The sequence below is a fragment of the Seriola lalandi genome, unplaced genomic scaffold (genome assembly GCF_002814215.2).
Source record: "Seriola lalandi dorsalis isolate HSWRI2012SDOR001 ecotype SW California unplaced genomic scaffold, Sedor1 jcf7180002054476, whole genome shotgun sequence".
Lineage (NCBI taxonomy): Eukaryota > Metazoa > Chordata > Actinopteri > Carangiformes > Carangidae > Seriola > Seriola lalandi.
Window position 1 is genome coordinate 3,203,693 of NW_019525029.1, and position 144,179 is coordinate 3,347,871.

General features: G+C 39.0%; 8 protein-coding genes and 1 long non-coding RNA gene across 9 annotated transcripts; 6 read left to right on the top strand and 3 right to left on the bottom strand.

Moving 5' to 3' along the window:
• The first annotated feature begins 1,129 nt into the window (after positions 1-1,129).
• Positions 1,130-18,618, top strand: LOC111659327 (synaptic vesicle glycoprotein 2A-like). Its single transcript, XM_023412259.2, has 13 exons — positions 1,130-1,394; positions 5,151-5,910; positions 6,014-6,194; positions 7,165-7,316; positions 8,022-8,155; positions 8,364-8,453; positions 8,850-8,957; positions 10,100-10,188; positions 10,286-10,450; positions 10,593-10,726; positions 12,784-12,990; positions 13,079-13,238; positions 13,850-18,618. The coding sequence occupies exons 2-13, from the start codon at positions 5,301-5,303 to the stop codon at positions 14,031-14,033; spliced, it is 2,214 nt and encodes a 737-aa protein (XP_023268027.1). The 5' UTR covers positions 1,130-1,394; positions 5,151-5,300; the 3' UTR covers positions 14,034-18,618.
• A 936-nt stretch (positions 18,619-19,554) lies between these two features.
• LOC111659220 (cathepsin S-like) lies at positions 19,555-21,620 on the bottom strand. The gene is made up of 7 exons (XM_023412078.2): positions 21,462-21,620; positions 21,033-21,155; positions 20,797-20,946; positions 20,439-20,663; positions 20,156-20,321; positions 19,927-20,029; positions 19,555-19,824 (listed from the first exon to the last, which is right to left on the bottom strand). Exons 1-7 carry the CDS (start codon positions 21,579-21,581, stop codon positions 19,725-19,727), a joined length of 987 nt encoding a protein of 328 aa, XP_023267846.1. The 5' UTR covers positions 21,582-21,620; the 3' UTR covers positions 19,555-19,724.
• Positions 21,621-22,137: 517 nt separating this feature from the next.
• On the bottom strand, positions 22,138-28,453 carry ctss1 (cathepsin S, ortholog 1). The gene is made up of 8 exons (XM_023412077.2): positions 28,365-28,453; positions 27,215-27,335; positions 27,008-27,130; positions 24,702-24,854; positions 24,380-24,604; positions 23,442-23,607; positions 22,767-22,872; positions 22,138-22,622 (listed from the first exon to the last, which is right to left on the bottom strand). The coding sequence occupies exons 2-8, from the start codon at positions 27,332-27,334 to the stop codon at positions 22,523-22,525; spliced, it is 993 nt and encodes a 330-aa protein (XP_023267845.1). The 5' UTR covers position 27,335; positions 28,365-28,453; the 3' UTR covers positions 22,138-22,522.
• A 4,104-nt stretch (positions 28,454-32,557) lies between these two features.
• On the top strand, positions 32,558-37,948 carry LOC111659262 (leucine-rich repeat and immunoglobulin-like domain-containing nogo receptor-interacting protein 1). The gene is made up of 3 exons (XM_023412136.2): positions 32,558-32,890; positions 35,364-35,441; positions 35,625-37,948. Exon 3 carries the CDS (start codon positions 35,637-35,639, stop codon positions 37,464-37,466), a length of 1,830 nt encoding a protein of 609 aa, XP_023267904.1. The 5' UTR covers positions 32,558-32,890; positions 35,364-35,441; positions 35,625-35,636; the 3' UTR covers positions 37,467-37,948.
• Positions 37,949-38,833: 885 nt separating this feature from the next.
• vps72a (vacuolar protein sorting 72 homolog a) lies at positions 38,834-44,048 on the top strand. Its single transcript, XM_023412100.2, has 6 exons — positions 38,834-39,221; positions 41,168-41,320; positions 41,866-41,986; positions 42,212-42,388; positions 42,749-42,893; positions 43,274-44,048. The coding sequence occupies exons 1-6, from the start codon at positions 39,105-39,107 to the stop codon at positions 43,662-43,664; spliced, it is 1,104 nt and encodes a 367-aa protein (XP_023267868.1). The 5' UTR covers positions 38,834-39,104; the 3' UTR covers positions 43,665-44,048.
• Positions 44,049-53,945: 9,897 nt separating this feature from the next.
• On the top strand, positions 53,946-89,120 carry syngap1a (synaptic Ras GTPase activating protein 1a). Its single transcript, XM_023412317.2, has 19 exons — positions 53,946-54,107; positions 61,406-61,494; positions 61,797-61,918; positions 65,862-66,015; positions 66,532-66,630; positions 66,812-67,051; positions 67,142-67,477; positions 67,672-67,816; positions 68,960-69,104; positions 69,613-69,849; positions 70,419-70,620; positions 71,514-71,704; positions 73,435-73,639; positions 74,722-75,300; positions 78,537-79,061; positions 79,268-79,429; positions 80,629-80,840; positions 82,867-82,939; positions 84,800-89,120. Exons 1-19 carry the CDS (start codon positions 53,957-53,959, stop codon positions 84,836-84,838), a joined length of 3,906 nt encoding a protein of 1,301 aa, XP_023268085.2. The 5' UTR covers positions 53,946-53,956; the 3' UTR covers positions 84,839-89,120.
• Positions 89,121-91,605: 2,485 nt separating this feature from the next.
• LOC111659272 (relaxin-3 receptor 1-like) lies at positions 91,606-94,472 on the bottom strand. The gene is made up of 2 exons (XM_023412150.2): positions 94,349-94,472; positions 91,606-93,511 (listed from the first exon to the last, which is right to left on the bottom strand). The coding sequence occupies exon 2, from the start codon at positions 93,365-93,367 to the stop codon at positions 92,156-92,158; it is 1,212 nt and encodes a 403-aa protein (XP_023267918.1). The 5' UTR covers positions 93,368-93,511; positions 94,349-94,472; the 3' UTR covers positions 91,606-92,155.
• A 4,313-nt stretch (positions 94,473-98,785) lies between these two features.
• LOC111659253 (zinc finger protein 516-like) lies at positions 98,786-117,495 on the top strand. The gene is made up of 5 exons (XM_023412122.2): positions 98,786-99,010; positions 108,635-110,161; positions 111,148-112,485; positions 112,749-112,813; positions 114,312-117,495. The coding sequence occupies exons 2-5, from the start codon at positions 108,829-108,831 to the stop codon at positions 114,360-114,362; spliced, it is 2,787 nt and encodes a 928-aa protein (XP_023267890.1). The 5' UTR covers positions 98,786-99,010; positions 108,635-108,828; the 3' UTR covers positions 114,363-117,495.
• A 19,543-nt stretch (positions 117,496-137,038) lies between these two features.
• LOC147818787 (uncharacterized) lies at positions 137,039-138,337 on the top strand. The gene is made up of 4 exons (XR_015437623.1): positions 137,039-137,113; positions 137,213-137,349; positions 137,428-137,484; positions 137,843-138,337. It is a non-coding gene; the product is annotated as an uncharacterized LOC147818787 (long non-coding RNA).
• The last annotated feature ends 5,842 nt before the right edge of the window (positions 138,338-144,179 follow it).

Here is a 144,179-nt window from a genome sequence, read left to right on the forward strand (position 1 = left end):
CACTGTACTTCAGCCCTGCTGCCGCAGGCTCTCTATATAATTTCATTTGGTTGGTCAGCAATAAACTAACACTATGCATGTGGTTTATTCAGATTTATAGTCAGTACAGTACAGTACACAAGGTAGTTATGGACTTGACTAAATCAGATACACGTTAATAACAATAAACCAACATTATGAACTATGTAACTAAAATGACCTAAAATCAGTATTTAAAATATTAAGTATAGTTTAAACGTTCTGAGCTCAGCTGCATAAGTAACATTCACAATGTGTTTTTACACTGTGCACACCACTAACTACTACTTCACCACTGACTCGGGAATCAGGACAAGGACTAGAGGCCTGGACAGTTTGTTTCTCTCCATTATTTATGACACATCGCTCCCATGAGATGAAACAACATGGTTCAAAACATTTTTCTAAGCATCTTGATTTCCTCCCTGACACGATCCAACAAAACCTGCAGTTTATGATCCTTGAACCTGTAGATTATAACCACACAGTTTTAAGAAGAGTGCGTCACAGGCTATTTGATATTTTTTCATAAGCATTGGTTGATTTTTGTTTTTTTCAACATCATCCTTGTAGTTTCCTCCACATTTCTTTCAGCTTTTTAAGATCCTTACCCCTGCACATTGCACTTGCACCATCACATACCCTGACGTATGTGACAAATGAAAACGGATAGATTTGTAAGCACATTTGCATTGTAAATGGAGAAATTTCATTTGAACACTACATGCAAATGATGATGTCAAGAAAGTCTCACGTTTCTTTGTGGCAAGTCTTGATGCAGTGAAAGGGATCAAGAGTACGGCAAGTGGTTGGCATGGCAACCGGAGTCAGGTGTGCTTGCACGTGCGTGTTGTATGTGCACACTCTGTTATTCATATGTACAGACAATCAGTCATCTATTAGCAAAAATCAGGTGGATGAAAGTAAAGCTGCGCATGCGTGCGAGGATATGCGTAGGCTCTATTTGATAAGAAATCGGTGTTTCTTAACATTGGACGCACAAAAGTGTCATCAGCCTGTTTGTCTTTACATGTGGAGAAAAAAAGCCTTAATTGCACGAGTTTAATGGCGCAACAGCTCAGTGAAGCTGGAGGAAATGAGCGCAGATCGTGTGCAGATATGCGCCAAACCCCTCCAGATAAGAAGGCGTTTAATGTGCTCGTGCGCTCGTGAGGGTTTCGCATGGGGGAGGGGACCCCTGCGCATCACTGAGAGTGTGTGTGGATGGCGTGGGCTTCTCTCCTCCAAACCGCACACCATCATCACTCGGTCCACAGCGACAGCCTCGTACGCATCACCATCCTCCTCCTCATCCTCATCCTCATCCTCACCATCTCCCAGGCTGAGGGGGGATCACACACATCGCAGGAATTAAGGTGAGATAAAATTCAATGATTAGCTGTTAGTGGTTGATGGCATCTTGTAGCGGTGGTTATATATGTATATATATTTGTATGAAGACATCATGAGGAAGACACGATGGGCGTGTTCTCCAGCCGTTTGCTTCACACAGCAATTAAAATCGATTTTGTGAATCGAGACTCGGGCCTGTAATCTGATCCAAGTCGTGACAAGACGCTGGCTGTGATTTCTAAGAATGAGCGGAGATGTTGGGATGCGGACGAGCAGATAATCGGCTGGTATTGGTGTCAGATTTCTATTTAAATCCGGCCGTGTTTGTAAGGCTGTATAAATTGGCCTGTGAGCGACAAGGCCTGTTTTTTTTTAACATCAGCGAAGACAACTATGACTGGACCGGACATTTCTAACCAGACTCTTGGATTCACATTTTCGCTGTGCTTGGTCCTAATTACTGCTTTATAAAAATAACAATTCAGTACAGATATTTAAACCGTGTTAAGTAGGCCTGGTAAAGCATGATATAGGCCTGTATTGAGATTTTTATTTTTTTTGGGGGGGGGGGGTGTCTTCGACTGTCGTTGATGATGGATGATCTTCAGGTGTCCAGAATATTCATCGCAACACTTGACTGATAGAAATCTCCCACTGCTTTTAATAGGACTGCGTGCATGTGATGTGATAGCTTATCTGCTCTGCTTGGCCTTGCAAGGAGGTGGTAAACTGATGCTGATTGATTTTTTTTTGAACGAGGGAGGAAAATAAATAAATAAATAAATGAATAAGGAAAAGGCTTTCTGACTGTGACCAGGGAGCAGTAATTTCCATCCTCCTCAGATCCTCAGGCCTTCCTCTTCTCTCCACTGATAGGGCTGTTGTGTTGCAGGCTGCATGGGGCTGTAGGAGTGTACTGTCAACTTGACAAGGAGAAAGGGAAGAGATGGAAAAGTGGGATTTAAGCCTTTTGTTTGTGTCTGACCGGTCTTTAGCTTCACTTCACAGGATGTGTGTGAGGGAGACAACCAATGCATGTTTAAGGTTGTGATTCGGGTGGGAGCAGTAGGTGCAATGAGCTGTAGCTTCAGCCTACACATCCCCAGCGATTGTTGCATTGTTTACTACTGCACAGTTCTGCAGGGGGAAGTAGCCATTTTTTAGTTGTCTGTTTTAACATAATTTTCTTTTGTTTCAAATTATTTCTAAATCTAAATTCTCATCTAAGGGGATGTATGGCGTCTCTGTAATGTGTATTGATGACCTAAAACACTTTATTGATTTACTGTGATTGATATTTGAAATTATTCCTGCACAGACTGATGATTTCACTTCAGCATTCAGTTTTTTTTTTAAATGAATATGGAATTGGAGCTTCGCTTTCTAGATTGTGCAAACACTATCTCTCTCTCTCACACACACACACACACGCACACACGCACACACACACACACACACACACACACACACACACACACACACTGCATGTGCAGGCGATTTCAGTTATTCTAGCTTTTTTTTTCCCCACTGAACATATTTTGACACGTCACGGCAGGAGCATCACAAGTGTAAATAACAAAATGAATGATAGCTGATTTTCATTTAGCCATTTCCATTTTGTTTCAGGTTCCTGCTGTTGTTTATATTGGCTCACACTGTTATGGCTTACTGAGACATGAGCCATTGTTAATGTTATTTGTAACACCTGTGCCCCATCAGGCAAAATGAGTGACAACACCTGTGTAGGTAGAACATGTGGGTGCGAGGACTTTAAAATAAAACAGCTCTATTGTTTTCTTGTTTGCTCATGACCCCATATGCTCATATTATTTCATACCAGCTTGTGTTTTGTAAGGGATCGTGATTACAGCCCTGGTCTGAGACATTATTAGGTTAGAGTCCTACAGTTTAGCCTGGCTGGCCAGGCCTGGTGGGGTTCCTTTGATCTGTGCCAGTAAATCTGCTTGTGGTTCTGCGGCCTTATGACCAGAGATGATGTCTGAGTGAAATTTAACAGAGACAAATGAGCTAAGTGTTTGCATCGAGCAGGATACAGATGGTGGCATAATTCTCCTGTATATCCTCGTGTATCTACAGTTGAAACGATTTTGATTTACGGAAATGTATACAGTTAAACATTCAAGTGATTTTTATTAAGCATAGGTTCCCAATGTTCTCTGAATCCTGTCTGGTTCCTATGTGAGGATTTGCAGTTTTTCTCTGATTTGACAATTTGTAGATCAAATAAAAAATCAATTAGTTGAGAAAATAATTGATCATGAATACCAAGTATTTGTCTCAATTTTGGGAAGAGTTTTGTTGTTCTGTAATTGTCCATGGTAGGTTTTTTAAACTGAGTCTAATACCGTACAGCCTAAATATATTTATATTTCACTGGTTTTAGTCCAAGAATATTAAATAAAGGAACATACAATGAAGGGTTTTAGTATTTCTCCATTAGAATTATATATGTTTTATATGTGGAGAACGCTTTGAAGCAGCATTGAGACCATCATGTAGGGCAATGCAATTTACAGAAAATGAACATTGACAGTTAAATGCAGGAAGAAAATAATAAAACCCCGGCTCTGGCATTGTATATAGATATACCACATACCTGGGAAACATTTAAAGCTGTGTCAGGCCTGTTATTAACTGTCAGACAGTGGTCAAAGTGAGCGTCGCAGAGATGTCTCACATTCTCTGTTGTTCTGCTGCACTACAAATTCAAAGTGACATGTTGTTTTATTTCATGGTTGACCCCCAGGTACACGGCGTCTTAACACAGAGACATATGGATGTGGGTATCCACCAATGATCTTTGAACGAGTCAGCTCCTTAGAAAGGTTTTTTAGGGATAAGTATTTTTCAAAAAGAGATGTGATACTGCAGCAAACAGGTAAAATGGGCATCAGTTTTGTAGCTTCTTAATTTCAAGCCTCATTTGTTTTAGCGCAGTGTCTCTAAATCAGCACTTGATCTGTTTTTCGATGAAGGAATGTTAACAGCTTTATTTGATTAATCCAAGAAGTGAACTTTGTGTTTTCTTCAATGTTGTTAATGTATTATTTTCAAACCTGACATTTAATGGCGCTAGAAGGTTGAAGACTTTACATTTTAGTGGAGGAATTTGTGAGCAGTTGTTAAAAAACAAAATAAAGAGATGTTAACATGGACGATTGGATGACCACATAAACAGCAAATACCCTCCACTGATGTTCTTTTATTCCAAACTACAGTCTGATCCTCTGCATCATTATCTCAGTCGCATTAGATTTGAGTCATGCTGATGTACTGGAGCTCTTCGACACGAACTGAGGCATTTAAGGCATTTCTGCACCAAGAAACACCCATTAAAAATCAGTCTCACTGTTCAAGGCTTGATGTCTCGCCCTGCAATTACTGCTCGGGTCCATCTGTGACTCAGTAGAGACCGCATGCTGGGCAGATATGGAAATGCAACAGGTGTAGTCAGGAAACACATCGTTAAAGTCTGGTTAAAAAGAATGATCAGTTCAAAGAGAAAGATGTGTTTGGACAGTAATAGGTCCCACCCCTCCACATGTACAAGACACCCAGCTGTGCTGTAATATTTTGGGTTTGTTTGTGGAGTCACTGTGGCTGCCCTCAGTGGATATTGTGCTGTTATTTTGTGCGATAATTTGTTGTTACTTTTGAAGCTCCCACAAAATGTCTCCCTTTTATGACAGTTGACCCTTTTCATGAGAACCTCCACATGCCTGAAATACGACTAATTTAGCTTTCCACTCTCTCTCCAGGCATAAGAAGAGCCTGTTGTCAGTCAAGTGAACTGGGAGTCAACTCTTGGAATCTGTGAGGTGTATCCTGAACAAACTGCGTCAGCACGTTCAGGTGGCCTCCTTACACAACGTTCGACCGCATTTGCGTCTTCTGAACCTCCTTTTAAAATGGAGGACGGCTACCAAAACCGGACCGCCTTCATAAAAGGTGCCAAAGACATTGCCAAAGAAGTCAAGCGGCAGGCCAGCAAGAAGGTCGGCCGTTCAGTGGATCGGGTGAGCGATGAGTACAGCAAGCGCTCCTACAGTCGTTTTGAAGAGGATGATGATGATGATTACCCGATGCAGGGAAGCCAGGATGGCGGTTACTACCGTGGAGACAGCCAGGCTGCCAACGACGATGAGGGTGGCCACAGTGACTCCACGGAGGGTCACGATGAGGATGATGAGATCTATGAGGGCGAATATCAAGGAATCCCCAGGGCTGATTCAGGAAAAGGTAGCCTGGCCGGAGGGCCGGGCTCTGTGGGGGCGGGCGCTCAGCAGTTTAAAGATATTGGGGTGTCCGAGGCCGAGAGGAGGAAGGACCAGGAGGAGCTGGCTCAACAGTACGAGACCATTTTACAAGAATGTGGTCACGGGAAGTTCCAGTGGACCCTGTACTTTGTTCTGGGTCTGGCTCTCATGGCAGATGGTGTTGAGATCTTTGTGGTTGGCTTTGTCCTCCCCAGCGCTGAGAAGGATATGTGCCTGTCTGAACCTAACAAAAGCATGCTGGGTAAGACTCTTTTACAACATTCACCAAATAATAATAATCACAAAAACGGATGTTTTGCGTTCACATTTTAGTAATAGTCGCATTTTCTTTGCTCTCTCCTCAGGTCTGATTGTATATTTTGGGATGATGGTTGGGGCCTTCCTCTGGGGGGCTCTGGCTGACCGGATAGGCCGCCGCCAGTCTCTTCTGATCTCTCTCTCCATCAACAGTGTTTTCTCCTTCTTCTCCTCCTTTGTTCAGGGCTACAGCACCTTTCTGTTTTGCCGGCTCCTCTCAGGTGTTGGGTAGGTTTTTTTCAATCTGGGCCACTTACTCTGACATTGGATATGTTTAAGTTTACAGGGAGTAATGTTTTATAGAATAATAGAATAATAGAATGATCTAGCAAGTCTAAGGGAAACACAAAAGGTCAAACTCAAACAAATCAGATTACTGATTTAGAAAACCATATGAATGTAATTACATAAATATTACACTGCAGGAATGAAGATTTGTATAGAAATGACCAATTTTCCTAAGTAAAGGAAACACACATAACATAAAAATTAGTAACCAGGAATCACAGAAATGTTTTATTTTAATATGTATCACAAAATCAATATACTTACCTTCCAAAATATGTCATCTTTTGCTGTTATACACCAGACTGCACCATTTTCAGTTTAATAACAGAAGGATGGGGATTATTAATTATAGATGTATTTCGCTGTTATCCACTCAATTTTAACACTCCAGGTTTTATGGCATCAGAGTCTTTACATTATTAAAACAGCAGCTTCTCTGGTTTAGTGAAGTGGCAAATTGAGATGCTGAAATCATTTCCATTTGTGCTAAAATCAATCACTTTACCGCTGAGGCTGTATGAGTTAGCTTTGCACCATGCTGATGAAGTAATACAAGTGTAGAGGGATCGAAAATAACAATAAAGCTTTGTTGACCAAACAAAACAAGCCACTGCAGTAAATAAAAGGCTGGATATTCAAGCTATGGTGCCTCCTCTAAACAGTTCAGGTGCTGTAGTTTTAGCTCAGATTGGTATAAAATTTTGTCTGTCATATCTTTCATACTGTTATTCAAAGTAAACAAAAGCCTGGCCAGGTGTATCAGTACTTTAAAAAGGTATACATGGTGTCTCAGGGCATTAAATGTAAAATATATAAACGTACTTCTTTTTTGTGAAGTACAAACATGCTGAACTCTGTGTGCATCTCTGGATCTCCAGCTCTGGGCTCAGTGGGTTTCTGATCTTTGCAGGATCGGTGGCTCAATTCCCATCGTGTTTTCCTACTATTCTGAATTCCTGGCCCAAGAAAAGCGCGGTGAGCACCTCAGTTGGCTCTGCATGTTCTGGATGATTGGAGGAATATACGCATCTGCTATGGCCTGGGCCATTATCCCACATTACGGTGAGTACAGTAGCATATCCCTGAAATGATAAGGTTATGGTTCGCGACTTCTTCACTGTCCAAGATGGCTGATCATCCCTTTTTTTTTTTATTTACACTCGCATCATTATTTTAATATTTTGGGGACTGCACTAACTGGCTAAAAAAGGCCACTTTCATACTGTGTCTGTCCATGAACTATAAGGCTATAGCCAGTTAGCTTAGCTTAGCTCGAAGACTCGAAACAGGGGAGAACTGCTAGCCTGGCTCTGTCCACAGGTAATATAATCCACCCACTAGACAAAGTTTAAAATAACATGTTATATCTGTTTTTTTATGTATTGGAGTGGTGTCAATCTTACAATAAGATTAATAAGCGTATTTCAGTGTCAGATTATTCATTGAGATTTTGATATATTTTTGAGCTTTGGTTTTGGCAACAGGTGAATTTGTTGGTGATACATTGAAGGTTCAATCTCATTTGCTGCTATCATCTGCCCAGAGACACAGCACTGATGCTGACCTCTGACCTCTGACTTCCAACTTCCCTGGAGGGAAGAAATAAGAACATGGCTCATACTATGTCTCATCAAATTAAATGTATACCAGAATGATTGTCTGACCTTATCTATTATTGACCCAAGTTGACTCACATTTATAGAGTGAAAGTACAAGGTGAGAGCTCATTTCTTCATGTTGGTGTGTTTTTTGTTTTGGTCTCCCCAGGATGGAGTTTCCAGATGGGCTCGGCGTATCAGTTCCATAGCTGGCGTGTGTTTGTGCTAGTGTGCGCATTTCCCTCTGTTGCAGCCATCGCTGCCCTCAGCGCCATGCCAGAGAGCCCACGCTTCTACTTGGAGGTTAGCAGATGTGTTTGCTAAGAGTTAGTTCCTTCTTGGCAATATAAGCAGATTTTACCCATATATATATATATAAAAGAGTGTATACGAACATGGCTCCATCTTGGGTAAAACTGTTTTTTTACTTATAAATGTTAAATGGGACAAATACGTACGAATGCACTGAAAGGCTATGCGCAGTATGACCTTTACTTTTTTCTTCAAACAGAACGGCAAACATGACGAAGGCTGGATGATTCTGAAGCAAGTTCACGACACAAACATGCGAGCCAAAGGATACCCAGAGAGAGTGTTTTCTGTGAGTGGACACTCATATTGTTTTGTTCAGGTCTGCAGACACTCAGATCTCCGCAGTGTGTTTTCCTTAAAATCATTGAGCTATAGAGGACCTTCACAACAGGAAATCTAAATATAGTTCCAGCTTTATAAGCTCACATGGAATATAATAATCGGGTTCATAGAGACAGTTTCCCATTTACCTTGACACCCAAATATCCGCCTCTATAAAAAAAAAATTTTAATCCACATTTCAGTATGTTTGCATAAAATGATTGTTGTGTTATCTGTCTGGAGTTTCTTTCTCGTTGAGTAAAAGCAGCAGGAAAAGAATCTCCAGAAATCTCACAGTAGTTAGAAAATCACAACATCTGGCTGAAGTCATGCCTCTGAAGGACTTTTGTCTCTCTGATCCAAGGTCACCACAATCAAGACAGTGAAACAGATGGATGAGTTGGTGGACACTGGCACCGACACTCCAGTCTGGCAACGCTACAAACTGAAGATTATGAGTCTCTCCCAACAGGTGAGTGAAGCTGAGAGAGGGGGGGGGGGATTCTTATAGTTGAAAATATAATTTACATATATCGTTAATTTATTCTAAGAAAGCTGATAAGGGAAATGCCTCTGGGGCCTCATGTCTGTGTTAAAAGGAGATTAGTGGTTGTGCAGGCTCTTCTGAACCAAAACTGTAACCAAGTGCCTGCAGCAAAGTTTTAGAAGCATGAAATAACCCTGAGATCATTGCTTCTTTAAACCTGCGGTGTTACAATAATTATACAAGAGTATGAGGCTGAAGCCTTTTACAGCCCTTTTATAGCCTCGAGCTGTAAAAGGCCTCAGTGGAGCTGGTACCGGTGGAAAGAGACATTGTGGATGGAGGTGTATATGGTCAAGCGTAGCTAAAAGGTTTAAATCATCATCTTTTTCCTCATCAATTATTTTGTGTTCTTGACCTATGACTGATTTTGTGGGTGAATTAATCAAAATAAAATCAACAAATTATTCCAGGTATTTTCAGCCTCACGCAGATTTTCTCACATGCTTTTTGTCTTTTTACATAATGTGACTAAATTAGTGACACTGATTTTACATTTGTATTTGACTTGTATGTGTTTAAACTAGTCTGTTTAATGTGTTGCACATTGTTGCAGCACCACTGCTCCGGGTAGAAACTTTGCCAGCTTCGTGCCTGATTTTAATTTGCAGCCTACGTTCAGCCACACACAAACACACACACACACAAACACACACACACACACACACACACACACACACACACACACACACACACACCTACACCCTCCATCTTTTTTCTGAATCTGCTGCCACCTGCTTAGTGCCTACTGAGAAACATCTTGACAAAAAGAGCCGAAGCACTAAAAATGTAGTTTTATATGGAAAGAACAAAGGGTCCATGCAGAGACTCTTTTGGAAAACCAGCACGGCTACTGTCACGTTGTATTCAGGTTTTACCTTCCATTCAAGTTCTTTCTAGCTTCACAAGTTGCATGTTCCTGTTCGGAAATATCAAAGAAAGATCACATCGTCAAATAAAAGCGAGAGCATATGCAGTGTGTGTCAAAGCTGTCATCGCTGAGAGTTTAAATCTGGTCTCCCAAGTTTTCTTTCTCAAAAGCTGTGTGTACTCCTGTTCATGTGTTGCAGATGCGTAAAAACATTCTTGCCTGCTTCAGCCCCGAATATAAACGGACGACTTTCATGCTCATGGCTGTTTGGTTTACCATGTCTTTCAGGTAAACCAAAGACTCATAAAGCTTTTTTCTATGTTGTGAATCGCGTTTTCACTTTTGATCCTCATCTGATCCGTTCTTGGCTCTCACAACTTTGCAGTTACTACGGCCTGACGGTTTGGTTCCCAGACATGATCAAGTACATCCAGAAGCAGGAGTATGAATCGAAGACAAGGACCTTCACTAAGGAACGAGTGGAGCATGTCACTTTTAACTTCACTCTGGAAAACCAAGTGCATCGCCAAGGACACTACTTTAACGACAAGTAAGCGTTTTGTGAGTTGCAGTTTTTAGTCCAGGATGTAGTTGATTATTCACTGGTATCGTCCGATTTAATACCCCAGTACAGAACGTTTCACAGATATTCAATATAAAACTAAAACTGAAAAATGTCTCCCGTTCACCAGGTTCCTCAACCTGAAGATGAAATCCATGGTGTTTGAAGACTCTGTGTTTGAGGAGTGCTTCTTTGAGGACATCACCTCCACACACACCGTCTTCAGAAACTGCACCTTCATTGCAAGTTTGTTCTATAACACAGGTAAATATCAATGGAAATTCATCATTGTGTCCATTAATGATTTGCATCAGTCGACAGTCAGTATCAGGGAGTTTTAATCTGCGCTCCAACTAATGATTGATTATTGATGTTTTGTCCCAACAACATAATACAAAGTAATTCAATTTAAACCTGCATTGATTCATATTTTGACTCCTCTGGGCAACACATCAAGCGAACAACACAACGCTGACATATTAGCCTCTTATAAAGTTGATATGGCTAATGTGTTAGCAAACTGTTTACCTATTTATACACATTAGCATTCATTTGGAGTCAAGTTTCTGGCCACCCAACATATGTTGTGTCTAATATTCGCTCTGATGTTTTGCTATTTTGCTGAGAACAGCTGCCAGTTGTGGCCAGAAAATGCTCTGAACAGTAATGTTATGAGCTGTGAAACCCAAACAATGAGTTAAGAGACAACAGTCTCTAAAACACTCTGTAGAGCTGAGGCGTGATAGTCAGGTGATAAATCTCTGAGCATCTCAGTGAATAATTTGATCCACTGTTAGGACAAAAATATTGATTGATGCAGCTTGAAATGATATAACAGAGAGAAACTGCAAATCTGCTCTGAGCACACTGACTAATCATTTCAGCTGTAGTTTTAAATACACTGCAGGGAAACGGTTGGTAATTATCACTCTGCTTTTATCAAACTGCTGCTCAGAAAAAAAAACACCAATCGGTTCAGATTAAATAGGAATTTTAAATAGTTTATTAAAGCTTAAAGTAAAAGAGAAAAAAAAAGGAAAAAAACAGCAGTTCAGCAGGACTGTTACCATAGAGACGTTCTGATGCTAGTATCCCCGGGTTACGCTGCAGCAGAACTTGTTGCTGTAGCAACATAAACAAATTCAGCCCAGACTTTTTGTGTGATGGGATTCGATGTGAAACAGAGCTCATTTACATGTGATCTGTCCATGGTGTGTTATTGACAACATGTCAGATTCAGATATAATATATCTGAGAAACTAAACAAAAAAACATTTTGAATCTCAGCATCTTCACTCCAGCAGTTACTGCGGCAGTGTCTTCTCGTCCCTGAAGCCAATGATACATTCTTTTACATTTATGTCATTTGTGCATCTAAAGTTTTATGATCATTCAGCACTTTCATCCAGCACTGGCTGCCTTTAATAAAAACTGTTATTGGTTATTGGAAGCAGTTTCAGCAGTGTCATCAGAAAATCCAATCATGCAGTTTTCAGCTGCTACAGGCAGCACGGTATAAACAGAGTATAAAGTAACAGGCCCTGTAAGATGGGTGTGACCTCTCCTGACCTTTTCTGTTATTTTCCTTATATATATTTTAAGAAGTCTGGGGGAACAAAAATGATTGTATTGGATTCTGTTTTTATGTTTCATCTCCGCCTTAAAGGAAATTTGATTAAAAACAGACTGACAGAGGATTGGTTGTGTGGTGACTGTGCAGATGTCCTGACCGCTGTTGCCTGCAGAGGATTTAATTCATTCTTTCCCTGTTTTAAAAAAACTAATCATCTATGCAAGAACGTAGGTTTGCTTCATCTGAAATGAAGTCGGATGTTTTTTCAATCAAAAAAAATAAGATAAAAATGATTATTGTGCTTCCAGTATTAATTATAGTTTAACAAAAACTTGCTAATAGCAAGTAAATCTTTGTATTTTTAATGCTCCAACCCAAGTTAAATTCCACTGAACCTATTTAAAATAATTTCCTTTATCTGGAAAACATACAGAGGATGTAAAAGCATATTTTCAGCCCTGAGTGTTGTCTTGCAGGTATTCCTTCCAGGCTGACCCAACCTCTATAAATAAACCTGTGTGCTGCCAAAAAAAGCCTGCAGTAATAACTCAAAGCGATGTAAATGATTGTATTTGACACTTTTCCAACAACTCCTTTCTTCTCTCTCCCTCTCACCCCCAGAGGAAATTACACCCTCACATTTATTTATCAGTTTCTCAAAGATTCAAACGCTTTTCTGATTCTTTTAATTCACTATTACCAAGAATTAACTCTTTTGTTCTCGATCTTTTTCTCTCTCATTCATCAGATTTATTCAAATACAGGTTTTTCAACTGCAAACTGGTCAACAGCACATTTATACACAACAAGAAGGGCTGCATGCTCGACTTCAGCGACGACTTCAACAATGCGTACATGATATACTTTGTCAACTTCCTTGGCACTTTGGCGGTGTTGCCTGGCAACATCGTGTCAGCTCTATTAATGGACAAAATAGGCCGTTTAAGGATGCTGGGTAGGTAAATCTAATCACGGCAGATAATTCACTTGCGACCATAGAGGCTGTTTAACTTAATGTAATTCTCGTTCATCTCTCCGAACAGCGGGATCCAGCGTCATATCTTGTGTCAGCTGTTTCTTCCTGATGTTCGGCAACAGTGAGTCAGGGATGATCGCCCTCTTGTGTCTGTTTGGTGGCATCAGCATCGCCTCGTGGAATGCCCTGGATGTGATCACGGTGGAGCTCTACCCCTCTGATAAAAGGTAACACGAGAGCAGCTTTTGCCGCTTCTGTCAACACAGCGAGGATGTTAAACAGCAGCTCTCATCAATGTCATCAATAAACACAATAGGTGATGGTGGTAGATTGTGAAACTTGCGGGGAGTCAGTTGTGAAAATGCAATGTAAGGTTTTATTAGTTATTCCTATGTTTTCCAATCAATATATACATATATTTTTATATTTCATTTTTATTGTGTTTCTTTTCTATTTCTATTTCTGTTTTATTTTTATTTTTATTTTTTATCATATTTCATTTCTTTTTTGTGGGGAGCGGAGGATCTTCCTCCAGATGTCCAGGTGCATTTGTTTCTGTATAAACATATTACATTTTACAGATCCTTTTATTGGCTACACACTTGTTATACTGTAGCTCTGAACTTTGAGCTTTAAGTTTTGTTATTTATTCATTTTTTACCTGCTAATTTGACTCATATTTACTACAGATAACAACAGAATGTGTAGTAAAACAAATGTAGTAAAAAAAATGTTCAAACACAGTAATCTGGCACATTGAAGACAGATTAGTTCAAAGTAGTTAATCTGTGTTGTTAAAATGTTTTAATTGTGTTTATCCCTCTCTTCTTGTCTGAAGGACCACAGCATTCGGCTTCCTGAACGCTCTCTGTAAGCTGGCGGCCGTCCTGGGCATCAGCATCTTCCAGTCATTTGTCGGCATCACCAAGGCCCTTCCCATCTTATTTGCTGCTGGCGCGCTCGCTGCAGGTAGTTTCCTTGCAACGAAGTTGCCTGAGACACGAGGCCAAGTGTTGCAGTAAAGCAGATGACCAGCAGTGGGCAACAGAGTACAGCTGGAGTGTGTGTTTGACAACTAGAGCCCAAACATCCTTGAGAGCTGCAGCGCCGTCCATCACACACCAACAGAGCAGACTGCCTTCCCCATTGTAAGCCCAGAATCCTTTGAAATATGGATTGCATCTTTCAAAGTCTAAACAGAGCCACAGAGATTAACAGAAGAGCACACAGATGTAGGAGTAAACACCTGTGTCAGGATAACACAACTACTTCCATAAACACTTTATTTCAGCTGCGTTGTCGGGTATCATAAAAAAAAAAAAAAAAGATCTTTTACAGAAGTGTAATACTTAAAGGGTGATGTGGTACAAAATGGAAATGTGCCGTTAAGATAATCTGCAGTGAAAAGACAGAGAGGTCAAATGAAACAGAAAAAAAAAGCCATTTCTGGGGGAACGTGTGAAAACATTTAGTCCATGTATGTGGACAATTTTGACATATGACTGTGTTATGCTGGCTTTCAGTGCTGCTTTTTAATTTACTGTGACATTACTGGTACAATTCACTCAACATCTCCATTCAGACTGATGCTCATAGACGTGTTTGATTAATATTTTTTCTTTGAAAAGATGTCAAATTAATATCAGGGTGATCCTTTCTCCTCTAAAAGCACCCATGACCCCTTCACCACTGCCGACGACTGAAGCTAGCCCTGCTGAGCACTGTTACTTCCTACCAAATAATATGAAAACATTCCAGTGAGGCCGGATTCATTCAGAAACAGAGAGTTTTGTTCTTTATGTCCCTGCATAAATCCAGTCTATTCCTCCTCTTACAGCCTCAAAATATAGGTGAAGATGCATTTCACAGGATTCTCAGTTGTAAATGGGAATAGTCTGATCCACTTCCTCGGTGTTCAGTGTTAAAATAACATTTCTCCCTCCCTGTTGTTGAACCATACAGCTGTGGCAGTGTGACGATGTTCATGTCTGCAACACAGGAACGTCTGTGGGACGGATTTTGGTCAAGAGCTAAATGTGAGAGCAGATACAAAAGTGTAATATTTGCTAAATTAGTGGCGTGAGTGTGTTTATATGTGAGTGTGAGTGATTGCATGTGCACACGTGTGAGAAAGCGATTTATTCTGCATCATTCCATCAAATCAGTGCAGCCATGCAGACAATATGATTTCAGTCTTTTCTTTTTTTGGTATTGTATTGATCCAACAGCCGAATGTACGGAACAGCAGGCTCACATTTTTAGGCTAATTTATAAACAATGATATCAAATATAACTCATGCAGTAGCTCAGGTGTGGTGAAATGAGTCTACATTTACAGCTAATATTATATTTTAGCACCACTGCGCCAAATTACTGTAGATGCAGGATAATTTTCCATCGCACAGGCATAGCTGCATTAATTAGCCTTAATATGAAAACAAGTCACCAAACATCATCTGATTGAGTGTGAAAGTTCATTTTTTTACCTCCTTTCACTAGCTTTTTCCAAAGCTTTCAACTGTACCTCACAGTCTTCTGTCGATGAAAGCTCCTTAAAAAGCTGGTAAGTGGACTTTGAGTTAATTTTTTTTTTTTTCTTCCCCAAAGTCATTTGTTTGCTTTGTGTTTTTCTGTTCAGGCTCAAATTATACAAACTACGCTGTATACTTTCTTAAACTTGTGTTATGCCCCTGAAAAGTCATGATATCATGACTTCATTGGCTTCATAAGCACAAATCAAACTGGACCAAAAGAAGAAGGAGCAGCTGTTGAAAACAAGTCCAATTGATCAGGCAGTGAGGAACAAAGAGAAAACAGAGATCACTTGTCTAATTTCAGTTTAAGGGCTCCTGTTCAGTCATTCCTTCACTGCCTCCATTTGTACCACAAAAAGTGAAAAGTTATTCACTCTGCTCCAGCACAATACTGTTTAACGGTCCTTAATGGTACCATAAGTACTGCACAAACTGTCTGCTGTGAATTTGATATAAATTGGACACAGTCACTCTGAAATGGACGCTAACTGAGTACCATTATTTATACATATCACTACTTCGGTATCATTTCTCCAAAGGTGTACATTAATATGTGTGCTGACAATCAGTGAGTGAGTTCATGGGGGCGGCTGCTGCCCTGTAAGAGTGTGATGTTTTGACCTAAAGACGTCCTCTGGATTGTGCGTGTGTGTTCAGGATGTTAGAGGCTTTGGTGTTGTCTATTGATGAGTCCCCCACAACACAAACACACACCCATTAGATGGATAACAGATATTATCTCAGCTACAGGAGTGTGTCTGACTGCTTAAACTCTGTATGTGTGTCTGTGTGTGTGCATGTGAGAGTGTGAGTGAGCGAGAGACTTTAAAGGAATAGTTTGACATTTTGGGGAATTCCCTCATTCACTTCTGTTAGTTTAGCCTTGCATAAAGACTGGAAGCTAGTCTGGCTCTGTCCAAAGGTGAAAAGGAATAGTCGGGCCCACAACCCGCCATAAAACCACAACTTGTTATTTTTACTCTTCGGTGTTTGTACAGATAAGGAGACAAGATGTAAAATGTTAATTAGTGAGCTTTAGAGGCAGATTGTGTTACTTTTGGAGAGAGCCAGGTGAACAGTCCCCCCCCCCAGTCTTTATGCTCATCTGAGCTAACTGACTGCCACAGACCAGAGATTGGTATCATCTAACTCTCAGCAAGAAAGAAGATATTATTTCCCAAAATTTTGAACTATCCCTTTAATGTTGTCAAATCTAGATTGCAGTCAAATCTCTCCCTTGCTGTCTGTGTACAAAGTCATGTGCGTATTCCATGAAAAACTTTGTCCCGTCTTGTTCATGTTTGAGAGGCTGCTTGGATGCGTTGTTGACGTGTGTGTGTGTGTGTGTGTGTGTGTGTGTGTGTGTGTGTGTGTGTGTGTGTGTGTGTGTGTGTGTATAAGCTGACTCTAAATCGTCTGTGACATATTTTTCTACTTTTTCTGTTGCGGTGATGAATCCTTGCGATGAACACAGCTCAGTTGGGGACCACGGAAATATATTTACACTACGAGAAGAAGAAACCTAATGCAATATATGCAGTGTAGAGATGTGTTGTTCTTCATGATAGACTCGGGTGCTCTTTCGCTGAAACAATTCAGCCTTTAAGGCAAATCCCATCAAAGACAGCCAGTCTCAGAGATAACGTGCGATCTGTTCCTCTGTTTAGAAACATGGTAAAAGGATCATATCTTAAATTAAGACGACTTTACCCCCTAATCCTTCTGTATTCAACCGATCGTGACGCATGTTTGTATCGTATTGTCTGACTTCTTGGACGTCCTGTATGCCAGCTATTTTTGTCTAAAGCAAGAACTTGTGTTTTCATTGTTGTATGATGACATAGATTTGTTGCTTGCAGTGATTGTTCTTAATCAAAGTGGGGTTAAAATTGGTGAAACTTGAGTATGTGTTCTGAAAGTAAGTTAGTGGTGACTGTGCTCCCTGTTTACCTTAGACCCAGGTTACTCATACATATATATATATTATATATATATGCGCCTAGAATTTCTGAGGAGGATGCTTGTAATTGTGCAATTCATCTTGTCGCAGAGATACAAGATAGCATGGCTGGAAAAGGGCAATACACTTAAGTGTAGGGGGCCGAAAATGTGCATAAAATTATGAACGAAAACCCGTTTGTCCATGTGAGTCCGTTTAAAAGGGGGAAGTGTAAGCAATAAAGTGGAGGCTTTCCCCATTACTGAGGAAACAGGAAGGTTAAACTCAAAAGGACCATGGTTTATAAACTCATCAAGAGTGCCACATGTCAAATTGAAGCTCCTGTCCAAAATGTTTACTCTTTAATGTTACTATGTGTAGAATTTTGATTCTATATATATATACATATATAAATGTATAAACTATCAAAAGTGTCACTGGTTTGAGTTTTATCTATAATGGTGGCAGTGATAGATGTGGTCAAAATAAAGCGAACACCAGCCTGAAGACTTCCCCTACTGATGACGGTCTGATAAAGGGATGGAGGACTTTTTATGGCATGGTTTTATGGTCTCCTCATCTCTAAAGAGCACACGGATCAGTCCTGAATGAATCCTGACAAAAGGACCGACCCATGCCAGAAAACAACTCCTTCATCTGCAAAGAACTGCAAGAAACCTTCACTGTAGTTTGGACTGAAGGAGTTTCTGTTTTTGTTTTCTTTAGTTTGACTCTGACCTGTTTATTAAATGATAAAAGTTCTACTCTAAGTGTGAGTTCAATTCAAAAATCAATGTGTACTGTGTGTAGAAACTAGATGTTTGTATGTGCAAGTATGGAATTTGTGGAACAAAAGATCAAGGAAAACAATTCCAAAAAAAAAAAAAGTTCAATATGACACAAAAATCTATCGTGTGTTGTCTTTGTGTTTTGTAAATGAAGACTGAAAATCTTGGTAAATTCAGTATTTATTACTTCTGGATATTGAGAATATTTTAGTGATGCTGAAAAGGTGCTGTATTTATTTTATGTGAGAGTTGTTCATTATGCTGGGATTTGCACTTTTGTGCCATTTATCCAATTCTATGAAGAAAAATGATAATGGAAATAAAACTTGAAGAAAGGAAAGAAAAATGTCATTGTTTGCATTATAGAGATCGGTTTCGTTTGAATTCACAGCTTCATACTTTAAATGTTAATGGCTGTACTTGGCAACAGGTAAATGTACACACACATACTGACTGAAAAGGCCACGCAGCTTCACAATTGAATGCAGTCGATGTTTCAGCGGTCTTGTGATAATTAATGGAAATGTCCATGGGTTCAGAAAAATATAATCCGTTTTCATTTTCCCCTTAGGATCTCGGGGTCATGGGACTGGCCTGTCAGAAGCATAGAGAGCCTCCTGTTCTTTAGTTTTTATTGCCATGTCAACAGTGGCTCTCTGTTATTCTATTTCTAGAGCTGACTAATTCTGTTCTCAACCTTTTTTTTTTCCTCCTCATGTACCGTCACAGTCCTAATCAGATGAGCTGAAGAACGCTGTTATCACACCACCACGATGAACCTGGAATCATTGATGTTTAAGGTTTGGTCTCTTTTCCTTTTACAGTGCGACTGCCAGAGCACTTGTTTCAACTCCATTACTTTCAGCTATTTTAGCCCACTTGCCAGCTAGTTTTCCCCATGTACACTGAAATGCAATACGTGGTGTTCGGGTGCATCTTTGATGATAACGATACAATATATCAGATCTGACAACTTAAAGCTTATAAGTGTCTTATATTGCTCCTAAACACCAATATGTGAAGATATTTAACCATATCAAAATTCTATTTAAATAGCTGGGCTCCACAATCTTGCCACATGTCTGGACTCACTATAGTGCACCCTCTCAACATACCCTGCTGTTCTGTATCAGTATTGCAGGGTGTCTGTGTGGGCTACAGGCACAGCAGCCACAAGGGGGACTTTTTGGGCTGAACTGTGTCTCACACACTGCATCATACTAATAAAGTATGAAAATGACTTGAATGTCACTTTGTATATGTACAGAAGAAGTCACAAAAGTGCAGTAGGGAGGCACTGCAGATGCTGGCACACTTTTATACAGAAATTGTTTATTTCAGTACATTTGTGAGATCTTGATACATTTCCAACTCTTAAAGTTACTTAAAGAAATCCACAAGTTTATATAAAAAGGATCTACAGAACAACAAAAACTTTAGGCCATCAGCTGATCACATGATGGGGTAACAAGCATAGAGTGCGATTCCACACTGGTTGCGTCTGTTTCGAGCCATCTTGATGTAGCCTTCATCTCCGTAGTTTACACCCCAACTACAATCAAAGCACATTCAATAATTAAAAACTCCCCCCTCAATAACCAGGTCAAGGAAAGTGAATATAAAATTCACACTGAACAACACTTTTCAGACCAACCTGTTTTTGACCAGCCAGTAGTCATGTCCTCTCTCATTGCCGTATCCCACGGCCAGCACTCCGTGGTTCACGTCACGACTGCATCTGTGGTCGATGTACACACCTGTTGGGCCACAGACAGAAAGCAAAACTCAGCTCAAGTTGAAACCAGACTTAGATCACGGGACAAAAACTCACTTCCTCACACCTAACCAAGATTAAAAACTTATTTTAAGAAATAACCACTCACCATGACGGTAGAAGACAAAGTTTGGCCTGGAAGCATCGACTGCAACAGAGATGGGGCCGATGGTAGCCAAGGCCACTTTTAATTCAAATTCATTTCCCTCTGGTAACAAGCCAAAGCTGGAGCAGTTAGCAGCCCGATACTGTGGGTTATACTTGCAGTGACCAGGCTGCAAAGAAAGTCATGTGCAGGGGAATTACTGCATGTTTTGACAAAGGCTCATCTAAAAAGCTTTAACTGCAGTATCGGAAATTTTAAACATGCACTGGTTGACCATTTGACTCACTTTGCCAGTATAAGGGTAGGCTGCATTAGAATCAATGCCTTTGTTTTTAATAATATACTCGAAAGCATTTGTCATGAAGCCGCCGTTGCACCCGTGGTTGCCGTATTTTGTGGAGCAGTCCACCAGATTTTGAGGACTGAGGGACATCAGGACACCAGTAGATTTCTTGAGTTGCCCCTCAAGAGCTCCAACTGCACTGAAGGCCCAGCAAGAGCCACAAGAACCCTAGAAATTACCAGAAGTTTGTCATGAATGAATTGTAGGCCAAACCTTCTAACCCGTCACTACACAAGACCAGTCCAGATGTTCTGTGTTAACTTGTACAGACACTTTAGGATATAACTCACTGGGACCTCACCTGCATTTTGACTTCAGTGACCAGGCCTTTATCCCTCCAATCCAGTGATGCTGGTAGAGAAGTATTGACCCTGATGGACTTGGAAGGACTCCTCTCCAGGTCAGAGGGCACGACGGTGCCCGTCAGCATGCCTGTAATCTCCTGAGTGGTCTACAAAAAAAAAACAACAACATGGTTATATGGAGGCACACAGTAGTTTGATGAAACAAAAATAAAAGTAAGTAACCAGTTGTCACCAGGTCTCCCAGGTGGTTCATTGCTAGTTCGTATGTATGTAAACCCAGCGATGCCTCCAGGTTATGGACATTAATAATTTCCAGGTTTTCTTCCCATATCCGCCTGCGACCCAACTCCTCAATCTGGAATACAGATCATTAAAGAAATGTCAAACAGTTAATATATCCACCACAAAAAACAGTATTTACACTGTGCGTGACAAAGAAAATGGATAATGTTAGGGTTTCTAGTTATGCAAATAAAAAAAGTTTTCCTCCAGACAAAAGACATTGTGTTTAGTCACTAGTGTAGATATAATTGAACAGGATATTACACCTGAACCTAATAATTTAATCCAAAACTATAAACATAGACCTAACAAATAGACACCCTCTAGACAAAACAATATTATTAAAGTGACTTGGTTGACAGAGATTCAAGACATTTACCTGATGTGAATACACTTTTTTATGCATTTTCTTCCATAGCTCCCAGTGTCGATCGAGCTGTGAACTGGTAACGGCCGCTGCAAAGCCACACAAAATGGTGAAAAGCAGGCTCTGTAACATAGCTGTGTCTGGAAAAGGAAGAACTAGTCATTCAACCAGAGTCAGTGAAAACAAATGTTTTATAACAGACTGCAGGCCTCATGGTTCAAGCCTTGATTGCGCAGCTGCAGGAGACTCGGACACCTCCAGGTGATGACAATTAACATTTAGACGCAGTGGAAATAAAACTGGTCCAGAATCAGTAGATTAGTAAAGGTTATGCTGGAGGTATTTAAACATGAACAACAATTAGAGAGGGGATGTATTTTATTTTGTTTTGGCAAAAATTTGGCAGATAAGTTATTTCCAATAATTCAGGTTAAAAAAAGTGTAATTTTCTTTTAAGTGTTCTCAGTTAATTCAATGTGATTCTAAGTTTATCAACAATAAACACACTTGTAAAACCTGTTTTTGCAACACTCATCCAAGTTACCATACACAGAGAAAATAGATGGAGAAAACAGTGACACCCGAGGAACAATAACAAGGAAAATGAGATAAATAAGACACGGTGATGCTGATGAGTGATTTTTTTTTGGGACTAAACAGATGGAGCTAGTATACAGCAGATAAGAGATATTTTATATCATCAACAGGTTTATTTAAATCCATTAAGTACATTTTAACACTGTAAAAATATTAATATTTAAATAAACACATCAAATATATAAAACAGTGTAAAATCTATAAGATCTATAAATTACAAAACAGGTACAAAGCAAACACTCTTTTTTCTGGTTTATACGTGTCCATTCAAGAATTCAAAACATCACTGAGAAAGGCTCCGGAGCAAATTCAATAATTTTAAGAAATTAACTTTTAATACAACTTTTCTTTTAGTATTTTTGACACTCAGAACAACACCTACAGTTTCATTGTTAAAAATAAAAAGCCCAAACATCTGGTCTCTGATACTAAATTAAATAAGATAAATTCTACTGAGAGATGATTCAGGTGACAAGTCACAGTGTTGGGTAGATGGCAAAGCTGGCAATGCCACAGAGATTTCTCTTATTCCTCGCAAGTCGGATGAAGCCTTCCTCTCCCCACTCGGTTCCCCAACTGAAACCACAAAAACAGTCAATTTAATATCACACACTACACTCACACTCTGAAGTCACTACTTTCTTTTATTTCTTTTCACATGTGGGGTAATGGGGTAGCAATTTTTCATAATCATCCAGTCAAAAAAAAAGACAAGCTCACCTGTTTTTCACAAGCCAGTAGTCTTGTCCTCTGTCTGTGCCGTAGCCCACGACCAAGACGGCGTGATTTATAAACCTTGGGTTGCAGCCGGGGGCATTATATAAACCTAAAAGATCTGTACGTTTAGTAACAGTGGCTGAGAAAAATGAAATATAAAGTGATAAAATGTCATGAACCCTCTGTTACCCTGATATTGGCGTTACTGCTGACACCTGACACTTCCTGTAGCTTCAGGGGTTACAGAGTTTCTGTCTGCTAAAGTAATCTAGCAGTTCATTTCATGCTTTAAAGCCACTTCTGCCCCAATTTTGTTGTTCATTCCTTACACCTTGCAAAAAAAAAATCATATTTCATATCTGATCCCATTTGATTAAAGGAATAATCAATAATTAATTTTGCAAACATTTAGAAAAAGAAAGAGTCATTGTCCTTGTCAACTCATCCATAACTCGAAATACAAATATGCTTTGTAAAATCTGTATTTACAGCACACAAGTTTTATAAATATAAAGCTCATGGACAGTTGTGACAAATTTAGTCAAAAGTCTATTTTGGGAACAGTATAAATACTGGGGCAACAGTATTTCAGCAGAGAAAACTGCATTATTGCTGCAGTGTGAGTGCAGTGTCCATGCACCTATGCACATCTCCACATCCAGAAGCCTTCATCCTCACCTCCTCTGTAGTTATGGAAAGATGGCAGCATGGCGTTCACGGCCACAGCGACAGGACCTACTGAGGCCACCGCAGCCTGCAGGGCCCTCTCATCTCCTCGTGGAAGGATGTGGAAATTAGAGCAGTAACCAGCCTTTCCTTTGACAGAGTAGCGACATTTCCCATTCTACAAATAGAAATGAGATTTACAAAATATGTTATCATTATTTAATATTATATTATATTTTATAACGCTAGACTGACAGGTGAATGAGCAGTGCGCATCAAGATGGTTAATGGAGGAAACATTGGAGAGACTCAGCCACATATTTGAGGCTCAGTCAGACCGAGACTCAGGAGTTTGTTGAGGAGCGAGGAGACGTATCAGAACAGTTAGCATAGTTATTTGTTCATGTTGTTTGTCAGACCTGTAACTGCCAGAGGCTGACACAGTGTTAGTGGCTGTGCTAATACAAACTCTCGCTCTCTGTACTGAGAAGGTTGACTGGTGACCGGTCAAAGAGCAGTGCGTTGTCAAGATGGTCAGCGTTAGAAGAAAACATCAGAGAGACTCAGCCACATGTTTGAGCCTCAGTCAGACTGAGACTCAGATGAGGAGTGTGTTGTGCAGCAAAATCGTCGACTAGCAGATATGTCAGACCGCTTAGCTCAGGTAGCATCTTTTACTTGTTTACTGTAACTGCCAGAGGCTGACACAGTGTTAGTGATTGTGCTAATGCAAACTCTCGCTCTCTGTACTGACAAGGTTTTGGCTTTATTTAGCCCCCCCCCGTCCCTGTAAGTTGACATGATTGATTCCTTAGGTTATATGACATGAATCCTTGGCTGGGTGGGTGGTGGAAATACGAAATCAATAAAGAAAGAAAGAAAGAAAGAAACATACAAACAAACAAGGAAGGAAGACAGAAAATGCGGCCTTCATGCTTTCTGAGGACAACCTGGTGTTCATAAGGGTAAAATCTCTCTGAGTCGACGCCTTCGTTGCGGATGACGTATTTGAAGGCTTTCGAGATGTATCCTCCTTTGCAGCCGTGGTTTCCATCGCTGGTGCTGCAGTCCACCAGGTTCTGTGGACTCAGGGGAACAAGAACACCTGCTCGTTTCTTCATCTGCCCCTCAAGAGCTCCCAAAGAGCTGAAGGCCCAGCAGGACCCACATAACCCCTCAAAAAAACAAAGGGAAACATTACTTAGTTTATTGCCACTGTTTTTTTCCCCGTTAGATTGTATTCATTTCCCCCCTTTAAAAAGCGGATCTCACTTGGTTTTGGACGGGACTGACCAGGCCGTTCTTCCTCCAGTCCACATCCTGAGGCATCGATAATCCGCTCACTTCTTTAAAAGTGCCATTTGTGAAATTAGCAGGCTCCTCCAGCTTCAAGCCGTTCATCTTCTCATTGATCTCCTCAGCTGTCTTAATAGAAAAGAGGGCTGGTAAATATGTGGAAGAAATATGCACATGATAGAAACATTACAATGTCTAAGATTAGTGATGATCTTTTCACTGCAGCACTTAAATTTGGACCCATTTCTCATTGAACTGTTGTTTCTTTACAGCAGTTTAAGGACACAGTGCAATACATTTCAGCGTGCTAAAAGTCCATCTAGAATTTAACAGCCTCTCCTAAAAAGTTCTCTATGGATTACTTGTACTGAAACTCAACTCATGGTCATAAATGAGCTCTGCACCTCCCTCCTAGAACCTCGTCAGGTTATGAATCTGTGTAGAAACTATTATAGTCAAGTTTTTATGTTGGACATGTTTTCCTTCAGCATAAGTGACACCAACATGCACTCATAAAATTAACCACAACTTCCTCCGATTCTTATCATAATTTCAACTTCTGCCTTCAGCAGAAAGAGCATAAAGTTGACTACAAATCCAACGTCAGCTTAATTGTATTTATCATGATGCTGCATAAAGTCCAGCACCTCTCCTCTTAGCCTCTTACAAATGATCTACACTTCAGCTGTCTATTCATCTCCAAGACAACTATAACACACTGTCCTTCTCTGGGGATCTCTGACTAGAGGCCAAAAGCTCGAGTGTGTCCCAAACATTGTTGCCAGTTTCCTGCAGAGTTAACACGTCACGCCCATACAAGGCTCCACTCCTCAGTCCTGCTGCCGTCTTCAGGCTCAAAATAAAATAAGATCTAAATCCTCCTCTTTCCAGCGCCTTCCAGTGCAGCTTTGTAAACACCCTCCCTCCCTGCCGTATCTTCCTTTTTACTCATACAAACCTTCATTCCCGCACGTAGGTCAAACAATGGCCTGATCAAAGAGACCACACTGAAACATTATCCCTTCATCACTACCAAAAAATATTTTTTTCTGTCACGCATATGTATAACTGCTTTTTTGCATTGCATTTTTTGTGCATACTATCCATTTCTAGTCCTTCACAAAGCAACCATTTATGTTTGTTTTAATAACAGTAGTTTTCTTTTACATAATTATTAAGATGAATCACTTTGAAGTCGATGCCAAAACAAAACGCAGTTCCACTGTATTTCTAAACTGTTTTTTTTTAAAAATAAATTTATGTAACTTAGTTAGCCTTCCCACATGTGCTGTAGGTCATATAACCAGATTGGCCCAGCCTATACAGGATTAAATTAATCAGATTGTATAAAGGAAGATTAAAGCAGCTCTATAGGTTAGGGTTTAGATTAAGCCTACGTGGTGCAGGTTTAAATGCAGATTAACAGTGTTGGTCAGTCGACCATCTTGCACCAGCAAAGGTCAATGAGTGTCAATGCTCTTCAGGTTATGATGTCCAGTGTTTGTCTGCACAGGGCCTGGGAGGCAGAGGCAGTGCGGGGATATGTGGAGACCGCTGTTTGTGCCAAAATGTTTGTCGTGTGCTGTGTAACCACCAGAGGTCTCTCTCATACATTTCTGTCCTAAGCAAACCCCACTCTGGTTCTGTAATCTGTCAGATGACAAATCTGACAAATCTTGAATATCTTCAATAATGGTTTCCTCAGTTCTACTGCAGATTTCTGTCAGCCAACAAACTCTGTACAAGCTATAATTTAGTTTACTATTGGCAAGTAATAAGCACAAGATTCATCGAGCAAAAATAAAGACAGTTATCTGCACGCTTGCTATGGAAGTGAGAGAAGTGTATAAAAAGTGATTAGAGTAAAAATAAAATAAATAAAAGATAAAAGTTCGAGTTTGTTAGATTTTACTCTGCAAGGAGTTTTAACTTGAAGCTCAGAAAAGTACAAATAAAAGATTATCTGACTTTTTCTTATGTATCTCAACATTTCTTGTGCTCTTGTGTAACTGTGGTTGTGAACTGTTGAAATCCAGTGACAAACTGAGAAAAACTGATCTCAGAGCAGGTCAAAGTCTGTCACAAAGAAAACGTGAACTAGAACTATTTATGTGAGTCCAGATGACACTGAATTATTTATCTGCATATCTCAACCTACAATGATGTTTTGAGAAAATCCAGACCTGTCTGTCATGATGCAAAACTGAAAAGTTAGGAAGGCCTGTTTTCTCAGCAACAGAAACTAAAAAACCACAAGCTGTCATGCTGGAGCAGAATCCTACCATGTCAGCCAGGTGGTTCAATCCCAGAGTGAAGTTATGTTTTCCTGCTGATGCCTCCTGGTTGTGTCTCAGCACCAAGACCAAGTTCTTCTGCCACACTGCTCTCCTGAAGATGATCTCCGTCTGAAACAGAAACACTGACTGAGTGATCTTTCCACCGGCGTGGGTGAGTATGCGTGTGTGTGACAACAGAGAGAAAAGTCCTACCTGATTATCATAAACCCTGTGATGTTTGATTTTCCACTCTTCCCACATCTTATTTAAAGGTGATGAAGAATGGCCGAGGACCAGGAAGGCCAGAAGCAACACCACACACAAAATGTGCATCCTGCAAAGGAAAAAAACAAAACAGTCACTTTAAGGGAGCAGATATGACCCTCGTGTCTTTCTATAGAGCTGAAACTATTCGACTAATCACTTAGACAACTGACAGAAAATTCACTGTCAGTAAATGATTAAATGATAAGATTTTGCTGCTTTTCTTTGTCTTTGTGTGACAGTAACCTCAGTGTCTTTGGGTTTTGGACTGTTGGTTGGAAAAGCGTGAAGACGTCACTTTGGCCTCTTCTGGGAACTTATGATGTGCATTACACAAGCAAGGTTACAGCCACAATTTTAGAAAAACGTTATGATTTGAACCAGACGAGAAAAATACAGTTTCAACATTTTGTAATTTTGTATTTTTAATTCAGCTAACAGTTCAGGTTTGTATTCTGTGAATTTCCTCTTTCAAAATTCAGCAAAAGCAAAGCAAGCGCATCAGAATCTTCCTTAACCATCGAGAGAATGATGAAAGACTCAACTCGATAAACCTTTTGAGATTCATCATACGGTACATGTTGAATGTAAACTCCTCAGGATGTTAGCATCAGTCCCTGCATCAACAGCTGATTAGCTTCTTTCTGCAGTAGAATATAGTCACATATAAACACAAATCTTCAATAAAGACTGCACTGTTATATGTGCACAGTGCACAGTTCAGCTTAACAAATCTGAAACCACAACACGCAGCACTGCATGCAATATTCATAGGTGCATGTTTAGAACTAAAGGGAGGAAGTTGGAGCCTGTAAAACCTTCACGTAAAAGTTAAATAAGAGTCAGACATGTTTGCTTTGGCTATTTTACGCTGCTGACTTTTCAAATTTTCTTCACCTCAAAAAGGAGAAGTTCAGACCTGTTTCACTGTAATCTCTGAACTCCTTTCTCTGAAAATTGCTTTTGCGCTTTTATTCATCCACACACTGTACAGTCGTAAACTCTGACAAGCATTTGACCTCCACACACTCTGCACACTGCACACAAAATCAGCCCGAGCAGTTTTCACACTGTTAATTACAACAAATGAAAAGTTTACCTCGTCGCACGCCAATCAGCAAAGTTATTCTGCCCAGGGAAGAAAGTGCACCCGTTTTGAACCAGCCTTCACACATTAAAGAGGAAGTATAGTTTCCTTTAACACACAGTGTGTTTTTTTTCCAGTGCATCTGCTCTCTGACTCATCATGTGAATCTAATTTACGACCAGCTGCGGTTGCCAAAAACAGTCTTCCAGTATGAGAGGTGGAAGTCACAAAAGTTACATGTTACAAATGTCTGTAAAATAAACCGTCTGTGGGGAACAACAAAAGTGGAAAACAAAAACAAAAAACTGTGGATGAGAACATTTAGAAATCATTTAACAAATCAAAGGATGATTTGTGAACATAAAACTGTAGGTAAATTGTAGAATTTTAAAATAGTTGGAATAATCTATCACCATTTTCTTATTACAGTAATCACTTCATCAACATATTGAATTGTGTTTGACATTGCTGCTAATGCTACTGCTAATTTCTGTCAGTGTCAGTTTGTGATGAGAGAAGCAGTTAGTTTGAACCCTCAGAGTAAAAGACTAAAACTGTTATTATCAGCTGTTACGGAGTGGACCATGTTGTTTGTTAGTGCTGGTTAGGAACACATGGTTTTTCTATTGGCTAAGGTGTGCTGCTATATTGTGTGTTTCCTGTTTGCGTGAGGGGCTGTGGTGTTAAGTGTTCAGTCACGAAAGCTTATTTGTCCTTCAGTGTACTTCTTTAAGATGCATAGGTTCAAAAATACAACAACATAAAAAGAAAACGCATCATAAAATAGTCTGTTTATTTAACAGACATTTGATTTTTGTGCTCAAGTTGCTGCTGTCCCATTACATGCAGGCTCATGCTGTTAATAAGGGTACAGTTTGGTAGTGGGCGGACTGACAAAGTGCACGTGATGATGAAGAGTTGTAAACGTGTGTGTCATACTGTGATCGCAAAGTCCTGTTGGAGTGTTACAGTTACGGTTTCTCTTAATCTGTAGTTAATCAAAACACAACTCTTTCTGTCCAAAGGGAACTAAATCTGCCTGCTACATGTACTGGACTATATCTTGGCCTGGAGCAGTGTTTTGTTGTCAGGCAACATAACCAACCATACAACCGCATCATGTTGTTTTTACATTGATTAAAGAAAAGCTGGTAATATGATAATATATTATTGAGTGAGCTTTACAGGTGCCAGTAGGCTCATTTTGTTACTTTTGGACAAAGCCAGACTAGCTGTTTCCCTCTGTCTCCAGTCTTTATCTCAGTCGAGCTAAGCTGAGCTGAGGTAACCAGCTGCGGGCTGTAGCGTTTCACAATTTACCAACAAAGCAAATAAATAATATGATAAATATAAAAGAATATTCCCCGATTTCCAGTCATCTCTTTTCTTTAATCCATCTAATAAAGGCAGAGGACCAGAAACATCACGGGAGTCATCACTGCAGGGATCAACAATGACGCAACAATATGATAATAAAAGGACAGGAGGATATTATGCAATGAGGAGCTTTGATTTGGCCGAGGCTGTAATTGGCGTTCATCTCTGATCTTTCTCTTCCTGGATCCGGGGGTTGGACAAAGATTCGCTGATGAACGCAGGTTCCCTGAGGTACCAGATGGTAAGTTCCTGACTCAGCACCCGCTCTTCTTCTGTGGTGGTGATCATCCTTTGGGTCAACACACCACATAATCCTGCAGCGAAGCAGAGAGACAGACAGTTCTACTCAAACACCTGATTGTTTCTTCTTTTTTTTTTTTACTTAAACAACAAAGTGTTTGAAAAATAGAATTTACATGTGGAGCAATGTGGGTGTACTGAGCAGCTAAAACAAAGAGTGCAGAAATTTACAAATGAATGTGCACTCGTTATATTTATGAGCCAATTATTCAAGTCTTTCAGAGACGTGGGACGATATTCAATCACAGAGGGGAAAAGAAAAGCATTCTTCAGTCAAATACATCAAAGAACATGTTACCACCCACATCTTCTTATTGAAACCTGACAGATTTACTGTAAAGCTAATTTTGAATTGAATCAGCTGATGTGTTCAAAAGCACCTGCTGTTATATAATTGTAAGAGAGTGGATTCAGGGCAAATCGAGCAACTGAAAACGAATTCATATATTTACTTTGATTTCAGTCTCTTCCTTCATTAATTGTTAATAGATGGAAATATCATGATTGCTGAAACCTATATCCCATCCTGCAAGTGCTCCAGTTGAAAATGACCTACTTTGTAAGTAACTGTCAGGCCTGCGAACCCAAACTTGTAGGTAACCTGTTGTTGAAGAACCTGCAGAAATACTTATTGCACTTCCTCACACAGAAGCTCATTGTCCACATTTCTCAGCCAGGTCGCCTTGGCCAACTTGTTCTATTTTTTAAATGACGCATATATTAGACTGCACTGTGCTGTCACTTTTATTCTCCTATTTTATCCGTATGATTTAATTTTAGCTTATTTTTTAACTTCAGTTTTAGTTTTTAACACCCATGTACATTTCCTTTTATATTGCCTTGTGTCCCTGTTATGTATCGTCTTAATCCCTTCTTATGTCTTATGTACAGCACTTTGAATGGCCTGGTTACTGCTGAAAGGTGCTGGACACATAAACATGCTTTCCCTTTTCTTTCATTACACCATGGTACATAACATATTTAATTGGAGTAAGAATTAAGGGTTTTTTCCATTATTAGTTGTTATTTCATTATCACTTACAACAATATTAATATTATTGTCGATGTAGTTGCCCATTCTTGACAGGGAACAAGCAGGGCTGAAAGTTTGACGTCAACAACCAGAGAGAAACAAAAGCTTGTTTCAGGGCTGTGCAGAAACCTTTAGATCTGTGCAGCTGCTCAAAGTAAAAAGAAAAAAGGGAACATGCAGCAAGATTTTAAAACACCATACACCATCATAATTTACAGCATAACCTGTTGAAATAAAGCAACCCACATTCACACACAGAATGTGACATGGTATTTTACAACAAACGACGTCACACTACAACATTGCTCGCCACCTATCACGTAAAACAACTGGAGAACTGTTGCCTACAATGTCGCCTAACTGTTCACCAGAACCACTGTGGTCAGGACCACTTTCAAACTTATGTTGCATAACTGATGCACGATGTGAAGGGGATGCTGTTGTGTAACGATAATACTCATGGCATGTGATTGTCAAAGGACAAAACAGCGGAAGAATATACAGAGTGCAGGGCATACACACACACACACACACACACACACACACACACACACACACACACACACACACAGTGAGAACCATCAAATGGAATTAGCTAAATTAGCTTTATGGCTGCTTTGAAGTAAAATTTTACATTCTCTAAATTGGTGGACAGAAATTCACTTCATCCACGTCAGAAGAAAGTAACTAAGACACAAACAGAGACCAGCTTGTGATGGGGTCACAGCAGCCGTGATGCTTTTCAACATGTCAACCCATGAGTGCTCAGTAGTTATTAATACATGGTCTTCCCCTAGGAGATAAATAAAGTGTCTATCTATCTATCTATCTATCTATCTATCTATCTATCTATCTATCTATCTATCTATCTATCTATCTATCTATCTATCTATCTTATTAAATGACTATTCAGTACTAATGGGCCTTCATTTTGATGAAGACTGCAGAGTTACACCACTACTCAATGCTGCAGAAGACGTCTGTGTGGTCATTTTGTCTGAGGTAAAGGTAATTAAACCTGCTCAAGTTTTAATAAATCAGTGTCAGTAACTTTAAACAAGACAGCATTAACAAAATGACACGCGTTAGGACCGACAGACCAGTTGTGATGGCGTTTTGCAGCATGATACTCATACTAATAATCCAGTATTAGTAATATATCTGATAGGTTTCATCTGACAGTTTTTTTTTTTTTACCCCTAAAGCACCAGCCTTTATTCACTTCTGCCCATGAATTTACAAACGAAAAAAGTAGATCATTATCCAACTTTCGAGTGGCTCTGACAGAAAGAAAGATAAAAATATGTTCCTTTATTTCCAAGTGTCAGCGCATAAAATCATTCCCATCTGTTGTTGCTCCTAAATCTCTGCATTTGGCTGACCTGAGGCTGCCTCCTGTCATCCAGTGCAGCGTTTCTGGATGAAGTCCAGGAAGCGAGTGCATATAATCCCCCAGCATGCACAGAGCACTCGCGCATTTCGTCCAGAGCCAGGTTGCTGTTGCCATGCAGACAGCAAAGCAACAAGGGGAACTGAGCTGCAGTTACACGCTTAAACTGGAGTCGAAAAATTCAGAATGAGAGGATGAAGCTCTCTCGTTGCGACACGTCTGTCTGTTTCTCTCACATTGCAGGTTTCATTTGGATGTATTTTTGAGCAACAGAAGGTTCTGAGTTGGAGCTGACTGACCAAAAGATGTGCCCTGCACTTTAAATTATCTTTGCTTGTGTCAAAGATTTACCCAGAGACAACTTCAGAGAAAAACCTACACTTGTAAATGTACCCCTGAATGCCATGACAATGACAAGCCCTCCAGACTGAAGAGACGGTGAGTTACAATACTTCATTTTCTTTTTCTCTCCTTACAAATGACTGTAATTCTGTGGCTTTTACATTACCATCCTTTGTATTTGAGCTATTGAAGCTGTCAAGCCACAGTAAATGACTGCAATTTCACCTTTGCACACTATTTTCACGCTCCGGCATGTGCGCATCCAGGGGAGTGCAGGAGGAGTCAGCCTCCATCATTAACTACTCCGAGGAGTTGCTGTCATCACAGACAGTTAGACTATACTATACTATATCAAGAGAAAATTGCCACCTGAAAAACAGCATCTTAGATACAGCGAGCGATCATTTTACCCTGCTTCACTCTGATGTGTTTGTTTGCTGAAATTTTGAATTTTAGAAGTTTCCTAGGATACCACAAGTTTCAAAAGTAGATGATTTAAGTAGAAAATCATTTAGGGAAGTCTAGCATTAAATGTGTAGACTTGGGACCAAAATAGATCCGTTTGCAGGGATGGGAAAAGGCATACAATAAATTTACCTGAGCATGAGGGATTTGATATTTCCCATTAATTATCACAGATTTCTGCAGAAAATGTCACACATGTATCCAAAATCAGTCCTGTTGTGTCTCTCTCTCCATCCCTGTTCTCACGTTCTCTATAGTGTTGCATCCTTCAGCACAACAACATGTGAGGAGAGCTGCCAAAGCTGAGGGTGGCATCCCACCAGAAGGTGTTATGTTGTTTTTTCCTTCGCTCTCTTGGCAATCTGAACGGCACATTTCTCCAAGTCACACATTTTTTTTTTTTTGATGAACTGGTCCTTGTATCATTTTTTATAGACTCACAGTTTGTTTGCTACCTCAGATTCTTGTTTCCATAAGGAAAAAAAGTGTTTTTACATGTTCACATGAAATGATCACACATGAAAGATGACATTGTGTGATTACAGATAGCAATGGGATGGTAACATTTTTACAGTTCTAGTCAACTTTCATGCCATGTTAGAAAATGCCTGCAGATGGACAGCATCACCACATTTTTTCAAACCAATGCACAGATGTATTTCTGTTCTTGTCGCGCCCTACTGGTGGTTTTAGCAACTGTTCAAATAAAGTGAGATGATCAAATGTTAGTAGTAGTAGTCACCTACACAGTCTTAACATTAAACCTTAGAAAACTATTGTTGCCATTATTGTTGCTACAGTTTTTTAATGTTGATAATATGACAATAGAACATTATTTTACTACTTTATTCAGGTCAATACAGCATTATTTCATTTGCTGAAGTGGCCACATTTTAGACCAAAAATACATATTACAAGCAATATGTGAAATATGACCCTTCAAAGTATTTAATAGATGAGTTGTGAAGATATGTGTATTGGTGGTCTTCCTCTCCTTTAATGAAATAATGCAAAATGAAACAAAAACGTAGACAGCAGAGTGGAGACACCATTAGCTGTGAGTAATATTTAGCCTTTTTACACATTACTTTCCAGCTAATAGATTCTACATGCCCTGAGAGACGCAGAACATTCTCCAAAATACCAGAAAAAACGTCTTTTAAATGAGCCTGCAATCTGCTCTTACAGTAATCACAGCATCAAAATAAACAAAACATAAAATATTGAATGTATTAAATGCAGAGGAATATGTGTTCCTTTGACATTACAATTTGACCAAAGACAGATGATGTTTACAATAATTGTGGACCTCCAGATAATTGAGCGTTTAAGTCCATGTGCTGCCTCATGCGGTGCAGGTTTACACTTTCTCCCTCTTTCTGCTGTCAAACTGCTTAAAACAAAAACAGAGTGAGATAACAACCTGCTCCTTCTTTTTATTTCATCTATTTCAGGTGGAGCAAGTCAAGTTCAAATAAAACTGTCCACAGGACTGTGGGTCTTGGATAAGTGGTGTAACAGCTTGAATGTACAGCGACAGTCTAACATGTTTTAGTGAATGGGACACTGCACCACCTGTTTGACTGAAGTGAATCCACACAGTTGCACAGAAAGTGGCGTGCTCTACAAAGTTGTATAGAAGGAGATAAGAGCTGCCACTTTCTGTTGATCTTATAGAGGTCAACAGTGGTTTAAAAGGGACATTTTGAGGTTTATAGTGCTCAAATCAGAGCCAGCTTACTTAAGTCCTAAGAACTCTTGCGACACAGTCTCACAAACAAAATCTCCATTGAAAATGTTGTAGCTCGCTTACACTTCTTAAACTTGCCCCCTTCCTGCCTGCAAGTAGTTGGTTTGTTGAAATTTAGTCATGATGTTTGTACTATTGAGGTGCCAGCAACATTATTTTGTACAATCATTGCAAAAAAAAAAAGAAAGAAAAGAATGAACCTGAGCATGGGGGTACCTCTGTAGGTTCTCATTGAGGATTACTGAAGCACTGAAATCAACATGAGTACAAACTGAATTCACAGACATTCAAAGTCTGACAAACATGAGCAACATTTGACGACTTCCTTTGCTTTCTGTCTTATTTTTTCTTCAGTATTTGTAAGTCTATGAAGACAGGACCCTCCATCAGCAGCTGTCTGGTTATGAAAAGATACTTCCTGTTAGCCAAAAGGTAAGACATTTGTTTTTCTTTTTTAATTTAGACAATTATTTTAATTTGAAAAGATTAGATTAATGCAATAGGCCACATCTTAACACTGTCAGCTTTGTTGTATTTGTATGTTGCAGTTATGTTATGTTCCCCCAGTTTCTCATTCTTCTCACGGCTTCCTCTCTCTCGCTCGCACACATGCAGGCAGGCCACCAGATGTTTGAGGGAATTGCCGTCCACAAACGGCTGTGCTGGGGAGTTTTCTACCTGCTGGCCACAGGAGTGACATTAACATCTGAAACGCGCCGGCCGTGTCCACAGTCCTGCCGCTGCAACACCGAGCTGCTGGAGGTGAATTGCTCTTATGGCCAACTCAGCACGGTGCCCAACGATCTCTCACAAGATGCTAAACTGCTAAACTTAACTCATAACAATATAAAAACACTGGTGCATCAGCATTTCCAGACTTTAACACAACTTTTAGACTTGGATTTAAGTGATAACCTTCTGGCAGTGGTTGAACTGGAAGCCTTTCACGGCTTGCAAAGTCTGCTAACTCTACGTCTTGCCCGCAATCACCTGAAGATTATTCCTGTGGGAGCATTTGCTGGATTACCAAACCTGCAGTTACTGGACATAAGCAGCAATGAGATCCTTGTTTTCTTAGATTTTACTTTCCATGACTTGGCAGCCCTGCAGTGTATTAAAGCAGCAGATAATGATTTAGTTTTCATCTCTAATCAAGCTTTCACCGGACTAACCAGTCTACAGGAGCTGCACCTTGATGGCTGCAACCTCACTGCGGTGCCGAAAGAGGCGCTCACACAGCTCAGCGTACTCAGAAGCCTTCATTTTCGCCGACTGGGCCTCACCACACTGCCAAACTATTCTTTCCATCATCTAGTGCGCCTCAAGGAACTTGTCATTTCTCATTGCTCCTGGCTGGAGACACTGTCGGGAAACAGCCTCTTTGGCCTAAATCTTACATCCCTCACCATTAGACACTGCAACCTCAGTGCTATCCCCTACATTCCTTTGCATCATCTTGTATATCTTGTATTCCTTGACCTTTCCTTCAATCCAATCTCTTACATTCAGGGGAACCTGCTTGGAGACTTGCTCCGGCTCCAAGAGCTCCATCTGGTTGGGGGATCATTGTTACGCATTGGAATCGGGGCATTCAGGGGTTTAACACATTTCAATTTGCTGAATGTATCTAGAAACCTTCTCACCACACTCGAGGTGGGTGCTTTTCAGTCAGTTGACACCCTGAAAACTCTGGGACTTGATAGCAACCCACTGGCATGCGACTGCCGTTTGCTGTGGGTGGTGCGAAGACACCTGTACCTGGACTTTGGTGGAAAGTCACCGACTTGCACTACCTCAGTCCATCTGCAGGGCTGGGATTTTCTTGATTTCTCTGAAGTTGAGATACCAGGCCTGCTCACCTGTCACCAGCCTCGAATTCTGAACCGCAAACCTCAGGATGTGAAAGTAGATCAGGGACACACAGTAGTGTTTTACTGCAATGCAGAAGGTGACCCTCTGCCATCTGTAAGTTGGCTAAACCCACAGTTAAGACCTTTATCAGCTATTGGTAGAATACGGGCTCTCTCTAATGGCTCATTGGAAGTTCGTTATGCTCAGCCTCAGGATAGTGGCACTTATCTCTGTGTGGCATCTAATGCGGCAGGAAATGACAGCCTGCCTGTCAGCCTTCATGTCCGAGCCTTTCCATCATCTTCTAAAAACCCGTTTCGTCTTAAAGGTTGGTTTGCCTTTCCGTCTGCCTCTCCAGGTGTAAATGGAAATCAGAAACTCCCATTTGATGTCAAGACGTTACTAATAGCAGCAACCATTGGGTTTCTTTCATTTTTCAGCTCTGTGAGCATATGTTTTATTTTCATGCTCTTTTGGAGTAAGAGCAAAGGGCAAATAAAACACACAGCTACGATTGCATACGTGCCACGAGGTGCCATGTCGAGTAGTAATGGAGGCACAGGCAATTATATGGAGACTAGCAGGTTCACCATGAAACTTATATGAGCCAATAAGTTAAATGTCTTTTTTCAAGTTAAACAAAACTGGTAAAACTACGGTTTTTAAGCTGTAAAATATGAAACCATCTGGCATTAAAACCCGTAATTTCTAGACAGAATTGAAAAATTAGAATTAGAATTGAATTTTAGTGGCATGTTAACTTGTGCATAGCAGACGCTGACAATTAATTTGTTCATTTAAATGTGAGCATTTTGGCTAACATCTCTGTAGCAAACTCAAAAAGACATATATATATATATATATATATATATATGTGTATATAAGATATACAGAATGTCAAGTTAATTTGATATATTTATATTTTTTTGCCAGTATTGTGATATTGTCACATTTACTGTACTGTTCTTTAATGGATGTGTGTAATGTAACTTTGTTGTTTTTGTTTTTTTATTCCCCAATAAATCACTTCATATGATTTCTTTCAAAAAGCAGCATAAAATAAAATGGTTGTGCTTTCAAAAATGTCATTTTGTAGATTTTGGTGTCCTTATTCAGTGACTCAGTGAGTCCAAAATTACACAAAAAAAACATCAGCTGCAGAAAGCATTGTGTCTGCTTTGTGAATGTTTTCAAAGAGCAGATTTTTAAAGTAATTTTTCACATGACGCTAGAAAATCACATAACACTGAATATACACTATAGAAGCCAATGAACAGCCACAAGGGGTAGCGAAATAGCTTTAGTTTTAATCTGTCCATGTCTAAACCACCATGTAGGCCCACCCTAATCTTTGTAGACACATTTGAATTACAAATTTTTAAATGATCTGATACCTCCATCACATGAGTGGAGCCTTTTACTGTGTACAGTAAACAATTACCATGAAATGATAGGTCTTGAAAAGCAATCCAATGCACTGAGCACACAAAGAACAGTTTGTACATTTGTGACGTAAAATTTCGTTGTACGGAGCCTCTGTAAGCTTAGCTGAGAATAAAGATCTGAGCCTAGGGATGGTCGTTGAAATAAGACAATGAACAAAAAATCTAACGTTCATCAAAACTGCCACAAGGAGGTTCAGCCAAATCATGCTGTTGCCATGGAAATACATTCGCTCTTAGTGTAAGGTACCAACTCCACCGGTTTCCATGACAACAGTATCGAACGATTCAGCAGTTAAGGTGTTAATGTTAAATGAAATAATATTATAATTATTTCTATAATTATTAATATAACTTGATGCAATATCAAGTTAAACAGCATGCAGAATTCTTCGCAGACTGTATGCTTTATCGAGTCAAATCCATAGACTGTATATAGAAAGGTCAAATCGTACGAACACTAAGTTAAGAGGAATATTATCTTGAACGTAGCGTTTTACCGTAACTCGGAAGTACATCATTTACCCCGGATGTGTTGGTTAGCTACAAAAAAGGCAGTGGCTACTATCGGCTACTGTTAGTGGTGTACTTATCTCATGTTACAAAGAACTTTATTGGCATATTAGGGTGAATTTAAACCGTATTCACAACTTAAATAAAATATGAGTACAAGCATATAAATGAGTAAGCACAGCGAGTAACGGCGAAGTAAAAAAGTCCGGTAGTCTATAGCTGTTAGCACAACACTAGCTTTCAGCTAGATACCCAAACGTAAATTAGCGTTGTTTAGAAATTAACAGCCATGAGTCTGGCAGTCGGTCGGGAACCCAGAAAGACTGCGGGAAACCGCATGTCTAAACTCCTGGATGCTGAAGAAGAGGATGAGTTCTACAAGACCACTTATGGAGGCTTCAACGATGTAAGTGATGAAATTGATGGACATAGAGTCAGTTAGCATTAGCTCCCAGCTAGCTTGTATTAGTCGATTACGCAGGCTTTTCATAATTTCGCGAACGGGTTGTTGTATTGGAAGATATTAGGCTGCCTGCAACTGAGTACAATAAGTCCAGAATTATTATTATTTCTTTTGATCTTTTTATTAATCATTCAAAAAAATCGAATGGCGTAACGTCTTCATTGACCAAAGCCCATCACAAGTTTTGAGAGGGTTAAGTGATGCCTGTCCCTAGTCTGACAACAAGCCAAAAAGCTCAAATTAATTTTATCTGACGAAGTGAAGAATAACCCATTAGCAGAAGTATTGAAGTGTTATCAAATATGGACATATGGAATTGTTTTATGTAGGTAGACTAATCGATTACTAACAATAACAAGAAGAGACATTAAATTAGCCTTGCAGGTCAGTACTGTATGTTTAATGCATAGGAAGTAAGAGGGTTATTTTAAACTAGGTTACGCACTCAATGCCCGGAGAGTGAGAGGTGCAAGGACTTGTTTTTAAATAGTTACTCTAAGTATTATTAACGTTCATGGCTTGGACAAAGTTTTAGAAACATCTCAGTATAACAAATTACATGAGTCTTTAGTGTAAGTTGATGTATGTCTCAAAGTATTTACAGTGCTTTAAGAAATGACACTTGGACTGTTCATACCATAATTTCTGCAATTAATGTCACAGCTGATATTTCTGTGTTAGAAGAACAATTTTTGTTATGATTTTTCATTTTCAAAAAGTGCTTCTCAGACTGCAGGATTTTGACAGTGAGACAAATATCCATTAGCTTTGGTTTCTCTGGTCTGTGAGTACAGCTTTTCAAGTGTGTTCAAAGCCAAAGTAAGTGGAAATATATACAGTACATACAAGTTCAAAAATACACGACAACAACAAAACCTCCAAAATGCAAAGGACACACAAACATAGTCTACAGCATGTTCCTTTAGTAAAGGCCTGCAACAGCACTGGTCATCAAAACCGGCATGCCAATGTGATTTATCTGAAAATGTGACCACAACTCTAAAATGCCCATCTTTACAGCTAACAAATCTGTGAAGAGAGTGCCAGTCTTTTTAGCATCAGACTCTAAAAGAGTAGAACGGCTACAGTACAAAGGGTTCAATCTTTATTGTTTGTCAGAACATTACATGCTATTTTTTGATTTTCTAGCAACTTAATTTAAGGCTTACATTTTAAGAAGATCCACATTTTACAGTCTAGCTTATTTTCTTCAAACAGCTGCTGGGTCAAGGGTCATCTTGTGTAGGGGGATTTGGCAGCAGATCCTCTGGCAGTTCTGACGTTGTCTCAGCTGAGGTTGACAAGAGTAACTAGATGAAAAAAAATCACAAACAAATCCTGAGATGCTTCAGTCAATTCTGCTGGCACTTTGATAAAACACTGTGACCATGCCTTTTCACATAGCACATTGAGCACTGTCAGTTGTCTCATGCTGATCTGAAAACTCATATCCTAATCAATGCCGGGAGTCTCTTATAGCTGAAAACCACTGCTAATCGGCTTTTGGCTTAAAAGGATCCAGGTTAGTGTTGTAGGTCTGGAATTGAGTGAATGGGTGAGTGTGAGTAGCCTGAGTATCTGAATCAAAACTAAACCTGCTTGTTGTATGAGGAAGATGATTCTTCTCCATATTCCTAGATTAACAGTCCCTTTCTCAGCAGACATGTACATTATACAACTTAACTTATCTACATCATACTAGCGTGATGTATTTAACTTGTATTAACTTGGTAAAAATGTCTGAATACAATATATATAAAACCTCAAAGTTGGTTTAGTCAACTGACTGTAGGGTCTATTTTCAAGGTTGTTTCATTAACAGGTAGTCTCCATTAATCATATTTCATAAATATTAGGCTTAATTAGTGTGCCTTTTTGTTTCCTTTCAGGAATCAGGAGATGATGAGTATCATGGTGAACATTCAGACACAGAAGACGAGGTGGACAGCGACTTTGACATCGATGAGGGAGACGAGCCAGACAGCGACCAGGAGGAGGATGCACCTCGGCGGAAAAGTCGAGTTGTCACTAAAGCTTATAAGGTAGCAACAGTCATTTCAGCAGCTGTCAGACTCTGAATCAGGTCTCAGAATTAATTAGTGAATTATCTTCATGAGTCTGTATTCATACCCAAGAGACCTTTTTAAATGACATTGCAGCATAAAACGCTGTGACATGAGAGTATTTTTTTTGTTCATTACATGAACATGAAAACTGTTTGTTTTTCCTCTAAAACCAAATTTACTTGCATTTAGCTGCCAGCTTATTTTTTCTCAGCGTCATCCTGTGAAATATTTTTCTCAGCATGTGTACTTTTCAGCCCTGCTATTCAGACACGCATGAACCTCATGAAGCTGCTTTTTACTGTAGACGCTGTGTAGCCACTGCAGCTTGGTTGCCAAATGCAATTCTCTTAACAGTAGCAAAGGGAGCAGAAAGATAATTGATTTAGCTCTGCCTCCATATTATAGTATTAGATCGCATTATAGTCACAAGCAGTTCTGCAAGTTGCTGTCTGGAAAGTTTGGACATGTTTTGCTCATATACATGTATGAAATAGATTACTTTTGTCTTTATTGAATCCAAGGAACCCATAAAAGTGGCAAAACCCAAACCGAAAAGACCCTCTGAGGAACAGAAGAAGACTGAGAAAACTAAAGTGGAGCTCAAAAGGAGGATTCCACAAGAATTCCAAGATTTTAACGAGAGTAAGATTGCTACAACCCTCCCACAAAAACCGCTCTGTTGTCAGATACTGCCACATAAATTATCTAGAAACACTTCACTTAAATTGTTTTAACACACAAACCGCCATGTAATAAGCACATTATGATAGAGGGTATGATTTTTAAATAAACAATTAGTTTCTGAACACCATTCCTCATCTTTGTTTGAGGGTTTGTCTGAGCTGGGTGCCTTAATCATTCTTTTAGCTCGGAAGTCTGTGCGACAGTCCACCAGTGAACATACCCGAAAGACCAATTTGCGCTTGCAAGAGCGTCAGGATGCCCCTCGGAGAAGGAGAGGTGCTCACCGTGACCGGCCCCTTACCCAGGAAGAGCTGCTGGCTGAGGCCAAGATAACGGCTGAGATCAACATTCGGTCACTAGGTGAGAACATGTTGGTCAAATTACTCAATGGAAAGACAGTTTTGGCACCAAAATTTTCTCCGTCTTCATGCCAAGTACTTACTGCTCGAGCTTCTGTATATAGGATGTTATAGTGATGACACATATGTGATCATATGTCTGACTTTTATCAGTACTATTTTTGTAGCCCATTTGTTTGGGCATACACAAAGTCCTTGTAGATATTGTATAATGATGAGTTTTACTAGTTATTGTTGTCAGTACATTAGTTACGAATATGAATTTACGACTATATTGTCTCAGGTTGTCTCTAGCTGTTTCACTTAATGACAGTAAATATGAAATGTGGATGCACCTATTCATTTTACTTTCTGTGTGTAGAGAACTATGAACGTCTGGAGGCAGACAAGAAGAAACAAGTCCACAAGAAGCGGCGTTTTGAAGGACCAACTATCCGTTACCATTCAGTCCTGATGCCCCTTGTCTCTCACTCAGTCCTAAAAGAAGAAAATGTAGATGTTGAAGGGTACGTATGATCTCATGTTAGACTTGCTAGACTGGCTCATGCTAGGCAGGTAGATGACATACCTCTCTGAGCCAGTATACACTGTACAGATTTTGTGTTTATGTCAAGTAATCCGGGCTTGTGGAAAATAATATTTTGTTTTAAATCATCACCATGAGGTATTTAATGATTTAAGAGTGGCGTATACCCAAACATATGACCATGATTAGTAGTTCTGTTTATCAGTTCTCCTGACCTTGACCTGTTATAACCACTAAAAAAAAAAAAATTAGGAAGAGAAAAAAATTAGTTGCTTGCTAATTAATTGGTAATAATTATATAGATTATTAGCATATAATGTGGCACAAATGTAATGTTTGTCATTTTACCATTTTACAAAGGTTGGATCAGGATGTTCCTCAGACTGCACCGCAAAATCCCACCACACCTTCCCAGCAGCCTGCTGGAGGCTTGTGCTCCCGTACCTACATAACATTCAGTGATGATGAGGCGTTCGAGGCGGCCTTTCCACGCAGCGCACAGTCAAGTCCTCAGCTTCCCGTCCAGGAGGTTTGTCCCGTCACTCACAAGGCTGCACTGTACCGAGACCCAGTCACTGACATACCTTACGCTAACACACGAGCCTTCCGCATCATCCGGGAAGCGTACCGTAAATACGTGGCTGCTCATGGATTTCCAAACACTTCGGGAGGGGTGACGGGACATGACTCCTCGGCAACGAAGGGTGCTCGCCAGAAAATGCTTGTTAAACAGAGTGCGGTTTCAACATAGGCTAGTCTCATAAAAAATTTAGGATATAGGTATGTATGTCTTTCTATATTTCTCAGTTGAGGCACAGTGACTTGATTGTGTGACACGTGGGAAAACCATAACCAATTGATCACCAATTGATTGGTTGGTACATTTCCTTAAACTGCAAAAGAAGTCTCACTAGTGTTGTCTCTGTGTATGAGAGTTTGTTCTGTACATTAATACCCAGACAAATCCCAGGTGAGTGGATGAAAAACTACAACTTGGCTTTGGAATTCAAAATAGGTTTGATTCTGCACATTGGCAGCTTTGATTTTTTTTTATTTGCTTTTTTTACTGTTAAGGTTTTTTGTTTCTACAATTGTACATACTTACATACTACAAAAAATAAATATTTGAAACTAATTCATATATTGTATTTCCATGAACTCTAACACACAAACATCAAACACTGAAACAACAGCTACACTGCAAGGACCTCTGTGGAACTGCACATTTAAAATGCCCCTCATGACGTAAAATCCACTCTGAATCTACCCATACAAGTTTTTGGTGTCATCAAAACTATCTAAATGTTTTTTCACCCTTCATTCCAACCCCACTGAAATATAAATACTCTTTGCTATTGCTCATTGTTAATTTTCAACAGAACACCAAGCATTGAAATATGACAGACCTTAGTTGGTATTTGAAAGCAAACCTATGTTTCCTCCACTTTTAATATCCTTATTTTATCTTTATTAACATTGAGTCTGATTTTAATTCAGATTTCTACTAACTGCCAGACACCAGGTGAGATAAGACATTGAATAATACCGGTCGGTTTACTGTAGCTCAATAAACCAGACAGTCGATTTATAAAGGTTTGAATATGTTTCAGCGTGTTGTGAAGCTATTATAAAAGGTGCTTTTTTTCTTTTACTGTCAATAGCAGAAAATTGTTTGAGCTCCACTCTCAATTGTCACAGCGAACAATACTGTTGTGTTGATCCTTCTAGGCCTTAAATGGGGTTTTCTATATTTATTCTGTCAGGGTACAATCACAGAGCAACAAAGTCACCCTGATCCCCACTGAGTACTTGACTAGCGTTGCACCTTTGACCCTCATGCAATGAACAAGACTCCCCTTCTCAGCGTCTTGTAGCTTTTGGCCATCTCAGCCTGTCTCTGTTATATAAAAGCCTGATGGGGAACAAAAACAATGTGAATGTCTAGTCAGACAGCTTTCAGTGCCTAAAATAATCAAGAGTAAAAATCACACTTTTGAAATACAGTAAGTACCTTTCACAATATGACTATAATCAGAAAAAAAGGGTTTGTTTTTCAGCTGATGATCATACTTCATCTGGGCACATGATCGATGGTGATGATGGCGTCATGGCTGACTGGTGAAGCTGACGTTGAATTCTGTTTGGAGTTTCAAGTACAAATCCTGCTGTGTCTGCCTTCATGTCAGCTGAGCCCCCAGCAGATGGTTCAGGCAGAGTTTTTTACCTTTTGCAGGAAGGCTCCCAAAATTCAGATTTACATGTCTGCCAAAAGGATTGCATTGCATTCAAGCAGATTTTCTCCTGCTGTTCCTGTAATGTCCTGATGATGTTCACGATCTCACTAAGGAGGCAACCACATCTTTATTCTGTGACGAGTAATCAGGCTTTTGATGCATAGCTTCATTAGCTCTTTTTGTCAGCTCTGATTGCTAAGCTACTAAGGAAAAAACTACTGTACATGCTTCATATATTCTGTAAATCCAGTTTGTTTGTGGAATAATGGAAAAAATAGAAAATGGCAAGGTTTATTTTTTATAATTTAAAACAACCTAATTTCAAGATGAATATCTTTGATGTTAGATGTGTTCTAGGTTCATACTACATACTAAATCTAAGCTTTTGAATATAAAGTGTGTTCACAATAGAAAAGTGACAAAGCATTAATGACAAAAATGCAGTTCTCAAAAGAAGCAGGAGAAGATGTTGATGGCTGGACCAAAAGAAAATGTTATAATAGTTCCAGAAAAACCTCAGAAAACAAAAATAGCTAGGACCACTTATTTTGTCTTTAAAATGACAGTTAAAATGCCAATTTATAATTTCATTATATAATTTCAAGGAGATATTTTCAGGTGACTTGAAAATGCAATGATATTCAGTTTATCATCATATATATATCACGTTTGAGAAGCTATTACATTTTGCTTAAAGAATTACTTAAATGATTATTTGATTCAAAATAGTTGCTGATTCATTTTCTGTTAATCTTCTAATGAATTAATTGACAATCACTGAAGCTCAGAAAAAAAAATATAATATAATAATATTAATAATAATATAATATTAAACTGTCTCTGTTTGATGTCATTTATATAACATTAAACATTTTAAAGTCACAGTCTGATGGCAATTATCAACAATTTCCTTTTAGTATAAAACAGTTAAGTTAAGCCAACCAGCATACAGTTAAGATAAGCATATAGTAGGGGGTGATGCCAAGATCAAATCTCCTCCACTGTTGAGGCAGTCTGATGGTCTCTGTCATGATGCAAACAATGCTGGTGATGTGAGCAGCAGAGGCGGACCAGCCATCTGGAAGTTGTCCTGGTGGGCCGTCCGACAACCGACCTTTACTTGCTCTGTATTTGTCATTTGCTGACTTGACAGACAGACTGATTGTACTTTGCATTAATCGTGACAATCTGCCCAACAAATGAACACTGAACGACAGAGGACCAGACAAAGAAAAATCCCCTCAGACTGACGTGATCAAACACAGTTGATTCATTCTTTATTTTTGGTAGCAGAATTACTTATTCTATCAGCAGCATTCTGTGTTACTGTGGAGTTAAACGAGCAGTTTTGAGAAAACAAAATGAGTCCAGACTAGGATGAACAGCCCTTGAAACGATGGCTAAAAAAAGGAATGGTGGGTGTCGCATAGACTCATTGTTTAAACCCAAAATATAATTTAGCACAGACTGTACACACAATTTGTGCAATGTCATCTACTCATTGTCACATTATTTCACAGTAAGGCCCCAAGTCAAACTGTATTCAGCATGCTGATGTCTTCACTTTCTGTGGATACAGATTTAAAACACCATGTTGCAAAAAAAACACGTAAAAAGCCTCTGAGTTGTTATGGTGTTGCTTTACATTCATACCAGGAACAGCAGGGACCACATTGGGAAAAATAATTTATTTGATTCTATCATGCCTTTTCAATTCAATCAACCTCAGTAGTTGTTCTTTGAAAGCGACTGCTGCCCACACACTGTGCAACACATTAATTCAAAAAATAACAAGTTATCCCTTAAAGCGATGATGATGAATTCAGTGTCAGGCTAAGCCAACGTCTCTGGTGGATAGATAGATGGATGAGGCATATATGCTGTAAAAATATTTCGCCAGAAGTGTTTGAGAAGCGTCGTAGTTTAATGCTTAAACACTTCTCATATCATCTGCAACAGCAGAATACTGAAAGCTTTGTCTCCCACATAGTGCACAGTGCATATGGTACCAATTGAACAGTTTTCAGAATAGGAAGAGAGGGAACTGCATTATCACTCGTTCTAATGTGGTAGTTGCCATGGAGACGAGTGTAGGTGGTGTACTGTGCTGTACTCTGTGCTGTACTCCTTCCCTTGTCCTCTCCCCTCTGCCGTTGCCCACCCTCTCTGTTCTGCTATCTGCAACATCCACGTAACTTTCATTCCTTCATATTTACTCAAATCTTTCTGCTTGATGTGTATTCTGCCGGTTTTGCTTCGTTGCATCAGGCAGTTTTTCAGTTCTCAATCATATCAAAAATATATCCTGTAATTTAAACAGAACAACAACAAACTAATAGAAAGATAAATTGCATTGAGAACATACTAGAGGCCACTGTTTGTAGATCCAAAGGATTTAAATGAGTAGCGTTTTCTTCACGTTTTTTATTTTATAGCCAGGTTAATATTCTATGACCGATGTTGGATACATCAAATCCTCCTCGATTTTTCTTTATTCCATAAATTTGCTTCTTGCTGACCATCTAAGTTCTTATATATGCTTTGTCAATCTCTTCTTTTTGCAGACCAGCTATTCTTTTATCAGTTTCCATGGAGATGTGTGTGTGTGTGTGTGTGTGTGTGTGTGTGTGTGTGTGTGTGTGTGTGTGTGTGTGTGTGTGTGCATGTGAGTGATTGAGTGAGGGTTGAGAGTGAAAGAGTGGGGATGTGTCATTTCCAGTTTATATTTTTGGTGTATTTTTGAAGACTGCCTGTACTGTCCAGTGTCCCAAGTTAGTTTTTTGTGAAACTGTAACATCACTGATTTTTGCTTCTCCCCATCCGGTTTTGTCAAATCTTCTCCTGCTTTCTAGATGTATGTATGTGCTCGTTTAATACCAGGAAGATAAATGACAATGCAAATAGAAAAATATTTTAAGTGACTCTAGTGTAACCAACACTTTACAAGTGCAAAGTACAGCCATGTCACAGTCTATAAACACGACTCTGAAAACAAGCAAATGTTAAATCTGTTTTCTCTTTTAATGCGGTAGGTTTATCCTCTCTGAACCTTTGATTTATTCAGATGACTGTTACCATTTAGGAAAAATGTTGTCATTACTCACATCTCAGTTTTCGAACCATTTTATATCCACAATTCACCAATAGCGTCATGTTTGTGATCTAGAGGGAAAAAAAACCCTAACTGGGTTACACCTTCTTTACTGGGGATTTATGTAAGACCTTCTTCATATATTTGCCCACAAAATAATCTATGACACATTCAGGTTTTAACAATTAGCAATATATTTATGTAACATGTTTACATAGCATATCAAAATAAAAATCCTTTGAACTAGAACAATTGCTCTTGCCTCCACACTTCTCCACCTATATGGACACTTTTGTTCAATTACCAGAATAAAACAGATTACAGGCTATTAAAATCCAAATGAGACACCCACAGACTTTGATTTCTCCTGTGTACGGGCTATTGGGTTTATTTTAAACAAAAAAACATCACCGAGTACCTTTTAAAGGGCAGGGTCACATTTTTTCAAGACTGTCTTAGACAATACTTGCATGCCTATATTATACACTGAAATAGATGCTGGTCTTCTATTATTAATCTTCCTCCCTTTGTAGCAGGTCTCCAATGTAAGAAATCAGGGACAAAATCCAAGAGCTGCAGAAGCTAACGAGGGTAAACAATCTGAATTAGTCAAATCAAGTGTGTATCTTCAAAAGTTACACTTTTTGCCTTTTTGTATGACTATACCTCCACTGCATCTCTGCAAGGAAACACTTCACACACAAAGAGGCAATTTCATGCTAAAAAGAAAAAAAGACTATATTTGGAAAATACTCTCTTCATTTGGCTAACTCCAACTGCTGACCACTCATATTAGCTTCAGCTGAAAGGGGAACTCCACTTATTTACTCGAGTTCTTTGTCACTCAGAGTACCACTCAACCTGTGGAAATAGTTGTATCCTTTTGTCTGTCTCTGTGGGGGGCCTGGGAAAATAACCCGGATGATGTCTTAGTGATGTAATCACGGTTATCTCATTTTCTACTTGAAGACTATAAAATTTGTAACAGAAAACCAGTGATACAAACTGACATGGAATTTGAAAGTTGTGGGCATTTAGCAAGCAGGGCAAGTCTATCTAAAGGTGCATTGTGAGAAATGTAGCATCAGGTGTTTTTGGACCTTAATGTATACTGGGAACTAAAGCTGCCTTCAGACTGACTCAAGCTCTGTGTGGGTCCAGTAGTGCAGCAATTGTGCCAAGGCAGGGGGCTCCAATAAAAAAATGCGTGGTTGTCTGGCAGAAAAGTCAAACCTGGCCAAAGTTCTAAAGCAAAGTTAAAATGAAGTTACCATAAAACATCATTCCTACACAGTGAACCTGGGGCTTTCGGGGGCCCTGGGGATCTTGTTATAAGGAATCTGTTGTGCCAGTCAACATCTATTTCCCCATTTGTCACCACTAGGCTACACCTTGCAGCTGCTGAGAGCACTGTCCAATTAAAATGTTGTTTACAGGAAAATGATTAAGTGTATGTTCTGACAGATCCCAAATCTATGAAAAGCATCGCTTTCCCACCTACTGTTGGCTAAAATTAAATTTATGGACATTTTTCAGGTGTACAAACTTCAGCCTTATTAAAAGCAGCATCCCTACTTTAACCCAAGAGACATTTTGCCCACTCTCCATATTGAAGAAGTAACTTCAATGAACTTTGTTATACTCCCAAACCTCATCTCCATCGTAATTATTCGGCGCAGTGGGCGGCCGGCCGTCATCACTTCGTTTTATTTTCGGGTGTTACAAACTCCAGAGATGGAACAGCGCAGGGCGGACTCGCCTGCCTTTGGAGGCGTTGGTTTCTGTTTCTGTCTATCTCACGCACTATCTCCGCCCTCCAGGGAGAGACTTCTCGGTTTACCGAGCACCTTTTTTCACGCACTGCCGTTAAATCAAAATTAGGTGTGACGGACCGCGAGAGCGCAAAGGACACAGCGTCAATTTGGCACCGGATTCACCCTCTCGTAACGAATTTTTGGATTATGAGGACGTCGTTATGCCACGCAGGGTGAACTACAGACGCTTTCCAAGATTGAATCAGTCGAGCTAGAAACAAGGAGCACGTCAACAAAAAATGTACATGAATCAGATATTGTTCAGGTGCTGCTGCACATCATCGGGATTTCGCCTGTATATACCCCTGGGATGTTTATTTTGATGCTTCTGTGGTTTTAGTGCGCACAGTGTGCAGTAGGTTTGTGTGATGCTCAGAGTTGGCATAGCTCACAGGCATCACCTTCAATATTATCCTTATTTCAATATCTGTAATCGGCATGATTAATGTGCAGTGTGCTGCAGTTGTAATCGTACAGAATCCGTGCAGTGTCGTTGATCTCTGTAGAGTGTTTTAAATGTAAATGTAAATGATAAGTGATGAACTAATTGGCTCTGTGGATCGTTAGACCAAAAGCACAAACAGGAGTTCGTATTATTGCCAGATAATAAAGCGACGCAGCGGCTGTTTGAAGTCACATGTGCCCAGAACAAACAATTAAGATGACAAAACCTGTCCTCAGGAGAGATTCTCTTTATTACAGAAGAAGCTGCATTGGGATCACATCTCAGTTCCTGGATTGCAATAGAGTTGGAGGACAGGGAGCAGAGGAAGAAGAGAGGGAGGATAAGCAGAGGAGAGCTGCTGAGCTGCACAACAGAGCCACTGCTGATGGACAAGCTTTGGCTTCAGTGATGGACTGAACTGAAGGCAGTGGGATCCCTGTGACAGCCAGCTTCACGTTTTCCTCAGAAGCCTTCACACCTGACAAAGGCATGTATGGACACACTGCAGCATAGGTGAGAAACAAGAGCTGCCCACTTTGAACACACAAATTGGCCTAATGATTGAAATACAACCATCTCTCAAAGAGGACAACACTGGCCTTTTATTTGGAAACCGTCTCTCAGGTCTGCACAAACTGATTCTACCTTTGTCCCAAAAAGCAAGTAAACCTGGGACCTCAGCCCCTTCCCAAGTGCCCTGGAAACCCACGGGATTCAGTCTGCAACCACAGATGTAACTAAGCTGTCAAGATTTCGTCACCAGGAAGTCCTGAGTTTTTGGGTAAGTGTTGTACACAGGTGTGGACAGAGGGGGAAGTGGCTTACACCAAAACTTGCCATATTATATATGTCCAGCCCACGTCACAGTGAAGTGTCAGAGACAGCTGGACATGCCAGCTAGGTGTTAAAGCTGGTTGTCCACCTTACAGCCTGAATATGAGTCTACAGCTCAGGCAGCAGGGACTATAGCAGGTGTTGATACAGCTGTGACGGTCACTCATGCTGCTCAGGTGTATCAGCACACCTACACAGAGGACAGGTGTTCAGGTACAGTGTGTTGCTGAGCCTGAACCTGTTTTAAGGTGATCCATTGCAGGCTGCGTGACTTCTGATGATGCTTTAGAATTTTATATTAATACCTAGTGCGCACATCTTTCATGTGTTTTCTTTAGTAGAATTTACTTAGGAATAGTTTAATAGATTATTTTAGAGACATTCTCATAAAAATGTGTAGGCTGTTTATGTTATTTGGCATAAAACCAAAATATTCAACTGTAAGGACTTCCTGGCTGTAAAAATGGGCTGAGACAGTAAAAATAAGACAGTTTATGGAGGGTTTCCACATAGGAACCTCTTATTATGCACCACGTTCTTGACAGGATATAACAAAATGCATTTTGTGGCATCCAATAGATTGATAGTTCATTGTATCCCAACTGTTGCCCTCATGGCGCATCTTTCATCAAATTACTTACTTATATATCATGGCACACTGAGTAGGATATAATTAATTCATATAAGTTATTTTATTCAAGAGAATTTTAAATGTAATGTCTGTACAAACCTGCCGCTCTCCTCAGGTGAAGTCAGTGCAAAGGCCTTGGTTGACTGGCAGTGAGCAGCTCTAGACTCGGCCAGACTTTCTTGCCATTTTGCATTGATTTCACTGATACCTGCAGTTTGCTAATTAGCTATCCCTGGGTGTTGCACAGTGAACACCTGCGCAGACTACATGGGGCTTTTCTGGGAGCTCAGATATGCATAATGATATCTTAAGAGATGATTCTCTAATTTCACTTAAATTAGAGCAAAGTAAAAGATAACTCAGGTTTTCCCAGGGTTGATTTAGCAATGGGAAAAAAAGAGGTTTGCTGATGATAAATGTTTTTTTTTTTTTTCTTGCTGTGACAGTTTTCCTACACCTCAACCCGCAGGAACAGATGTAGTTGATGTTAGGATATTTTATAACAGTGATGATATGATTCGTGTCCACCATCTTCATGGTCCACTGTATTGCACACTTAAATGACTGTGGACTCTTGCATACAGTTCCCCACCTTAAAAAAAAAAAAAACATAATGCAGTGGAGAGAGAAGAGCTCCAGTTAATGAAATGTCTGAGGCTGCACACTAGATAGAACAAGATAAGTCCAGCTCACTCTGACTCACTCCCCCTCACAGGATTTCCTTGTCTTCCTCCATATAAAATGTGCATCTATGTAGGATAAGAACTATATCAACTATCTCTTAATGGAATTATTTTGTTAGTTTAGCTGAAATAGAAAATTGTAAGTAATGGACGTCTATTAATCTTTCTGGTGAACTGGTGAGAATCTGGTCTTCTTGCCACTCTGCCACAGTTGTCAGCCGGGAGCCTGACAGCCGGCAAAGAGCTGACTCTTCTCCAACACCAAGTTTCCGTCATAATTCTGCTGCTTTTCAGCCATCTTCAGTGCAATGCACAGAGGGGGCTTTCTCTTGCTGCCAAGGACAGAAAGGCTTTGTCAGTCTGTTCGAATGTTCTCTAAAAAAATAAATAAATAAATAGAAATAGTAGGGAAGTCTGTCAGCGAGCTCCTGTCCTGCAATCTTCTCAAATTGTTCTGTTTTGCCTCAGGCCATGAATTCTTTTCCCATCCTTATAATTTTGAGAGTAAACCAACAGAGAAAACAAAAGTTATTTTTATCTTTCTGGTAATTTTTTTCCCCATGCTGAGCCTCTGTTCTCACTTAACACAATTTAACAATCTTCTACCACATAATACTGTTATGTTTACTCTTGCAGAACTACCCAACAAACCTTTCCTCATATCCTCATCCTCTTACTCTGTAACTTGAGTTAACCACCTCAGACGTCTCATTTACGTTGGCAGCCTTACTAGTTAGCATCTCATGCAGCTGTAACCAACAGCTGTTTTTAAGAAAAATGGATGTTATGATTTGGACAGTCTCTACAGAAGCCGGCATCGGAGAATAATTAAATATCTTGAATGTTTTCCAAATGTCCCTGTTTGTTTGGATGACACTTAAAATATGCATCCAACCTTTCTTTCTGAAATTCCAGTTAGGGAACTAGGAATAGAAAACATGGGAATTAAATACTGATGTGTCTGTAGGAATGCTTATCAATTAATCATAGTAACAGCTTGTGGTTAAGCAGCATAATGACATTTTGCCTACAAGTCTATAAAGGGCAGCTATGATCAGTTGAGTGTGACTTGTAATACAAATTTATAATTTACTGTGTCCTGCAGCTTTTCAGTTTTCTTTTCTGTGGTGTGTGAAATTTAGGTGTGACTGTATTACCAACTCCAAACCAAAATTGAAGCTGCAAGTTACAATTCTTCTTGTGTTATTTGTGCAACATGAGACAAAATGATTTTTCAAACACGATAACATGTTTATATTTTTCTTGTATTCTTTTTTTTGTCATTGCTGTATAGTGACTGTTGGACCAACAATGTCAAAAGCTAAAAAGAAAAACAAACTTGTGTCTGTGCCATATAGCTGCATGGACACATCTTCAAAGACGTGGCTGCCGCATCAGAGTCAGTTTGGGTTGGTTGGTCAAGCGGAGGTTTGCTGTGGCGGATCTGGAGTTTTAACCCCAAGTGAGTCAGTTTAGCCCCAAACTGGTCAACTTCTCTCCACTGTCAGCTGTCCCTACTGCAGTTTCTCAGCCTCTTCTCCAGTCTGTTGTGGTCCAATAAGATTTTTCTCTGTTATATATGTTTTTATATGTTCCCTTGCAATCCACTGGTTTCTCTGACACACACAGCCAACGCTGCTGCCAATGGTTAATGAAAGGTTTGACATACACTTAAGCCTCAGCTGTGCCGCTCTGGCTCTTTTTCCTCTGCTGTGGCTTTCCGGTCCTTTTTAGCACTATGAAGCTTTACAAAAGTACCTCAATATATTGAGGATTTTTTACCACTCAATCCTACACCGGAGCATCACTCACTCTCTGAGCCCTGCTTTGTCATACAGTTTTATTTTGACATCCTCTAGGTTTGATAGCACCATTTACCTTTTACTCCAGCTTTGATATACTCTTCCTCCTCTCTATACTCTTTACTTCCCCAGATGAAAGCAGCCATTTCTGCTCTCACCAAGGGACAGGAAGACTTATTTATCTTTTTGTTAGTTAGTGCAGCGTGTAAAGTTGTTTTTTCATTTCAAACATTAAGTCCGCTGGTTTTGGGTTGAGTAGAAACAAACAAGAGGCAGATTATACTGTTGGGGAAGTCCTGGTAGAAAATCACCTCAACATGAACTATAATGTGGTGATATAATACAGAAGTACCTCAGAACAGTCAGTGTTAAGAGCTTCAAACCGCTGCTTAATTGGTAGAATTTCATTTTCACTGTTTTCAGCTCTTTAATTTGAGTCTGCTCATTTACAAGCACCACAATAATGTTTCTAAATACATTAGTGAAAATGAAGGTAGTGTTGATGGAGAACAGCGCACAAGCTACAAACATGTTCCTATGGTAACTAGGCCACATTCCCCTTGGCTGGCTCACACACAGGCAGAGGGACAGGCAGGAGAGAGATGGGAATGCTGGAAAACACGCGTGATGGAGAGCAACTTCAGATTGTTTTTTTAGGTTGCTGTTCTTATGCCTTCCTCTGCTCAGAGAGCATTTACATTTTTAAAAAATCCAGTCTCTTGGCCCTAAGAAATCGTGGTTTCATTGCAGGATGTTAGAAGTCACTTTCTTTCTGTTCCTCCAAAAATATCTGTCAGTTTTCAAGCCGATCGCAGGTTCTTTCCCGTGGCTCCCTCGCGCCCACACTGCCCCTTATTCCTCAAACCTTCCACCCACCTCTGCTTTCAAATCCTGCTGCTCTACCTCTTCTGTGCATTTTATATTTACTTGATTACAGTGCTGTATCTAAACATAGCACCAGAGTGGCTCTGAACATAGTCAGAAGTGTCACTGGTCCTTATTTTATCTCCATTTGTTTTTTCTCCATTTAAACATCTTGCAATTAAAGCACTATTAAGTTTTTAATGCCTTAAACCTTTGAGTGTATGTAGGCTATGTACTGTATTATGTAGGGTGCGTAATTGAGGTGCTTTGACTATATGAATTCCTCCAAGTTTGTTGTCAGAAGGCAGTTTAACTGTATAAAAAATAGCCCTTATGTTTATTCACCTTTCATTTGAAATCACCAGGCATAGCAAGACAAGAGTTTATTCCATCAAGCAGGTGATTCTTTAAATGCCAACAGTGTATGTCTCTGTGTGCTAGGCTTCTCCAATGTAATTCTGTGTTTTGTAAATCCCTGCTCACACTTGAACCGTGTCAAACCTCCTGGAGTGATGCTGCTGGCTTGTCAAAGAGCCACAAGGTTGATGTAGCAAGGTTTTGCTCCTGTCAGTCATGCAGGCTGATTGTTTGGACAGCTCACTGTTAATGAATGGCCTTAACTTTCTGCACACACTTGCACTGTCTGTAGTTTTTCAACAGCTGTGATGCTAATGAATTCATTATAAGCAAATAAGCCACCTTTGACCCACTGTAATTTATCAATCTGCATTTATTTTCTTAAACAAGCCTTTCTTGAGTCTGTAAAGATTCTCAGTCATCCAGGTCATTGTGTTTCGAAGTGCTATATAAAGGACTTGCTTGAGGTTTTCTTGAAGACGTTTCATCTCTCACCTTGCTTTCGATAAAAGCGTCATTTAACCTCTTGTGCGGTTGTTAAAACCTTGAGAGTTGCTGATGGTCAAATGTGTGTTGTTGACCTCCCCAGCCATCATATGAGTCGTTATGGTCTAGGGATGCCAATGTAAGGCTACTAACTTTATATTAATAACATGTCGGCTACATGTTCATGTCCTGAAATGTTACCGTTATTGTTTGAAAATGGGACAGCTGGCATCTGTACTCCACACGCAATATACACAAAGGCTAACTTCCTTTTGTTTAAGCCATCATCATGACGGGAGCTGGGTGCTCACATTACAAGGCTACTGTCATTACCGTTCAGTCTGTCAAAATATAACATTGACTTTTCACGCCTCTGGGCCTGGCTGTCGCTGGCGTGGAGGCATGAAAAGTAAATGTTATATTTTTATGTTTTTGGATTGTCTGCCCGTCCGTGAATGCGGCATCCCAGTCACGCCTTGAGAGAACTTCTTCAAATTTGGCACAAACATTCATTAGTACTCAAAGATGTACTGATTAGACTCTAGTGGTCAAAGGTCAAGGTCACGATGACCTTACAAAATATAGTTTTTGCCTCGTGAAAATAGTATCTCGGGAACTCTTCAAGGGAATAGCTTCACATTTGTCCATCCATCTGTCCACCCTGTTCTTGTGAACGCGATATCTCAGTAACGCCAGTGCCAAATTTGGCACAAACATTCACTTGGACTCAAGGATGAACTGATTATATTTTGGTGGTCAAAGGTCAATAGGATAAATGTGATGTGATAAAAGTGATGACATTTTATATCCAGATAGTCAAAGGTCAACTTAACTGTGACATCATAATGTTCTGCAAAACACTTCTGGCCATTATTCAGTGCTGTAACTCAGGAAGGGGAGATTGTGACAATATTTCCTGCACCTTGGCTGCTTGGCGGAGGCAGACAACTGTGCGGCGGTAATTCTAGTTTTAAATTAGTTAACTGTGTCATCAAATGCTTTCCGTTTTAAGTCTGATGCTTTTGAATAGATACATGCACTAGTAACTATGACTGTCAGAAAGCAGATCAGTTACAGAGTTAAAACGTCTTAAGTAAATGAAAGTTAAGCCTTTGCCTCAACATCAATGTCCTGGTTGAAGAAACCGTGTTAAATTGATGCCATATTGATTTATAATACTGGACTTGTTGGAAAAATGGCAAATTCCCAGCCATAATTTCCAGTTGATTGTAAGTTGGTTGTTTGACATGAACATTATTTACTAGTCTGAATACGGCAATTACATAGACTTCTATATGACATGAATGTGACATCTGCACCAGTAGGCCTGTCTGTGAGTCACCGGAGGCTCCTTGTGGTCAGATTCTCCAGACCAGACATAACAGGATCACGTGTGTGTGATCTGTTTCTGGAAACACTGTCACTCCAAGACAAACTGGGCAGTTACAATAAAATCAAACACATTCACTTTTCTCAAAGGGGTCAGCTCCCGACCTCAGTGCGGTGAATCATGAGATGTAAATTGTGTCATTTGTAGCTCTCATTACACTGGAGAGGCCTCAAACATGTGGCATCAAACCAAATTAATATTAGAGCTGCAAAAGAACAGATTGCGACATCAATTAGCATAAAGAGTGCAGATTCTCATGAGTGAAAGTGCAACTGATAATCAGATTCCTCATCCTAGTGTTTACTTTGGGATGATTTTATGTAGTGACTTGATTTTATTTGTTTAAATATTAAATTGCATAAAACAAGTTATAGAGTCTCTGCATTATGATCACATTCAACTGTAGAGGTTTGTTGATTCAAACCTTTTGGAACATTCACCGTACTATATAGACAAACTTACCACCCTGAAACCATATATCATCCCAGCAGTATTCTCTGGGGGAATTTTGGCCATGCTATTATTTCTTTAGTCATAGTTGTGTCCTCCAGATGACACAGGCATCACTTGAGAGGACACAGTCAAACTGTAAAATAACTTAAATAACTGTGTGGGGCTGTTAACTGCTTTTTAATAAGTGTGAAAACTTGTTCACATAGAATCTTGAGCCTTTTCTTTAAAAAAGAAAAAGAAAAAAGTGCATCTGCAAGCCAACAAACAGGCAGTATTTAGGATTGTATTGTAGTTAGTGATGCATTAATCCAACTTTTCTCCTCTGATACTGATCCTGATACTTTAGCTCATGGTATTTGTTGATACATAGTACTGACCAGTAGCAATGCCCTCCCATTCCCAAATTTAAAGTCATTGGTCAGTCCACCACTTTGGTCCATAAACAGGTATTAGATGGATTGCCATGAAATTCGATGCGATATGCATGGTGACCAGAGACCTCCTGACTTTGATGATTCCCTGACCAATATTTTTGTTTTATGACCAAATACCTTCAAAACTAATAGCAATTACTTAATTTCACTATTTAATGAAACGTGTTTAATGAAAATTTGTTAGAGCTGCGTCTGTCATGATCACTTACTTGAGAGATGGCACATTGTATCCTTATACTGCATCTATTTTTTGTCTATACCCAAAAAAATCCTTCCTGTGAAAACGGTTATGATTTTGTTCTGTTTATTAACAAAGTTTCCAAATATGTATCAGTAAAGACATATACGGTAAAGGTTGAGTATATTTCTCCAACACCCACTCACAGTCTTCCTCTTTCTGTCTTTCTCTCCCTCTGTATCTCAGTTAGCTAGAGGCTGTTGCCACCCACACACTCCGTCCTGACAGCAATTTACATTCAGAATAGCCCATGTGAACACATCCATGTGTTCTAATATGTCACGTTTACTTAGAGCACCACATGCTGCAGGTGACTGGTTTTGTGGCAGCGGTGTTAGACTCGGAAATATGCTAAATGTTCCTCCGCAGGGTCATTCAATCAAACCAATGTTCGTCTGCCTCTGAGAAGTGTCAGAATTCAGCCCCACATGAGACACAAAGGAAGCTGCAATGTTTCCTCCAGCTGAGGAAGATTTCCCCTCGTGGGCAGCTGATAGGTCTGATCAGTTCACTCGTGTGTTCACAGAAACACTGTGTTGTGCGGCATGTTACTTTTTCATCATCTTTATTGTGCAGTTGTGTGCCAATATCTTCTACAGTTCAAGTAGAAGCCCTCAGAGTTGTTTCCATGGATACCAAACAATTAGCTGGGATTCAGAATAGAACCTGGAGAGTAGCCTATTTACAGGCTTTGGGAGCAGGGAAATCATAGGATGACAGAGTGTTTTGATTCTCTGTAGCAAAAGGGGGGAAAAAACCCCCCAGCTCCTTTGGGTAATGGGTAATTTCTGAAAAAAAAAGAAAGAAAAATTACCCCAACAGATCAATCGGGGACAAAAATAGAAGAGCAGAGTGAATATCAACATGAAACCTGATCACATTTTTAGCTTTAAGAGACAAACCTATGGATGAATCAGTGACATTCTCAACAATGCTTCAAAGTATCAAATGTATGATGGTGAGTTTGATTATGCAACAAGCTAAAAAAAAGAAAAAAAGCTAATAAAATCTTAACAATAGCCATTGTGAATAAAAATTTGAATGTGGGTCTCTTGTACAACCAGGGCTGAAAAATCATCTTCGGCCTCAAGTAAAGACTACACTTCATTCTCCCTTGTATTGCTGTCATCACAAACGCTGATCTGTGTGTAGCTTCACTTTTTTTTGACTGGCATCGTGTTCCTTTTATCTGATTTCTTAAAGCGAAGGGAGGATATTTTGAAATGTTTTGTCCTTATCTTTAATTGATGTATCCGTCCCATTAATGTAATTTTAAGTTGACAAGGAAACTGCGGTAGTGGTTGCATAGAGCAGTTAATGTGTTTTTCACACTGATCAAAGGCATATGTCATTTTAAGTTGTTATTTCTCTAACTCAGCTTACAACAACTTGTACAGCAATGTCAATCTCATCGAAGCTTGCCACCATTTTTCTGTCAGCATTTTTAATGAATGTACTACGTAGCTATGTAAGCTATGTAAGGAAGATGTCATCCCCATTCTTTGTCCCACCTAGTAAGCTCCGATTGGTCAGCTGTTCCTGTAACGGGTAAATCGCTTCAATGGGGTAAAACCAGACAGGTTGGAATCAAACAAATCAGACGTGGGTAGTGATTCACCGGTCTGAAACCAGAGTATGAAATAAACGATTAGGAATGAAAGAGGGAGGAAAATTTACACTGTGCTCCAAAACCCACGTTCATTCTGCTGTTTATGAAACCCCTCTTGCATTCCTGTTGTTTGTATGGCGAGATAAAGAGTAATATATGGAGTATTCACGATTCTCCTACTCCTGGGCATTGGCCCTATCTTTCTTCAGTCAGCACACAGTCATATAGAGGACGCATCAGATCGGATTCCCTAAAGATAGCAGCTCATGCTTTTATAGATCCATCTCCATGCTCCAGAGTTTGCAGAGGCCTAAAGTCAGACAAAGACTGCGAGGTTCAAGATGACTCATAAGAGTGTGTTTCCTCCTCGGATTATATAGGTGTCCAATATAGTTCTCACATCAGGATTCACCCCATTTTCTATTGGTCTCAGATATAAAAAGTATTCCAGTGGAAGGGAGAAAAATAGCTGCTTTGCAAGTGTCTTTCAGATTGTCATGATGTTGTTCTTTGTAGTTCTTTGGAGGCTGTAGCTGTCTGTCCTTGTTGGTGAGCTTCACTTACACCTACTATTCTGCATTGTTGATGTGCTAGTAGCTGGCTTGTGATTATTGTGTGTTCTGTCATGATTTCTGATGCTGTTTCCCTTATACATGTTACCAAATCAGCTCCAGGGTAATGAAGCTATGAATAAGACAATGTTATAATTTGTCTAAATATACAAAAATGTTGGTTATGACCTCATAAAGGGTGCAACATATCGTACTTTTAATTTTTTAATGTAACAAGGACATCAGGAATTATCCCATGACATACAATAAGAAGTAAATGAAAGTCCATGTTACATTATGATTCAACATTATAATTACATGATCTGTTTAACTGTTATACCCTTTATGAAGCAATCATACAATACTGGACTAATGTGTTTTAGCATTTATGATCATAATTACTAATTTGTTACTGTTTTTGGAACCGGATGCAGATAAAAATTCAAATACAAATCAGTTTATATTATATATATATATAATTTATATTATCTAGAATAACCCTATGTATTTCATATTTATTGATCACCTTTTTTCTTGTTTTTTTTTTTTCATCTTTTTTGCACTCCTTCCTCATAGACCAATCTCGCAGGGCAAGTTTTGCCTCTGCAAGACAGTCAAGCATGGAAACCCCTCCCAATACCACCCCACAGCCCTTCAGACAGCCGGTGAGTACAGCAAAGCCTGTTATATCTTACAGTGCCATCTCACATAGAAAATAAATACAGATTGGCTTTTTTAGGTCCAGTCTGATATTGTAAATTACTAATTCTCCCTTGGGAAGCAAAGCCAATTTGATGCTTGAATGAGGGTTTACACTTTCATAGATAAGAATCAAATCTGTAAAATTCTCATACATACAGTTTTGGGTCTAAGCATTTTAGTAAATGATGGATATTTTTATTGATTTATGCAGTACTCTGCTCTTCTGAACTGTCTTTTTTTCTATTTTCCCTTGATGAATCTTCAGAGTTTTCTCAATCGAAGGTTGAAGGGTTCCATCAAGAGGGCCAAAAGTCAGCCCAAACTGGACCGTACCAGCAGCTTCAGACAAATGATTTTGCCCCGGTTTCGTAGTGCCGACCAAGAGAGGTAATTAACTTTTATTGTATAAAACCCTCCTATAATTTCAGGTAGTACCGGTCATCCAGCCTCTAGTTGCATATTCTGAGTCTCATGAGGGGTTGGAGCCTGTCCCACAATGTTTTGGGCAAAAGCCAAGCCAAACACTGTGGACAGGTTGCCAGTTTATCACAGGTCTAACAAACATATTCCTACATAGGAGTGAGTTAGTGTTCACAGTTCATGCAGGACACATGTAATGAAAAGGCCGCAGAGGCCATGGTTTCAATCCACCACATTTTCCCTTGTGATTTATATTGGCTTTGTTTTCCTATGGTTACAAAAATAATTATTCATCAAATCAAAGCTGTCTTGTCACACGTAATAAAGTAAAATCAGCCAAATTTCTGATGCCGTAAACATGTGTCATCACAATCTCAATACCTGTAATGTTACAGTTTGTGTTGTGTCAAGATCACTAAGATCAATAAGACAAACAACAACAACCATAAACAAACTCATACAAACCCAGGGAGAATATGCAACTCCATGCAGGAAGAGACAGACCATGAACTTTCTTTTAGATTATTCCTTTAATTGATAGTTTAATTGACAGTGCAGAGCCTCACAGTTCTGCCCCACAGTCATCACAAAGTTGAAACATACAGTAAATGTAACTTAAATAAGCCTATTTATGCACTCACATTGTGAGCAGCTTTGAGCTTCTGACACTACTCATCCATAAACAATGAAATCTGTTCTTGCTTGGATGGCTGACGTGCTGCTTTGTGTACGGAGTTATTTTAGTGGGTGAGCCGTGACTACCCAACGCTAGAATTCCTCTGCATGGAAACCTCTCACCTTTGCTGCTGAAGACTACCTTCCCTTTTTTTTTTGCTGCAGTTAGAACGTTGCTAACCTCAATACTTAGCTTCAAGTTTGCCTCTTATTATAGGACCAGCTGATTACATATTGTAATGACAGTGTATAGCATAGTTAGGATGATTATAGTGCTCGGTATTAAAGCAGAATGTTGCAATTGTTACTGAGGATACTGATAATATTTATGACAACTGTTAGATTCTTATTTTAAGTGTAAATTTCCCTGTTTGTATCATGGTGTTTTAGCCTCTCATGTGGCTCTATTGAAGACAATGTCACGGCAGCCTACTGAAATATCTCAACAACTATTTAAAGGGAGACTACATCATTTCTGAAAGCAATATTATCACATTATTCCTGTTAGACATAAAAGTTGAATTCATGAGACATTTAACATAACTTTGCTCATTTCAATAAACTGGGGGGATTTTCTGTTAAAGCCTTGCTTGGTCTGGTATGACCAATGGCTAATAGTAGCTTAGATAGATAAAAAGATATATAAAATCCAATGTGCCTTCACCACATAGTCTTGCATTGTATTGTACTTGAATTATTATTATTATTATTATTATTATTATTATTAATTAATTTATGTGGGCATTTTATGTGTTAATCTGATTGAGATTGAAGAGACAGACAGGAAATGCAGGGAGAGAAAAGTTTTTTTGTGTTTTTTTAAAATTAATATGTAGTTGTATAAATGTGTGGTCTTATCATCGACATACAACGGGACAACTAACAAAAAGCCTAATTTTGGTAAAAGATATTAACTTCACAGGTCTGTTGGACATTCTGGAGGATCCGCTAGATTTGCATTATGCTCACGTTCATCTTGTCAGTGTGATTTCTATCATCCGATCATGTCAGGATGCACTAGCTCTCAGCTCTAGAGGCTCTCGTGACAGCTTTTTCTTGTTTTGTATTCTGACGTGAGGTCACATCCCTGAGGAATCTCACTTGCATTGTGATCAAAATTTTATGCAGTCCTCACACAATCCAGTCACGACGCACATATGGGAAACGTAACAATCTAGAGAAGGAGAGGCAGAAAGTAAAAGTGTTACGCTGACAGTACACTTTCCTCCCGCCACAGGAAATGCATAATAGACGGTTTTAGGGCAGGTGAGGATGTCCGATGCAGAGAGATGTGGAATATGTCGTTTAGCAAAGGATGTAAAAATTCTGTGTTCTAAAATGCAGACGATAGAACAAATTATATGTTAACCAAAGGGTTTCTGTGGAGGCAGCACTGAAAGACGTGGGGGCAAGCTTAATGTTGTATGGGTTAAAGTGACTTTCTACCTCAATCAGTGCGCTTTCCCCTGTAACCACAGCCATTCACCCGCTCCCACCGCTGCTTCAGACAGCTGCCTTCACAGCCTGCTTTGAGTTCTGCCCACACACGCTTAATTCACTCTCAGTACTGTTAAGTTGACTTTGCTATAAACCCTCTGCGTCCAACTTCACACTCTAGCTTTCCAACGCAGCTGCTCCACCTCTGCTGCCAAGTCGGTTTACCAAAGCATTTTTCATGTACTGCACTGTCAGCTTCTTAAAGTAGATGATTTGCCGTGAATATGGCCTTAAATTAGTGCTTAACATTTGTAGCTATCAGGTGTTTTACCAGTTTGCTTTTTACCAGTTTCTCCACTATTCTCCTTTCCCCTTTTTTCTCTCTTATGCTCAAAGCTAATGTTCATGATCAGTGCAGATAAACTCATTTTTCAAAACCAGTTTCAGAAGATATTAAAGGAATTACCCTAGTTCACTTTCTTACTGAGAGTTAGATGAGAAGATTGATACCACTCTCTTATTTGTTTAATAAATATGAAACCGCTGCCAGGCGCTGGTTAGCTTAGCTTAGCTTAGCATAAAGACTGTTAACATGGGGGCTGCAGGAAGTTACTGTTCCTGCTGAAGAAATAATTCAGCACATAACCCCCTGTAAAATGGTGAATTGTTTTCATACTTTGGTGTGAATTAAACAAATGAGATATGTTAATTAATGAGCTTTAGGTGAGCTGGTGTGTAGATTTCCTTTGGACAGATCCAGGCTAGCTGTTCCCCCTACCTCTAGAATTTATGCCAAGATAAGCTAACCAGCTGCTGGCTCTAGCTTCACATTAGTACAGACGTGAGATACATTTCAATATTCTCAACTCTAGCCGAGAAAGCAAAGCTTATTTCCCACAATGTTGGACAATCCCTTTAAATCTAAAATATCAAATCAAAAATGACCAGCTTGAACTCTGTATTTTTGCCTGCAGAACTGGAACTCTCCCTCTGTATCTTAGAGCTCTGTCAGCCAGCAAATCAATTTACTAGCTCACATTCACTGTCTATTTGCTCCACCTTAGCCTGAAAAGCTACAGCTGAACCTAAAGGGCAGACACCCAGTTACTGGCTGAGATGGTAACACACACATACTGAAGTTGTACCTATAATGGATTTAATTTGGTCCACTTCCTTTATCCCATAACTCTTCAGAAAAAATGATTTCCTTGCTACATTTTTTTCAATTGGCCTACTGACCTTGCATCGCCTGAGAGACAGCATTGACTCACCTTCCTGCTTCTACTTCCACCAACTCTTTCCTTGATAGAGCTGCCCTGTTCTAAAGGTTACCCCATGATTAGGTCTAATCCTCTGTGCTTTTTTATACCTGCACTCCAATATTCCTGCAGACTGTGACTGCTAAATTGTTTCTCTTTTACAATTTTGCCCCGTTTACACAGAAGGCAACACAAGCATTACTTTTACATTAGCATTTTTAAATTCTTGTATAGTTGTTAAAGAATTGCATTTCCAGACATCACCACAATCTGAGATACTGTGGGCCATTTTCTGAAATACAGTATGAGTCACATGAGGCAAGTCAACAGACCAAATTACAAACACCAGAACTGAAAATCTGGTAGTGTTAACTTTACTATAAACTCATTATAAAAGGATCAGATCTCATAAATCATACCCAAATCGCAGGAGTGACTCACACGGATTTCTCGGCTGTGGTGACTTATTTTGAATTATATGAAAACACTGATATAAATTTGGGTTGTAAATTAATCTCTTGTTCTTCTTCTCTTACCAGGACTCGCTTGATGCAAAGCTTCAAAGAATCCCACTCCCATGAGTCCCTACTTTCTCCTAGCAGTGCTGCGGAGGCTTTGGACCTAGTTTTGGATGAAGAGGCCATAATCAAACCTGTCCACTCTAGCATTTTAGGACAAGAGTACTGCTTTGAGGTGTGTTGAGTTGTGTAACCTTTCTCCCATTCTCTGTAGTTACTCCCACCTACTACAGGATTTATTTATTTTTATCTCACTATATTTAAACTAACTGACCAATATAATTTTATTTATGAGAGTGTTTTAAATATGTTAAGATAGCTATTCGGGTGTCACTACAAAGCCACTTCACGCCTCTCTGGAAAATCAGGGAAATGAGGTGACCTAGTGGTTTAGGGAATTTGTGCTGAAACAATTAAGTTGATTAATCAATTCAAGTCTTTTCATGAAGCAAAAATGCAAAAACATTCACTTATTCTAGTTTTTCTTTGTTTTATATAACTGAATTGAAAAACCATGGGTTTTAAGATGTAAGCTTTTGCTACTGGAAATTAATTGTGATTGTCATTTTTCGCCATTTCAGACAATTTATAAACTACAGATGAATTTATTAATTTGAAAAACAATTAGTTGCAGCCATATAAGGTATATTCCATCATTATAAATTTACTCATATGTATGTTTTGATTGAAGGTAACCACCAGTTCAGGGACAAAATGTTTTGCCTGTCGCTCAGCTTCAGAGAGAGACAAGTGGATTGAGAATCTGCAACGAGCTGTCAAACCTAACAAGGTAGATACAATAGATTTTTTGTCTTCTGTTTTAAACTCCAGTAATTACAGAACATGTTTACCCAAACCCCCCACAACTGGCCACTTTTTATTTTATTACAAGATCCAGGGTGTAACATTAAGGACAGATGTAAATAAGGACTGTTATAATCCAGTAACAGAATTCGTCGTTTCACTTTAAGGACAACAGCAGACGGGTGGACAATGTGCTCAAGTTGTGGATCATTGAAGCTCGAGACCTTCCAGCTAAGAAACGCTACTATTGTGAGCTGTGTCTGGATGACATGCTGTACGCACGCACCACCAGCAAACCCCGGACCGACACCGTGTTCTGGGGCGAGCATTTTGAATTTAACAATTTGCCTACCATTCGTAGCCTTCGCTTGCACCTCTACAAGGAAACGGACAAAAAAAGACGCAAGGTAAAGAGAGCGCGCCAGTAAAACAAGCATTTAAAAATATTGATTGAATAAAACTAATAAATCAATATATTGTTTTGTTTGGTAATCTAGGAAAAAAGCACATACCTTGGCCTTGTCAGCATCCCCATCTCCAGCATCACGGGCCGGCAGTTTGTGGAGCAGTGGTACCCGGTGATACAATCCAGTGTTTTGGCCAAAAGTGGTGGTGTTGGAAGTGCCAAAGTCATCAACGCCTCACTGCGTGTTAAGTCTCGCTACCAGACAATGAACATCCTCCCCATGGAGCTGTACAAGGAATTTGCTGAATATATTACCAACAACTACCGAACACTGTGTGCAGTTCTGGAGCCGCTGTTGAGTGTGAAAAGCAAAGAGGAGGTGGCGTTTGCTCTGGTGCACATTCTTCAAAGCACAGGGAAGACAAAGGTAAATTAGAGGTCACAAGTTAGCTTGACTAGATATATTTTTCCACCAATCAACGTTCAAATCTGAGTTCTCTATATGACCAGTTGTTTAATTTCTTTGAAGTAGCTTTATGGGAAAATGGTCTGTCCTTTGAAAAACGCCTTCCCTCCTTTCCCTGTATGCTCCATTGAACTTCAAATGTAATCTGTTCGCAGGAATTCCTCTCCGACATGGCGATGTGTGAGGTGGATCGATTCATGGACCGTGAGCACTTGATCTTTCGGGAGAATACGCTCGCTACTAAGGCTGTGGAAGAGTACCTCAAACTGATAGGTCACAGATACCTCAAGGATGCTATAGGTAAAACTGCACATCACTGCTGACTGAGTGAAGCTCAAAGTAAATCTAATATTTTGAAGAACCGTGTCAGACTCCTCTATGGCATTGAATAGTATCGATATAGTTCCACATCTACATTTGTGATATATTTGTTACATTTTTCCAAATTCTTCTTTTTTATCATGGAGTCGACATTTTAGAAATACTTGAGTTAAAGAGGAAAAGTGTAAATGTTACATCAACAAATATGAATTACGCTTTGATAAGATTTCGCAACAATAAATAGAAATTGAATTGTCTATTCTTTTATTTAAATGTAGAGCTGTATTAGTAGATTTTAGATCTTTTAAATGTAAGATAAAATGTTCTTTTGGCCATTAAGTATAAATATTCTTTACAATTATATTTTAGTTTTTAGATTGATTTTATACCATCTAATCAGCCATTCTTTAACACTGTCCACTCACATTTTTATCTCATCCTAGCATTTTATTTCAAAGCTAGGATATTACATCACAGGGGAAGGTGGGTAATAACATGTTTCCCCTTGTCCCTTGTAATGACTGTTGTTTGCTCTGGATGGCATTTTAGCCACCAGCAAATTACAGAAGCTTGTTCTGTAATAGAAATTATATTAGGGGTGACCAAGTGACCTTGCTCACCGATGGACTTAGTATTATTTTTATACTTTTTATACTTACTGGTAATTATTTCTCTGTAATTATTAACACAGACAATTGTAAACTATACTTAAATGTCTCCTTCTGAATATCAATCACGCTATGCTTTTACAGGGACTGATATATGCAAAGTGTTTCAAGTTTTCTAGCGCTGCACATATCTTGTTCCACACTTAAATTTAGTTCAGCCCTACAAAGTTTGACCAACAAAAATAGAATCACCTGTAACATGACATTAGACAGCTCTAACTGGGTCTGTCTGTAATATTTAAAGCACTCCGCTTCCCCCCCGGAGAAATAAATTGCTAAATTGCTGCTTTAGTCACATCATTTTCTTTCTTGATTCTTTTCGCTCTTTCTAAATAAGAAGTTCACAATTTGTTCCTGTGCCCTGATCCAGCTGTAAAATAAATTTAGAGCTGAACTTTATGTATAATGATGCATTTTTGGAAACATAATGACAAGTTTGATCTACAACTTTCAGGTGACTTCATTCGAGCCTTATATGAGTCTGAGGAGAACTGTGAGGTGGACCCCATGCGCGTCCCGCCATCAGTCCTCGCTGACCACCAAGCCAACCTTCGTATGTGCTGCGAGCTGTTACTCTGCAAGATTATCAACTCTCTCTGGTCAGTTGTGTGCAGTCACTCACACACCCCCCCTCCCTGTTGATGCCACCCCTCCACGCCAACAGAAGGACAGTTCAATGCCAAAAGTTAATCAAAAATTACATTTGAATTGAAAAAATGTTCATACCTCATGTTTGTTTCAGCATTTATAAATACTTTACCTTTCAGTTTCAAATGTTACTTTTTCATTTGTCCCCATATTAACACCAATATAAAAGTTTCCTTTTTCCAAACTGATATTTAAACAGAAATAAGTAAATTAGAACATTATCATTTAATATTTACGTGCTTTTTTTCAAGTGATATAATGAGTTAAATCATCAACATCATGTTAATTTTTCTAAAAACGTTCTTTTTCTTCTTCTTTTGCATCCTGAGCATCGTACAGTCCAAGACTTTTCCATACATCTTAGTCTCTTGACCTTGCTGAATTCCTTTGGATGAGCTGCTGTATTATATCTTGCTCTTCGCCTTGACAGTGGGTAATAAAATCATGTTCTTGTTTCAGCATATTTCCACGGGAGCTGAAGGAAGTTTTTGCCTCATGGAGAGCCAGATGTGCTGAGCGTGGAAGAGAGGATCTCGCTGACAGCCTCATCAGCTCCTCCCTGTTCCTTCGCTTCATGTGCCCAGCCATCATGTCCCCCTCCCTGTTCAACCTAATGCAGGAGTACCCCGCTGAACGCACGTCCCGCACACTCACACTCATAGCCAAGGTCATGCAGAACCTGGCCAGCTTCAGCAAGTGAGTCTCTTGTCATCACCTGTCCTCTTACCCCAGCTCCAATGTCACATTCATTTGACACAGTTCCTTTTTTAGAATTGAAGACTGTGAGCCTTTCAGCTGTGACACATTTGTTCCTACCTTCACTCTGTTCTCTGTGCTGACATTCTTTTTCAATATTAAAACAATTCTTGCTGACTTAAATAGGCAGCTGTGATTAAGATATCAAAAGTTTGGTTATTTAATAGAGTCTTTATTTCAGGAACATAATATAATCTAATACTTTTTGTTTCCTGAGGTATTAAAGTGTATGTTGTCGGATGCCTATTAACTGAAGGCGACTTTTAAGATGAACCATGGAGAGTGAACCAGAGCATGAAAGTTAAGGTCTGAAAAGATGCTAAACCACTCTGTAGAGCTGAGAGGAACTGAGTTAGTTCATTACTGTGGGTTTGTTGTGATATTGATTAATGCAGCTTTAAGGATTTTAAACCAGAACTCCAGCACATGTTAAATGTAATAACATGAGATCCGTCCACTAACCTCCTGTTTCCACTCCCTTCTTTGTCTTCATGTGTCCTGTCACACAGATTTGGACCCAAGGAGGAATACATGTATTTCATGAATGAGTTCCTGGAGATGGAGTGGGGCTCCATGCAGCAGTTTCTTTATGAGATTTCCAACATGGACACCGGAGGAAACGCTGGAGGGTTTGAGGGCTACATTGACCTCGGCAGAGAACTGTCCATGCTCCATAGCTTACTGTGGGAAGTCATGGGCCAGCTTAGCAAGGTAGGTGGAATAACGTGATAAATTACTAGCAAATTTAAATTAAACATTTAATATGATTTCTTTCTCACTCTGAAGAGTGCTGAGAATGGAGGGCTGGAAAATGAGGTTCTATAATTTTCTGTCTAACACAATTAATATTATTTGAACTGTGAAAACAGAGGTGGAATTAGTACTTTAATATTTCACTCTACTGCTCGCACTGTTAACTTAATGAATTTTCACTGCAGTTGTAACATAATGAAAGTGAGAAATCTTTTATGGTCAGCCCAGAATTGTCTCAAAGGTTAACAAATGTGTAATTTTATGTGTTTTTATCGTTTTTTCTATCTGTTGCGTGTTTCTGGATGACATTTGAATTTCATGAATAATGAAGTGATGCGGAAAATTTATTGTATTTATAGTGAAGCAGCTCTTTACTATTTTAATGATTCAATGGTATATGACTGGAAGCTGAAACTTATAATGACATTAATGAACAATAAAGGATTCAGTGTAGATCAGTGACATCTGCTTGATAAGGCAAGTATGCGCTAATACCAATGAGGTGGATCCTTATTTATTATCATAATAATATAAAAAATAATGATTTAGAATTATAGGCTATCACAAGGTATTTGCACTGTACTTACCTTACAGTCTGTCTGTGCTGCATTTTTCCTTATTACTGAATGTGATCCAAAGGTCTGATGTCAAGTGTTTATTTTCACTCTGGTTTTATTTCATTATCAGTTGGACCTTGAATTTGACCTCTATTCTGGCCCAAGATAAAAATGGCCAATAAAACAGTCTGTGGTGGGCCAAAAGGTCAAGTACCCCGGGCACATGGCATGTGAGCGTAGGAAAGTCAGGAGTCCTTTATTTTAAAAATGTTTCTGTGTTGCTCTTCGATATAGGATGCTATTCTCAAACTGGGACCGCTACCACGGCTGCTGAATGACATCAGTGTCGCCCTGAGGAACCCGCAGCTTCACATGCCTACAAATCACCAGCCAGACCGATCGAAGGACAGACTCTTCTCGCGACCATCGTTCATCCGTCTAATGTCCTCCGACTTCCAAAGCCTTATGATGCGTGACTTAAACAGGTATCTCCTCATGCTTTCTTTTGTTTTATATATCTCTTTTGTCTTCAATTTACACATGAAATTGGAATTGCATGTCCCCAAAGAGTGTGCTCTTCTGGGCACCAACATGGGTGATACATAGTTTTACATTTGAACAGAGGATTAATCCCTGCTGTGGCTTTATCAAGACAAGGGTAATGGTCATGATTGCAAATATTCACCACAGTTTCACATGGGTGTAACCAACAGTAAAGCATAAAAAGATCAAGAATACACAATAAGTGAGAATTCAATTGCTCTAAAACAAATGAGAGTCTAAGAGCACATAATGCTAATGCTAATGCAGCTCTTCAGGCTTTTAAGTATTCTATCAATCCATAACTGCCAGCACCATCTGTTCCCAGACTCTCTTACCTAAACCTCTTTCCTCTGTGTTTTAATTAACTTTCAGCACTCTGCTATTGTCAAGAGACAGATGACAGCAGCATACAGCTTGTTTAAATAAGAACTCTTTAAGTAAGAGTTATAACAGAGGTAATATCAAAGGACTCCACAGCAGCTATTTCGTGTTTACTATTACAAGTCCCTCCTACCAAGCAGTTTTCTGCTGGGAACAAAATCTGCAGGGATAAATACGTAATTGAGCGAGTATGAGTTAACGCTGCTGCAGGCAGGTGTGAAAGGACAGATATCAAACATATGGAAATTCAAACTGACAAAGAGTGACACACCTGCCATTCCTCGTAGCTTTAATCCCAGAGGTATCAGGCTATGAGTGACTGATAAGACGGAGTGATGCCTTCTCCTCATTGGGTTTCCATGTTTCATTATGCAATCCTTATATAATAAGACATGTATTTCTTGAATACAATTAGATCTTATAGACATGCATAGGATCAATCCTGCACACTGCTGATCATGTGTGCTCAATTTATTTAGAGCTGCAATCAGCAGATATTTTCATTATCAATTAATCTGTTGATTATTTTTTTAAATATAAAAGAAAATAGAGCTCAAGGTCATTTTAATCCATAAAAGCTACTACACTGTCAAACAATTAACAAGCTTCAACAAGTTTCTTTAACTTCAATCTCTGATCATATAATTTGGTAAAATACATGCACAATGGTTCCCAACCTGAGGGTCCGGGGCCCTACAAGGGATTTGGAGATGAATGTAGTAGGTAGGTAGATGAATTGTCCCAAATAGAATTAAGAAAAAAAAACACATTTTAATAAACAAAACTTTATTTTTCTATTCATTCAGACATCTAGAAATTATTTTAAAATGTCACTCTATGATTAAACCTTGAAGGCAGCCATGCAAGCAGTAATGAGAAATTGCAGAGGGCTATTGACTCATATTAATGGGTCACAAGCAAAGACCGTTGGGAACCACTGGCCTAGAAGTTTAAAGCACCGACCATGTGACCATGATGTCCACTGTTCGGTTCCAGCCAGGGACCTTATTTGCATAATGTTCCTCATCTTTCTCATCCATCTTTTCCTGCCTCTCTCTACTGACCTCTGTCTGATTAAGACATAAAATACCCCAAAATACTGTAGAAACATAGAACAGTAGACAAAATTTACCATTTGTGACCACCTATTCTGTGCCTCCACTTTTGTTTCAATCCACAGGGCCCATGTACATTATTTGAAATCAAATGGTTAGATACAAAATAGGAATCAGTATAAAAGATCTGTAAGCTAGTAGTAATTTTAATGTCTCTTTCTATTGTGTTTCTGCAGTTCAATAGACATCTCTCGCCTGCCGTCCCCTACGACGGGAGTATCAGCAGTAGAATCCCTGTCATCGAATCTGAACATGAGGCGTCAGGCAGAACGAGACCCTCGCTCGTCGAGGGAAGTTTTCTATGTCACACGTCCGCCGCTGGCTCGATCCAGCCCCGCATACTGCACAAGCAGCTCGGACATTACTGAGCCTGATCCAAAGGTAAGGTGTGAAGTAGTCATGTTTATTTTCCCTATGGCATATCATAATTCTGAAGCTTTTAAAGCCGTCTCTACAATGTTGGGAAGACCTCGGGGCAAATGCATACATTTTAGAATTATTTCATAAACAACCAGCTAACATGTTTACATTAGCGAGCGATGATTAGAATGATAAATAAAGTCTGATATGACTATGCTATCACAGTATTATTGGCTTGAGTCGAGCTCTTGTGCTGCACTCTGTTTTAGATTTACTTGGAGTACTTCATTTAACAGATTATATGATAGAAATTTGGGGGTTTAACTAAATTATGTAAAAGCACTTGCTGAATAATATTGACCATATTAATACATATTATTTCAGATATGTGTTTGAAAAGAAGAAATCTCATGTTAGAGCGCTTCAGGAATGTGGCTTGTGATTTATGAGTGTTATCTAAAGAGGGAAAGAGAAGGAGGGGGAAACATTAGTTTGTGTGTGTGTGTGTGTGTGTGTGTGTGTAAAAATTCAGTCTCTGGTGATGAGTACATTTGATTTTAATGTTACTTTCCCCCGGGAAGCAACAGTTAAATATCAGTCAGAGATGATGTTTTATAGTTATAGAATGAGCTTCCTTTGGAGATTTTGGTCATGTCCCCCCATTTTGCCTTGTGACAATTTAGTTGATCCTCTGGAGCTGGCCATTTATCACTCTGATGTTTAAAAAGCTGGGATGTGTTTTGAAAGAAGGATCTCCTTCCTGCCCTCCTGCAATTAAATTATCCCCAGACACGAAACAGACCTTTTGGGTCCCTAAAGTCTGAATTTCCTTATCGTGAATTCTTTTAATAGCTTGTGACTGATGCCAGGCCAGTGATGTCTGCTACATTTTATAACTGTATATGACTGTATATGATGCTGTACATTCAAACCAAATTTAAAACTGTAAACACACACTTACTGCACATGTAAAACTGAGTAAAATAAATATATTTTCAGGTAAAGCAGGATCTAGAATTTCATCAAATTTTCTTTGTCATGAACAATGTTTTTGTAAATATGGTAAATATGAAACTACAATAAATGTTTTTCTTCTGTCTCAGGTCCACAGTGTGAATAAAAGTGTGTCTATGATGGACCTTCAGGACTCCCGTATGAACAGCATATCCAACCTGAACTCTGTGGGAGACATGCTCACCTCCTCTCAAGCCTCCATCGCCGGCCTCGGCCACAGCTTCGGGAACCTCGGCGGCCCTCTTCGTATGGGAGGGCATATGCCGACGGGCTCAGCAGGCTCTGGTTTGAGGCTGAGCCAGATGGGCCACATTGGGGGGCCCACCGAATCCATCTCTCAACAGCAACAGCAAGCGGCAGCGGCCATGCACTACCCTCTGTCTTTCCAGAACCCACTATTCCATCTGGCTGCCCAGAACTCCCCAGCTCAGTCTCAGCAGCCTCCCCCTCCTCTCCTCCTCGCCCCTGAGCCTGAGAATGGCCACCATGACTATCAACCCGCCTTTGGCAACAGTGCTTTCTCCCGCAGCGAGGACTTGTCCGCCCTGCGGTCACAGAGCAGTCTGGTGCAGCCCAGCATTGTCCACTCACACAGTTACAGTGATGATTTCACCCGGCAGAATCAGAGCAACGACTACGCCTGGCACCAGCTGTCGCTGCAGGTGCAGGTAGGAACCTCTCACTTACCCTCACACATACAGGAAGACAATCTCATGTTTATAACGATGTGCAACAGTGTTTTTCTCTTTCAGAACCTTTGGTTTGCTTAACAGGTTTATCTTCTGATTTATAAAAGCACAAAAGCAAAATGTCACATATGTAATCAACATAGGGAACAAGATATATGCATTATAGGTTTATTATTGTATCTTTTATATACAGGAGTCAACCAAAATCTAAAGGAGCTTCAACCGTAAAGTGTATACAATTGTACTTATAGACACAACTAAACTTCTTATGTTACGACGGGTAGACCATGCAGTCCAATGAGGCAACAGCGTCTCACTGACACAGTCATCTTGGATAGTAAACCACAATTTGTAAAAACAAAAAAGTGACAAATAAAGGAAAAACCAACATAAAATTTAGTCACACTCTATTCTGAATAAACAACATTCCCTTTTCATGTGTTTGGATGAAGGTGGTGGAGAGCAGCATCTCACCCTACTGCCAGACAACAATGTCAATATTATATTCTCCAAGCATGGATCACTGGATTGTATGTTTAGTGGCAATGCAATTTTCTTTTTCCAACCAATGTAATTGCTTATAAATGCCAGTGTTTACAAGCAATCCCATAACCATGGATAGACCATGGCTACAGGAAAAAAGGTAAATGTGAATTCCAGCTCTGTGATGGGACATGAACTCAGACATGGCATATGCCCATTCACCACTCTGACTTCTACACCCTTACTTTCCGCCTCACTACCTAAAGGGCACACCCCTCTCTGTGTTGGCACAGTCTGTTGGCTCTGGACATAAACCATGAGGTGCAGAATTGTCCAATATGGATGCAGTTCCAAGGGATACTGAGCTGGTCTAACATGTCTCCCATAGGTTTTCAGTTAGGCTGAGATATGGTGACTGGTTAGGCCATGTGATTCATATTATTTACATACACATCAAACCATTTAGCGAATCTCCATGTGTGGAGGCGACAACGTAACATTTATGTTTCTCAACTTATTTATTCAGGTTTTTCCTTTAATTTGTGACCTGGATGTTGTACTGTTGAAATGATAGAGCTGAAATTACAAGCTTCATATAGTAAACAATGATCAGTAATCAACATGACATTTTATTTGACTTTATATTGAATAGTAGTTACTGGCTTTGCCCAGTTGGTGTTGCAGCCTCGCTAAACATGAAACGTAATTTACGTATGTGTGCCTGTCATACACATCAAGATTCCCTCTTCTGAGACTAAAATCAGTACAGTACAGGCCTAAAGAGGTTGCTTTTGGTTCTCTTGAGTCTTCTTGTTTATCTAAACTAAATGATTCCTTTAGCTAGATGTGAGAAATGAATGCTAATTCATGAAACTGCTTGTTTATTATTAACCAAACCCCTTCAAATTTGAGTGGACCAGTAAGGTTAAGCGAGTGGCATCACTTGCTTTCAGTAAAATTTACATCCATCAAATAGGAGTTAAAACTCAAAAAACAAATAGTTACGAAGTCAAAACAAAAGCTTGCAAGTTCAAATAGGCCTCTGTTCTTTTATGGAATAACAAACAGTATTATCAGTTCTGGATTTCCAAATGTTGTGATGAGGACTGTCACGTCCAATAATTCATTTTCTCAGTTTTGTTAAAAAGACCTGTAGACCCTTTTTTTTTTTTTTAAATCCCAAGCTAAATTGCACAACATACTTATATGTTATTTATTCTTAGTGTGATTTTAAGATCTCGATTTTGCAGAAAAAATGTCTGCATTACTTGCTGCATTCAGATTAACCCTTTCAGTTCATTAGACCCAGCTTGCGCTTCTGTTTTCAGACTGATTTTGTGGTTGCAGAACAGAGATCCAAACAAAATGGGAAATGTTTACAAAAGATGTACCTCTCCTGAGCAGTACAATATGCAAATCTAACAGCAATGTAATGGCACTTTTGAGAGACACTTGTGATGGTACAGACAACACACTGAAGCCTGATCATTCACTCACCTCCTCTGCTGAACTGTGTAGGGTGCTTGACTATCATACTGTGCGTCCTTGTTTCAACAGAGCTGGAAACAAGCCGTCGGTCAATAGGGCAGAAAAAAAGTGTCGTAACTGCTGATATATCATTATATTACTTCGTCTTTAAACTGTCAGTGTGCTGCGGATCAGACTTAGATCTCCTGGATAGAGATGTTTAACTGTTTTACAGTCTACTCTTACAACCAAAGTTGAATTTTCAGTTAAAGCTTATAAACTTGAATTAAACTCACTCGTTTGATGGAACAGCTTTTAATGAAACAGAAATCTAAACTCATCTTTTTTTAGTGTTGACTTGATTGTGTAGTCATGGGCTGCTGATCTGATAAGTTTACTACAGCATGTCTGTGTAAAATTACAGCGTTTAATGATACTGTCATGTAGTCTTAAGCTATTTCTGTCCTGTTGCGTGGGCCTTAATGGAACAAACATCACAAGAGCCTCCTGTTTTATTAATACAGATGGTGTTATCATCAGGACAGTTATGCAATTATGCACTATCTACCTATCAATCCATCTGTCCGTCCATCCGTCCAGTCAGTCCTAACAGTAAGTTCACGTTGGTGTAAATCTGCTCAAATTAAAGCTGATATTTGGCACTTTATGTAATATGCATTATTTTATTTCAAATTTAATGTGCTGAAGCACAAAGAAATGTAAATGTCCAAATACTCCATACTGTACATCATCTGTCTATCTATCTATCTTGACATCAAACTAAACATTTATCCATACTGGTCTGGCACTGTGCTCAGAGTCGAACCAAGATATCAGCATTCAGTTTTTCTGCACCACAACCCATTTCTGGAACAAACCAGAAAAACTTGGTCTGCTTAAACTCCAAAAACTTTTCTGTTTGACAATTACTTTTATTAAATCAAATTTGGAACTGTACCACTGCAGTGTATTTGTGCTGCAACATTTTTCTCTTATTCACTTTTACACTTTTACAATTTTAGCATTGTTTTTTCATTTTATTTCTTGTCTTAATGTCTTAACCTTATTGTTTAAAGGTGCCATACATATATAAACTTGCCTTGCTGATCATCCACCCCCCCCATCTGTCTGTCCATCAATGTCACTATGTGAGTGACCTATTTTGTGGTTAGACTGTCTTCTAAATCAGTAAATGGTAAATGAAATTAGGCTTTCTTAATTTTCTTGACAATTTCTTTTTCTTTTATCTTATTCTTTCCTCTCAGGAGTCTCTCCAGCAGCAGCACCTAATGGGAGTCACATCTCAAACAGCCACTGGGACGGGCACCCCCGCCTCTTTGGCTACACCTCCCACTACAGTTCATCCTATCCGCCAGTCATCCATTGCCCCACCGCAACACCTCAAGTCCCAGAGGTCCATTAACACTCCAGCTACTGCCACGCCTCCAAAGGTTCGCCCGCAGAGCAGGAACCTCCTCCTCGACTCTTCTGACACAAATTTCAGTGGTAGTCAGCCAAAACCACGCCAAACTCAGCAGCCGCCACAACAACAACAGCAGCAGCAGCAGCAACAGCAGACACAGCAGCAACAACAGGAGACACAGCTGTCGGTGACAGACAGTCCAGCACCCGGACTCCCGTACCAGACGAGCTCCGCCAAAGACAACCAGGGCCCGCCAGCAGCTGCAGAGGAGTCAACAGACACTCCGACAAAAAGCACCAAGAAGCCTCAACAGTCCCAGCTGCAGCCTCCACAGCAGCATTTACTCAAGCCAGTTGTCAATAAACAGGCGAGTCTAACTTCAATCCTTCTTCTTAAAGAGATGCTCCAAAACTGCGCAGCGACGATTCTTTCATGCCTCAGTTCGTACTTGACATGAAATGAGAGAAAAGACGTTGAAATAATATTTGTATTTGCACTCTCACTTCATTTTTAGGACATTCCTAATATTCAGACATTAATTAAAATCACGACTGACCTGTTGTGTTGTTCCAGGGTTCTCAGTCGACCTTGAGCACCTCGGCCCTCAACGAGCGGACAGTCGCCTGGGTGTCCAACATGCCACATCTCTCTGCTGACATCGAGAGCCTGCGGCCGGACCGTGAGGGTCAGCTGAAAGAGTACTCCAAGAGCATGGATGAGTCACGGTTAGAGAGGGTTAGTACATGTTTTTTTTTAAGTACACTCACCTGCTTCCTGTGATAGTAGGCTAAAAAAGGCAACAGTATTTTGAGGGTGTGTGTGGATGTTTGTGAGATTTCTCTAAAATATACATGACACTATTTAAAGTGAAAGCTGAGATACAAAAGGAGACTCAGAGAAACATTATCGTGACGGCCCCTTTAGGGATCTGAAGTGTACTCATGAAATATCTTTTTTCCTGATCTGTACACTTTTCTTAAAATATGATACACACACTCTGGTGCAGAACGTAAAAATCTAATTTAGTATGCTGGCAGCTCCAAACAACAGCAAGAGTCAGCTGTTTGGATAGAAATCATGGATCGATAACATGCGCAGAAGATTCATGTGTACCTAACCAGACAGTCTCATGTTGGTGTTTTGTGCTCGAGTGTCCTGGATCGTGGTATTTAGGATAAAGATCTTTCATTGACCCAAACCCAACGGCAAAATTTAATTTGGTAAATTAAAAAACTATTAGGTGTTTCCAAAGGAAAGACTTTTGTTCATGGGAGCCTGACTTCTAAATTTAGTCTAAAAAAGTATATTGTATTTAATATAAAATAAATTTGGATTAAAGATCTTAAATTGGCACAATATACCTTTAGTTTTAGGTTGTTTTGACAACAATAGCAGGTGTGCACTGCGCAGGACGTTGCTGGTCATGATCGTAGGTTAAGAAAAAGGAAAGCACACATGATGTGTTAAAACCACTGAAATATCCTGGCTGATGAAGCGGCAAAGCATAATATTACTGTCTATATTCCAAATATATCTATCATTTCAATCATCGTATTATATAAATCCCATCAAATAAGCAGACACGCGTTTTAAACCTGTATACCAAACACTTCAAAAATATCTGTAGCCATCAACAGTTGATGGCTACAGATATTTTTCTAAGTGATGGCTGTTGTTGTGCATTTTCTATGATGAATAACTCCCACACTCTCGTCTATATTAGAAATGGATTCCTACTGTGTGTGGTGCTTATTGCATTGAAACTTCAAGGCCGGCACAATTCCACTGCAGCTTTGTCTGCACTTGCTGCTCAGCATAAAGAGATCTATACCATCTGTGGTGTCTGTGCCGATACAAATCACTCATCATTCAGGAACACTGCAGAATACAAGACACAAATAACCTGAAGTCACTTTATTTCCTTCATTTTTCAGGTAAGAGAATACGAAGAAGAGATACATTCCTTGAAAGAACGGCTGAAGATGTCTCATCGCAAGCTTGAAGAGTATGAGCAGAGACTTCTGTCGCAGGAACAGCAGACAAACAAGATCCTGCAGCAGTATCAGAACCGCCTGGAGGACAGCGAGCGCCGCCTGAAGCAGCAGCAACTGGAGAAGGACTCTCAAATCAAAGGCATCATCAGCAGGTGATTAGTGTAAAGGTTGAAATAGAGCTGGCAGAAATGAGGCTGTATTTTTTTATATGAAATTATGCCCTATATCATGATTATATCCGGCTATATAGCTGAGAGTGATGAAACTGAAGTGGTGCATTTACCACAGAGACACTCATCAGTCTGTTACTGCTTCTCACGTTCATGTGACCTGGTCCGACAGTAGCAGCACACGGTATAACAACAATCTTTGCTGTTGCTTCAAAGGATAGCAGCTCATGGACTACAGCTGTAACCGCACGCGTTTGAGAGCTACAAGGAAACAATCCACAGAGGTAGTTAAACACAGCTACAGGGAGAATGAATGCAAATGAAAGGTGGTTAAAAGTGGTGACCAGCTTTACTATTTTTGCATTAAAAGAAATGTTTCGGTCTGCTGTATAAGAACTCAACAGAAAGGTTTTCCACTGAAATACAACTTGTATGGTGTCATATGAATATCATTTTAAAGAGAAAATTCAATCATTTGGGCAATATGCTTATTTGCTTTCTTGCTGAGAGAAAATAGAAATCACTCTCATATGTGCTGGAGCCAGGAGCCAGTTAGCATAGCACAGCATAAAGCCTGAAAGCAGGGGGAAACGGCAAGATTAGCTTTGTCCTAATTTAAAAAAGAACTCCCTCTGAAACCACAAATTACTGGTTTTACATTTCTATTTTTGTATGGATTAGATAAATGAAAACATGTTAATTAATGGGCTTTAGAGGTGCTGATAGTCTTTATGCTAAGCTATGCTAATCACCTCCTGGCTTTAGCTCCATGCTTAAAAATACCCCGTGGGAAACGATATATCATTAAAAAGTTTTTACTAAAAAGGTTGGTGTGTTAATATAAAAGTATAATAATGTGCAGTGGAATAAAAATCATGAAACACATGAAGCATGTGACTTAAGTGTCAGTCAAGCTTCTGCTCCACTGAAGAGACTGAAAGAAAATATGAATGAAATGTAAATGCCATATTTTCATTTACATTTTCTTTTTCTACATTTTCAACAATCTGAGGTTTGGTGCTCTTTTAATTACATCATCACGTTGCAACCTCATGTCCGGTGATGGTTCAGTGGCACCTGGCTGGCAAATTAGTGCCACCAGATGTTTATCCAAATACTTGCATAACGATAGTGGATGGAAATGAACTAAATCTGCATTTTGTTTTGCAGATTTTATGGAAATTCAGTTCAGATTTTGCTATATTTGGATGGAAACATGGCTATTGTGCCCATGCTTGTAGAACACGAAACGGAAACCAACAAAGAACCCACTCATCAATACATTGCTCCATACCATAGCGCCACTAGGAATCCACAGGAAACCATTAACACACAGACATAAGCAAATAAGCATATTATTTCCCAAAATGTTGGATTATTCCTTTAAAGGTAGCTCATTTAAATGTCATGACTAATACCAAAAAGCATACCCAGTAGGTTCAAACCTGATATGAAACACTTTTTTCTTTTTTTTTTTACAAACATTTTTATTTCAGTAACTTTATTATGAGGACAGAGGAAACCAAGCCAGCCTAATTCTGATTGAAGCTACACGTACTTAAAGGAGATATTTCTTGGAATAAAGCACAACTCCTACTCAATGAAAAGTTTAATGCCCCATATCAAGTTTTCTGAAAGCCAAGGTTTTGTATAACTGCAGCATTACGGAGTTCACATCTCATCTCATTTGGTAGAAAGCCTCCTTTAGTATGCTCCCATACTATATTTTCTCTAAATTCAGATATGGCAGACGGGTGCACACCTGACTCTCCTGCGCACACTCGCTAGTTTTCACAAGTTGTCTATCTGAACAGCTGAATTTGAGCTGTCTTAACTGTTCTAAAGGAAGTTCAGGTTCAGCTTCAGGGCGCTCAGAGGATAGCAGGATCACGTCAAGACCTTAATATCATCATATGGCCACATAATCCTACAGTAACTTTGGAGAACACCGGCTTCATAGTTCTATTTTTGTCAACCGGTATGTTTGTTTCTATTTCCCTGTTGTCAGACTCATGGCTGTGGAAGATGAGCTGAGAGGGGGTGCCATTCCTGATATTAAGCCTCGAATCCTCACAGACCAGGTTTGTGCCTGTGTCTACATCTTTTATCATCCCTATTCGCTAAACCAGTCATGTCCTAAAACAGTTTGCATCATTCTTACATCATATCCAGAGCTTTTGCCAAAGCCAGTGCAGGGGAAAAAGCTTGCCGCTTTCATGCACTTCACCTGTTCCCATCTTTTCAAAAGTACGTTTATGTCACACCTGAAATAACATTTCACCATTTTACTGCACACGTCTGAGGGCAGAGTGGAAAACACAGTGCTGATCCTAAAATTCAAGAGCTGGATGGAGCTTAAATTTATGTACAGAGGTTAATCTAGGTTGATTCTGTGAAGGAATAGCAAGTCTTCAGCACTGAAACTGAAGTATAAGCCAATGCCACACAAAAAGATTATTATTATTATACCACAGAACACATTCGTCATTAAAAAAAACCTTGACTGTGAGTCATCAGCAGCATCACAGTTAATTCTTCAGGGCTCAGCTTCATGAATGCACCATGTGGGCTGGATTGTGACGCAGGTGAAGAGGCTGTGTGTGTGTGTGTATGTGTGTGTGTGTGTGTGTGTGTACATGTCTTTCTATGGTTGTGTGGACAAATTCTGGTTTAAACTATAATTGAGAGGACATTTTGGTCAGTCCTCACAACTGCCACAGGCTGTTTGAGGGTTAAGACTTGGTTGTAGGGTTAGGGTTTGGCATTTAGTTGTGATGGTTAAGGTTAGGGTAAGGGGTTCGGGAATCATTATGCCAATCTCCCAGCTAATATTAGACGTGTGAGTGTGCGTGACGTTTAAGCCGAAATAACTCTGAAGAAACATGCTATCCCTGAAATTAATTCTCGCCTTCTTTTCAGCCCTCAGTATCAAGGGCAAATAGACAAAATTGCCTCTTGAAAACAATCAGTCCCATTTATAGAAATGTTTTCCACTGGGTCTGATAATTGTTTTACACCAGACTTCTTAAACAAATGAGTAGGTGATAAAAATAGATCCAAACTCTGCAACTAAAATGTTAGTCTAGTAAAGGAGTTTGATGTTGTCAAAGGAGGATTAGTTTGTAAGCTGTCCTCTCTGGCTCAAAGTCATAGCTATGAGATAAACACACACTCTCGTCATATTGAATGTTGCAGTGCTTGGAGCCCAAGAGGAATAAAATCAAGTGTTGAGAAATGCTATTCCTTCAGAGTGGGAGAGTCCTGTTAATTACTCTGCGAGCATGAACAGTTCTTTCCCAGCGACAGAAACCAGAGAATTATGATTCTGAAGAATACGTCAAAATTTTGGGAAATTTATTAATTCACTTTCTTGAGCAAAGAGTTAGATCAGAATATTAATACCACTCTCATGTGTGTACTGTAAATATAAAGCTGCAGTCAGCAGCCACTGGCTTATAGCGCAAAGACTGGAAATAGAGATAACAAACTCTGCCTAACAGCACTTCTGAAGCTCATTAATTTAATGTTATATCTGGCTTGTTTAATCTGTACAAAAACCGAGGTGTGAAAATGACAATTCAATGTTTGTAGGGGGGCTTATGTGCTGGACTATTATTGGCCAGAAGCAATGACTTCCTGGAGTCTCTGCTGGTTGCTGGGCAATGGCTCTCAGCCAAGAAATATCACAAAACCCCCCTTAAAATTGCGAATTCCCTTCAGACAGAGCCAGGCTAGCTGTTTCCAGTCTTTGTGCTAAGCTAATTGCCTGCTGGCTCTCTATCCCACAGACATGAGAGTGGTATCCATCTCTCCTTCTAGCTCTCTGCAAGAAAATGAATACACATTTAACCCAAACCGTTGAACTTTTCCTTTAAACTTGCGCCCTCATGAAGCTATAAATGGAGATAAGAAGTAATTTCACCTGTTTTCTCTCCCTTCAGTCTATCAGCCAGGGCTATGGTGGCCACCCAGGATCCTGACTGCCAGATCCAAAGTGACCAGAGTTCATGATGGTCATTCGAGTGTAAGAAGACTGATTCACATTCTCTACAAAAACCCCATGAAAACAAAGCTCTGCAGTGGATCCGGCAGGACTACTGGAGGCGTCATCTCACAAAATTCTTTAAAAAAAAAACAAAAAAAAAAACTTTGCACATATTCAAACTTTGCCTGTACCAGAACTTGACAATCAGTTTAGCGTGAGGACCAACATGTGCAGCGAACCTTCTGCACATGTTGACTGAAATCTAAGCCAATGCCACAATAACGGCAATACTGAACCTAATGAGTTTCTTTATTTAATCGGAAGACGTGAGAAGATATGTGTAAAACACTGAGAATGAAGATGGATTCATGATTTCCCTGCTACAAGCAGCACACTCGCTTCTCACGGTAGTGGCTGCAGACAAAATGTATAGAAAAGGCTTTTACAAGCACAATATCCCCTCATGGTGACGCCTGTGACGAGCAACAAGCATGTTGTTAAATCATTTGCCATCTATGATCCTCAGATGCAGGGCCCAAGCAAAGACCTACTGTATATTACTATTTGATTCTGATGAAATCATTTAGTAAAATATTCTCACTGCAAAAATATTGTCACTCACAGAGGTGGTTATCGTTATGATTTGAGCATCTTTTTGCATCCGTTTTAGTACAGCCATCCTACCTAAATAGATGCCAAACAAGTCCTTCAATCAACTTACATTATTACAACTGCTTTAAACACATTCTGAATCCTCTCGTTGGTTACATTTTCCTTCGGCGGACAGTGTAAAGCTAGAACTACAATCTCTTGAATTTCAGTGTATAGACAAAGTATTTCTTAGAGCTACTGAAAATTTTTAATAATGAAAATATTTTACAAAAATAATCTGAGATTAAAACGTGTTTTGTTCACTTTGTAACAATAATAATAGTGATATGTATATATATATAACATTTCAAAATAGTGATACAAAGTGCTTCATAAACATTATAGACAGAGAAAAATAATGTGAAAATGTTACTAAATATAGATGAAAGGGGGCACTCCACCAATTTTACACAGTAAGGTCGCTCTTCTCGTCATCGGGAGAACTACTCTGTGGAAAAAGTAGTAAAATGTCTTCCGTGGCCGTGGACGAGCGTTGTCAAGTCAGGCTTGGGCTTGGAGATGACAAAAATGTAGGAAACGAAAGGCTGCGTTAGAAAGTGTGGGTGCAGAGTCTGAAAAACAAGGGCATTTTCCAAACAGAAAAGGCGATAGTGGTTGCATTATGGGAAATGTAGGACCCAGCATTTTGGAGCTTGACCCATGCCTATTTACATCTGGTCTTAATAGGTGATGTGTATCTGGAAACATTATTTGGATTCAATATCATGCAATCCACAGGCCTTTGCATTTATACCAGGTGTTAATAAGTGTCATCTTTATCTTGAGTCTGATCTCAGTCTGCAAATTAGTGAGGCAGCGCTTAAAGAGGGAAGCAATGTCATTGACGGCCGTCAGTCATTTCTAAATCACTTCTTGCGGGCGAAGACTTCCCAGCTGCTACCTCCGCGTCTATCTTTTGCTAAGCTTGCTTAAGATATCAGGAAGAGCAATGCGAGCCAGGACACCTCCAGATGTGGTTTGGCTGATTGAATTGATCTTGCTCTCTCCTGGGGGTGGAAAAAATTGTGGTAACCTGAAAAGTGATAAAATCAAGGCCTTTTGACTCTCAGCCCTTCACGCCTGGTGTTTTCTTTTTTTCATGATAATTTTGTTGCAGAGCACTTTGTAACATTGATTTGAAAAGTGCTATATGGATACATTTTAATAACTATGATTATAAACATGATGTGCAACTGGAAACAAATCATATTATCGCGAGTAGTGAATTACTCATCTGTTGTGTTTAATGTTTCTGAAGCATAGATGTGCAACAGTTTTGCATGTGCTTTTTAAATGCGAGGACGAGTAAGTCGGTTTGCTGTCAGATATTATTCTAATGTACAAAAAAAACTTTGACATGGCTTTCTTATCGGAAGGCATCTTTTTTTATCCAACCTGCTGACTCTTCCGTTTTTTCAGAAGAGGGTGGCATTCGGCCTTTTGCATTATACAACATGAAAGTTCTGAGAGGATCGGACACAAATCGCAGACGAACACAAAGAGGAGAGACGGTGAGAACAACAGAACAATAAAGAGTTTCCACGCAGGGATATGTAGTATATGTGCATAGGATTTGACTGCCTTACAGTCTGTGCCACAGGGCCCAAAATAACAATGCCAATACAAAAGAACTTGTAAACTTTGTATATTAAATGTCCTTTTTTTTGTAGTCAGGTGATGAATTAATAAGCAGTGTGTTGGTGAACTCTGAATCATTTATATTATGAATTTCATGGTTGATATAATTTATCTTAACCTCTTGCCTTTAAAAAGACATTTTCTTTCAAGATAAATATCAATGATACAAAATTATATGTTTATGTTACCAGAAATGTATAAAATAGCTTAATGTATATCTATTCTTATATGTAAAATGTATTCAAATCAAGGGTAGGCCTTCAGGCATGCTGAACGTGTGGTAAACACTGATTCTTATATATTATAACTCTTAATGCTGCAATCCAGAAACTATAGTGCTATGATATGACTGTGTTCATGGGATGAGAGCTGAATAATTTCCCAGCATAGCACACTTCTGTTAAAGATGAAATAATACGACAAATTCTTAAAATATCTCGCCTATATTGTGTAACCAAAATAGCAGTGGTGCTTTCAAGAATACTGGATTGCGGTTTTAAGTAATCTTCTTTTGAAATATGCGTTTGTTTATTTGGCCTGCATTGCAATACAGTATTTTGAAACGTTAAAATGCACATCTGTTTTCATTTAACGTGAAGCTGCAATCCATGAATTGAGAAAAATGATTTTAAAGACATTAAATATATATATGTTATGCCCATTTATTATTGAAACTTTCTCTGTATTAGCTGCAGTGGTACAGTGTGCTACCTCTGAAATCGTGCCCTCTCACCTCCCTTTCTCTGCTGGAATTAGGGATCCTTATTCTGCTTTATACCACATCCTGAGAGGATACTTTATTCCATTTGGCAAGAAAAACTTATTTATTTAATAGACAATTCTAAGAAAAAGTTATAATTTTGTCCATAACCTGATGCAAAATCAGGTTTGAGTTTTGGTTGCTTGTTCATTGCTGTTTTAAGATTTCCTATATAAACCTTTTGCCATCACAGGGCCATTTCTAAAGTTTGTCCTGTTTATTATTGTATTTAAGTGCCATTACCATTACATTCATACAATTCTCCTTTTAATTATGGGATGAGATTGATTGTGTTCCAGGTATTCGTCAGACTCTCAGGTGTTAGAAGGAACACAGAGACATCTTTTAATATCTTTGATGCCAAAACATTGAAACACAATCTTTGGCAAATGTTAAGCTGGATAAATTTCAAAGAAGCACATGAAATGAGGGGTCTATGCTAAGGCAACTACTGTGCTTTCATTTCGGTTGGTTCGTGATCCTCATCTCATCTTATAAATAGTTTAATTTACACCTTTTTGTTTTGTATTATTTGTTGCATAAAAAAAGGAACAAGAGTTTTGTTTCTTGGTCCAAATGGAAAATGTGACAAATGTTCCACTGTAATAAAACTTGGTAAGAAATATTATTGAAGTTACTATTGCAGAGGTGCTGTACGTTTACAGAATCATGACATTTTAGCGGATGTATGAACCTTTATTGACCCGACAGAAAAGAGTAACTGCCGCTTTGCTGCAGCTAAAGCAGGACCTAATAAATGAAATGAGATATCTTGTATATTTTGAAAAAGGGTATATAACATCAATCAACATATTTATGTTTCTAAAATGGATGTATAGCATTTAGGAATGAAACAAAGTATTTTTCTTGGCAGCTATTATTCTGCACAATTGATCTACTGTGTCACAAATATATAGTTGGCGGGGTTTCTGACTTGAATTAGGCCTACTGGATGTAATACCTTAATTTACTTGACATTTCTTTTGAAATAAGCCATGCCCCATGGATAAGCCATACCCTCCAGTTCCCCCTGATGTTGTATGGTGGATGTTTAATGTTGGTAGTTTTATTTACAATGGTAGTTATTGTAGGTATGATTGCGCTTGTAATGATTATTATTAGTGTAAGTATACTTGATTGATATGATTTGTTTTGTTTGAACAAAGGGAATGTATTCATTTTTCAGGTGATTTTTCCGAGTGATTTAAATAAATTAATAAATCCCTAATTGAAGATCTTTTATTTTAAGTACCAAAGTGAGCTACTTTAGCTGCTTTTTAAATCTGACTGTATATTTGGTTATATATAGGCTCATATTTGCACAAGCTTTCATTTGAATTCTTTGAAGATAGAAAGAAAAGTAATATCTCAAGTAAAGCGTTGTTTGGTTTGAAGATTGATTGAAGAAATTCAATTAGAAAAGATGGAAATATGGCTGTGGGAGTGCAACAGGAATTTTCATTACTTACTTTTAAGACAGCCTGGAGTTCATTTTCGGGTGTTGCTGTGCAACAAAGCACTTTAGTGGATTACAAATCGAGGGGTGGAGTCTGAACTTCATTTGGATTGGGTTGAAAAACATTAAAGCAGCACTTATTGTTTTTTTTATATTAACATGTTAAATATGTAATGTGACCATTGTCGTGCATAGTGACAAACTCACAGAAAATTGTCACATGATTTTAGCTCACTGATAATTAACTTTACTTTTTTAGTCTCACCAGTTTCATCAGCCTTATTTTTAGCTGCACCAGGCAGCTGTCTGAAGCAAAAAGCTCAGATGAACCCACTTTACTCTGCCTGCGCTCAGCAGCAAATGGCAAACAGAAACATTAAGAGTCTGGTGGACATAGCAGAGCATTTAGCAGCTAAGCAGCCAGATATTTCTCTTAGGACACTAAAAACTGAGCAAAGTTAAATGGCAGGAAACACACACTCCATATTTATGCTAATGTTGCTCCATAACTGCTGGATGTGTAAATATAAGCAATTGTTTGTTAACATTTTTGCCATATCTACTTTGTGAGATGTTAAAATGCCAGATGTTTTGATTTCAGCTTGTTCTGCTGCCCCCAAGTGGTCCAACATAAAAGCTCTGGCGCAAGACTGCTGCTGCCCCAGTGTCTGTGCTACATATCGATAACAACATCTGCAGTGACAGCAGAGCTCTCCGCAGTAAACCAACAGCACGGTCTGTTCATCTTAACACCTTCTTTGTGATGATCGACCTCTGCAAGCCTCCACAGCTCCTTCTACCACAAGTAATGTAATGTAGAAAATCTAATAAAAATACACCACGGTGCTTCAGCTCTATCACAAGTTACCAATCATACTCCATCCTCTTGTCACTCATCACAGCCTGGCCTAGCTTTCCCTCATGTCATGTGAACGGCTGAGCAGGTAGTGCTCCTAAAGAGATGATGCGAGAGGACCGCAGACAACCACCCCCTCGATACACTGCCCTACTCAAGAAAGGCTTCACTTTCTTCTCTGTCACTATCACACATTTTATGTAAGGCGAGTCATGCATGCTTGTAATGTATTTATGCATAGTCAACTGTTATATATCTGCAGTGCAGATCGTCTGCTATGCATGTTGGAGTCGGTTACATTTTCCCCAACACAGTCTATGTTAAAGGAGTAGTTCAACATTTTCTGACAGGTGACGGAGTTGCAGTGATATTCATTCATTCATTCATATTCATATAAAAGTCTGAGGTGTTTTTAAACTGTGCTGAACTGATAAGAGTATTACAGTATGTGTGTGGTATCAGCTCAGGCCTCAAGCAGTTTTAAAAAATTGAACAACAGCACCGTGTTGTGGCCAAATGGGAGAACAGAAGGCAAGAATGATCAGTGGAGGGTGGACATAATTCTGATTTGAAATACATTAATATAGAGAGTCATATTCCTGCAGTAAAATACAACACTTTTTGCATTTTTTCAGCCACAAAGTCTGTTTATAGTTTTCGCAACAACAATGCATTCTTAGTTTATCAAAAAAGAAGTGAAACCCTTTAAAAAAAAATACATAAAGAGGTTTGATATACAATAGGATTTGAATAGCCTGCCCACCAATGTGAATCCTCCGAACAACAATTGTTGTGTGGTGCTTTAAGAAAAGACAAGGAAAGCTACCATGCTACTCAGATGTCATGTTTAAGGGTGTTATGTTTTAAGGACCTGACTAAGGACATTTATATTTTAAATTTGGAGCTGTGTAGTATTTAGTATTAACCTTCTTAATTTATTCAGAATTCCCCTTTGTTATTCTACAAAATTTAATTAAGCTCTGTTTATCACTGTTGTTTTTGTGACATTATGAACTGACATTTTAATTAAGTTTTGATAGCCATTATATTGCATATTAAGTCTGTTTCTGTTTCTTGAACTGATGATCTTTGAGTGAGTCAAAGTATCCCACATCTTTTATCCAATATAACTGACACACTAATCCATTTCAAGTTTTGAAATTAATTTAAGTTTCCACAAGCACACTGCACTTACACTCCTAAGAATATAAACAGTTGACCTTTTAATCACACATACAGTAGTACAAACAGCCAGTGTCTTCAAACAAAGCATCACAGATAGGCCTAAAAGGTATAAATGATTGAGTTTTTTTTTTTTTTTAGCAATTTACTGTTCTTTTACTGCACATTACATGGTGCAAACTGACCGAGTGAAGAACAAATAAACACAGCAAAAACGTATAAAGTGAACGTGAACAGTTTTATTTAACATCTATTCAAACAAATGACAAAAATGTTTTCACACATGACAATCTAAAACCAAGACAATTACAATCCAGACCTACAGTGCAGCAATATTAATTATTCAAAACTGTAGTAGTAAATATTTGCACATTAGTTTTATACAATAGTAAACTATTGTGTAGTATTTTATGTCAATACTACTAACAATAAGAAGAAGGAGATGAAAGGAGGAGGAGGAGGCCTCGGGCAGAACCCAAGGACATCTTAGTTAAATGTCTAGTGAATTAGTGGATGCACTTTCCCATGTTTAAATCTTTATGATGGCATGAATAAGGCCCAAATCTTCATTCAGCCCATTCAGACAGCTAAAACTGTAAATCACGAGACCCACAAAAGCTTAGGTGCAGCCTCTTTACAACAGAGCTAAACTATACATCCTGTACATCCTTAGAGGAAAACATTGGTCTTTCTGAAGTACGCGATGAAAACTCATTCTTACATTACATTAAAGTATTGGTGTAAAGAATTTTATCAATCTGTTGCAGCTTTACAGAGTGGACACTACAGTTGGAAGTGTTGACAGTGGTGCATATCTCCTTGTGTCAGATTGGGTTATCTGGCTGTACAGGTTACTGAGAGGAATAGACAGTTGCCCGCCTTGTGCTGATCCCTCCTCAGAATTAATGCCGTAGGGCATCTTAGACATAATAGCCATACTTAATTTGAAGAGCACATTATGGAAAGCCACGCGGTATTCTTTCCTAACCAGGCAGTAGATGACAGGGTTTAAGCAGCTGCTGGTGAAAGCCAAGCAGTTAGCCAGAGGGAAAAAGTATGTTTGAGCCAAATAAAATGAGGGGCTGATTTCAACGATGTCAAGTTGGATCAGGACGCCCCAAAGTGTGAGGACATTGTACGGGAACCAGCAGGCGCAGAATGAAAGTACCACCACTGCCACCGACTTTGAAATGTCTGCCTTTCTCCAAGAGTTGCTGCCTTTCATATTATGGCGACAGAGAAAGCGCAGCAGAAGCAGGTAGGAAAGGATGATGGTGGCATAGGGCAGCAGAAATCCCAGCACCACACGCACGAGCTGGTTTATTCCAAGCCAGGCCGTGCCATCTGGGAAACGGAGCAGGCATGCTGTGTCATTGCCACTGCCCACAAGGCTCAGGTCTGCAAACACCGCTCGGGGTGCCGCTGCTATGAGCGCTCCAGCCCAGATAAAAGCTGTGGCCACCGGAGAAGTGCAAGATCTACTGCACAGGGAGGCACTGGGTTTGAGAGCGGTTGCCACATAGCAGTACCGGGTCAAACTCATAGCCGTCAGGAAAAAGCAGCTGGCAAAGACATTCAGGCCAGTGAGTAAGGATACAGCCTTGCATGTGGTCGAGCTAAAAGGCCAGCTGTAGTCCAGCGCAATGTCCACGGCCCAAAACGGCAAGGCCAGGGAGAACAGCAGGTGGGCCAAAGCTAAGTTGAACACAAAGAAATTGATGGTGCCTGTGGTGATGGTGTGAGTAGAATAAAGCAGGAACATCACTAACAAGTTCCCCAACACTCCCGCTGTAGCCAAAACAAAGTACACCACAGAGATGAGTATTCGTAGCCAGGGGGACCCATCATCAAGAATCTCCAGCCCACTGAAAATACTGGTGTTGTGGAAAATAAGGTGGGAGTTATTACAGGATGGGCTTACACCACAACCACTCAGGGTGTTGTTGAAGAGCTCAAGTCTCTTGAAGTCAATATTTGACATTTTGGCAACTCCGGAAGACAAGCTGTTGATGGTTAAGGCTGTCCAGTTATTATCTGAGATGTTTCTGCTCGTCCTCCTTGTGCCAATGATGAATCAAAAATGTAAGTTCTGGTTGTCTGTTTATTAGCTGACAGTCATCTATCCCTGCAAGGAAAGAGGAAATTATTACATAATAGACGCTGCAGTTCATGAGTAAATAAGTAGATTAGCCTTGTCAGATAAACAAATTACACTAAAGTGTTACCCACAGAGTTAGATAATCCAATTGAGATCTCAAAGAAACAAACTTCTCTGGCAGGAAATATGAATAAACATATGAAGTGATTAAACTAAATTCAGCCTTTGAAGGGGAAAAGCCTGTCAAGAGTCCTCCCAAATCACTTTTTTCCCATCGTGGAATAATATCTACATAACATAATTTACATCTAAGGCACAGATATAATTTTGTTGATTCCTCATTTTTGCAGGATGTTTTTTTAATCCCTTCATTTATCTAATTTCTCAATGGAATCTTAATGTGGTCTTGACATATTTTAAGAAAGGAATGCCATTTAATGGTGTGCTTACATTTATTATGTTTGTTATTTGCAAGAAAATTACCAGTAAAATGACTAGAAAAGTCTATTGGGTTTAAAAAGTGTTTATTTAAACACTGATGCATGACTTGCTTGATTAATTCTCACATACTGTATTAATGCCTGTGTAGAAATCACTTGAAAAGCAAACACAACAATGATTCTGAAGGAAAATGCTTAGTGGTGCTTAAATAATCCAAGCTACCATATATTTCTAACGTTGCGACTGTGTAATAAACAACGCACCTAAACTTTTTACATTTTATTTTAAACTTACAGAGAGATCCTTCAGGCTGTGGTTTGCTTTGGAACAAGCTCACAGACATAAAATAATAAAATGAATATACTGAATATGTTTATATTTAGGCTCCCATTGGGCTGTTGATATGTAGAAAAAAAATCTTACCTGAATGTATAATAAAGGAGGTAAATCTTCAGTATTTCAACAGTAGTTCTTGTAGCCACCAGCTCTGCTGCACAACACAGAATTGTCTCGAAGGCGGTCAACAACAACAACAACAATATGGTTGTCACCCACCCTGAATTCATGCTCCACCCTGCCATCATTTTCACTCTGCATATTCAGACTAGAAATCACCTGCTCATCACCCAGCTCTACTGGAACACTAGAAAGACAAAAATTAGACCATTGGCTCAGTAAAGTGTGTTTTAGTTTGTTAGTTTTTAGTGAAGATAATTAAGTTGCTCCAAATTTGGTAACTTTGTGTTATTCTTTTGTCTTTTGATATTCCTCACACTTTTCCTGTAACTAGCGGACATTAACTGTCAGAACTCGTACTCGAAGCAATCACGCAGAATTTTATGGCATTTTCACCTTTCACCGACGCTACAGCAACAAATTTAAACAGCCACATCACAGTTGTCACGAGTCTGACTCACCTGAAGTCTTTTGTACAAAGCCCTGAAATTAAAAGTATGCGCTCAGAGTCTAACAGTGTTTATTAATGCAACCTTCCTCTCTTCTCCCTTTCTGTAACTGTGACCTGATGTTTTATGAAGATGAATAGTTGTTTTTACTGTTGTTTGATTTTAGCTGGTTGTAAAGCACTTTGTAATTTTGGAAAGTGTCACATGTATAAATGTCATTTCTGGCACAATTAGAGGCATTGTCAACATTTCCACATTTATTGCTTAGTCTTTACTTATCCCTGAATTCAATGGAGCACAGACTGTACAGTATGCTACAGTTAACTTTAAAGCCCACTATAAGACAGTTCATTAAAGTCTTAATAAGTCTCTCTGGTCTTTGCATAGAAGCTGCAGATCACAACATATTGATGGTGGTGTTAAAGGCACTTGGACCTCACATACAGGTGAAAAAATGACTCCACTTCGACAGAAAATAAAAGTGTAGCAAAGGCAATTTGGGGTTTTTTTGTGTTTTTTTCCTATTTATATCTTCGGTGTTGGTTCGAGATTAGATTGAGCAGCAGAGATGACTCTTCATTATAAATCGTTGATAGTGGAAAGAACATCAGCAGTGAATGACTAAATGAGATTAGCTTGGAATAGGCGGAAGAGAGGAGAGGTTGATTAATGCTGCTCTATCTATACTGAGCCATCTTCATAAACTAGCTGGACAAACCATGCAGCTCCCCGAGTCCTCATGTTTTCATCGCTACAGAAACAACCTCTGTGCCACTAAAGAAAGGATCCTGCACACTGACTGAAGCTTTCAACTTTCATCATTTGATCTATAAACAGACAATGTTTTGATCAGATAAGGATCTTCCTCAGGTGTGCAAATTATTGCCTGATATTAACAGCTGCAGATCTGTTGAATTTACTTTTTTTGGTATCAATCCATCCATGTGTAAAACTCAGTAATTAAAACGTTATATCTCTTTATTTAAATCGGCACAAAACCCAAAGTGTAAAAATGACAGGTTGTGGTTTCACAGGGGGTTAAGTACCAGACTATTATTAGAGCTTTAGGTGCTGTCAGATTACAGCTCAGCCAGAGACAGGCGAGCTGTTTCCCCCTGTTTCCAGTCATTATGCTAAGCTAACAATCTCCTGGCTGTAGTTCCATATCTAGTACACAGATCTACTCATCCAAGTCTCAGCAAGAAGGTCAATATTTTCCAAAGTGTCAAATAAATTCTTTAATTGGAATCCTTATCAATACCTGGCCAGTTGTTTTTATCTACCCAGTTCCTGATTCCTCAACCTTCAGGATGACTTTATGCTGTATTCTCCCCCTGTCCTTAAAAATGGTCCACCCTTGCCACAGCCCTCTGATAAATTCATCCTAAATTATTTAATACATTTTTTTTTTTAACTCTGGTGAAATGAGACCAAAAGGCAATCTTTATACCAGTCTTGTTACAATGGAAAGGACGCCCAAGAAAAGTCACATTTTGAAGGTATCTTAATGGAGTGTGTTCTCATTTCAACCCACATTTAGTGTCATGAATTTTGGGTTTACTTTTTTGTTCAGGCAAATCTTTTGGGTTCCACTTTTATAAAGGATTATATACAATGGGGTCCACCATGCACGATGTGTGCATTTCTAAGCATGCCAGCTGAGTTGTGCCGTGGGGTCTGTGAGGACAGTGAATAGCGACTATAGCGATGTGTCTTTGTCGCCCCCCTTTGTAAGAATGAGAATACAACACTTCACTGTGTGGAGGAGAGGAGGAGGCCTCCAGCGAGCTTCCTTCAGCGCTTGCTTAAAGTGAGCCCTCTGGTGACAAATGCCTGACCTAACAACAAAACAGCCTGAGCTCATTTGCTCTGTGATGGAGGGGGGTGTTGCTCAAGGAGGGAATACATCATACATACAAAGACAACAAACACAGAGCCTTCCTTTGTAAAGTAAAATTGTTTGAACACATTGTTAAACCCTGCACACAACTGTACATTTTGTAAATTTCGATGGCGGCGGTGATTTTGTTGCTGTTGCCTGTTTATCATAGCTATAAATCTTGTTGTAGGACCTTGTAAAACAGATAATCCTAATCCTGATGACAGCAACACATTTTCAAATGTCAAAACCATACCAAACAAAATCCAGTTACAAACTGAATTTGAGCTATTGCCATGATTTAAAATTGACACGTAGCCTAATCCATTGACTTAACACATAAGTGGGAAGTGTTGATTTGCTGAGTTGGAAATCAATGCAGACTTAAACTGACAATGCAATTAGTAGCAGCTCAAATAGATGAAATCAGTTTTTTATTGTTCAACCACAAACTGAGCAGCACAACATTACAGAATTACAATGCAAATTCTACACTCATTTACTGTTTTGTCAGGAACAGTATGTGTAGCTAAATATCATGCAGACTAATGCAACAGCATTGAAATAAATCCTACATTTTTTGATTTGTATTGCATTGTAATGAGAGGTGTAATGACAATTCATGTGAATCAACACCTTTCCAAAACAGTGAAAGGATAGGTTCACACTTTTTCTAGTCAGACACAATAGGCAGGTGCCCAGTCCTCTGCGGAAATCCTCTGAGATAACCCAGGAATCAGGAGTTTGCTAGCCTGTGAGTCAACCATAGTGACGTCTTTCAGCAGTTAATATTAGCTTGAAGCCCCAGTGCCAGCGGCAAAAGACCAGAAGCTCGTTCAAATACTGACTGACAGCTGTGAGCTCTTCTATCATTGGTTGGAAGGGCAAGGCTTGCTGTGATGTGGAAAGCATTTCTTTTCAGTATCTTGAATCAATCAGTTCATTAAAAAGATTTGTTCAAAAGATTTGTTCACAGAATCGTTCAGTACTGAATCATTAGTGCTGTCACTTACCAAACCCCATTTATAATTCTTAATATTTTAAAAGTTTCCTCACTCAGTATTAGAGGTGAATGCTGGTTTCCATAACCTTTAAAGTCTTTTTAACTGATCTACAGTTCGGCATTACTCTTGAACTCGTTGGGCCTGATTCCAGCAGTTCGAGCCACTGACTATCACTCAGGACTCACGTTCATTGTGTAATACAGTCAGTGAATAAATCAGTGAGTGAGTGTATCCCTGCACGTTCGCTGACAATTGACTGAGGGCTCAACTGAACTGAGAAATGAACGAATCATTTCAGGAAGTCTAGCTTGCTCAGAAACTCTAAGAGGGAATATCTCTGCACTGCTGCCTGGCTGTTCAAAGGCTCTGGGTCATAGCAACACTACTTTACATTAAAATATGTTTTGGAGCATATTTCAACTAAGCAAATTATTAGGAAAAAGGTTACATACTGTAGCTTTAATAGCAAATTGATTGAACTCTGTTTGTTGAGTGCCTAATGCAGACCACCAAGGAGGCCTTTCTGGGTTGCTTGCTTTTACCATCTATTCTTGACATTTTATATTGTTTAACTACTATATTGTTATTTTATCCCTCTGTGTTTTATGAGCCCCATGTTTGTTTTAATTTGTATTTGTTTCATCTATTGTTTTTTTTCCTTCACTTCTGTAAAGCACTTCATAACTTTGTTAAGAAAACTACTATATAACTAGAGTTATTTATTTATTTAATCATTATAATGGGCTATTATTTCAAAGACAATTGGAACAACCCCAAAGAGACAAAAAACCACCAGGGTCCGATATAGGAGGTGTGGGGGGCCTTTTATCTATCCCCAGGGTCCCATTTTCTCACAGTCCGCCCTTGTGTTTAGGATACTACTTGATCCCGACTAAATTAACGTTAATCAAAGACAAATGTTCCGCGCGCGCCCACCGGTTACCTCTCCACTCAGTTGCGGTGAATGGGGCAGAGCCGCGCGCACGCAGAGATCACTCGCGCTGGCTTGCTATTAACGTTAATAACGTTATCTCTCGCGTCACTCATGTCCCCAACAACGACGGCTGCTGCTGCTGCCTGCCGAGGAGGAGGAGGAGTAGGAGGACGGGACTGCGGTTCAGGTGCACCGCTGTGATTGAGAGACAGTGAAGTTTCAACGCTGCGGAGAAGAGAGAGATGAACCCACGGCTGAAACACAGCGCCCCGATTTGTCGACAAGTGTTTATCTGTTGAACCGCCATTGTTTTATCGGTGATGGGATTCCTTCAGGAGCGACCTGCCGCCTAACCCCTCTAAGGTAAGGAGGAGTGAAGCTAAACGGCGGTTAACTAACAAAAGATAGTGAGTCAAACATGGGGTAGGATGCTGTAGTGGCCCAAGCAGTCTGTACAAGTGAGGGCTGCTCTGTTTTGGGAGTTTGTGTGGGCGAAAGTTAACTGCAACATCCCGTCGGTGAGTCAGTAATATGGATGTCAGTTATAGTAAAATACACGGCCAAGTCGTGTGTCCTCCGAGTCTCGTGTCGGAGCGGGATGCTACCAAGCGACTTGACCTCACATTATCACCACCGTTATTAGGCTATTACAGTTGTCTTTACTGTGGTTTGGCACAGCTGTGAATCGGCCCTCAGTGAACATTGTCAACGCACGCAAACTTGTGGTAAGTGAGTGCAAACGGGACAGACAACAAGGCTGCCATTGTACCGGATCAGCGGCGGATTAACGGAATTCCTTTTCTCTGCACCGTCTGAATGGCCTTCAGTCTCTCTCTCTGCCTGCCTGCCTGCCTGCCTGCCTGTCTCTGTGGGTATAACATCTCGGTTTCCAGCTCATTCAACCTCTTGCACTTGTTAGGTGTTTTAGTTTACTCTTTCTAACAGTCAGAAGCCACCAACCCAGAGATGTCCAACTGAGCTGTAGTGAACATGTGGATGGGACAGTGCTGGCCAGCAGACTGTTGTAGGTATTGTTGTCAGTGCATGTGGCTTAAAGGCTGGTGATTAGTAAACAGTTGTGCAGTAACTAACCTTTTTTTAAATTATCGATTCTCCATTAAGGAAATATCAGAAAATTGTGAAAAGTACCTTTCACAATTTCCCACACCCAAAAGTGACATCCTTAAATTGCTTGTTTTGTCTGACCAGCAGTATGAAATCAAAATAACATTTGATTTACAATGATATACCATCTGATAAGCTGCAAACAAAGAATGTTTGGCATTTGTGCTTGATAATTGACTGTAATTACAAATCAATTATCAGAATTGTTGGCAATTAAGTTTCTGTCATTTGAGTGATTAACTAATTGTTGCATGATTAGTAAACAACATTGCAAGGTGATGTCACTGGGGCTTTAAACTGAGGCTGTATAGAGTTGATAAGCACTAGAGGACAACTGCAGTCAGTATGTGTCACACAGGTCTCCAGCGTGTTGTTTGTCTGCCCTGCTGATAAAAAGCTGTTGTCTTATGACTGATCATCACTGTTAAGGATAAAGACTGTTATGTAGGCTGCAAAAAGTCTAATTACATCCCATAGACAATCAGATCTGATATTGGTTGAAGCCCTTTTATGTTCTAGTACTCACAGACAATAAACAAACATAGGCCCACATTTTCTATTTTATCCCCCCCACCCCTCCCACCCTCCTTCCATACACTTGCACATCATGCACAACATGCACCATCCCCGGTTCTCTCCCCCACCTCCCCCCCAGTATGTGGTCAACCAACATGTGGGGAGGTAATCCCAGCTATTAGGGTAATCTCCTCAGCATGACGATCAATAGGGGAGGGTGTGCGACAACTACCAGACAAGAGTAGCGGGGGGACAAAATTTGTGCTAAAGAAAAATGATTTAATCATCTAGATTAGGTCAGGAGACTGGGGTCTGGACAGGGGCTTGTTGCTGGAAGGGGGGAGGGGTACAGACAGAGCAGACAGGAAGATGTGAGGGGTAAGGCCATCTCCACTTTGGGCAGCTCCCTTGTGTGACAAAGGGCTGATACATTTAGTTGTTTCTTAATCTCAACTAAATGAAAATAAAAATACAGCTACACATCTGGAGCAAAAATCAAATGGGCAGTGCCACAAGCAATATGGACCTGCTACAAGAATGTATGTGTCATGAGTAAGGAAGTAAAAAAATGGATGCAACCATAATCAATAAGTAGTGAGGAATTTCTTGTTTATCATGATATCCAACTACAACAACATTTCTTGTGCAAGATAAAATAGAGTAGAATTAACATAAAATCAATATCAAAAACTGTTTTGTTTTTCCTAGTATTATTTCAAAGGAATACTTTAATCCCACAATAGTAGCTGCAATCTGTTGTGGAAATGAATGAGCCCATGACATGAAAATTAAGCTTTGAAGTCTACAGATTCCTGAGATGTACGCCGATTCTCAAGGGAGAATAACCCAACGAGGAGTCGGTGATCAAAACAGGTCAAAACCATTATGCTGCAATGCCTGTGTTAAATAGTAAAAACTCAGCATGTGCTCAGTGACAGACTTAGAGAGAAAATCATGCGCTTCAATGCTGCTGTTGATGACATCCAACAAACTTCTGTTAGTACATGTGAGTGTGATCATCAGTTAAAAAAGTCACATACATGCCAGTAAGTTAAGCAGTTACGACAACAACATTTTTTGCCACATTATGACTTGCTATCTTATCAAATACTTATAATCACTTGCTGCCAATACCCCCAAAAATCTTTAAAACCCCCCTCAACTTGTATGTAATTATGAAACTTTTAGATGTTAAATTTCTTGTTATTACTGACAGTGCCTCTTCAGGTGAAGCTTGCACAGCACCCAGGCAGATATGTTTTACATGGCTCCATGTCATGGAGCAGTTGACTATCCTGTAGTACTATACTACTATCCTGTACTTAAAATATGAACATATGCACAATTTTCAGACTGCCAAAAGTCTGCAAAATATCTGCTTCTGAAATAGTGTGTGCGCATACATGTGCACATTTTGCTGAGTGTGCAGCCTCTCTTTTGATGTAATTACCTAACAACAGAGCATACAGATGGACCACATACTGGATTCCGTCTCACGTTAACATATGCTAGCTGTCTCTCCCATGTTGTCTTTCTCTGTATGGGGTGTGTTATTCAAGGTACCTGGACTTTAAGGCCCAAAATATTAAATAATTTAAAGTGACTACATGTGAACAGATGGGAATAGAAGCTCTCTTGAAATGTATCTTTTGAAAAACAAAAAAACATACAAAAAGAAAGATTCACATAGTTGCTGTATTATATCATAGAAAATGATGATAATTTAGTTAGCAGAAGTGCTGAAACAATTAATCAATCTGTCAATTAGCATATGGACAGGAATTACAATGGCGAAATAAAACTGATCAGTGCATATCTCAGATATGTTTTGAAAATAGGGGAGAATAGCACTTACTGTAGTAACTACTTCAACGTCCCTGCCATTGCAAATAGTATTTGCTTTTATGAAGGTTAGTGTAGTCTCATTAAAGTACTGACATAATGAAATGCAGCATTCCTCTCTGTCCAGGAAGCAGTTTTTACCCTTTAGTAACCCTAACCTTAACCAAAACAAAATATTAGTGTCAGTGAGTACTGAATGGACAGAAAATGTTCTGACTTGGTGATGAATGAGAAAAAAAGAGAACTTGCCCTTTAAGTCTCCAGTGGAGGAACTGGAGTGCAAACACTGGCAAAATGTCCAGATGGAAGATGGGAGGGATGAGTAAGGCGTTCACAGATCCCTTCTGTTTGGCCCCATTGAGGCACAGATAGACGAGATTGGATCGGTCTGAGGGAGTCAGGTTACTATCGGCCCATTCTACTCCAAAGACGCGGTGGTGTAAAAGATGCAATACCCCTAAGGAAACCTAATCCAGACCCTGCTGCCAGCTGTCATTCTTTTGCTGCAGGGTAAAATCGCTAAGCAGGTATCACCTTACCCTTCTTCAATCCTTACCTTAATCATAGCAGGAAATCGGAAATTACACACATGTTGTTTGGTATGACAAATCTACATCTACCATGTAACTTGAGAATTTTGATCTTACACACTGATAAAGATCTACATTACATATCAAAAAAACAACAAACCCATTGCATAGGTCAGCTTCAAAACTGCTTAGATGTACTGGTTGTATAGTCACATGGTTTTGCTGTAGGTTTATTGAATTGATTTTTTATTTTTAACATCAAGTACCAAGTTTGCCATTTGGCTATCATCAATACAGATTCTTTTCTAAATCACAGAGGAATTGTAAACACAACAGTCTTTAGCTGAAACACTGTGGGAGGATGTAATACTAGATTATTTTTGACCCCCAAATATAAGATATTAATAGGTTGAGACCCCAGTCAATTAAATCTACTATTAAGTTAAAGTAACTTCATCAGATAAAAGGAGAGTAAAATTTAGCAAATTCTTCTATGTTGTTTCTGTGATGTTCAATAGTGCAAGGCTCAAGGTCCAATTCAAACTGAAATTTGACTCAAACTAAAGGGGACGTTGGGGTATTAATCCTAAAATTGTTTCACTGAACATGAATGAGGTATCACTGTTAGAGCATGCTAAGTCTCATTTTCCAGGTCAGTCCAACACAATGAGTTAGATTTAGAGCTGAAAGGACTAGTCGAGTAACTGAATTGTTTATCAGCAGAAAAAGAACTTGCAACAAGTTTTATAAACCGTTAATAATTTAAGAAATTTGCCAAGCAAAATATTCCCTATTTACAGCTTCTCAACTGTGACAACTTTCTGCTGGCTTATAGTAAACTGATTATCTTTAGATTTTGGAGTGCTAGTCTGACAAATCAAACAATGTAAATTTTGGCATCAATTTGAACTCATTACCAAATAATGAATCAAGTGATCTAGAAAATAATGAGCAGATGGGTCCATAATGAAAATCATAAATTGTAGCCTTAGTGAGATGGTCTACTATAATTCAACAAACAGTGCTCGTATTCTATGTACACATTACATTTGAAAAGAGTAAAAAGTATCTGTCCTATTGTAGAAATGTTCTTCTGTGATAGAAATCAGTGGCTAGAGTAACATGAATATTGCTTACACTGTTCTTTAACATGCTGTTTATTTAATCTTTGTTAATCTGTTAGGTTTTCTGTTGATTGCATTGGCAGTTTGATCCATTGAAATCAAAGACACGGTTTAAATGCTCACCTGTCAAAGGTAGTAGAGAGAACACGTGATGACAAAAAACTGATAGAGTGAAGGACAGAAAGCAGAGTGATAGAGAGACATAAAGGGAGACAGTCAGAGCGAGTCTGAGCTGACCTTGCCATGATAATCTAATCCCTGTTGAGAGTGCTTTTTTTAGAGAGCAAGTTAATGCCAGCAGATTATACTCCAGTGTCTCCCACACTAGCCAATCCACACTGAAAAGAGAGTGGGTCCATAGTGGATCCTCAGACCTACCACAACAGATAACCTCAATACCAGAAGGCAAAATTACCAGAGTCACTTGAAAATATATCTACAAAATCACATCTTCATCTTTGCCTTTCTGCTTTCAGTGGGATTGTTCAGTTAAGTTTCTGATGTCTGCATTTGGCCTTGCATGAGACATATTGTGTGTTTTAGAGAGTAACTGCAGGTAAAACCTCTGCCAAGAATCTCTCGTCTTCTCTTTGTCAATCTCCCTTCCCTGCGTTTGCTTTATTGCACTAAGGGGCATGCATGATAAAAGACCACTCATTGAGCAGCTCATCTCATGCTATGAAGAGTAATCCCTGTATATGTTGTGTAACCGAGTGGAGAGTTGGACAAGGAGGGGGATGGGATCCAATGTGCGCAAGTTTGTCCGTGCTTGTGACTGTTGAGCTCATGGCTGTCTAATCTCTTAGGTATATTAGGCTGTGCGCCCACAGTAGTGTGCAGCTTCACTGTTTTTCATGCAATTAAGTCATTCGAGGAACCCGGCTGACATTGAATACTTAAGTTGAATCATCGAGTCTTTAAGTTGTGTCCAAATTCTGAATAACCCAGGCTGTGTTGAGGTATATTAGTATGTGTCAGCTCTATGCGAGGTGCATCAGACTTCACAATGTGTGAACAATGTGACAAAATAAAAAAAAGTATACTAACTCCAGTTGGAAAGTCATTAAACTTGCCACGTCAAACAGGCACCTGCAAGAGTGTTTTGAGTCCACTAAATATGAGTCATTTTCAAGCGCCTCAGCAGTGAATCAGCAAAGAATGCATTTTCTGCTCACACTAAGGTGTTATGGAACAAGTTAGGAGATAAGAAACCTATTTCTCTACTTTGTTTGTGGGTAATTCTTTACAGGTGTTCAATATGGCCTACTGTGAACTCTTTGGCTTTTAAGTCAAAAAGCGTATTTCCTCTTGCAGTGGCAAACTAGGCATGTGCTTTATGCATTGTGAGTTATTGGTGCGTAGAGGGTTACTTTTAGTGTAGCAAGCCTGAGCTAGATGTGTGTGTGTGCAAATGCACCGTACAGTGAGTACAGGATAATAAGTTTTAAAAGGGAAAACATACAATAATTGGCATGAAATATATAGTGAATTCATTTCATATTGTCTACTGACTTTAACCAGCAACATGTTCCACTGGAATATTAGGAAACAGTAATAATCTCTTTACTTTTGTGGCGACTTTGCCTTCAATATGCCGTTAAATATTTTCTTTGGCTTCCAATAATTTGACTTTGCCATTTCTTATGACATATATACTCTATATTTTATGAAATTATGTAACAGCTGACACAATGTTTTTTTCAAAGCATTGATTTGATTTTGTGCATGAATGCATTGACAGTGCCCACAGACACATTTTTTAGATTTAGAGCTGGAGGGATGACTTGAAGATGAAGACATAAGACATGTTTTAATCTTAGCAAATATACCCTTATATTTAGACTGTATTCACAGCATAGAAAACTCTCTCAGTCTGTGTATTAGTTTTGATTTATGCTTCAGTTGTGTTTTCAGTTGGTGGAAACTAACAGGATTATTGGATACAAAACAGTAGATGCGAGGTGAGGCTTAGCAAGTGACTATGGCTTTGAACACTAGCATAAGGACAGTCACATGCTATCTCCAGTCAGGGGTATGTTGGCACAGGTTTGTTGCTGGTTGTTGAGAATATTTGGATGACTTCAGCACATGCACACTCACACTGGCACATATGCATGCACAGTCATGGGGAACACATATTTACTCAAAATTGTTATATATTTTATTACTCTGTGATTACAGAATTTTGCAGATAATAGCTGTGAGTGTAAATTTCCTTCTTACAAAAAAAGAAGTGAGGTATTTTGGCTTGTTTGATGCTACATCGGAAATTCTATTTCCAGTCCCTGGCAGGAAATTACACCCACAGTTTTGGTGCAGCGACCAGGCACACAAGCAGCGCACACATATACAACACACCGACAGTGGATATTTGCGTGCGCACACACACACACACACACCGCACACAGCACACAGGCTCTTAGCATCAGTGCCCTGACCATAGGGAGTTTGTGCTGAGCTGGTTGGGACGTCAGGATGAATCAATGCGAGGACAGCTGACTGGACATGCCTATTCATCTGCCAAAGAAAAGAGAGAGAAAAAGGGAGCGAGGGATTCTAAAAGAAATGAGTTAAACCCCTGGAGCAACATGTTTGGCTATCTGCATCACTTTACAGATCCTCCAAAGGGCTTTCAGTGTTTATGGGATGAGAGCAGGAGAGGTGGAAAAGACACAACACACAGAAAAAATTAAGCAGGAACGTTATATAATATATAGTATTATAGACAGTATAGAGTAAACATGCATTCCCTTCATAACACAATAACTCCACAAATGCAATTTGCTGTGTGATTGAGCAAAAGTAGGATATTGCAGATGCAAATATATAGCACACACTAAGCACGTAGGCTGCTTTGACAAAGGCCTAAGCCCATACTGTAGAGGCGGCTAACTCCATACTGATGGCCCGTTTATTCCCATCTGTTGCCCTCAGCTCTCTGACTTCATCCCCATTGTGTTAACTCATTACATTCGCCTTAACCTTAACCCCTTAATTGCCACCCTCCAGTTTCTCTTGCACATCCTCCCCCTCTTGGAGACAGTGTGCCACATTGCCCATGCACTAATCTGATGGGGTCTGCCTACCAAACACCTGCCATGTCCGGAAAAACCTCCTAAACTCCTCCCATATTCCAGATACAGCACCCATTCCAGCGTGAGCGGATCAGCACACATGACCGCAAGCAGGCAGGCATGCATGCAGACAGATGCGACCGTGGATGCAGATACAGATAATTAGACAGACAACCTCATCCTGTGAAAATCATACCAGAGTCAGTCTCATTTTTTTCTAGTCTTTAAGTGTTTGTGCACCTAGTTTTTACTCACATTCGAAGACAAACAAGAGTCGTCCTTTGTCCTGCCTCTGTATTCGAGGACAGTGACATGTAGGCCCAGGCCTCTTTGCTTTAACAATAACTCTCTCGACCCCCCAATGAGGGGTGGAGGGCCAGACATGAGGCGATGTGACAGTTCTAGTGCGGCCAACACAATAGCAGGTTTTTCTTTTGACTGCCTGGCTGGCTATATGCCACAGATTACTTTCTTCCTTACTATTAACAGTCTAACAAATAGTCATGTTTGCCTGAGGAACATGTTTAACCACATCAGAGTGTGCCATGTTACTATTCTTTATATAGAGTACAACAAATGCCTATTTTGTTTCAGGGCGGTTTTGTTCTGGTTTAATCAGATGTAGCAAAAATTTTAGGGGCTCTTATGTCAACATTATCTTCCTAGCTGCTGGTATAATTTGCCCCACATTTATGAAACTTTACATCTGTATAAATGTGGAGTTTCATTTCATCTTATTACAATATGAGAGAGGAAAGAAATGATTAAAATATAAAGGTTAACACACATTGTCATTAGTGACAATAAGATTTTTCTCCTGTTATTTTAACGGTAAAATGTACAAATGTACCTTGCTACCTTTACCCACAACCTTATGTCAGCACTTACCCAGAATCAGGGCTATGTGTATGTCTGTTTGTGAGTTTCTAAAATGAAGTTTGTTGATAATGGATTATTGATCGTGAATTAGAGTGGACTGCCCCTCAGGGCTCATCCTGGTTGGCCATCTCTTCATGCTTCACCTCACACACTCAATTTAGACATAGGAAACCAAAGGACACCCACACAAAGACACGCATGTTGAGACGCTGACCCACACTCGTACAGACATACAAACCAGCGTCACTCATCCACTGAGGCACAAAGGTTATTTTAAAATCTGTGTGATGCAAATTGCCTCGGTGAGCCATCTCTCCTAGTATAGGGTTTGTACTTTTATTTATTTTTTTAACACATATTGAATGAAACTGCCTCAGCATCAGCTGTCACTGCTAGTGTATTTATAGAGAAACCAGTCTGCACTTCTGGGAATGTTCTGTGGACCTAGAAGCAAAAGGATTTAAAGAAATGCGATTTTGTTTGATGATTTTTAATACTCATCATCTGACTTTTCTTTGATTTAAGAGTTTTTAAAGAGAGTCTATCTGTGGGACTTTTAAACAAAGGGATCAAGGTTTACTTAAATAACTTTATTTAATACTGTAAATCCTTAATTCCTGTAGTCTGAGTGGCATTCAGGGTTTGTAAGGCAACAGGCCAACAAAAGCCTCAATAACCACTTCATATTCAGTTTTAGGCCTTACTTATTTTGCAATTCAAATAAACATTATTATTATCTGAAATTACTATTCACACTTTCCTATAATCTTAAAATTGATTACAGATTGGTAATAATAAAATAACTAGCCTTTTTTGATCTGATGAAAAAATAATATGTGAATTTTGATTATATTGAAATATCACAAGCCTAATTTAAATTTCTTGTTCTATTTTCAGGTATTCAGCATGCAACCTGATAAAGTACATTTCTTCAGCGATAAAGATGGACACTAAAGCTGTGATGTCTTGCAAGTTTTTGATGCCTGTTCTGAGAACTCACTAACCTCTGGAACATAAACTTTGTGTAGTTTGAAGATTTTTTTAATTACACAGCTGTGATTTTTTGACATAACAGTGCTCCAGGAAAAGTAATGGAGACAGAAGAGAGGGAGGATGTATCACAAAAACGCATGGCTAATATAAAGTTAGAGACAGAGGAAGATGCCACCTCTGGCCACACCTGCGGGGTGTGTGGTCGCAGCTTTCCTCTTCTCAGCTCTCTGTCCCAGCACATGAGAAGACACACAAGAGAGAAGCCGTACAAGTGTCCATACTGTGAGCACAGGACGGCTCAGAAGGGCAGTTTGAAAGCCCACATCCGAAGCCATAAACTGGGCCTCTTCAGCCATAATGCCAGTGACAAGGAGGGGGATGGAAATCAGGAGCAGAAAGATAACCCTGAGATCCCCGACCATCCTGAAATCATCAGCACATCTGACAAAGCTCATAATGTCAATGGGAAAGTGAAGAAGAAAGGAGCCAAGAAAAAAGTTAAGGGTAAAGACAGCGTCGAGGTTGGTGATGCTGGGTCTTTTTCCTGCACTATTTGTGGGCAGGTTTTCCCTCAGGTACTACTCCTAAAATCACACATGAAAAGGCACCGGAGCTCCCAGGATCATGGTTGCCGAATATGTGGACGCCGCTTCCGCCAGGCATGGTTCCTCCAAAGTCATATGCGCATTCATCGGGTCAAAGCCCAGTTGCGGGGTGGTAAAAGCAACGAGCCTCCTGCCACAATCAATGGAGTTCCCCAGGACCCAGCAACCCTGATAAATGAAGAGTGCCTCTATGAGCTGTGTGCTGGTTGCGGTAACTTCTTCTATGACCGCAAGACCTTGCGAATGCATGAAAAGCTACATAAACTGAACCACAGCCGCATTCAAACACAAAATCCACCACAAGAAGACCATGACGCATCTGAGCTGCTCATTGCTAAGAGGCATTTTTTGGAAAGCCTGAACCTCACATGTGTTGGAGCGAGGGATACACCTGAGGAAAAGAGCTTGGGCAGGCGAATTCCAGAGCTAGATCCAGTTTGTAGTTACCAAGCATGGCAGTTGGCCACAAGGGGACGACTAGTGGAGGCCACAGAGAAATGCCTGGGATGGGAGGAGAGACTAGCTGATGCTGAAGTGGCATATGATATGGAGAAGGGCGAGTATGTGCCCCTGAAGCAAGAGAAGAAAAGGAAGCCAATCGACACCTCTAGCTCCAACATTAAGAAGAAGAAGGGTGACACAGGCCATGATCACACATCAAACAGCCTGGCTCACACTAAAGGTGTTGATAAGAGGATTTCCCAGGATCGTATTCTGTTGAACGGACTTGGTCATGCATTTTATGAGGCGCTGCAGACGAAGAAGGTCAAAGAAGTTCACTTCTCACCTAAACAGGCCAACAGCATCAGAAGCCAAGACCAGGAGGGTAAGCCACACACGACACCACACTACTTTACCAGCGCTATGAGTTTTGTCAAGATTTGAGTTAGGAACCAATTACCAGACCTAATTTGTGCTGAGGACAGTTGATTTATATTGAATATTGCATCCCTTTTGTTAAATCAATCTATCAAAGGTCATGATTGTGGACATACACTGCATTTAGTATGGACAGACCAAAAGTCTCTCTCTGATATTGCTACACAGTAAGATAAACCTATCAGGCCATCAATGTGGAAACTCAACACTCAGACAATTCTGTATTAGGTGGGAAAAGTAGTTAAACTTATCATTATATTGTGGAAAAGGGGGACCTCTAGTGAATTTATAATTGAATTACAGCAACTATAATTGCACTTTGGTATTCAAAAAGATTTTGAAAATGCACAGCCATGAAGGTTTTCTCATAGAGGCTTCAAAAGAATTTAACAGACATATTAAGTTTAATTCCAAAATTTTAATACCTATTTTGTTGTATATTTTTTGTTGAACTTAATTAATGAATATATAAAAAAATAATGTCTACACTGTTTTGTTATCAAATGTTTTGGTAGTTTTAAAGGCTAAGTTTCAGTAGAATCTTTGCACACTTGCAGCAGTACTTAAGGAGAGCAGGTGGCCCTTTTTCAAAGCACATTTCCAATTTGGAATAAAATAAATAAATGGAAATATGCAATAGAAATCATGGTTATTAAAATTGGTACAGAACAGAGTGTGTTTGTTGTGACTTTGTGGAGTTTTCTCCTTTCAAATCTTGCATTTACATATTATCTCTGAGTGGAGTATTCCAATATGAAACTTGCTGGTTGTTATGATCTGTCTTTTGACCAATGTAACTCCGGACCCCTGATGGCTTTTGACATAATGCATAATGTAATCACTGCTAATGACCTTATATTACATAGACATACTAATGCAACACTTTAATTCTACATCTGTCCTTTACGCTGCTTCTTCTGCTCTTACTTATAGATAAAAAACCCTACTTCTGCGAGCACTGTGATTTCCACACTGTTGACGCCTCACTACTCAGGTCTCACCTGCACAAGCACCACCAGGACTTCCTGGGACCCCACAGCAAACACAGCACCATTTTGGACAACATAAGCCAGAGTGGTTCCAAAGCCTCAAGATACATGGACTACCTCAGAAACAGGAGTGCGTTACTCAGTCAGCCATACTGGAGTCCTTACACATGTCCACCTGGCCAGGGGTCAGCAGAGTCAAACATTAAAACTTTTAAAACTGAAAAGTCAAATGGTACAGGGGTCAAAGGGCAGGGACAAACTACTAATGATGCTGGCAGTCTTCTTAATCTGTCTGCATTACCTGTAAGTGAAGGAGACAGCACTGTTAATTATCCAATAAAGACAGAGGGCCTGGTGAGACATCAGTGCCCATACTGCTCCCACACTACCAACTACCCAGAAGTACTTTGGATCCATCAACGAGTTGCACACAGGGTGGATAGCAGCAGCTCCACGGCACCCAAATGGGCGCCCTGCACTAACAATCTCAAGGGTTTAAAGACAGGTGCTTCCCTGTGGAGACGCACAGGGCCTCCACCGTTCCTTGAAGGAAAGGACTGTCCAGCCTTACCTGCTCCAAGAACACAGCGCACACAGCCCCCAGGCTTCACAACCCCCAGCAGCAGCAGCAGCAGTAGCAGTAGCAGTAGCAGTGGCAAGCACTCAGCAAGCACTCAGTCTCAGTCTAAAACCCATTCAGGTGTCCCTAAGTCCAAGCATCCGTCAAAGGACTCACGCTCTTCAGATGGGACATACTCTAGTGGGAGGGTGGGACTTCTACCTCAAAAGAAGTCTGGTGGACAAAACCGGGGTGTGGAGGGGGGAAGTAAAGGCCCCAGTGCCCAAGCTACTTCATCAAGCAGTATTGTGCATAACAAGAGTGTCTCTAGTTTCCAGCCTACCAGCAGCCCAAAACACAGAGGCCACAGAGCTGCAGTGGAGGGAAACTTCCCTCAAGAGGGTTTGGGTTTTATGTTGGCCAGGAATCATGGCGGGACTTCCTCTAACACAGCTGCAGATAGACTCCATCCCCGCAGACAGTCATGTGACTCCTCTTCGGGTCCTAAGGGTCCTGATCTGTGGGCTGCCATGAACATGTGGGGGCTACATGGAAGCAAAGCATATTTAGAACCACTCCTTTTTGCTCAGGGAAAGAGTGAGTCAACAGGAGAAATGCCAATGGACGTTGATATTTTGAGTCTGCTGAAGAACTACAGTCCCCACGACCTGGCTGCTCTCTATCAGCACTGGGGGTTTATCGACCCCAGGATTGATCCACAAGGTAAGGAGGAACTTTGATTTTGTGTTTTGGTTTATGTGTGAGGGCAGAGACCTAACTGAATACTGCTTATTTCAAGATAGAGGCCAACAATGATCAAAATTTTAATTTAAACGTAGTGAGACAGACTCCAACAATAGTATGGCTTTATGTTGTGATGTTTTTCCAATGGATGAATCACATCTTTAAGTGTCTCGACTATTAATAAAACCCGCAGAATGTGATATTTATCTATAAACGCTCTTGTAACACTTTTATTTCTACAGCAATGTTGCCGTTAAATGGAAATTTTGGAAATGAAGTCCATTCCTCCTCTGAAGCTTCCAAACAAGTATGTTTTCTTTGCAGCATTCACTGACACTATGTAGATTTGGATTTAAAGCATGCATAATGATTAGTTAATAAAAATGTCTCCTCATCCTTCAAACTAAAACCTGAATCAACAAAAAAGTCAAAAAATCAATTAAATGCATAATTGTATGACCTTACAAACTATTAAGTATATTAATTTTTATAATTAAAGTTAACCCATAGATGAAAGATCAGCATTTAAATATAGGCCTGTTTTACTGCTGTGTTAACTAATTATTGATGTGATGAAACTTTAGCACAATAAGGAAACTTTAATATTTTAGATATAGTCCCTGAGTGTCAGTATTCAAAGTGGTTGGTGGTGGGGCAATCACAGATCGTGCTTTAATTACAGTTTAACTTGAAATATATGAGAGTATGTTTTATAGTAAGTATAAGTCAGTCAACTGCAAACCTGCTCTGTCACTTCACTTTCTAAAATTAAGAACAACAGAAAAGTCCCATCCCTCACAAGTGTGCACAATATGTCTTCACCAACTGTGTGTGCCTGTTCTCTTGTCTGTACCCTGTCTGTGTCGGAGTACAGTCTGTCATTTCTGTGCACACGTGCGTCTGCGTATTTTCATGTGTTTCCGTGCCTGGCTGTCAACTTCCACAACCTGGCTGTCTCTTCCTTCTCATTTTCGTAAGAGGCGCTGACAGGGATGAGGCAAACAAATAATAAAAAAAACACTGTTGTCCCCCTCAGGGTAAAACTCGCCCAGCATCTCCATATGGTGTGTCATCAGCCTGTCAGTCAGGCCTACCCTGATGCTACCTACAACTGTTCTTGCTTTCTCCTCTTTCCCCTAGAGTAATGTGTGGGCAACTTTTTAAACACAGGAGATGGGCAATATCTCAGTCTGTAGGGGTGAGGAATTACAAATCAGATAAAACTAATATGGATAACACTGTGGGTGCTATTAAACAGCACCATGGGAACATATTTCTACTACAGGAGCTACTACTTTTTGTATGTTCTTTATCATACATGTTTCTCATGTCTTCTGGTCTTTAAACCTTCATTATGTTAAAAAGATACCAACTTTACTCTGTCCTATATAATGCCCTTATTCAGGGGCATTAGGTCTCTTTATGTGCAACTTCACATTAGCAAGACCTTTTAGGTAAACTAATACAGCAGCCACTGCATGAAATATCATAGTGTTGCAGGGCCAACATCATATCACTGAAGGCTAGATTATCACAGTAGTGTAGAGGTAATATCAGATAGTGTGTAAACTGAAAACTGGTTAATCTGAATGGGTTTTCATTAATACTATTAACATAAAATGCCCCAAACCTTGATAGATTTAAAATTTTGCTCAAATATACAGTCGTATATAAAAGTATATACCAGTAATTACCATATCCATTTACTTTTTCCTAATAAACAGGATTAAACTATTAGCAAATGTTGCTAAAACAAAAACATGCCGTTAGATCTAATTGGTGTGCTTCACACTTGTCTCCTGCAGGTGAACAGCCGCTCCACTTCGTCCTCAGGGTCTCTTCATAAAGGAACGTGAAGATACTCCGTTTTCCTGTTGGCTTCCAGCTTTCACGATACAAACTGCTGAACAGAGGCCTGTTGTTCTTTAAAGGAACCAGCCATAACTCCTAAAAAGGACATAGGCACTGGATAATGCACAATATATGCAAAGCAATGAGGTGGACTCTGATTTTTTTTTTTTTTTTTTTTTTTTTTTTTTTGTCATAGTGTATGGTTGTTTTATTTGAAGTGTTAGGCATGCATTTCATTTCATTTTTTTTTCATTTTTTTTTTTTTTTAAAGAATGTAGATATACTAGTAACTGAAACATACATGGAGATATGGTTCTATGAAAATAAGGCAGAATCATTTAGGCTTACTGTACACTGTATGGCAACAACACTCCAGGTGGAAATGAACTGAGAAGCTACCATTACAAGGATAACTACGACATTACTTAAAGAGACTCAGAAATCTGCTTGGAGTGAAAATTAGTTTTAACTGGAGAAAGGCCCTGCACAATATGAAATACCAATCTTACAAAGAAAGATGCCTCAAAAAACATTCTGAATTATAAAATGTAAAGCTATGTCATGAATGTTTTGCTTCACTTTTACATTTCTACGTATTTTTCTGTTTTCATTTTGATGTTCTTTATGGGAGCCTACTTCAAATTTGACCTGAGAGTGAACTTGTCAGTGATCATTAGTCAACTGTTCTCATCTCCATTCTTTGAGGGTCAAAGTGCTCAGTCAAGGTTACTTTCTTTTCAGTTATGGTGAGAAAGCAGCAGCTGATCTCTACCACAGTTTACAACTAACAGCACAAAGTCACCATCCCACTGGAAGTACCGGCTTAATTAGAGCTAAATCTGACCAGAATCCAGGCTTAAGCACTATTAGCTCATCATCCCACACACATTTAGAAGGATGCACTAGTTGTACTATTATCACACTCAAACTCAGTCTGCAAGTTGTTCTGCAGCCCACAATTTGGTGTGGTGAACTGGCCTTAACTCAAAAAAGCTGACAAGAATATTTCATCACTAAGATGATTATTCACCTTATTTTCAACACATCTGTACACTATATTTTTTCCATTTATTACACAGATTACATATTTTTGGCTGGATTGCAACAGTGGGTCCAGCCCTATAAACGCAAATGTTGCTGACTGACTGACTGACTGACTGAGGGAAGAAATTGAACCATTGGTTATCCGAGTGCCTCATGACTGACTGACAAGGTTACACCATTGGTTGGCCGGCCGAGTGTTGGAGAATCCCCATTTGTCGTTGCTCTTTCAAATTGCGAGGGCAGGCTTTCCCTCTGCAGTCACACCTCTCTATGCTGACCTCGTGGCAGCTGATGTGAATGAGCTTCTAACTTTCTCTCTGAATGATAATTTCACAAGTAAATATAGCTGAAATCACAGCACAGTCTTTGTCTTTAATTTTTGTGTTTGGTGATTTTGTCAGACGACGTTGCATTTATAAAATCATGATTTTAGCAGCAGCTTGGAAATGGCTTGGAAGTTAGCATGTAGTCTTAATAGGCCACATTTCTGTCACTATTTACTTTAACTTGTTGCGTTGTCTGACAACGGAAACTGAAAAACAGAAAAGAGAGAAGCAATCAGATGAAGGGCTGGAACTAGCTGACACTAGGCTGAATGCTAATACGATGCAGTCCAGCCATATACTAGGTTTTGACCTAGTCTTGTTATATCACAAAGACTCGCCATACTTACCATACCATACATACAGACATAAAACATGCATCACATTCAAGACAATTTCTGGCTGTGTCTCTGGGGCCAGTTGTGGTGCATAAAGGGAATCAGTGCAGCGTTGAGCATTGTCAGTGTACCAGCCATCTTCTAGCCGTGTTCCACATCATTCTGCGGCGCCAGAGAGCAATTTAACCAACAACTCTACTGGTTTACAGCCTCAAACACACACGGTAACACAGCAACAACTTGGGTAGAATTGGATACTTTTTTTGGACCAGTTTGAAATCGATATCCATGTCAAACAGCACAATCTGTGGAAGTGGTACCATGCTCTTTATCATTTAATTTACATTTCTTCATTGCAAATCTGTGGCTATTGCCAAACTTAAGGTCCAGAATGGACAATCAATGAGAGAAAACCAGAGAAATATAATTAAAGTGGTGGCCATCATTGTAGCCAGTCTGTAAAACAGGTTTGTGTCAAAATAACCAGTGAGCAATGAAATGTGGCATCATGCTTTGTTATTCTCAATGCTAGAAATTGTCCTTTGTCTCCAATCAGAAACACAGTGTAAACATCTACACTCATTTCACATTGTGCTAGTTATGTAGCAATTTAACGCTGTAATTTTTAGAAGTAGCATAATTTAAGTAGTGATAATTCCTACTTATGTGGCCCCGACTTACATCTGCCAGCTGAGCTATTGAAAAACTACAGTTTTAAAGACTGTAGAATATTTGTTTTTGACTTTATGAAACTCACCTCATTCTCATTTGTTTTCATGTGTTTTCTGTTTGCAGATTTGTTTAGTATGTTTATATTTTAGTTCTACTGATTCAGTGTATTCATCTCCCATAGAGAAATAGTCTATGCATTTGACAGAAAGCCATCAAGTTATGGATTCTTGGGAGATCTTGAGAATACATAATTTATTATTATTGGAGTATTGATTTGATCTGTGTGGAAAATTTTTTTGATAAATATTGTAAATGATAGTTTTATTTAATGGTATTTTTGTTTGCTGAGAGTGGTATTTTAACACTCTGAAGTACTTGATATTTGTAGTAACAACAGAAAATGTAAAAAAAAATGTTTTTTTCCTGTGACACACACGAGGTCAGAGCGCAGGGTCAGCAGGGAGTGATGCTCCTGCAGCAGGTAGTATTGAGCCTGTTATCTTCTATTCTGCAACAGTTGTCTGTAAAGGCACTGCTGCAGACAGTTTGGCAGGGGAAGAGTCACAGCAAACCAGGAGACAGTGAAGTTTTATGCAAGCCTGAACTTTATGCATAACTAAAGCTTAAATTCGAGCTATCACTGGGTTTTTGTGACCATGTAAACTTGTTTCATAGTTAATGATGTTGGTATCAGAATTTCTATTTTCACCAGTTCTACGTCTGTCTGTAAAATTATTCAAATAAAGTTGGTTAATTGTTGATTTATAATTGTGGTGTGAAAATCAGCACACACACACACACACACACAGAAAATAATCTCAGGATTATGCATAAAAATGCCATTAAATTGGTTCATACCAATTCCCTGGAAGATTCAGTAAATCAGAGGAGTAGCAAGTAAACAGATTTAAAAGGCATCTACAAAATATGGCTACAAAGTTAATTTTTGCCCATTTCACTGGTTAATCATTGGTTAATGCTTAATATTAAGGCTCTTAAAAATGTCAATTAAACCAATATGAGCAGGTAAAAACCACTCTATGGTGAAAGTGGTCACCGCTTTTAAATGTATGGAACTTGTGTTTTTTTGCATTTTAAAAGGGTCACAAGCCAGAAAGGTGGGAGACCACTGACATAAACAAGCTGTTTTTATATTTTACATTTATAATAATTTTAGCAGACGGTTATAAGCCTTTATTTACAGGGTCAATGAGGATTATTTGTTGATTGTTAATTGTGCATGTTGCTTTCTGACAAATGACACATGACACTTGCTGCAGTTCACCACTTCGACCAGCAGATGGAAGGCAATATCAAGAAATAGAAAATGCAAGAACAGCTTTGATACAAATGCCACCCCTCTTGGTTAAAATATTTGCTGTCTATATAAATGCTACATGTGGCATTATATTTCTTATACTCCTTTTTTTTTTTACCACTAACCTATTAAAATGTTTGCCCTGAAACTCTCTCTATAAGCTGTCCATGTGTTCAACTTGACATAGTAAAAAGACAAAGCTTCAAATTATGGATGAGGCCCTTTCTCCCCCATCATCAGACAGTTTTCTGCCTGCAGGCGTGATTGAGATGTCAGAACTGGTAAATTTCAAACTTGGCCAAACTGAATCCACAGGCAGCTTTTAGTATTTTAGCTTCTGAAAATGTGTCAAGTAGATACAGTTTAACATATGGAAAAACAAAATAAGTCACAGAAAAGCTTGTGAATTCTAATATTTTCTTGTGACTGTTAACATATGTGCGGCTGACCTTATCTGGTTGGTGAAACCCGGAGGAGAAAATAAATACTGAATAAAGGTTGTAGTCTGAGCTGCTGTTGTCTAGCACATCGACAAGGCATGAGCACTTGTGCGACTGTGCATATGTGTGTGTCTGTGTACACGCTGGTGTGCCTGTATGTCCTTGTCACAATGTGTTTGTCAGTGGGTTGTGTTATATCTTGGTGCAGTGACAGCATCAGTTAGCTGCCTGAGAGACATCAGAGATCATGTTTGCAGTGCCACCAGCAAGAGGGCTGAGAGTCGGTGCCGGCCACAGGGTCTGGGAGTAGATAATGTCAGGCGGCTGGGAGCAGGAGAAATGCAGTGGCATATGTTGTCTGACAGGAAAACGCTTGGCTGTTGTCGAGCAGGAAAGAGATGGGCCGGTGGCCGATTGGAGTGACAGCTGTCAGGACTGCGTGTGTGTGTATGTGTGTGTGTGTGTGTGTGTGTGTGCGTGTGTGTGTGTGTTGGTGTTGTACTGCTGTCCTTATGAGAGCCAGCCTGAGCTTTAGACATCGCAAGTGAGGACAGTATTGTAAAGTGACTTTATTTTGGGAGGTATTCATTTATTTTTCAACAGGGTGGTTTAAGGTTAGATTTCATGTTTAAGGGATATATTTGGTTTAGGTCGGGTTAAAGTTTGACTTTAATCCAAACAAAGACAAAGACAAAGACAAAGCTTAAAACTTGAAGTGAAGTGAAAGGAATTTAATATTCTCCACCAGAATTACACAGCAGACTATAATGTAGTTACATTACAGAAATATAATTGAAAAATTAAATAAAGAAATAAATCAAATGTGAAATTTTTATTATTTTTTTTTTGTATTTTTGAAAATTTCTTTTTTTCAAAAGCCAGAAAGTTGCACAGTGGCTACATCTCCGCTTTGATACAAAAATATTGTTTGTATATTTGATTAGGTTTGGAACGTGGTTGTGAAAGGTAACACATGTTTGTTGTAAGTGGTTAACAGAGCATTTAGTGTACGGTGATGACCCAGGTTAGATTAGGTAGCGAGTTATTTCTTTTACATATTTCTCATATTTAGGAGAAAGTTTCAGCTCTACACACACATCATCTTGACCAGTGGTTCCCATCGTGGGGTTCAGGACCCTCACCAAGATGAATCTAAGAGGTCGTAAGGTGATTTGTAGGAAATTATTTTTAACTTTTATCTTTTTGCTTTTTACTTGCAGAATACTAAATAGATTTACCTTTTAGAAACCACTGATCTAGACCCTAAGCCTACTGCTTTTGACCTCTTTATCCCTTCACTTTTCGTCAGTCCAATACCAGTCATATTCAATTTTTACCAAGTCTCGTCTTAAATTAGGTATACACCTTATGAAGATCTGTATGTTTTTTTCCCATTCAGTCATATTTCCATATAAAAGTCTATTTTAATTTCTTTCAAGTCTTTTAAGTCTATTGCAGTGTCTCAGTTTTAGATACTGAGACCCCACTGTGACAGTAATGACTAGACAGCAGGCTAAAATACTGAGCGCCGCCTCAGACAGGTGGACACTGGTGATAAGGAGATTTCCCAGCAGCCACAGTAGGCGACTGGAAATGTTGTTCTGTACACCTCGATTGTTAGAGCATGGCATTAGAAGTTGCCAGGATCAGCGATGTGCATCATTGTACTGTAAGATACTCTGAGTACAAGCATCCACCATATGCCATATGTCATTTTATTGATTTTCATTTTATATTTATTTGCAAGAATAAAGAGGTTCTCTAAATGTAATAATAAAAATGCTTTTAAAGTTTCCATCTAAAATCAACAAGTGACTTCTCATTTCACAATCCATAATGAGACCTTAAATATAGTGAAAAAGAAGTTGGTCATTATGGACCTCCACTAAACACAGTAAAAGATGGAGTGTGACAGTCCAGGTGGAGAGAGACACGCAGGAAGAAGAAGGCATATCCATCAGATTAACACACAGTAATGTCTTCCTGGTCTGGCTCCCAGCATCAGTGATTTATCAATGCAAAGCTAATAGCATCAATATGAATCTAACTAAAAATCAATATTTCATTACCTAATTGTTAGTGGGAATGAAGAAGGATGATTGTATGAGACAGCGTTTGAGAGCATTTGGAGTTCACAGAGACATCTGGAGGACAAAGTCAAACAGAAACTGCACTCGCACTTACGACACACATTTTTGAAGAAGATGGAAAAAGAAAAATCAATGTACTTGTCTTTAATACGATAAAACACTAACAACAAACAGACAAAATCCAATGATTTGTTGCATAATGCTGCTGCAAGTTTACAACCTTAGATTTTATCAAAAGGATAGCCATTCAACCACTACACGAACACACAAGTTGTAGTCTGAAGGATCCCATTAAATTGCAACCTCAGCTGCCACTGACTTGCCACGGCAGCTGCCATCGCTGCAGAGGAGATGCCGAGGACATGCCATGGCATGTGTGCTGGCATGAAAATGATAATCTATATATTGTGTACACGTTTGGTGTTTGGGGTCTATATCTGTGATTGGACATCTGCTGTTTACAACACCCAGAGGTTACCATCAAAAGTGCCACAGCTAGCTGCCACTGCCACTCTTTGAGCTTGCTGTCTCTCCATTGATGACGCAAATCTTTAAGAAAGGGTCATGAATATATGCTTTCTTTTAAAAGACTCTGTAACTCCCTAAAACAGCTGGGCACTGCGGTTCAGCTCATGTTACTCAAACTGGAATAAACAGTGTATTTGTTGGAGACTATTTTCAGCTGTGGATTGATACAGCACACAAAGATCTCGTTTTAGTGAGTACTTACAGCACCAGGATGATGTATGTGAGATCGATTGAAAATAAATTGCAGTAGCGTTGTTCAAGGCAATTCAAGAACATGTCAGCCTGTGCAAATATGTGCCTCGCTGAGTTTTTAATAGTTTTTGAACAACAATGGAGGTCTATGGCACAGAGGAATAAACTAACTAGGCTAATAAGTGAATACTTGTTGATGGGATCAATTTATTGCTGGTTTTGGTGTTCATGGGATTTGTTGTCAATAAGGATATCCCCAGCCCCGTCAACAGCATTGAATTCTTTGTAGTATGGAGTAGTAAAAAAAGCATTTTGCAAAAATATATTTTCCGTATCCACTGTGATAGTGGCACTTCAAAGTAACACATAAAAATATATCTTATATTTACCATATTTACCACAGTATTTGACAGGAGAGATACAGTTGAACAACTTGTGCAAGTGAGACGACAGTGGCACAGAACAAAGACAGGCTTTAACCTTTATTTAGCATGAGAAGCCCTGCAGCAGCATACCACATACTGTACTAGGCACAATTGCACAATTGTATATACATTATGTAATATGCTGTAATATATCTTTGGGTGATTTCCTTTAATAAAATATGTCCATGAGTTGTTTTTATGGCCCTACATCTTTACATTTAACTTCCCCCGTGTCAACAGGGGGAAAATTAAATGAAATATTAACTAGCCTGAGGTAATACTTTGGATTTTACCCTTCAGTGCTATAATCATTTTCCTTTAGTCTTTCAGTGTTAAAGAACACTGTTCGTGTTATCGTAAAAGAAGAACTAATTCAGCTACATCAGTGAAAACAAAAATGTATTTAATCATGAGACTGGTAAGTTCCTTGGAATTAAAGCCCTTTTCCACTTGCTAGAGATTTCATTTATTTTTAGCAAAGGTCATCTACAATACACTCCATGTATCTGCACAAATAACATTTGAGTAGACCGTTTTTTTTTTTAATGAAAAACCATGATGAATGTTAACAGTATGTGATTACTTTTCATTTTTCAAGACATCACCATATCTAAAGATCCATATCTATCTTTTTGAAAATAATCATGTAGTATAGGTAGGTAGTAAGACAACTGTATAAACACAGTATAATTAAAATGTGTGGTTTCACTCTTGCTGTGCTGTAATCCTGTCTCAGTGACCTGAGCTGAGCGCAAGCTAGTTTGGAGATTAATTTCATCTTGTTCTTGAACTGTGCTGTTGAGTAATTCACCATCTTTCCTACACATTACTTATTGTGCTTCCTTCAGCAGTTCCTGCAAAGGTAAGGAAGGAGACCAGTTTGCGATAAGTTCTTAAAGTCAGGGACAAAAGGAAATTGAGGGAGTGTGAAACTGAAGAAAACAAAATTTTTGAGTCACAATTTCTGACACATAGACCAGAGTTATAAATGGACCATTTTCATTGTTTAGATAAAGATGATTTCAAATTGTCAGTTTATTTTTACATTTTGCATACAGAGGTGGATGTGACTGTTTGAATATAACAGAGTTTACTCTTATTTGCCTCCAGTAAACATGCAATTTGACAGACAGTGACTACTTTGTTATGGAGTCTTTTTACTTCATATTCTTGATTATTTTGTGTTTTTAAAAAAAAAAAAAAGACAATTTCAGTGCAGGTTTGTTCTGTATTTTCTAATACTAAGTCAGATAGAAGCCGTGTTCTTAAAAATGAGGAGGACCTGCTGACGTGCATCACGCAGGAATCCTGGAGAGTTAAACAACTGGTCATCATAATTTGGAGCACTCACATAAAGCAGAAAGAAAATAAATTTCAGTGATTGTATCTTTAAAAGCTGCTTTTACCTGTCTGTCAAACAGCACAGAGGATATGCACCTCTCATACTCAGGTGTGGATCGGTGGATATTACCCAGCTTCCTGTGGCACTTACTATATGTGGAGCTGTTTTGAATGTACAGTAAAGCTACTCTACAATGCTCCGCCATTTCCCTTTCTCGCCTCAAGGAACCCTGGAACAGAGATACATTGGTTACGCATCGTTTGACCCTTAAAGGAACAATAGGAGGAGCAATAGCATCTGTCTGAAAATAAAGAGTAACCTGTCTATGGGCATGAATATAAGAGAGTGTATCTGCATTATCCAGGACCTTGAAGGTATCACAGCCATATACTACAGTTGTTAAAAAGACTGAGAGGATATTATCTCGATGGTGCCAAAATAAATCTCTAAGGTAAAGGTATTATTTGTTATGTCAAAGATCTGCACCGCATGCTGACTTGTTAATGCTTCTGTAATTTATGAAATGGTTATTTACAGACTTTGAATCTGTAGCACTGGCTGGAAAGAGGGGTTTTGGTTTAATTGCTGTGGAGCAAAGTACATGACAAGGCCCAGGAACTGGAAAGAAGCCAGATCGCTCCACTGTCGGGCACTAATAACACATCACGGTGACAGAGACGCGCCTCCTCTCTACCTTGCTGTATCGATCTCCTATCTCGTTGTTAATAGTCCTGTTAAACACCAGCTCTTGGCTCTTTGCTGTGTCCAAGCCCACTTAACAATAAAACTCCCCCTCTGCTCACCTTTTAAAATTCCTGAGAGGTAGTGAGACAGCCATGGGCAAAAACTATTGGTGTTGGGGGAAGGGATTCGCCCACCTGCAGGATATGTTCACATTTGTAGCTGTAAAATGTGTCTTAATTAGTTTGAGGCAAAAGTGTGTTGCATGTATTGATTTGCTTGCTAAAGAGTGAGTTTGGCGGTCACATGACGGGATGTTCACTTTTGTTTTCGCCCCTTTCAGCCTCAGCTCTACTTTGTGTTTAGTGCTAATAACATGGTACACCAGATAAACACCAGATAAACGCGCTGGCATTGTAATGGTGAGCATGTTAGTGTGCTGGTGTTGCATGCAGCTCAAATCAAAGCTGTGACCATTGTACAAAGCTGGAAGCATGGCTGTACCCTCAAAAGCCACTGTTAGCATGAACAGCTGTTTACTCACCAGTATAAAAGAAACGTTGGCTATGTAACATTAGCAAAACTTATAGCTCCTTTAATGTCTAATTTTCTCTCCCAAACATCGTTCGAAGAGCTGCAAGTTCATGTTAAAAAATCAATCATGCATTTTATTTTAGTAACACTGTGCTTATATTCTCCCATTCTACATTCTCTTGTTTAGGAACAACTACTTTATGGCACCAATTCTCTTATGGTAAGATTTAAAATAATCACTTGTGTGAGCATTAAATATTCCTAACGTATGGTAAATGAACAGCTTTTAGGCAGTAAACGGTGCATTAGGTAATTGCCGATGTGGGAAGAGATGGAGGAGTGCGTCTAAGGCAAACAATTTCTGCCCATGTAGAGCAGACGTCCAGAGGGAGTCCAAGTCTTTAGTCAAGGACTTGTGTTTTATTGGTTGAACGATATAAAACATGACAAAATGTCTACTCAAAGAGAATCAAAGATTCTCAACCCTTCCCACGGGAACATCTATATAGGGCAAGAACTCCTTGCATCTCTCTCTCTCTTTCTCTCTCCCTCAGTCTCTCTCTCCTGAGTGGTGTGAAGTCATAGTCAGAAAAAGACTAAAAACCTCCATCGACAAACAACCACCATGAGTGTTTGTTACAACATGGCTGAACATTTTCCTCGTCTACGTCATACAAAAGCCAGTTCAGCAACATTTCATTGTTGTGACAAAGTTATTTGTGGTATATTTTAGGATGGTTATAATCAACTTTGCTTGAAATCATTGAGATGAGTTTTACTAATCATTGGTTTTAATCTAAATTGTACAACACAGCACAGGATTCAGTTTGAATAAAATATAATTAACCAAAATCCTGTTATAAATCCATTCTTGCAGGTACAACCCACCAAAGATGAGGTAACTTTAGGGTAAAGTAATTTGTCACAATTTGCCAACCTTTTGTCACAAATCAACTTTGCAGAAAAAAGAAACTCTGCATGTGTCTGCCTTGAACGTGCTGAGATTAGAAAGATAAAAACTGATAGATTCTTACAGGGGGTGTACTTGTTTGTGCTTTGAAACTTTTTTGATAGTGTGCTCTCTCTTCTGCTGGAGCACAGCTCCTTTTTAGCAGAAAAAAAACAATATTTGAGTTACTAAATTGGAGCATAAGTGCGAGGTTTGTTGTTTTTGATTTTACTGATGCCTCAGGAAGGAAATTCTAGCTTTAGTGGTGAGGCTTTGAAGAGAGTTTTCTTAAAGGTGTGCAATGTTTTTCCTGTCTCAAAACAGCATTTGATTTTTATTTATCCTGCTAATGTCACGTATCAGGCACACACACACACGCACACACACACACATGCGCGCGCACACACACACGCACACATGCACACACGCTTAGATCAGAGAAATGTTCCTTAAAGACAGAATATATTACTGGGGCAGACTGTAAGATTATAAATGTTCGAATGAACCAGAAAGAGAATTTAACAAGATTTTTATTGCTCTTTGGTCTTGCCTTGCCTTCCAGACAACTTTGCATTATTTTCATATTCATCCACTTTGCTCCATCTTAACATTTAGTCTCAACATTCACTGGGGGAGCCTGGTGACCTGGAGGCTAAGGCACAGACTGTGAACTGCAACATCCCTGGTTAGAGTCCGACTGAGGATCTTATTTGGCTTTCAAACAAAGGCATAAAATACTCCAAAGAACAAGAACAACAAAACTGATACATAATCCTTTGTATTCCACCTGAAATTAAAATATTCTGTTTTAGCCGCCTGGACTGATTATTTGGGGAAGAAGGTATGGACTTAAATTCCAACTACTTTTTTCATGGCTTCCTTCACAATTTCCCTCTGAGGATCGAATACTGAGCCTTCCGCATAGCAAGACTATGAGATGTGGTTGAAAGCTCAGGAAAAAGCCAAGTTAAATAGACCAAGAATAAACTTGTGTTTTTAAGTATTTACACCAGCTGATTATGTAAAATGAGAAAAGCAACATACAGAAATTGGTTTGACTTACGTGTGTAAGGTAAACAGTTTGGGTGGCTTGTGTTCAGCTTTCTGCTTTTCTATCAACCAGGTTAAGCTGCAAAAATCAATCATTCATAAACGCCACACTGCTTCTTTACTTCTTTAAAAAAAAAAAAAGCATATATATATATATATATATATATATATATATATATATACACACAAAGCTGTGTATTTACAGTGCACTTTCTGCAGAAGAAGGCCTCCTGACCCGACACTGAACACAATTTCTCAGCATTGCACAATAAACTGACATTTTCCCACTGATGTGCGTTATTCATGACTGTGGTGAGCGGTGGCTGTAAAACTCAGGTGTTGTGACTGTGTTCATGTAGTGTTACCAAATGATTCATAAACTCTGCTGAGTCTGCGTTTTGCTGCAATGTGAACATTTTTCTCCTGAAATGTTCACCATAATAGCTCCTTCCTGAATTAAAGTGTTGCTGAAGGTGGCAATCATGTTGCCAAATTAGTCATCTTATTAAAAAAAAAAAAAAAAAGACAGCGCGAGTTTGTCTTTTACAGAGCTTCAGCTGCAGCTTCCATACACACATTAAATTGCAGTCTAATTTAAAGAAAAAAGAAACCTCTCTGTCTGTGTCACTGAAACACACACACACACGCACACACACACACACACACACACACACACACACACACACACACACACACACAGAGAGCAAATCAATATAACCGGTTTTAAACTATATTTCTATCAATACCGACGCTGAAGCGGCTGTGGGTTATCTTTGTTTCTTTATCGAGTTATTTGAAATGACTCAACAGAGCGATGAAAGATAAAGTGAAAGAAGTGTTTCTCACAGCCAGGGCCCCTGAGGCTCGGCTCTTGGATCTCTCACCACTACACAGGACTCGTCATGCTTGTCATTTCAATGTTCCTGAAGGTCGCTTCATCTGAAAAGGCCCGGAAGGGAAAAGAGGTGAAGAAATATTCACTGACGTCAGAGTGCAAAATAAGTAAGTACACACTGCAAGATGCAGCCGTTCACATGTTATCACTGATGAAACCGAACTATGATTTATTTGTAATATCTTGAAAAAAAAATTCAATTGAATGAAGTGTCTGACATGTAAAGAACAAGCCTGCAAGCACTTAGTGGTCACTTCTGTATGAGAAAGGTAAAGTTTAATAAAATAAGATCATATTGGAAAGAGATGAAGCTGAATAAATAATACAGATTAATAAATACTGAATGTAGTAGGTTCAGGCTGATAAAAATCTACTGTCACGCATGGAATAAGTAACAGTTTTGTGAGTGGAAACTGTTTTTATCACCAACTAATAAGCTGTGATGCATGTAAAACAGACTTATCTGTTATTAACATTCATCTTGCCCGACCACATAATTGCAGCTCCGTTGCCTACGCTGTGTAAGAAGACGGTTTTGGACTTTTGAAAACCGATAAACTAGCTCACTTGTTCACACCTTTTAATTTTTTTGTCCGACTTATTCACTTTGTGTCAGAGGAAAACCAGTGAGAAAAATGTGAACACAACAAACTTTGTTCATTTTCAGCTGATAAACATCTTTTGCAGTAAATTATAAATGGCATCTGAGTCACGCAGCTGTTACTAAGAGATAGTGATGATGACAAGTCAAGGATTGATGCTGGAAAGTCAAAGACTGTTATTGTAGTCCACTGTGTGTACTGCTGTTGTTGGCCGTCTTGCACAGCTCTTAATACAAAGTGTTTTCTATCCACCTCAGTCTTGGAGTGATCTCCCATGACCCATGATGCTTTTATTTATTTACTGGTACTTCAAGCTCAGTATAGAATAGATAACTCTCTGTTTTAGAAAAGACTAGTAAAATTCAGGTCACTCCCAGTCTCCACTCCCACCTGTTCCCCATGTAACAGAGTATATATATATAGATATGTGTAGATATGTAGAGAGAGAGAGAACAATAGAAAGAAACGTGACTTACACCACATTCACTGAACTCAGTCTTCTTCTAGCAATCGTTTCTGAACTGTCCAATTTTTTATTTTCTCAAAGCTTAAAAATTCAATTTACTTTCCCTTCTTTGTGATTGCTGAAGATCTCACTGCAAAAACAGCTGTTTGTAGAACTGATTAAATCAAGTTTCTAGTAGAATTATGTGTCCATGTGATTTTATAGATTCAGTGCATCAATGTTTGATGTTTTAATGTCCTTTACTCAATGTATTATCAATGTCTGTAGGTACATTAATACATTACCACCCTTGTCCATACTAGGAATGGAGCTGGGAGGGATTTGACCAGCTGTGTGCTTCACATAAAATTCAATTTGGCATGTTTACATGGGCCAAACGGCAAAAAGAAGACTTCATTGTGGTGCTTGGAGAACTGTCACAATAAACCATTGGTGATTAATTTCATGCATCCAATGTGTTTTAATTTAATTCTAACTTGACTTCTCTATACAGCTACATGAGAATAACTCCATGTCTTTCTCAGACTCACAAGCTCATCCATCTCTTGTGGTCGTCGTCAAACAAACACATCTCGGGCCACAGCAAGAATACTATCAATGCTGGATCAGCTTGCAACAATCTTTTTTTTTTTTTTTTTTTTTTAATTTGGTTAGATTTTATTACACTGGTCTCCTTCAAGGGTGTAACTGGTACCAGACACTCTTACAGTCGGAAAAACATTCTCTGAATGTTGTTGCAGTTCCTGCTGGTCACCAACAGAGGCTGATAAAGGTCATGGATGACTTCATGTCCTGTGGAGCACATAGTGATACAGTGCTACATATTAAGGTAATGTGATATTTACAGTCTGTTGTGTATCCTGCGCTGGTTCCACTCTCTCTCCAGCTTTCCTTCAATTGTCTCCAGTTTAATTGCTTTGCTGCCCCCTGAATACCCTTCACTTTTTCTGCCTCTTATCCTCACTCTCGCTCTCTCCCTCGCCCTCTCTTTTCCTTTTTCTCCTCAGCGCTAACTCTCTCTCTCTCTCTCATGCACGCACGCATGCACACGTACGCACGCACGCACGCGCGCACACACACACACACACGCACACACACACACACACACACACACACACACACTTCCTTTGGCCTCGAGTCAGGCAGGGCAGCTGCAAAAGGCCTCACCAATGCGGGCTGACGAGAAGTGACAGCTCTCTGTATCACTCCCTGGCACTGACAACTGACAGATGGATACCACTCACACACACTGCAGGGGAAACGAGGAAGGAAGGGAGGGGGGAGAGAGAGAGAGGGGGAGAGGGAACGAGAGAAGAAGGGAAGAGGAAAGCACCAAGGAGGATGATGCTCCAGCATTATTCTCCTTTCATGGAGCTGTTGTGTGATTGAGAGCTGGGTAGAATAACAAGCTTGTGACGCCAACCTTAAGCTCTTTTCTCCACACACAAACATAAACATGTGCGCACACAAACACACTCACACACAGCGTAAAGAATACCTGCACTGGAGATATTCTTATCCAGAATATATGGTACTTAAATTAAAAACTATATATATATATATATATATATATATATATCTTATTGGTTCACATTTAATGTAGATTATATAACAACTCCTTGTTACTTACAAACTTCTTAGTCATATAACTAATAATGATCCATCTGCGTTGAGATTTTTGAGCCAGGTGATCGAAAAGTAACTGAAAGTGATGAGCATATGTTACTGAATTTGAGTAATTAGAGTGATGAATATATTTCGGAGAAGTTATTCATTGTTCTGCGAGACAGTATGAAATTAAAATGAGCAATGGTGGTCTTCTTCTTTTTTTTCCTATTAGGACGTGTGTGCTTATGTATATTTAGAAACACTCATGTTTGTCTCGATCACTCACATGCTAGATGTTTTTTAACATGCTGTCACTGACGTGAATATGTTGCTTGAATGATGCCAACACATTCAACCTGTGAATGTGAAGATGTTTACAGTTTTCAGGCTCTGACACTTTGGAGAAACTACATGTACCTATCAGAGCATAATGTATTATTCCCCCTTTTAACAACAATATCAATTTGCATGTAAATTGTGATGACAGAGGGGACGAGAGTATAAATGTAAGATATGTTGCTTACATGGTTTCCAGAATGATTTATGAATTGTTAATAGATCCACTTGTATAATGGAGTGAAATAGGGAAACAGGCACATTTACAGTTGGCTGGAGAAGCTCTTTCTACTCTGCCAGTGACAAATGCTGATTGGCTTGTTGGCTTGTACCCGTCTTTTTGACATTGCCAATAATGAAAATTCAAAATCGAGTTAGTATAATGGAAGCAATGCATTTCACACCATGCCCATATCATCATGCATCAAAATCAATACTTTAAGTTTGGAGTGTCAAACTTTAGCTGAACCTGAACTTGGTGTAGATCCCTCACCACTCCAGAGGGCAACAAGGTGTGGAAAATATTAGACTACAGCACATTATATTCGTTTGGCAGATGCCTTTGTGCTAAGAGGTATGATTTTTTTTTGCTTTGCATATGGTGGGGACAATTTGGGTTTTAGTGTCTTTCTCAAAAACACTTCCACACATGCACAGGAGGGTATTGGCAACTGTGTTTCATAACCAACTCACTTATTTATCTGAGCTACAACTGCCGCAGAAACCAAAGCAAAGTATGAAAAATTTTGATTCTCTTCATATTATAATGTAACCATCTAAAAAAGTTACAAATTCTCCTATCAAATCTTCATCATGGACAGAAAAGGTTTTTGGTAGCCATCACATCACAGTGTATCTCTTGGTATTTTGTCTGGTGTAGAACTGAAACAGTTGTTTAATTTATTGACATAAAAATAATAATCAGCAGCTTTTTCTTTTTACAAGCAAGCAAAAACCCTGAGTTATAGCTTCTCAATTGTGAATATATGCTGTTATTCTCTGCTTCACATCATTTGAATCTCTTCGGGTTGTGGTACGTTGTTTGGATTCTGGGGAAAATGGGATGGACATTTTTAGTCATTTCTGACATTTTATAGAATAAACAGGTAATTGTGTCAATAATCGGCAGATTGATCAATAATGAAAACAATTGTTAATTGCACGAGGGAGAAAAAAATGTTGTGAAGACCTGATGACACAAGAACTAAGAGGGAGAATGACACTTTACCTTATACACAGCTAAAATCTTTCCTCTACTGCATTTCTGTCATATTGGTCTCGGCCAGGTGAGATATCGAGCTATTCTTCAAGATGAACAAAAAGGCCTCCAGTATACTTTGAAATGAGGGAGTTTGAAATCTATTTTTTATAATTAGGTCTGATTTTGGTTATTTACTATATGTTGGTAAATAGACGGGCTATTTAAAGGAAATGGTGAATGACATATAAATCATGTTGCGGGTATTCAGTAAGACTGTAGAAAAAACATTATGAGGCGGCTAGAAAAAAACAAATCAGGGTGTTTTTCCCAATTTGTAGAAAGAACAGACCATGCGCCTGCAGATATGAGCTTTTTGCCAAAGTCACATTACAAACCTATTTTCACCTCAGTTGTTTGGCTTGGTCGTATTCACATGAGAATCAACAGCCAAGTGGTGATTGTGGTGGTTACTGACTCAACTGTGCAGAAAAGTGGAGAGTGAGAAATAGAGAAGATGAAAGGAAATATTGCAGCAGTAAAGGAAATCCCGGGGGAATGATGCTGAGCAGACTCAAATAAAAATCGAAATGGACAATAAAACTGCACACGACAACAGCAGACACTTGTACATCAGTAGTATGAACATAATCTCAGAGCTACTGTATCTTGACTATACCGTTTACCTAAAAATGCAGCACTCTTCCTCACATAACAGAAGATTAAATTAAAGTCTCTTCTAACATCCGTCACACACTTTGACTGCCGTAAACCACCATCTACTCGAAAAAATCTCATTTTTACACTTGACTGTAAGAGCCAGGCGGGGAGATTTGGCAAAGTTGGCATTCAAGTGCAACATGCTTAGATTTGATTTTAAGTTGGCACACACTAAGCATCTGCACTGAGTCTGATTGAACTAATAAGCTCATGCCTGAAACCTTAAGTGACACTCTGAAATAGCAACAGTGTCAAGTCTCAAATGGGCGACGCCACACCAAGGCGATGATGACACGAGCATTGTGTATCGGAGGTGAAGAGTGTGGTAATGTTGTCAGTGCACCCCGAGGCCTCACAGCCATCATCCAGCAAAACAAGAACCTCGCCGATACGCTGTCTCGTTACTGGCTGCCACATATTCTGTCAGTCTTCCTAACGCCAGACTGCTGCTCTGATTACTTCCTCTCCACTTCCCACATCCCTTGCAGACTGCTTGACCTTTAGTAATTACACAAAATGATATTTATTTTGCTGTTTCTGGAGGGTAAAATCTCCCAAACATGAAAACTTGTGATCATGATAGCTCGAGTCTCCTGTGGTCATCATAAGTACAGTCTCTCATGAGCATGATTGCTAGTGTGTTGATAGCTGAAGGCAGCTTGTTTTCTTGGAGAGAACAGAGCCTGATGAGTTTGATTCCCAGCCAGGAGGAGTGGTCGTAAAGAGGCCGGGGCTGCTGCTGTGTGAAGAATATTTCACTCGATATGTAGTCAGATTACCGCTTGTGGTTTTTCTCTTGTATCAATGCGAAAATCTTGTTCTTTCGGAGATTATTTGTTTTGACATTTTTGCTACAATAGAAAGTGGAGAATGGCATGAAGGACAGGAAAGAAATTCTACAACAAAACAACATACACTGGAATTGAAATAGCAATGTTAACACATGGCTGCAGATACACTGTAGGAGTAATCTTTTGAGACTCAAAATAGGAATGCACAAATCCAACTTTTTCTTTCAAGATGATAACACCTTGTCTCAGGGCATCTCCCGATACAAAATGCTGATTCAATACCGCCTCTCTCTTTTTCCCCAATCTAAAATCTATTATGTGACGGTGAGGACCCACTGCAAGCAAACAAATCGTTCAACATTGACAATATTCTTTCACAGAAAAACATCCACAGCAGCCAAATACTAAACTTCCTGACCTACCACTGCATCACATTTTTTAAGACTCTCATGTCTCATGTAAAATGAATATGAAGCTACCTCCAGCAGCAGGTTAGCTTAGCTTAGCATAAAGATGGAAAACAGGATAAGTTTTCTGGTTCTTTCCAATGGTAACAAAATCCTCTTACTAACACCATCCAACCCCACAAAATTGCAACTTTTTTTTTTTACACTTTGGTTTTACAACAGATTAAAGATATAACATGTTAATTAGTAAACTTCAGGGGTAGGCGGATTTTGTCGGAGACAGCCAGGCTAGTTGTTTTTTCCTGCTTGACATCTTTCTGTTAAGCTAAGTTAGCCAGCTGCAGGCTGATGGATGATCCGTCTTCTCTGAATACCTGGCCTGCTTAATAAGGTAAGAATCTGCAGTGATAGTGATCCTGCAAATAGGATTGTGTATCCCTCATATAAACTCAATGGGGGATATAATATCCAATGTAGAAAAAGTCAGCTGCCTCACATCCCACTCTCTCTCCAAATAAAACTGTTTTTTTCCTCTATCTGCAGTAAAATAGTAAAAATCTTCACATTTTCAGTCACTAAAATAAATTCCTCCCACACACACACACACACACACACACACACAGGAACACAGAAGAAATCTGCCATGAAACTTAATCACAAAAGGTCATGTTGGCGAATGAGGAACAGATTAAATTAGCATAGTATTAGATATGGAAAATGATTTCTGTCAAATCAAACTGTAGCACAATTATAATATGTTAATTACTTATTTCATTAAGGAAGTTGATTGCAGTTCACAGACGAAATCATGCGGGCAGAAACACCTGGAAAGAGGTGATGAAGCTTAAAACCCCATCTCTCCCTCTTCTGTCCCCTTCTCTCGTTTTCTTCCAGCGTCCTTGTCGTCGTTTCTCATCTACTCTCGCCTTGGCTTTTCACGTATGCATTAATTGCCTGAACGTGCCACACAAAAACGCTTCAAAGGGCGCAGGACTTCTCATTTGTTCATCAAAGGGAAGATGATGAGTAGTGTGAGATCATATGACCTACCCACAATGCTCCTCCAGGGAACTGAGGAGCAGAGAATCAGTGTGTGAGGCAGCCAATGAAAACATGGTGGGAAAAAAATGAAGGCAAGGAAAATACTGACAAAGATTTTTCATTGAGTGGGTTGGATAAACAAGATCAGATTTTACCAATTAGTGTTATAATAACATGGAATTGTTTGTAAGAGTAGAAAATATGATCTGTGGTTGCGTGTTTATCGTCACATGATGAGAGTGAAGAAAAATAAAGTTTAAACCCTAACAGAAGGGTTTGTGTTTATGTGTGGTGTTTAATTTTAGGATGCAACCAGAATTTCTTCATTTTTGTGACAACAATGAAAAGGCAGCTGCCAACTGCTTCTTTTTTTTTTCTCAAAAGACTGATAAAAATAAATCACGTGGAAAATCAGAAGATTGGTGTTGTTTTGTGTTTTTTACTGATTTAACAAACTGCCACATTTCTTTGAGTAGAGTGCATGATACGGATTAAAATGGCCATCAATGCATGGAGAGAAAACAGATAGCTTCAATTTGAGACACTGGTTTGATGTGATAGAAAAGATTCATCATTTGAATACAGTTAATATTTGTATTTACTTCATAACTCACCACAGTTACAACAAGCTCAGGACAGAAGAGATAGATGAGTGACCCAGATAAAACACTGGTGTACCACATTAAATACAGAGCCCAACACCAGCTGCTGTCTTACCTGTAATCTACCTGTAAACTACCTACCTACCAACCAATCAACCAACCAAGTGGCCCAACGAAGCACATCCAACCACTGAGGGGAACGTACTGATTAGTAAACCGAGATGGAAGAAATCTCAACCTGGTACAGTAGCAGTAACTATAATTATAAATAAGCAGCAGATGAACATAACAACATAAATATAAGTTTAAGACTGAAAAAAACAGCATGAAACTTGAAACAGGAGCTCATCTGTTAGATGTAGTAATGATATCAAGAACAATAAGCAAGCTGACATATTAACCCATGCTTTGGGTTGACATGTTCACCTAATGTTTCACCGAAAATGAGGAGGAAAAATGTGCAGAATCAAAGTCTTCAAGGAAACCAGCATTTCAGCAAAAACTGCTGCAAAACAAAATTCATTTACATCCCTAAAGACAACATACAGTTTTACCCTCTACAAGAGACATGAGGTTACATTATAGGATATCCACCAAAAATATGTCTCTCAAGCACCAATTCAACCAATAGTATATAAAAACTCAACACTCAATTATGAACACTCAGATGTGAGTTTTCATACAGTAGCAGCGAAAGTCAGCAAGTGTTTGCAGTTTCACCTCAGATGTGGCGCAGAAGGTAAATGGCGCAGGAAAAGAGTGGGCGTGGTCTTGGACAGGTTCAAACAGAGCGCCTTCAGCAGAGGGGGTGTTGCATATACGCACACCTAGGATAGTTGTCAATTGTGAGTTTCAAGGCCAGTCTAGCTGTATGCCTGCACTAGCTGACAAGCTTCACACGATTAAAAGTATGTGTGAGGGAGCTGGCAAGCATCCCCCCTCACTAAGGTGAAAAAACTATGCACATTGGCTAAGACAGGAAGTTTATTTTTTGTTGTGCTTTTATTTTGGGAACCCCTACTAACCACTCTCTCTGTTTGAGGTCTACTTCCAGGGGGCGTGTTTTCATGGAGTGCACACATGGGAATGCTGCCAGACTCAGCAGGTGTCAATTACTTCATCAGGCTGTACCAAGTGGGCAGGAAGGAGAGAGGGGAGTGGGTAGAGGGGTTTTACTTAAGTTTGGCTTTTGTTGGGTATTTCTTTAGTTTATTATGTATTCTATTTTGATCTGTGTTAGGCCAAAGGTTAGTTTATGTAAATATCAGTGTGGTTAAATTGTAAAGGTATTCGATATGTGTGGTGCTAGTGTCTAGGGTCCCTGCACTAGGTGATGTTTGGTGGAGGCTAGGGGTACTTATACCAGGTGGGAAAGCAGGGTAGTGTGTCAAAGAATGGGGGTCAGGTTGGACGTCACTGCCGCCGCTATCCAATGTAACCTGCTACACCAGTCAGACTGCTTTGGTTGTCCAGCCATCCTGTGACCTCTATGTAAGAACTGTTGGACTTTGTTTGTGTCATTTGCCTCAGCTCACCAGTAAACTAAGAGCTCTGCAACCAACTTTTGTGTGACTGATTCTGTCCTCTCTCATGCTTGCACTCCAATCCTGCTGGCCTTCATCCTGATTGTAAGGATTCACCATCATCCAAACCTTACAGTATGAAAAACCTTTTAAAGAATAATTTCAGTTGCAGGTTTAGTGTGTAAGTCTGCACACTTGTGCATTTAATTTGCTTAAAATATGAAAGGTATTTATAGGAATAGAGACCAAGGGCATAGGTTTGCATATGGACGGTAGATATTAAGTATTTGAGTGACCTCATTCGCACTATGTTTGGAGTGAAGTAATATCATACAACATTTAGTTCCGACCAAGTAATTTGATTGGATGGAGAGGTATGCCATGAGTGCTGACCATAGTTGCTGATATAGAGTACAACCGCGCTGGGACTTTTAACTACATGTATCACTCCGCTTCACAGGTGTTCTGTTAACCATTAATCAGCGTTACATTTACGGTCGTTATCTATCTTAGATTGTAACAAACGCAAAGATGAATATATTTCCAGAAATAACATTTGAATTAAGTATGTAAGTATGTATTGTCATCAGAAGAGGATGACGGGAAGGAAAGAAGCCTGGATACTTAAGCGCACGACTGAGGTAAGGTGTAAACAAGTAGTAGCAAGCTAGTGTGCACTGTGCAAGCCAGGACAATGTTTATGTGTTGCTTATGTGACCAGTAGTAAATGTCCCTCCCAGGCCACCGTAGGATTAGACAGCAGGCGAGCTCCACCCACTTCCTCATTGATCAGTGTATTTAAACCGGCAGACTGGCTTGTTCTCTGCTGCTGCCTCCTCATGGTCCCTGGTATACTGTTTGGCGCACATATTGTGTGGTAGGTTTTTTTATTTCTTCTGTGATATTTGTTTTCTGATTGTGTGGCTTACCCTCTGCATGGTTTGTCCTGCTGTAGGTCCTGCTTCCTGGGTATCCCGCATGTTGAACCACATGTAGAGTGAATTGTGTCGAGGTAATACGCCACCTTTCTTTGTTCATGCATTTTTATTATTGGTTTGGCAGATTTGTTATTTAATTGGCTTGTGTTCTCTTTTATTATAGACAGACTACCACTGCTGTTTTGTTTTGTTTTGTTATATTGTTTTGTTTCATTTGTTTAACTAGTTTAACTTGTTTTGTATTCTTTTGGTATCCCGCTTTTTTTTTGTTGAATTTAAAAGATTTCTGTTAGTTCATTAGTCCCTCTGTTATATTAGCCCTCTGTGGCATTTAACTCCCTTAATTTTCCCCCCCAAGGGTTTTTAATATTTATTGCAGCAGTTGTTTTTGTATGGCTTTTAACTTGTTGTGTTCTCTTTTCTTTGCGTGAGTACTGCAGGGCCGGTGATAGTGTGGCCGCTTGGACGGTGGAGGGATCGGTGTCCAGAGTTTCTCACCCCAGCTTCACACCCCTTTAACTGTGTGTGGTGGTAATTTTGCACGTCCTTCACAATTTATGGTTTTCCCTTTACGTTTTGATTGTTTTGGCATGTGTGTGCATGTGTTGGGCACGGAGTGAGGTGAGTGCTCTGTCCTATTGGACCCCCCCCCGTGCCTGCGGCCGTGCCCAGCCGTTTTGTCGTACTCTTGCTTAGTATTCTTTTTTTTAAAGTTGTTTCTTAGACATGTTGTTAGTTTATTTGCTGCAGAATAATAAAAATTGTGAACTTGGGGGGGAAAACTCTTTGTCCGTGCCTGTTCTTGACCATCACTTGTATCATTTCCTGTGGCCCTCTACGGAGTGACGGTCACACTTAGCAACAGTTCAGTAGCTGTCGAGTTGCAGAACTATTTGTGTTGGCGTTGCCAAATAAATGATGAAATTAACAAACGAATCATAATCTGTTGTTGCTTATTTAACTAATATGGTGCTCGTAGAACTGTTGTGTAAAAGCAATATCACACTCCAGGTCGTGATGTTATACTGAATATCAGCACGGCTGTGATTCGGTCATTGGTATGAGGCCGCAGGCCAACTACCGAAGACAATCACAGCCGTGATATTCAGTACAACATAACTCCCTCTCGTGTGATATTGCTTAATTAGATCATTCCAATGTGCCCTCCAAAACCGATTTAGGCATGCTAGGATTTGATTTACTGAAAGGGCTGGGGTATCTGACGGCTCATGTCATGTGAGAATATCACAGTGGCACTTAACGTCACCAGAAAAATGTCAACTGATATTAAACTGTTTATTTTTTAGCTAGCGTTAACTAGCAAACTAACCCTGGCTTCTGTTTTCTGTGGGCTAGCAGTCAGGTTGATAGCAGGAGTAAACATAAAATGGTGGATATGTCAAGATATGAGTCTAGTTTCTGTCGAAAAATCCCTTGAAAATGTCACCATGAATACTATGACTTTTTTATGCGTTACTATACTATCAGATTTTTGTGCCTTACTATACTATGACGTTTGTAAGCCTTAGGATGATTTTTTTTTTTTTTTATTGGGGGGCATGGTGGTGCGATGGTTAGAGCTGTTGTCTTACAGTGTAACATGACGTTTTCATGACTTTCTGTGCCTCAATATACTGTAACTTTTTTATAACATTTTATGCCTCACTATTATATGACGTTTTAATACATTTTCAAGCCTTACTATATCATGACATTTTTATGCCTTATGTCGTTTTTGTCTTTTTATGCCTTACTATATTATGACATTTTTATACCTCACTATAGTATGACATTTTGATGAGTTTTTATGCCTCATTATGATATGACGTTTTTATAACTTTTTAGACCTCACTGTACTATGTCACTTTTATAACTTTTTACGCCTTACTATACTATTTCATTTTTATGACATTTTATGCCTTAGTATACTATGATGTTTTTATGACTTTTTTACACCTTACTATTCTTTGACGTTTTCATGACTTTCTATGCCTCAAAATACTGTAACTTATTTAAAAAATTTTTTATGCCTCACTATGATATGTTTTAATGCCCTTTTATGCGTTACTATATTATGACATTTTTAGGCCTTACTATACTATTACGTTTTTACGCCTTACTATACTATGTCGTTTTTATGACTTTTTATGCTGTACTATACTATGTAATTTTTATGACTTTTAATGCCTTACTATACTATGTCGTTTTTTTTGCCTTTTTTGCCTTATGTCATTTTTTTGACTTTTTATGCCTTACTATACTATGACGTTTTTTAAAACTTTTTTGGCTTACTATACTATGTCGCTTTTATGCCTTAATATACTATGTTGTTTTTTATGACTTTTATACCTTACTATACTATATCATTTTTTATGACTTTTTTGCCTTACTATACTATGTTGTTTTTATGCCTTACTATACTATGACGTTTTCATGACTTTTTATGCCTTACTAAACCATATCGCTTTTATGTCTTTTTATGCCTTACTGTATATTATGAAGTTTTTATGCCATTCTATACTATGTATTTTTTATGCCTTACTGTACTATGAAGTTTTTATGCCTTACTATACTATGTTGTTTTTTTTACTTTTTTGCCTTACTATACTGTCGTTTTAATACTTACTATACTATGTCATTTTTATGACTTTTTATGCCTACTAAACTATGACATTTTTATGTGTTACTATGAACTGACTGTGTCAGCTCAGTGACATGCCTTATTATACTTTTATGATTTTTAATGGCTATCTATACTATATCATTTTTTTGAGTTTTTATGCCTTACTGTATTTTATAGTTTTTATGCCTTACTAGACGTTTTCATGAATTTTTATTCCTTAATATTTAATGTTGTTTTTTTTTACTTTTTTGCCTTACTATACTGTCATTTTTATACCTTACTATACAATGTCATTTTTATGACTTTTTATGCCTTACTTTACTGTGTCGTCTTCATGCCTTATTATATATTACGACATTTTCATGACTTTTTATGCCTTACAATACTATGACGTTTTTATTACTTTTTTTGCTTTACTATTGACTTTTAATGCCTCACTATACTATGTTGTTTTTATGACTTACTATACTGTGTTTTTTTTTTTACTTTTTATGCCTTACTATACTATGTCGTTTTATTGACTTATTTGCCTTACTATACTATGTTGTTTTTATGCCTTACTATACTATGACGTTTTCATCACTTTTTATGCCCTACTATATACTATGTCGTTTTTATGACTTTTTATACCTTACTATACTATGTCGTTTTTATGCCTACTATGTTGTTTTTAGGCCTTACTATACTATGTCGTTTTTATGACTTTTTGTATCTTACTTTACTATGTCGTTTTATTGATTTTTTTGCCTTACTATACTATGTATTTTGTATGAATTTTAATGCCTTATTATACAATGTCGTTTTTTTGACCTTTTTGCCTGACTATACTATGATGTTTTTCTGAGATTTTAATGTGTTACTATGAAACAACTCTTTCAGCTTGGTGGAGCAATGGTTAGAGCTGTTGTCTCACAGTCTAAAGGTTGTCGGCCAGCCTGCAGTCTCCTCCAACAAAAGTGGAAAGGAATTGTTATTGCATTTTTTATCCCTTACTATACTATGTTGATTTTATGACATATTATACTATGTTGTTTTTATGATTTTTAATGCCTATCTATATGATGCCATTTCTTGAGTTTTTATGCCCTACTATATACTATGACGTTCTCATGACTTTTTATGCCTTGATATGCTATGTGTGTTTTTTGACTTTTTTGCCTTACTGTACTATGACATTTTTATGCCATATTATATCTTTTTTTGACATTTTTGCCTTACTATACTATGTCGTTTTTTTTACTTTTTATGCCTTACTATACTATGACGCTTTTATCACTTTTTTTGCCTTACTATAATAAGACCTTTTTATGACTTTTTTGCCTTACTATACTATGTAGTTTTTATGCCTTACTATACTATGTCGTTTTTTTTACTTTTATGCCTTACTATACTATGACCTTTTTATGACTTTTTTGCCTTACTACATAATGTAGTTTTTATGCGTTACTATACTATGTCGTTTTATAGATTTTTTTGCCTTAATATACTATGACCTTATTATGACTTTTTTGCCTTACTATACTATGACTTTTTCATGACTTTTTTTGCCTTACTATATTAAGAACTTTTTATGACTTTTTTGCCTTACTATATTATGTAGTTTTTATGCCTTACTATACTATGTCGTTTTTTTTTACTTTTATGCCTTACTATACTATGACCTTTTTATTACCTTTTTTTGCCTTACTATACTATGACATTTTTATGACTTTTTTGCCTTCCTATACTATGTAGTTTTTATGCCTTACTATACTATGTCGTTTTTTTTTACTTTTTATGCCTTACTATACTATGTTGATTTTATGACTTATTATACTATGTTGTTTTTATGATTTTTAATGCCTATCTATATGATGCCATTTCTTGAGTTTTTATGTCTTACTATACTATGTAGTTTTTATCCCTTACTATACTATGATGTTTTCATGACTTTTTATGCCTTACTATACTATGACATTTTCATGACTTTTTTTGCCGTTCTATACTATGTCGTTTTTATGACTTTTTTTTGCCTTACTATACTATGACCTTTTTATGACTTTTTTCCCTTACTACATAATGTAGTTTTGATGCCTTACTATACTATGTCGTTTTATTGATTTTTTTGCCTTAATATACTATGTAGTTTTTATGCCTTACTATACTATGTCGTTTTTTAAAACTTTTATGCCGTACTACACTATGACGTTTTCATGACTTTTTTTGCCCTACTATACTATGTCGTTTTATTGATTTTTTTTGCCTTACTAAACTATGTAGTTTTTATCCCTTACTATACTATGACGTTGTTATGACTTTTTTTGCCTTACTATACTAAGACCTTTTTATGACTTTTTTGCCTTACTATACTATGTAGTTTTTATGCCTTACTATACTATGTTGTTTTATTGATTTTTTGCCTCACTATACTATGTCGTTTTTTTTACTTTTATGCCTTGCTACACTATGAACTTTTTTGACTTTTTTGCCTTACTATACTATGACGTTTTTTAAAACTTTTTTGCCTTACTATACTATGTCGTTTATTGATTCTTTTTGCCTTCCTATACTATGACCTTTTAATGACTTTCTTGCCTTACTATACTATGTAGTTTTTATTCCTTTTTTTGCCCTACTATACTACGTAGTTTTTATGCCTTACTATACTATGTATTTTGTATGAATTTTAATGCCTTACTATACAATGTCGTTTTTTTGACTTTTTTGCCTTACTATAGTATGACGTTTTTGTGCCTTACGATACTATGACGTTTTTATGACATTTTAATGTGTTACTATGAAAAGACTCATTCAGCTTGGTGGAGCCATGGTTAGAGCTGTTGTCTCACAGTCTAAAGGTTGTCGGTTCGAGGCCAGCCTGCGTTGTCCTCCAACAAAAGTTGAAAGGAATTTTTTTAACTTTTTATGCTTTACTATACTATGTTGATTTTATGACTTATTATACTATGTTGTTTTCATGATTTTTAATGCCTATCTATATGATGCCATTTCTTGAGTTTTTATGCTCTACTATACTATGACGTTCTCATGACTTTTTATGCCTTGATATACTATGTGTGTTTTTTGACTTTTTTGCCTTACTGTACTATGTCATTTTTATGCCATACTATACTATGTCGTTTCTTTGACATTTTTGCTTTACTACACTGTCGTTTTTTTTTTACTTTTTATGCCTTACTATACTATGACCTTTTTATGACTTTTTTGCCTTACTACATAATGTAGTTTTTATGCCTTACTATACTATGTCGTTTTATTGATTTTTTTGCCTTACTATACTTTGACGTTTTTATGACTTTTTTTGCCTTACTATACTAAGAACTTTTTATTACTTTTTTGCCTAACTATACTATGTAGCTTTTATGCCTTACTATACTTTGACGTTTCTATGACTTTTTACGCCTTACTATACTATGTCGTTTTTATGCCTTTTTATGCCCTACTATACTATGTAGTTTTTACGCCTTACTATACTATGTATTTTGTATGAATTTTAATGCCTTACTGTACAATGTCGTTTTTTTGACTTTTTTGCCTTACTATACTATGACGTTTTTATGCCTTTTTCTGCCCTACTATACTATGTCGTTTTTACGCCTTACTATACTATGTCGTTTTTATGCCTTTTTATGCCCTACTATACTATGTAGTTTTTATGCCTTACTATACTATGTATTTTTTATGCCTTACTATACAATGTCGTTTTATTGATTTTTTTGCATTACTATATTATGACCTCATTATGACTTTTTTGCCTTACTATACTATGACGTTTTTATGACTTTTTTTGCCTTACTATACTAAGATCTTTTTATGACTTTTTTGCCTTACTATACTATGTAGTTTTTATGCCTTACTATACAATGTCGTTTTATTGATTTTTTGCCTCACTATACTATGACCTTTTTATGACCTTTTATGCCTTACTATACAATGTCGTTTTTACGCCTTACTATACTATGTAGTTTTTTTTACTTTTATGCCTTACTATACTATGCCCTTTTTATGACTTTTTTGCCTTACTATACTATGACGTTTTTATGCCTTTTTATGCCTTACTATACTATGTAGTTTTTACGCCTTACTATACTATGTCGTTTTTTTGACTTTTTATACCTTACTATACTTTGACGTTTCTATAACTTT

What these genes read in the sequence shown, in the direction of transcription:
- LOC111659327 (XM_023412259.2), top strand. Translation starts at nt 5,301, where the DNA reads ATGGAGGACGGCTACCAAAACCGGACCGCCTTCATAAAAGGTGCCAAA. An exon ending in GCCCACGCTTCTACTTGGAG is followed by an intron (nt 8,156 to 8,363) that starts GTTAGCAGATGT and finishes TTCTTCAAACAG; the next exon opens with AACGGCAAACATGACGAAGG. An exon ending in AAGTTTGTTCTATAACACAG is followed by an intron (nt 10,727 to 12,783) that starts GTAAATATCAAT and finishes CTCATTCATCAG; the next exon opens with ATTTATTCAAATACAGGTTT.
- LOC111659220 (XM_023412078.2), bottom strand. Translation starts at nt 21,581, where the DNA reads ATGTTACAGAGCCTGCTTTTCACCATTTTGTGTGGCTTTGCAGCGGCC. An exon ending in AAAAAGTGTATTCACATCAG is followed by an intron (nt 21,156 to 21,461) that starts GTAAATGTCTTG and finishes TCTGTATTCCAG; the next exon opens with ATTGAGGAGTTGGGTCGCAG. An exon ending in TACTGGCTGGTCAAAAACAG is followed by an intron (nt 19,825 to 19,926) that starts GTTGGTCTGAAA and finishes CTTTGATTGTAG; the next exon opens with TTGGGGTGTAAACTACGGAG.
- ctss1 (XM_023412077.2), bottom strand. Translation starts at nt 27,334, where the DNA reads ATGCACATTTTGTGTGTGGTGTTGCTTCTGGCCTTCCTGGTCCTCGGC. An exon ending in TCAGTCCCGTCCAAAACCAA is followed by an intron (nt 24,605 to 24,701) that starts GTGAGATCCGCT and finishes TGTTTTTTTGAG; the next exon opens with GGGTTATGTGGGTCCTGCTG. An exon ending in TTTCCATAACTACAGAGGAG is followed by an intron (nt 22,873 to 23,441) that starts GTGAGGATGAAG and finishes CAGATCTTTTAG; the next exon opens with GTTTATATAATGCCCCCGGC.
- LOC111659262 (XM_023412136.2), top strand. Translation starts at nt 35,637, where the DNA reads ATGTTTGAGGGAATTGCCGTCCACAAACGGCTGTGCTGGGGAGTTTTC.
- vps72a (XM_023412100.2), top strand. Translation starts at nt 39,105, where the DNA reads ATGAGTCTGGCAGTCGGTCGGGAACCCAGAAAGACTGCGGGAAACCGC. An exon ending in GATCAACATTCGGTCACTAG is followed by an intron (nt 42,389 to 42,748) that starts GTGAGAACATGT and finishes TTCTGTGTGTAG; the next exon opens with AGAACTATGAACGTCTGGAG. An exon ending in GAAAATGTAGATGTTGAAGG is followed by an intron (nt 42,894 to 43,273) that starts GTACGTATGATC and finishes CATTTTACAAAG; the next exon opens with GTTGGATCAGGATGTTCCTC.
- syngap1a (XM_023412317.2), top strand. Translation starts at nt 53,957, where the DNA reads ATGTCAAAAGCTAAAAAGAAAAACAAACTTGTGTCTGTGCCATATAGC. An exon ending in AAGATTATCAACTCTCTCTG is followed by an intron (nt 69,105 to 69,612) that starts GTCAGTTGTGTG and finishes TTCTTGTTTCAG; the next exon opens with CATATTTCCACGGGAGCTGA. An exon ending in AACCTGGCCAGCTTCAGCAA is followed by an intron (nt 69,850 to 70,418) that starts GTGAGTCTCTTG and finishes CCTGTCACACAG; the next exon opens with ATTTGGACCCAAGGAGGAAT.
- LOC111659272 (XM_023412150.2), bottom strand. Translation starts at nt 93,367, where the DNA reads ATGTCAAATATTGACTTCAAGAGACTTGAGCTCTTCAACAACACCCTG.
- LOC111659253 (XM_023412122.2), top strand. Translation starts at nt 108,829, where the DNA reads ATGGAGACAGAAGAGAGGGAGGATGTATCACAAAAACGCATGGCTAAT. An exon ending in CAGAAGCCAAGACCAGGAGG is followed by an intron (nt 110,162 to 111,147) that starts GTAAGCCACACA and finishes TCTTACTTATAG; the next exon opens with ATAAAAAACCCTACTTCTGC. An exon ending in CCCCAGGATTGATCCACAAG is followed by an intron (nt 112,486 to 112,748) that starts GTAAGGAGGAAC and finishes TTATTTCTACAG; the next exon opens with CAATGTTGCCGTTAAATGGA.